This window comes from Macaca fascicularis, chromosome 2, assembly GCF_037993035.2.
Source record: "Macaca fascicularis isolate 582-1 chromosome 2, T2T-MFA8v1.1".
NCBI classification, from domain to species: domain Eukaryota; kingdom Metazoa; phylum Chordata; class Mammalia; order Primates; family Cercopithecidae; genus Macaca; species Macaca fascicularis.
Genome location: NC_088376.1, coordinates 156,962,815 through 157,085,021, shown reverse-complemented (window position 1 = coordinate 157,085,021; position 122,207 = coordinate 156,962,815). Strand labels below are relative to the sequence as shown.

Sequence of the window (122,207 nt, the reverse complement as noted above, 5' to 3'; positions counted from 1 at the left end):
CCGCTGAGTGTCGGATAAAGTAGGAGACTTGCCTAGAAGAACGTATTTTTGGAGAAGTATGGTATTGGGCTTTCAGCAGGGCAATCAGTTACCCTCAGGAAAGTGCGCGCGCTCTGCGCTGCCACCCTGCCCTCCACAACTAACTGAGGTTTGCTGACCCCTACTTGAAGCCAATGACACCTTGTCTCTGGGGCACCTTTCTGAAGACCAAATGCTTCCTAGTCTACAAAAGCGTTCATAGACTGCTTTAGTCCGCAGCAATCCTGGCTCGCATTTGGGTTCCCGCTTAGAGATAGGAAGAGTAAGGCTCAGAGTGGCTTGCCCAAGAGAAACACGTGGGCTGAGGGTGTTAGACACCCTGCTGTGCCCTTAAATCCACACTCCAGCTGGATCCTCAGCCAAGCACTTTACAGATGAAGAAACCGACTCAGAGAAGACACCAGCCCTCCCCAGTCACACAGCTGGGAAGGAGCAGGTGGAGAGGTAGAGTCAGGTCATCTTGCAGACACCCCCAGGCCACCTGTGCAGAGCTGTCCTACTGAGCTTCCTTCCTCTCCCCTCCTGGCACTGGGAGGTGGGGAGCATTTTCTCCTGCTTCTTCTGGAAGACATTGCTAGAACAGGAATTTTTAACCAGACCCTTTCCAGGCTCTCTGGAATGCTATAGGTCTGGGCTTGCTTGACTAGGGATCTGGGGACACTCTGTGCACCAGGTCAGTGCCAGGGATTCAGCTGCTGCTGCCACTAGGAGCCAAACCAATGCGCGACCAGAGGGCTTTAAGGACATTTGTCTTGAGGATGGTGAGAGGCTTTCTAGTACACAGAAGTTGGAATGATCACTCTGGCATTACAGCAGCCCTGCCTAGCCTGGGCAGAACAGTGGAATTTGCCCATTTTCATAAGAGAAGAGATAGAGACCTGTATTCCTCATTTTGTCTCAGTGCAGGTTGGGATCAAGCATGGCCACAGCACTTCTCCATCTGCCCTGCCCGCCCTCAGTCTTCACTCCTCACATACTCTCAGCCTAGTGCCTCCTGTCTCCTTGGTGAAAGCTGCAGCGAAAGGTCAGAAAAAGCTTGGAAGCAATGATATATCCTTAGTAGCTTCAGCACACAGGGAGGAGGCCCCACTGGCTAGAAACTGGAGAACAGCCAAGATGGTCCTGTTAAAACCTGAGTCAGATCAGGTACCCTCTGAGTTCAGAAGCTTCCAGCAGCTCCCAACTCACTCGGAGTAAGTAAAGCCCAAGTTTTCACCACAATCTTTAATGCCCTACAGCTAGATACAGCATTTACCCCAAACCATATCTAAGGAGAAAAGCTCCCTCGATATAGTGGGGAGAATCTATCATTGAGATTCCTTGGCAGAAAGGAGAGAACAAAACCAGGTGGTGCTCTTCAAAACAGATGACAAAAAAAATAAAGATTTCTCTTTGTAGCAGTGAAAACCTCTAAGTTTCTTTTCCTCTGAAGCAATTCTTTCGCTACTTCTACATAATCAAGTATACAAAAGGGCCTTGGAAGGATATAAATTATATTGGTTAAATATTGTATGACCTTGCCTATAAAACCATCTGGGCCTGGTGCCTTTTTGGAGTGATCTTTGCTCCATGCTTGAATTTCACACATTTTACCAGGATATGTCTGACTCTGGCCTCCTTCTGTTTTCATTATTACTACTCTATGCTTGGTGTATCCTTTTAATCTGGAAACTCAAGTCTTTCTACAGTTCAGGGAAATGTTCTTCTATTATATCTTGTTTCCCCCTAAACAGCTGCATGGAGTGCTCCATCGTGTACTCAGGTCTCTGCTCAGATGCCACCTTACCCCAGACACCTTCCTCACCCATCCCATCTAAAACAGCTCATCTTCTGCCCTCAGTTTCCTGGCCTCTGTTTATTTTGTTTCATGATCCTGATTTTTATATTATTTATTGATTTGTTTCTTGCCTGTCTCTCCCACCAGTTGACAAGCTCCTTAAGAGCATGGACTTGTTTTTTTTTAATTCAATCCTGTATCTCCAGAACCTAGGACACTTATGAAACATGTTGAGGAAATGAGATTTTCTTCTTGCCCCAGTAAAGCTGCCAATGGATATGGGGTCAATCTTGTCCTCATTCCCTGTCCCACACACATACCTGAGACCTCCAGCCTCCCCACTAGCTCATGCCTGCCTGGGGGTCTGGGCCCAGCCTGCCCTCTGCCAGGAAGCATTTTGAGGGCCCCATTCAGTGACTCAATGGTCTGTGCACAAGGGCCCACTGTGGCCATCAAGCCCTGTGACCTCCCACAGTGACTGACTTCTCACCCTTCCCAGGTGGGAAGCAACAATTCCCCCTACTCTCAGCTCCCCTGTCCCCAGCTATGTTTCAAGGGTCTCTGGCCAGAGCCCCTTACCTTCTCACCACCTCTTCCTCTAAGGGCTGGGGTGCTGAAGAGACCCTATCCATTCTGGGCTCGGGAAGTGGTTTTGAGCTGGAGACTAGGGAATAGGCAGGCATAAGGGCTGCTGGTACCCAGGGGCCAGGAAAAACATGCTGCAGGAGGTTCCTCAGGCTGGGCTGGACCCTTTCCGCACCAAGCAGACCCCTGGTGCTATGTAGACAAGAGGTGAGGTCTGTCCTGGCAACCAGGCAACACCAGGCCCACCCCTGTCTCATGACCAGTGTTGTCCCCACCCCCAGCCCCCTAGCCCTGAGCACACCTAGCTCTGAGGAACATCAGCCCAGGGACCTGGGGACCTGGCAGTCCAAGAAGACACAGAGAAGGGCTGAGTCCTGAGAGACTCTGCCCCCAGCTCTGAGCACTGGCAAAGTCCCAGGGATATCCCTGCCCAGAGGATCCAGGAGCAGCAGGGGCTGAGGTGGGGTGAAAGCTCCAGCTTCCCCTGGTCCATGGACACATTAGTGTGGTACTGGGGTCAAAGGGCTCCTCAGCTTCCCCTCATCCCTGTCTCTGCCATGAGCTGTGGTCTCTCTGACACCTGACAGATTTCCAGGCAGGCAGGCAGCCTGAACCCCAGCCTAGTGGGGCTGTACATGCGTGGCAGCCTGGAATCTGGTTCTTCTGCAGAGTCCCTCACTGCTGAGTGGCCTTGGGCAAATCAGTATGTCTCTCAGAGCCTCAGTTTCCTCATCTATAAAATGGGTACTCAGACCCCTATCCTATTTACCTCAAAAGATTGTTTGAAGATAACCAAAGTAAGAGATGGGAAAAGGCATTGGAAAGTACAGAGATTCAGAAGAGGCTGTTACCATTCCTTCTGATGTGTATTCACTGCTCCTGGACAGCCATCCTGCCAGTGCTGAGCATTGCTGTGGACTTGAGATGCCGCTCACACTGCCAGAGCCTCCTGAGACCCCAGTGCAGTGTAGGGGACCCAGCAGGATGATGGTGGCACAGGTGATAAGGACAAGTGTGAAGGGGGCTATGGACCCCACCCTGGGGGGACGCACTAGGAACAGCAAGGATCAGCACTGAGGAGCGGGAAGAGACCACAGAGCAGGGCAGGTTAGCTCTAGGGAGTGGGAGTGGCCGCCACTCCAGGTTCTCTCATGGAAGGGTGTACCAAGCTCGGGAAAGGCTAGAAGCCAGGGAAACAGTGGCCACCTTGTCAATAGGATGAAAGCCATGGGATTCTCTGTCCCCTGTGGTTCAATTTCAAGACTCCCAGACTGGTGTTCAGGCCATTCATTTGAGTAATTCTTTTAAAAATAACTTCTGCACATGTTTTTAAAGTTCAAGCCCTGCAGAAAGGCATGAAATGAAAAGTAAAATTCTACCCAGCCCCAGTGCCACCTACCATTTCTGTTTGTTATCGTTGTTGTTCTAAATAATGTTCCTGGGCCGGGTGCAGTGACTCACGCCTATAATCCCAGCACTTTGGGAGGCGGATTGCTTGAGTCCAGGAGTTCCAGACCAGCCTAGGCAACACGGCAGTTTTGCCTGTCTCTACAAATATACAAAAATTAGCCAGGCATGGTGGTGTGTGCCTGTAGTCCCAGCTACTTGGAAGGCTGAGGTGGGAAAAATTGCTTGAGTCCAGGAGGTGGAGGCTGCAGTGAGCCAAGATTGCACCACTGCACTCTGGCCTGGGCAACAGAGCAAGACCTTGTCTCAATAAATAAATAAATAAATAAATAAATAAATAAATAAATAAGCCTGTGTCTTTTGTATCTGTACAAGAAGTGTATGGCCCTACCTTGCATGCCAAATAGTGTCTGTGCCCCCAGAGGCACGGCTGCATAGACTGTGAACAGGTGCCTTTGGTGTCTGAATGAGTTTGGCCCGTGGGAGGCACTGGCAAGCTACTGGAGTATGGGCAGGATGTGAGGTTCAATGTGTTCCCCTGGCTGGCTCCCCATGTGTCACCATTACTGGCTGTGTCCCTCTACTCATGGCCATGGCTTTATCAGGCAGCCTTTCCTAGAGATCTCTTCAGGTTTAGGTAACCCTTCCCCAAACCCTTAAGTCCCTTAACCCCTTACATGTGTCTGTAAATCTCTCCTGCATTCAAGGCCCCTTGATCACCCTGTGGCAGTGCCCATGTACCCTGCTGGGGCTGGACCAGCATGCATTAGCATTGCTGCTATTCAGTCTCTTTGTCATACTTCAAGATGCAAATCACATTTCTTTTCTAATTTGGACTGGTGTTTTCTAAACCTTTTGAAAAGCAACCCTCAGATTTCTTTTCATAATACCACTATTTTTATGGTTATAATTGATTATGATTATGATTGGGTTTCTTTCTTATTTTATTTGGAGTACATCATCAAGTAATTTTTTTCAGTAAAGGTGCTTGGAAGATAACCTTTCTGAGACTTTCCATGTCTAAAAACATCTTTAATTTGCTGTCACACTTTATTGATAGCTATGGAATTCCAGATTCAAAATGATTTCTGCTCAGAACTTAAAGGTATTGCTTCACTGTCATCTGGCATCCAGTGTTGCTATGAGATGTTTGATACCAACTGGAATTTTATTCCTTTGTAGGTGCTATGGTCTGAATATTTGTGTCCCCCCAAAACTCACATGTTGAAATCCCAACCCCCAAGGTGACGGTATTAGAAGGTAGGACCTTTAGGAGGTGATGAGGTCACATGGTAGAGCCCTCCTGAGCAGATTCATGCCCTGATAAAGGAGGCCCCAGAGAACCCCTCCTCTCTCCCACCATGTGAGGACACAGCGAGAAGACGCTGTCTTAGTGCATTTGCATTGCTATAAAGGAATACCGGAGGGAGACTGGGTAAATGATAAAGAAAAGAGGTGTATTTGGCCCACAGTTCTGAAGACTATACAGGAAACATGGCACCAGCATTTGCTCCTGGTGAGGGCTCAGAAAGCTTCCACTTATGATGGAGGTGAAGGGGAGTCATTATGTGCAGAGGTCGCACAGTGAGAGAGAAAGCGAGGTTGGCGGGAGGTGCCAGGCTCTTTTTAACAACCAGGTCTCTAGGGAGCTCACAGTGTGAGGATTCACCCCTTTCTCCCAGGAGGGCACTAATCTATTCATGAGGAATCCACCTCCTTGACCCAGACATGTCCCACCAGGCCCCACCTCCCCATTTCCACATGAGCTTGGGAGGGTCACACATCCATCTATGGCAGGCATCATCTATGAGCTCGAGGGTGGGCCCTCACTAGGCTGAATCTGCATGCTCCTTGAATTTGGACTTCCTGGACTCCAGAACTGACAGAAATATATTTCTGTTGTTTATAAACTATCCAGTTTACAGTATTTTTGTTATCGCAGCCTCAGTGGACTAAGACAGAGGCTACCTGGTTTTTTTCTCTAAGAAGCTTTTGGGATCTTCTCTTTATCCTTGATTATCTGAAATTTTATGGTGACTTACCTGGTGTTGCCTTCATTTATTCATTCTTCTTTTATTTGGTCAGCATGTGAAGAAGACTTCATGCTTTTACTCAGCTCTGAAAATTTTTTCTATTACTTTTTTTTTTTTTTTCGTTTTTTCTTCCATTCTCATTCCCCAGTCCCCCGTGCTCTGAGGCCACCTCACTGGCACTTCATCCACTCGAGCGCTGTTGTCCACATGTCCAATGGAGCTTCCTCAGAGTCCTGTGGCCCAGGTGCTCCCCACCTTGGCCACCTGTAAGTTCTAGTGGCCCTCCCAAGCAGCGCCCTGCTGCAGGGCCCTCCATTCCCAAGACTCCACTGAGCTCTGAGTGAGCCAGGAAGTGTGCTGGGCACATGCTTCTCCCTCTCCTAGACCATGAGCACCACGGCAGTGGGAACCAGGCCTGCATCATCTGCAGACCCCCTGCCACCAGCACAAGGCCAGGCCCCCAGCACAGACACGCTGTCTGAGTGTCCAGTCCACAGCAGGTGCGCAGCAGATGTGTGTTTGGGCATCCCGCTCTTGGGCACCTCCTAGCCGCTGGCCAGCCTCCCTCGTTCTGGCCTGAGTCTCCCTCTTGCTCCTTCAAGAATTCTGTTCGCTGTGGCTCCTATTCCAAGGCTCAGAGACAACCATCCCTAGCTCAAGCACACTTCAGCTGAAACCAGTCCAACCCACATTTGTCCAAGGGGAAATGGAGTTGGTAGGCTGGAATAAGTGGAGCCTCTGTGGGCTCCAGGCCTAGCTGACGCCAGGGCCTCTGCTGCCAGGGGAACCCTGCTCCTCGGCTTCTTGGTCTCACTTCCCTCCACATAGGCCTGTCTCAGCAGCTCCAGGCTGCACTGCTTGATGCTGATGGGCCCAGCAGGGGCCCTGGCCAGCTGCTGGCTCGTCCTGCTAGTGTCACATGCTCATCTCTGACCCACTTGCTGTAGCCAGGGGCAGGTGGGCCACTGACAGCCAGGCCTGGGCCACCCCTGGAAAGGAAGAAGAGTTGACCTTGCCGAATCTCATGAACAGAGAGTGGGGAGGGAAGTTCCCAGCACAAATCCAGAGTGTTGTCATTGTTACCAGATGGACACAGGGGGAAACTGGTGAGCATGCAGCCCACCTCACCTCTCTGCCTGCAGAGGAGGAAGCAGAGGGTGGAGCAGCTCACCCAAAGCAATGCTGCGTCCTCAGCAGAGCAGAATTCACACCCAGGTTTCCTCACTTGCAGCCACGCTGGTTCAGGGATGGGCCTCTGAGGAGGATCCCAGGCAGTGGAGGAGTGGGTCCCTGTGGGAGGGACTCAAGGTCTGGGGCTGGGCTAGTCTTCCAAAAGAGGCAGAGATTTGGGAAGGAGGCAGCGTCCAGACCACCCTGGTGGAGCCAGCTCAGGATGGAGACGGCGGTAAGTGGCCTAGGAATTCCTTCCACCACTGACACCCTCAGGCTGGGGAGGGGCTTCAGTCTGGCAGAGCTTCCCAAAGCCTTGGCCTCACTTCTTTACCTCTGCCTTTAATTGTCCCATCCTCACAGCAAATCACCCTGTCAGGGGCAACCTTCCTTGGAGGCTCCTCCAGATCTTTGGTTAGTGGCAGCATGCACAGTGCACTTCACAGCTAACAAAGGCCTTTGCAGAGGCCTCCTGCCATAAGAGGCTGTGGTCTGCTCCCTGCTCTGTAGATGAGGACATGCTGCTCAGAGACCAGCAAAGTCCCAGGGTTCGCCGAACACTTACCTCTCAGAACCGTGTAGGCCGTGTCCCAGTTTCCCTGAGCTGTGACTGAGCCCATGGCAGGGTCCAGGACACCCCCACCCAGGCTGGTGTGAATGAGGTGCTGGGCTTTGCAGGGCGGCCTAAAGCTCCGCCGGCACTGTGAGTGCTGACCAGCCAGGCCCTGTTGTTTGTTGTAGCAAAAAATACTCCCAATCTGGAAAACGATGAGGTAGTGGGAATTTGGGAGAATCTGCCACCTCCTCTATAGAGAAGGCTTTGAGACCCCAGGAAGGGGGAGGATGTAGAGAGGGACCCCTTACAAGGTGGGAAGTGGGAGCCTGCAGGAAGAGCTGGGGTAGGACACAGCTGAGGCACACGGAGGGCAGTGCTGCCTGGCACTCACCTGTACCCACGTTGGCTGACACACGGTCCTTACTGTCCTTGTACCTGCATGACTGTAGGAGCCTGCTGCCCCCTGGCTTGGGAGTGAGGAACGTAGGGTCAGGGTCCTGGAGGTCCCAACAGTGACCAGTGGCTAGGTGGGTATAAGCCAGCCACTGCCAGGAGCCAGGACACAGTCCCCACGCTGGCACAGACACACAAAAGAGCAGTGTCTTCAACAGGAGACTGTCTCTCTGCCTCTGGCCTCCCACCTGCTGAGTGTCAGGAATGGGGATGGTGACCCAGTGTGGGGGCCCAGGCTTCTCCCACCTTGTGGCTCTGCCATTGCTCAGTCAGAGTCCTCACTTCCATGGCCCAAGATGACTCAACGCCCTCCCCACCCCACACACACACATGGGTTCCAGCCCCTGGGGAGAGGAAGGAGGGCGGGAAGGCACAGATCTGCTCTATAAGGGAATCCGGCAGAAGGAGTCATCATCAGCCCAGGGTGTGATGTCTCTCTGCCAGCAGGTTGGGAGCCTGGAGACTGGCAGGCGAAGCCCTGCTCTAACTGGCTGCAGAGATCTGAGCAAGTCACCACCCTCCACTGGTCTCTGCTTTCTCCTCTGCACCAAGAGTTCAGCCAAAACAGCCTCTGGGGGTCTTGAGTGGAGGACTATTACTTACAACTCTTTGAGGGCAGATGGGACAATGCCTGGGGGAAGGACAGATGGTCTGGGCTGCGAGGGCTCCCTGGGCTGTGGCATGAGGAAGAGGGCAGGCCATTGACACAGCCCTGGAACTTCCAAGTTTTCTTGGAAAAACATCTGTGGACCACCAGATAATACAATAGGTAGCTTTACTGAGTGCTTCCTGTATCCCAGGCATGTGGCTCAGAGCTAACATTCGAGCAACTACTGAATGCCGGGCACTGTTCTGAGTGCTCTACAAATTCCACCTCACCTAACACATAATCTCCCACAAGGTAGGCCTATTGCTACTGCCAGGGGCATAGTGAACCCGTAAAACAAGAACCAGCTGCCATGAAAAAGGAGCACTCAGAAATGAGAGATGATTCCTGGAAATGTAATGCTTGACGGTATCCATGCAAACTCAATCCAAAGACTGAAGAGCAGAATGGACACACCCAAAGAGCCCAATAAAAACGACAGATGGAAATCATAAGAGAATATTCCACAGCCAAGGCCTCAGTGTCCACTGGGAAGGAATTGAGTTCCCATTCAGAAGGGAAGACAGGTCCAAATCCCCCCCCCAGCCCCAGCCTGCCCTCCCCAGCTGAATCTGGCTGGCGGGCATTGATGGGTGACAGGGAGTTAATGAATCACTCCTGCCTGGTTAAAGTCCTCAAAGTTTAACACATGTTTTTCAGGCCAACCTTGGGCCTGAAGTTCCCATCCCTTTTCCCCAAGGTGCCTGTCCCGTAAGCCCAGCAGACTGGGGTCACCAGCTGTCACTCTGCTCCAAGCTGCCCAAAAGGAACCAAGGGGTCACGGCTCAGCACATAAAGGGGAAGCTTCACACACAAGGAGGGGCCTCAGAGGGCAATGAGATGGCACCACCCACCCAGCCCGATTCCAGGCACTTCCACACAGTCAGGACAACACCAGCCTGAGTAGAGTGAAGACAGAGCATGCCAACAGCCAGTCCTTGCACTGGGAAATGTTCAACCTCACCATTGATCAAAGAAACACAAATGCAAACAAGATATTATTTTCATCCAATTGATAGGGATATTCTAGAGTTATAACACTGTTGGAAAGAAATAGGTACATTTCCAGAAAACAACCTTGCACTAGAACCCTGAGCCAGTAAGTCTATGCTCAGAAACTGATTCAAAGAAATTCAGATTTGCAGTCAGATTTATGCACAAACTTGTCTTTTCCAAAATGACTTGCCGTTGAGAAAAAAATGGAAACTGGTTAGTGACCAACAAAAGGAAAACTGGTCATAAACCATGTCCCATGCATGCAGTGGAACATCATTTATCTATTTAAATCAGGTATTTAAGACTACTTGATTAAAGTTAAAACTCTGTATAGGAATTATTCTAAATATGATTATGCAAGGAAAATGTATTCATAGAAAAAATTAGAAAGAAATCAATATAGAAATATTTAAGTTAATGATTTTTCAAATATTTATGTTGAATAGAGGGATGACAAGTGCTCTGTCTTTTTAGCATTACATATTTTACTTTTTCAGATTTTTCACAATGAACATGTATTACTTTTATAACCAGAAAAAAATACGGTTTGCTTTATGTTTGTTTTGATTGTGCAACTTAGTATATTATTTTGCAGTAGTTTTTCCATAAATTTTCTCACTGACCAAACTATCAGAATATACAGACAAGTATAAGAAGGAAACAATTATTGATAACCACATTATTATTAATATTCTCTTGCTATATGACAAAAATGGGAACACATCATACATACTGCTTTGGAGGCTTTTTTAAAAATTATAGTTAAAGGCCTGGCGTGGTGGCTCATGCCTGCAATCCCAGCACTTTGGGAGGCTGAGGCGGGAGGATCATAAGGTCAGGAGATTGAGACCATCCTGGCTAACACAATGAAACCCCATCTCTACTAAAAAAAAATACAAAAATTTAGACAGGCATGGTGGTGGGGGCCTGTAGTCCCAGCTACTGGGGAGGCTGAGGCAGGAGAATGGTGCGAACCCGGGAGGCGGAGCTTGTGGTGAGCCGAGATCGCGCCACTGCACTCCAGCCTGGGTGACAGAGCAAGACTCCATCTCAAAAAAAAAAAAAAAAAAAGATTATGGTTAAAGACACATTTAAAAAATTTACCATCTTAACTATTTCTAAGTGTACAGTAGGGCTAATTATATTCACATTGTTGCACAACCAATCTCCAGAACCTTTTCATCTTGCAAAACTGAAACTCTGTCCCCACTAAACCAGTCCCCATTCCCCCTCCCCCAGCCACTGGCAACCACCATTGTACTTTCTGTCTCTATGAATTTGACTGCTCTAGATACCTCATATAAGGGGAATCATTTAGTATTTGTCCTTTTGTATCTGGTTAATTTCACTTAGGGTAATGTTCACAAGGTTCACCCATGTTGTAGCATGTGTCAGAATTTCTTCCCTTGTTAAAGCTGAATCATATGCCACTGTATGGACAGACCACATTTTGTTTATCCAGTCACTCATTGAAGGACACTTGGGTTGCTTCCAGGACCTTTTAAAAACAGAACAATATATTGTTATATCATTTCTATATTTTTTCTGTGGCAATAATGATACATTAATATCAATCACTTTTAAAGGTTGCCTAGTGATCCTTAGAGGTAGATGCTTCATAATTGATTTAGCCAATCTGTGCTTGAAGAACATGTATATTATTTCCAATTTTTTACTCTCATATGCAAAACTGCAACAATTGGCCTAGGGCATATGTCTTTGTATATTGATCCTACTATCTCTTAAAGAGAATTTGAAAGTGGGATTTGAGCATCACATGTTCTAGGGGTGATATTTGTGACCCTGTTGCCCTTTAAACCTTACATTCATGCAGACCCCTGCATCAGTAGTTCCCTGTCCTCATGGTCATTGTCACCACTGGGTGGCCTCGCTTTGTAAAAACTGACACATTTTTCTGTCAATTTTTGTCAGTATGACAGGTAAAAAAGTGTCATTGTATTCATTTGCATCTCTTTGATAACTGATGAAGTTGAAGGTTAGTTCATACTATTGAAATATTGGACAGGCTGACGGGCTTTCCTTTTACAGGGCTTGTTCAGGCCTGTGCTTCCTAGAGGAGGCTTGCCCATTTCCTTGCTGAGGTGCACAATCTGCTTGCATGGGAAGGACCCTCACACTCTGCCTGGATCTGTGGTCAGCCATCGTTCTGGAGTTGCAGAATTTGTTGTATTTCCAAATATAGTTATGGATTCTGCCTTTGGTGTTCTATTTAGAACACCTGTCTGCTTCAAGATTGTGTATCTAGTCACATTTTCACTTATGTTACACAGTCATGTTCACATGACTTCTGGGACTGTCACGGTTTAATGCCATCATCAGCCTCTTTCATGCAGCTTTAATTTATTCTGATGGGCATGTGCCGAGGTCAGATCTCAGTTGTGTCTAAAGCCATGATCAGGCCAGTCCCGTCCTCCCTCAGTACCTTCCCCACAATGTGTGAGACCTTTACACTGTCCCCACCTGCAAGAAGAGAAAGACCATTCGCCGCCCAAGGCTGAGCCTCTCTGCACAGGCCTGCTTGGAGACCTTTGCTGTTTACAGGAGGACCCAGGAGAACATACCAGGTGCAGAGGTCCTATGGCTGGGATTCCAGGCACCACTGTTGTCCCTAGTAATGGAAGAGCCACCACGGGGTGAGGGGCTCTATGCCTCCCCAAGAGCCAGGTCAGTACCTGCTCTCCCCATACCTGGAGACAATTCATTATCCGTGATATCAAACTGCACCTGGTCGATTGCAAAGCCACTGTCTCCTTCAGTCCTCACACGAGGCTTTGCTGCTTGAGTTCTAGGGAAGAAGCTGAGAGAAGCCAAGAGCACAGAGGGACTTCAGTGACATAGCCACAGGGTGTAGAGGCAGGGCCAGGCTCTCACAGCGTCTATACTTTCTGCTTCGGGGGCAGCCGAGCCGCAGTTGTCAGGTGGGGCCTTGGTGGACCCTGCAAGCTGTCAGGGCTGCCTGGGGAGACCGAGGAGCCAGGCCAGGCACACCAGAGCAGAGGGCTGGCAAGGAGCCTGTAAGCCTGAGACCCAGGGACCCTCAGCTGTCCCCAACCATACCTGCTCCTGGATTCCAGCCCCCAGCCCAGAGTGCAGAGCACGCAACTTCCTGGGGGTGCTTTTCCCTGACATCCCCCTGTTCCTGGCTACAGATGCAGTTCATACACTTATTCACCCAACAGGCATTCATTGAGTACCTACTGTGTGCCTGGTACGGTTCTGGGGACACAGCGTTCACACAGAGGCGGGACCTACCTTCTGGGAGCTTGTATTCCAGTGTGGGATATACAGGGGCTCCATGCAGAGACTGGAGAAGTCCCAGTGGTGCTAAGTGCTAGGACAGCTCTTTGTGGAGGCCCACGGCATGCCAGCCCAGCCTGGGCCGGGCCCAAGAGCAGGGAGCACAGCACGGCCTTTGTCTTTGTGAACATTCCAACCAGACAAGCAGGGAGGCAAAGGGAAGCTGCTTCAGGTGGGCTGCACAGGGAGGGCCTCTCCGCAGAGGTCCTGCTGGAGCTGAGAAGGAGCTGTCTTGAGAAGATCCAGGGAAGGGTGAGCCATGCGGAGGCAAGGGCCGGGAGTGGGGAAGTGCCAGCACGCTGGAGGCTCTGCAGGATGCTGAAACTGAGAGCAGCAGATGTGGGAGATGAGTGGGAGCTATGGGAGCTGTGAGGAGGGCCTGAGTCAAAACAAGCAGGACACGCCCACAGTGAGCAATCACCTGGCTCAACCTGCGCATGTCTTCCAGCAATGCAAGCATCACACCGTTGTGCTCGCCGGCTCCTGTTGGTGTGAGCCCCAGGGGCACAGCTGCTTGCTCCCTTCCATGCACCTCTGCCCTCCTTCCATGAAGCGAGGGTGCAGCCATGCAGCTGACCATCCTGATCCACAGAGGGGCTGCAACTGGAAACTCAAAAACACGGCTGTAGACCATAAAAAAGATTTTTGTCTGTATTCTCAGAGCACCAGGAATCCACTGATGTGTTTAAGCAAGAGAAAGACTTGATCTGAAAGATTCCTTTGCTGCCATGCACAAAATTGCAGCTGGGCGCACCCATGCACATCACGGTGTGGCTCACAGTAGCCAAAAGGTGGAAGCCCGAGTGTCCATCAACGGATGAAGAAGCCAAATGTGCTCTATCCACATCATGGAACGTGACCAGCCTTAGAGAGGAAGGAAATCTGTCATATGCCTGGCACAGATGAACCTTGAGGACATGGTGCTGAGGGAAACAAGCCAGGCATGGAATGACAAGTCCTGTATGATTCCTCTTATACGAGGTCCCTAGAGCAATCAGGTTCACAGAGACAGAGAGTGGAATGGTGGTCACCAAGCTTTGGGGGAGTCTGCGTTTAATGGGACAGAGTTTTAGTTTTACAAGACGAAAAAGTTCTGGGGATGGATGGTGGTAATGTTTGCATAACAATGTGAATGTGCTTAATGCACTGGACTGTACGCTCAAAAAATGATGAAGACAGTAATTTTATGTTATGTATATTTTACCACAATTTAAAAGAAAACAAGGGCTGTCGGGATGTATCAGTCGGTGCCCGCCGAGGAGAAGCCAGCGCACTCAAGCAGGCTGAACAGAATAAATGTCATGCCAGAGCTCGTGACAGAGGCAGGCAGATTAGATGGTGCAGCTCCCAGGAGTGGAGGCTCCCACCCCACCCAGAGGCCTGGAGAAGCTGTGGGCAGGGCCAGTAGGTGGACGCACAGGAGCCACCCGACAGGCACTGCTGGAACCTCGCCCAGGCAGGGGAGGAGGCAGCCAGGTGCCCTGAGCTCTCTCTGCTGCCCCTACCCCAGTGTGCTGGTGCCTCCTACTGATGAAACCAAACCAGAAGTCAGTGTGTCCTGTCCTAGAGGTCAGCCTCAGGACACTGTGGGGGCCAGGACAGGGCAGCACAGGGAGCTGAGCAGTACAGGAGACAGATGTGAGTTGAGGGAGTGGGGGCTTTACACCAGTGGTGGCCATGGAGATGCAAATGGCCTTGAGCACATATTTTGGAGACAGAACCTCAGGACTAGGTGCATTGGACATGGTTGAGAAACAGGTTTTGTTTCACCTGTCTTTGGTAACTCTGAAGAGCAGAAGGTGTTAAACTGTGCTGGAGAGAGGCAGGGTGGAGTGGAGAGAGACCAGGTTTCAGGCAGACAGGCCTGGACCCCGCGGGTTCCAACACAGACCCGAGGGTGAGAGACGTTCACAGTATCTAACCGCGGGAGGGCACAGGTGCCACAGAGGGATGGGGCAGAGGTGTCCCCTCTGTTACTGGCCATGAGAAGCCCAGGGTCACCAAGGAGGGCTAGTGACTTCAGTCCCTGGGAGTCAGGGGCATCTGGGGGGGTTCAGACAGTGCCCTTTGCCCAGGCTGGAATATTTTCCCAGCTGTTCCATCCATGCCAGGGCCTCCTGGGTGTGTTACCAAAAGAGTGGGGAAGTTGTGCCCAAATATTCTAAAGACAAAGCAAAAACTTAGAGGCAGAGCCCAGCCCAGGGTGGCCCACTGGGTCAGGCCACTAGCCAGATCCTGCAGGGAGGAGGAAGACCTGGACACTCGTCTCTCCCTGCCCTGCGTACTCAAGGAAAGGCCTCTGGGAAGGGGCCGGGTCTGGACCTCACACAGTCCCTACACGTCACTGGCCATGCCAGGGCTGTTTCCGGCTGCACATTTAGGAAAGTGTAGTCAGCACCGTCAAGAAAATCAACGAAGACAAGAATAAAATAGAAAAGGAAAGGAAAGAGCACAGCAGAGCTCACTGCGGGTACAAGGGAAGTGGTGTCCACTCTCTTTTCAGGCTTGGGACGGAGAATAAGTTTCTGAATTCAGGTTACGACCTTTTAGTGCCTTGAGAAGTTGCTGTGTTTGTGGGCAGGGGTCTTGGCTTCTCTTCGACATCTGCACCCAGTGCCCTGCACCCACTGCTCCAACTCAGCACCCCCGACCTGCAATCTCTCCCTCTCCCTCTGGCTTCTGCCTCCCCTGGCTCAAAGTGTTATCCTACAGTGCTGAGTCCTGATGTGAGCACCACAGGGGCAGAGCCATGCTGAACCTCTAGCCCCTTTCCTCCTGTAGTGCCAGGACGTGCCAGCAGCCCTGCACCAGCTCTGCCTCCTCCTGTGGGGTGGTCACCCCTGTGAGCCAGGCCCCCTACTCTGCTCAGGGTCACCAGCTGTTCTCTGGGCCTGCCCAGGCCTGTGGATCATCCTGCCTGGGAGTCATCGGCCACCTCCCCCCACCAGTCTCCAGGCCATCCTCGTTCCTCAAGGCCTTGACCTCTTCAGCCACCTGGAAATGGGCCTTTATCTGGTCCTGGTCCTGGCTGGGACTTTTGCTCCATGCCTCTGGCCACTTCTTGCAAAAGAAAATGCCTCTCATACAGCATTGGGCATTTTGCCACTGTTGGAGAGGCCAAAAAAATTCAGGGACTTGATGGGCTAGAGAGCCTCAGAAGTCAGATGTGGTCTGTGGTCTCTGCACTCGGGAATGGGACTCTCCATGTGATGACTCGAGAATGTGTAACTGTATCAAATTCAACTGGCAGATTGGCAGGAAGGTTAACAAGACAGTCTTGAGTCTCACTCCCAGACAGGTAGAGCCAGGGGCCCAGGAATCTGCATTTGCAGGAGACACTCAGCTAATTCTGAAATTCCTAGTTCAGTCAATCTTCATGCAGAGTCACGGTCATGTGCCAGCTCTCGTCGGGCATTTGGGTCACGTCCGTGAACACCATGGACGATGACTTCTGCTCTCAGGAAGATTATATTCTGTTAGGGGAAGGCAGAAAGCAAGCAATAGACTCAGGCAGTAAGTGACAGGGAGTGTCAGAGGGAGAGACAAGAAGTGATCATGGAGAGGTGGCAGTGCTGGGGGTGTCAGGCTAGAGCCATGGGCCGCAATGTGGAGCAGGCCAGTGAGAGCAGGCCTCATTGAGAAGGTGACTGAAGTCTTGGAGGTAGAGTAAGACAGGCCATGCAAGGGTCCTGAGGCAGCACGCCTGGTGTAACTGAGAGTCAGGAGGAGGCTGGTGTGGCAGAAGTGGCTCAGGGAGAATGAAGAGAGAGTGAAGCCAGAGAGCCTGCGGGGGATGTGATGCTGAGTGAGTTTGAGTCGTTGGAGGGTTTTGAGCAGAGAGATGACCTAGTCTAACATGTTTTCAAGGATCTCTCCCTCTTGGCCCACCAAAAACAGAATCTGGGTGTGGGGTCGGGGCGGATAAGGCAGAAGCCAGAGACCGGCTGGAGACTCTTTCTGTAATTGGGGCAAGGGTGTCTGAGGCAAGTGACAGCCATGGTGCGAATTTAACAGGATCCTGCCTGGGATGGGCTGCTCAGCCAGGCCAAGCTCTGTTCCAAGTGCTTCCCCAGTAATAACTCATTTAATGCTTGCCCAGCGCTGTAAAACAGGCACATTCATTGTCCTGTTTTATAGAGAAGGATACGGAGGCACAGAGAGGGTGAGTAACTCATCCTGGGCCACACAGCTAGAAGACGACAGAGCCAGGATTCAAACCCAAGTAGTCTGAAGTCAGAGCCCAGGCCCTTAAAGAGCCACATTTTGGCCGGGCGCGGTGGCTCATGCCTGTAATCCCAGCACTTTGGGAGGCCGAGGCAGGCGGATCACGAGGTCAGGAGATTGAGAATGCCCTGGCTAACACGGGGAAACCCCATCTCTACTAAAAATACAAAAAATTAGCCCGGCGTGGTGGCGGGCACCTGTCGTCCCAGCTAATCGGGAGGCTGAGGCAGGAGAATGGCGTGAACCCAGGAGGCGGAGCTTGCAGTGCGCTGAGATCGCGCCTCTGCACTCCAGCCTGGGTGACACAGGGAGACTCTGTCTCAAAAAAAAAAAAAAAAAAAAAGCCACACTTTTCAGACAGAAAAGCACAAACCCTGCCCTGTGGGAGGATGTTTGTAGAGAAAAGAGAACAGTGGGCCCTGGATCCAGGAGGGGCCATCAGAGGGGCGAGAGGTCCACACCAGTCTAACTTTGGGTGATCCCAACTGCACTTCTCCTGGCAGTGTGGGCTCCCGCAGGTCCCTGGGCCTCCCCACGTCTCCATTTCACCTTGTGGGAGTTGGGGCCATGATAGGGCTGCCTCGCAGGTGTGGTGGGGGGCAAGGGACGGCTTGGGCACCACGTGCTCAGGGAGGTGCCTTAGCCCCGCCATTCCCCCAGCAGGGGCCAGAGGTGGTCTGACTGAGCCGAAGAGGCAGGGCTGGAGATGGGATGGCCTGACGGGGGCTGGGGAGGCCTGGGCCCCAGGGCCGGGAGGAGTTGTGACAGGCAGGAGTGGCCATAGCAGTGGAGCTGCATCAAGGGCCTCCGGGAGGACAGTGGCCTCCTAGGAAGCAGAGGAAGCAGAGGTGGAAGCCCCAGCCACAGAGGCCTGCTCAGAGGCTGGCCGGCGTGCAGCCTTCTTGGGCCTGGACCTCTCTGGGCCTCTGTTTCCTCATCTGCAGAATAGAAGAGCAAACTGCCAGAAATCCTCCTGGCAGGGCACGGCTAGCAGGACGCGGCCTCCTGCTGCAAACACTAGACATGCGCTGCCGGCTGGGAACCTGCCCCTCTGCTGCTGTGAAACGCGAAATCCATCTGTCTTGTTCTTTTTCCCCGAGGGTTCCGGTCCCTCTGAGGCTGTAAATCTGAAGCTTGCATCTTTGAAAGTAACTTTTATTTTCTGCCAGGAAGCTTCTGAGGGTTGGCGTTTTTCTCTGAGATCTGTAACAATGCCCCAGCTGTGGCTGCTGCTGAGCTTTCATGTTCATTTTCCTCAGTTCAGAGGAGGGTGCTCTCTAAGCCCCAGCCGGCTTCTTCACTCCCCTATGGGATCTTAGTTGGTAAATTTCAACCATGTGTTTTGCCCTAAAGGGGAAGTCCTCTGCTAGCTGTCTGGAGGGCCATCCTTCCCATTCATATTCCACTCCTGGTGCATCTGGAGTCTTTGTCAAGTTCATCTCCCATGTACACAAATCCATCATTTTTCCCAGTGCTGTGGCTTAACTCTGTGCGTGTTTCTTTTCATCCTCCCTACCCATGTGCAATGGGTTTGAGGCCTTCTTTTCTGTCACTAAGTAATGAGATCCATCATCTTCTGATACTTGCTTCTGACTCATGCAGCACATGTGTTCCTAGCAGAGAAAGAAGTTATTTTTCTTTGCTCTCATTGAATCATTTCTCGGATAAACACCTGTGTGCCAGGCACTATATCATGCCCTGAGGTATGCCTTTCCCAAATGACTTCATCAGTGTTTGTGGCTTTTATTCTATCTGTTGGGTAGCGACTTCCAAATTTCTGACTCCTGCCAGGATCTGCCCTCTGAATTCCAATCACGGATCCAGCCACCTGTCTGCTACCTCCACATGGGTATCTCTCAGGCACTCTCCCACCCCAGCAGCCTCACCCCTAATATTTATGGAACCCAGGCCAACAGTAAAATGGAGTCTACTGCCCTTCCCTTCCTGCCCTGGACACATTCAGGGCTACTAAGGCCTCACTCACACATTTGCAGACGCCCAGGCTGAGTCCATGCTGTGTCCATATCCCCACCACACTCAGGCAAACAGCACCCCTTGGCTTCTGGGCCTAAGCGGGTGCAGACTCCAACACTGGGGATGAGTGGCAAAGGCTGGTGCAGATCTTGAAGCCAGGCTCCCAGTTGTTTGCATAGGGGACTCTGGAGTCCAGAAACCCAGGACTTCATCTCTAGCACTCTCACATCCCGACCCCATGCCTGATGCATGGCCTTCTCCTGCAAATTCTCCTTTACCACTTCCCTCCCTAGTGCCTCCATCTTCGTCCCAGTCCTCTCCTCCTCAACCGGACCACAGAGCAGTGGCTTCCATATCTACTGCTGTCCTCTCCAATTTGCTTGGATTTTTGTAATGTTAATTAAGTCATCTTTCCCCATTCAGTGGTTTTCCATTGCATGTGGAAACATACAGACTCCTCACTGTGACCTCAATGGCGAGAAGGCCTTCTAAAGAGCAGCCACTGAAGGTGAAGTCTAAAAGCCAATAAAGAGCTGGCCTTGTGGGCTGGGTGCAGTGGCTCATGCCTGTAATCCCAAGACTTTGGGAGGGTGAGATGGGTGGATCACCTGAGATCAGGAGTTCGAGACCAGCCTGGCCAATGTGGCAGAACCCCATCTCTATTAAAAATACAAAAATTAGCCGGGTGAGGTGTTATACACCTGTAATCCCAGCTACTCAGGAGGCTGAGTCAGGAGAATCGCTTGAACCCAGGTAGCAGAGGTTGCAGTGAGCTGAGATTGCGCCACTGCACTCCAGCCTAGGTGACAGAGCAAGACTCTGTTACCAAAAAAAAAAAAAAAAAAAAAAAAGCTGGCCTGGCAGGATCAGGGTGACCAAGGCTCTAGAAGGGAAGGAACAAGAATGACAGCCCAGTGGTAGGGACCCCTGCTGTCACCACATCCTTCCTCTTACTCTGCTCCAGCCCCATGGGCCAGGGAAGATGCGGTCTGTCCTTAATTCTGTGCAGCTCCTCCTATGCAGACATGGAGTCTTCCATCCCCCTGGATGTGGGCTGACCTGTGACTTGCTTTGGTCCACAGCTTGTGGCAGAAGCTATGTTGAACCCCTCTGAACCTGGGTCTCGAGGCTTTGCCGCTTCTACCCTCACACCTAAGAACCCTGCCCAGCTGTGTGTGACAAACCCATGGGGGAGGAGAGACCATGCAGAACAGAGACAGGCCATGCCAACTAAGGCTCTCCAAGGCCACTCAGCTCTGCCGACTGGTGACTGACCTCAGACACGTGGGCCAGGCCCAGCCCGGCAGGACAACGGCTCAGCAGAGGTCAGCCCAAATTGCCGATCCGCAGAATCATGAGCAAAATCAATGGTGGTTGTTTTAAGCGCCATATTTTCAAGTGTTTTCTTCCAGAGCAAATCTTGACTGACTCCTTCCTGTTGTTCTTCAGGTTTGCCAAGGCCTTCCCTACTACTGGGCTGTCACTCTTGCACCTTCCCTTCTAGAGTTTGCTGCACCCAGATCTTGCCAGGCCAGCTCTTTAATTGGCTTCTAGACTTCACCTTCAACAGCTGCTCTTTAGAAGGCCGTCTCTGAGCTTCCTTTAGGTAAGTCCCATTTTGTTTCCTCGTGCTCCCTCTGTGAGGGGAGAATGTGCAGCCAGCAGCCCAGCGTGCAGGGTCTCCTATGTAGAGAAGCCCTTTTCTCACTCACCTCTTCATTTCTCTGCCTGATTACCATCTCGCTCCCCTGCCGGGCTGTAAGTTCCCTGGGGGCAGAGGCCATATCTCTGCTCACTGTCATATCCCAGCCCCTACTACCGTGCCTGGCACATAGCAGGAGCTCCATGAATGTTTGCTCAGTGAGGAACTGACTGAACTGAAGATCTTCATCTGAGTCATCTTTTTCACCAACACCTAGCCCTTGCAACATGCAGGGTATGTTAGTTCAGGGTGGGATGCATGGGTCAGATGAAGCCGTACTGAGTAACAAATAGGGTCACAGGCCAGGAAACAAGAACTATCCAGAGCCCAGGGCTCTGGTCCCTCCTAGGCAGCTCTGTCCTTTCAGGTGCTAGGGCCAAAATCATTACTGGGTCCTTGTTGACTCTTCTGTCTTATAAACTGCATCTAGCAAATCATTCACAACATAGCCAGGCTTTGGTCACTTTCCCTCACCTCTATAGCCCCCCTCTCTGCTTCAGGTCACTGTCACCCTTCTCCTAGACCATTACAGTCGCCTTCCACCAGGCACATGATGCTCCCTGCATCAAGTTAGCTCCCTGTGTTTACCCTGCTTTCCTGTCTCTTCTCAATCCAGCAGCCACAGTGACCCTTCAAAACTACGAGTGAGGCCAGGCACAGTGGCTCGCGGCTGGAATTCCAGCACTTTAGGAGGCTGAGGCAGGAGGATTACTTGAGGCTAGGAGTTTGAGACCAGCCTGGGTAACATAGCAAGACCTCATCACTAAAAAAAATTTCTTAATTTCTTAATTAACCAGTTGCATGGTGGCATGTGCCTCTAGTCCCAGGTACTCTGGAGGCTGAGATAGGAGGATCACTTGAGTGCAGGAGTTTGAGGCTGCAGTGAGTTGTGATCACATCACTGCAAAACCAGCCTGGGTCACAGAGACAGACCCTCTCCCAGAGAAAACAAAAATAACAAAACGAAACAAAAACACTATGAGTGAGATCCTGCCCCTGAGTGTTCTCCCTTTCCCTGGGGAGTGAGGATCATGGCAGTGGCCAGCGACCCTATGGGCTCCAGGCTGCCCACCACACTACCTTTGCTGGCTCTGCACCAAGCACACTGACCCTGCCCGGTCCCTCGGCCCCGCTCTGGGTCAGGGCTCGCCCTCTCACTGGCTCTCTGCCCGGCATCCTCTTCTCCCAGGCAGTGGCTGACCCATGCCCTGTCCTCCTTCAGGTCCCTGTGCCCAGGAGACCCCGTGGCCACTCTGTAAAATAGAACGCTCCACCACCCAGGCGGCTGCAGCCCCTGGCGGGCCCCTTGTCCCCTGTGGTTCTCCCAAAGCCTCCTCTTGCAGCTCAAGCACCTGCCCACCTCGCTCTGCCTCAGGGTCAGGGTAGAGAAGCACCCAGCAGGTGAGCGGCAACTCATTCTGGACCCGAGGGCCTTTGCACACTGGTCCTGGGCTGGCCAGAGTCCCCTTCACAGCAGCCACACTCCTCTCCAAGGGACGGACCTTTCTGGCTTCCCCGGGGGTGGCAGGGACTGCACAGAGCAACTGCATTTCTGGGTTCACTAAGCTGGATGTATCCAGGGTCTGGCAATTTCTTATCAGATCTGAACTCTGCCACCTCAAGTCTTAGGAACATGGCTCTCTAGCTCAGCTCCACAAGCGTTCCCAAGTTCTCACTCTCTTCTGGGCTGAGGAGGAAAAAACTATCTGTGCTCACAGCCTGTTGGGTGGCTGGGCTCGGCGCCGGCAGACGAGAACTGTGCACAGGACATGCCCCACAGCGCAGCTCCGAGGGTCAGCCCAGGCAAAAGCGTTGCTGGGCAGTGTTCTCCAACTTCTTGTCACCCCACATCACTAACCAATTCCTCCTCGTGGGCCGGGTGAGCCTGGTTGAAACCATCACCATCCCTCCCTCTACCTTTCGGGAGAGCCCACCAGCAAGCTCAGGGCTATCTAAAGTGTCCGGATGGAAATTGGAACAAACATTAAGGCACTGGGGAACGTGGAGTCACTCACTCTTTTATATTATTTTTAAGTGTATCTACTTAAAAAAAAGTCAAGCTTTTAGAGAATTAAAGTCAGTTTTATATAGAAGCCTTACTGAGGACTATAGACTGAGGCCTGTAGCTGGGAGCAGCCCTTTTGAAAGGCTCTGTCAGGCCATTTCTGCACAGTGATTCTGTGCACGGCTTATATCCAGGTGGTGGGGGTGCACTACGTGCAGTCACATCAGAGTTTGGGTGCAAGAGTATATCTGGTTATAGATGACAGAGGCATAATCACTAAGCTCATCAGATGTTATGTGAGAAAAAAGGCAAGGACTAGGGCTTTTAAAGAATATAGTGACACAGGCAAGAGACATAGGGAACCATGTGCTCTGTCTTGCTTTGTCTTCAACTCTGTCTTGCTTTGTCTTGCCCCCTTACAAGGGGCCTTGTAAAATTTTGCAGAATTTAAAATTAAAACAAAAATAAACAACCATGGTTTCTGACATTTGTTACTTTGTCCTGAAAGTGTATTTATTTATTTGTTGTTTGAGACAGGGTCTCACTCTGTTGCTCGGGCTGGAGTAAAGTGGTGTGATGATAGCTCACTGCAGCCTCAAACTCCTGGCCTCAAGCAATGCTCCGATGTGCTGGGACTATAGGCGTGAGCCACTGCACCTGGCCGTCACAAGTGTACTTAAGTTGTAGTGAATCCATTCTGATCTCCTTAGATGCAGGGAATAGCCTACTCACCACCCCATTTCCCCACAGTCTAGTTATCCAGTAGCTGGCATAGAGAGGGGAGTCCCAGTCACGCTGGCTGCATAACAAAGATGCCAGAACTTAGTAGCTAAAACAATGACAACGTTTATTTTGCTCAAAAAACTTCCAATTGCATGGGGCTGGGAGGGGATAGTAGATTTCTGCTTTGCTCAGCATCAGCTGAGGTGATGCGAAGTCTGGGGGCTGACATTACCTAAGAGATTGCTCACTCACATGTCTGGGAATCGATGCTGATTGTGGGCTGAGACCTTAGCTGGGGTTTTTAGCCAGGACACCACACATGGCCCCTCCATGTGGCCAGGGCTTCCTCACTCCACGGAGGCTGGTTTCCAAGGTCAAGATTCCCAAGAGAACACCAGGAGGAAGTCATATCACCTTTTATGGTCTAGCCTTGAAAGTCATGTAGCCTCTCTGAAATTGAGGCAATAATTAATAGCCTACCAACCCAAAAAAGTCCAGGACCAGATGGATTCACAGGCAAATTCTACCAGAGATACAAAGACGAGCTGGTACCATTACTTCTGAAACTACTCCAATCAATAGAAAAAGAGGGAATCCTCCCTAACTCATTTTATGAGGCCAGCATCATCTTGATACTAAAGCCAGGCAGAGACGCAACAAAAAAAGACAATTTTAGGTCAATATCCCTGATGAAACATTGATGGGAAAATCCTCAATAAAATACTGGCAAACCAAATCCAGCAACACATCAAAAAGCTTATCCACCATGATCAAGTTGACTTCATCCCTGGGATGCAAGGCTGGTTCATATACACAAATCAATAAACATAATCCATCACATAAACAGAACCAATAACAAAAACCACATGATTATCTCAATAGATGCAGAAAAGGCCTTTGACAAAATTCAACAGCCTTCATGCTAAAAACTCTCAATAAACTAGGTATTGATGGAACGTATCTCAGATAATAAGAGCTATTTATGACTAACCCCCAGCCAATATCATGGGCACATGAATGGGCAAAAACTGGAAGCATTCCCTTTGAAAACTGGCACAAGACAAGGATGCCCTCTCTCACCACTCCTATTCAACATAGTGTTGGAAGTTCTGGCCAGGGCAATCAGGCAGGAGAAAGAAATAAAGGGTATTCAATTAGGAAATGAGGAAGTCAAATTGTCCCTGTTTGCAGATGACATGATTGTATATTTAGAAAACTCCATCGTCTCAGCCCAAAATCTCCTTAAGCTGATAAGCAATCACAAGCATTCCTATACACCATTAACAGACAAACAGAGAGCCATATCATGAGTGAACTCCCATTCACAATTGCTACAAAGAGAATGAAATACCTAGGAATCCAACTTACAAGGGATGTGAAGGACCTCTTTAAGGAGAACTACAAACCACTGCTCAACAAAATAAAAGAGGACACAAACAAATAGAAGAATATTCCATGCTCATGGATAGGAAGAATCAATATCATGAAAATGGCCATATTGCCCAAAGTAATTTATAGATTCAATGCCATCCCCATCAAGCTACCAATGACTTTCTTCACAGAATTGGAAAAAACTACTTTAAAGTTCATATGGAACCAAAAAAGAGCCCATATAGCCAAGACAGTCCTAAGCAAAAAGAACAAAGCAGGAGGCATCACGCTACCTGACTTCAAACTATACTATAAGGCTACAGTAACCAAAACAGCATGGTACTGGTACCAAAACAGATACATAGACCAATGGAACAGAACAGAAGCCTCAGAAATAACACTACACATCTACAATGATCTGATCTTTGACAAACCTGACAAAAACAAGAAACGGGGAAAGGATTCCCTATTTAATAAATGGTGCTGGAAAGCAGGCTAGCCATATGTAGAAAGCTGAAACTGGATCCCTTCCTTACACCTTATACAAAAATTAATTCAAGATGGATTAAAGGCTTACATGTTAGACCTAAAACCATAAAAACCCTAGAAGAAAACCTGGGCAATACCATTCAGCACATAGGCATGGGCAAAGACTTCATGACTAAAACACCAAAAGCAATGGCAACAAAAGCCAAAATAGACAAATAGGATCTAATTAAACTAAAGAGCTTCCACACAGCAAAAGAAACTACCATCAGAGTGAACAGGCAACCTACAGAATGGGAGAAAATTTTTGCAATGTACTCATATGACAAAGGGCTAATATCCAGAATCTACAAAGAACTTAAACAAATTTACAAGACAAAAACAAACAACCCCGTCAAAAAGTGGGCAAAGGATATGAACAGACACTTCTCTAAAGAAGACATCTATGCAGCCAACAGATGCATGAAAAAATGCTCATCATCACTGGCCATCAGAGAAATGCAAATCAAAATCACAATGAGATATCATCTCACACCAGTAAGACTGGCAATCATTAAAAAGTCAGGAAACAACAGATTCTGGAGAGGATGTGGAGAGATAGGAACGCTTTTACACTGTTGGTGGGAGTGTAAAATAGTTCAACCATTGTGGAAGACAGTGTGGCAATTCCTCAAGGTAGTTACCTTTTGACCCAGCAATCCCATTACTGGGTATATACCCAAAGGATTATAAATCATGCTACTGTAAGGACACATGCACATGTATGTTTATTGTGGCACTATTTACAATAGCAAAGACTTGGAACCAACCCAAATGTCCATCAATGATAGACTGGATTAAGAAAATATGGCACATATACACCATGGAATACTATGCAGCCATAAAAAAAAAAAAAGATAAGTTCATGCCCTTTGCAGGTGCATGGATGAAGCTGGAAACCATCATTCTCAGCAAACTATCACAAGGACAGAAAACCAAATACCACATGTTCTCACTCATAGGTGGGAATTGAACAATGAGATCACTTGGACACAGGGCGGGGAACATCACACACCGGGGCCTGTCAGGGGCTGGGGGACTGAGGGAGGGATAGCATTAGGAGAAATACCTAATGTAAATGATGAGTTGATGGGTGCAGCAAACCAACATGGCACATGCATACCTATGTATCAAACCTGCACGTTGTGCACATGTACCCTAGAACTGAAAGTATAATAAAAAATAAAAAAGAAAAGAAAAAGTCATGCAGCCTCCCTTCTGCCACCTTCTGTGTGTCGAGGCAGTTCCAAAGACCCACCCAGGATCAAGGGCATGGGAAACAGTCTCTGTGTCCTAATGGAGAGTAAAAAGTTTCTGAAAGAGCATGCAGGACTGGACGTACTGCTTTGGCTATTTGTGGAAAACACTATCTGTCACAAACAGCTACAAAATACCTTCAACATTCCAGGGACAAACTTATTCCAAACTAGAATCCTGTACCCAGCTAATCTGTCAAGCAGGAGAACTTCTAGACATGACACTTCTCTAAAGTTTACCTCCTGCAATTCTCTTTCAGAAAGTTACTCAAAGAATGATCCACTAAAATATAAAAGTAAGTCAAGGAAGCAAAAGATACTTCCTTGCATGAATCTAACACAAGGAGGGCGGGCAGGTGCAGGAGGGAGATCTGCAGGAAAACATACACATTTATGGCACTGATGGAATTCTCTGTGTGTTTGTTTGTTAGAAAATGACATCTGGCCAGGTGCGGTGGCTCAAACCTGTAATCCCAGCACTTTGAGAGGCCGAGGCAGGTGGATCACCTGAGGTCAGGAGTTCAAGATCAGTCTGGCCAACATAGTGAAACCTCATCTCTACTAAAAATACAAGAATCAGCCAGATGTGGTGGCAGGTGCCTGTAATCCCAGCTACTCTGGAGGCTGAGGCAGGAGAATCCCTTGAACCCAAGAAGCGGAGGTTGCAGTGAGCCAAGATTGCGCCATTGCGCAATCTTCAACCTGGGCAACAAGAGCAAAACTCTGTGCCCCTCATCAAAAAAGAAAAAGAAAAAGAGAAAGAAAAAGAAAATGATATCCACAGAGGTTGTGAGGATTAGTGACAATAATATACAGAAAAGAACAGATGATGATGACAATCAAATAAAATAGGACCCAGACACAGACCTATGTATCCACAGATGCTTAATATATGGCACCATTTTTTGAGATGGAATCTCACTCTGTTGCCCAAGCTGGAGTGCAGTGGTGCAATCTTGGCTTACTGCAACCTCCACCTTTTGGATTCAAGCGATCCTCGTGCCTCAGCCTCCTAAGTAGCTGGGATTACAGGCATGTGCTGCCACGCCTGACTAATTTCTGTATTTTTTGTAGAGATGGGGTTTTGCCATGTTGGCCAGGCTGGTCACAAACTCCTGGCTTCAAGTGATCCACCCACCTCAGCCTCCCAAAGTGCTGGGATTACAGGCGTGAACTACAGCACCTGGCCCCAGGATAAACTTTTTTATATATGATAGGCAATTGCTTATCCTAATGGAGAAAAAGTGAAATTAAGCTTCTGCCTCACACTGTGCACAAAAGTAATTTTCAAGTGAATTAAAGACCAAACTATAAAGGGGAAATCGATAAGGTTTTTGGAAAATGAAGATATGTATCTGACAAAGGACAAGTATCTGCAGGACATAAGGCACTCTTGCAAATTAGTAGGGCAAAGACAAATAACCTAATAGGAAGTGCACAAGACTTCAAGAGACATTTCAAAAAAGAGGAAAGCTGAAAGCCAATAAGCAGGTGGGAAGATGTTTGGCCTTATTGTCAACAGGGACATGCAAATTAAAGCCACGATGAGATAGGACTCTCCCAAAAGACTGGTAAAAATTAAAAGGCTTGGCAATACAGAGTGTTGGCAAGGAAGCAGATACAAGTACCCGCTGGTGGAGTATAATAGGTACAACCAGTTTGGAAGACAGGATGGCGTTATCTAGTAACACTGAACACGTGTACCTCTGATGACCCAGCAGGTCCACTCAAGAGTGTGTGCCCAAGAAAAATCCTTCTTTCTGTGCATCAGGAGACATGTACACAATTGGTTTTAGAAGCATTGTTTTTAAAACGGAAAAAACTGGACACAAGCCAATGTCATCAACAGTAAAAGGAACAAATAAATTTTGCTGTATTGGTACAATGCAATCCTACTATGCAGCAATAATGAAGGATCAGCCCCAGGCACAGGCATCAGTGTGGATGGATTTCACAACCCTGAGCAGAAGCAGCCAGTCCCTGGAGAGTAAGGGCAAATGATTCCATTCCATGAAGGTTCGCCAGTAAGAAAAGCCAAGCAAGTTGCTGTTGAAGAATATATACATGGAGGGGGACGTGGCGGCTCATAAAGGGGAACGTCCAGCTTTTACCACCTTCATTGTTGTATCATTGGGATTTTTTACATCCACAATGTATTCGTGCATTTCTTGTCTATTTTTGCAAACAGCATTTTGGAGAGTCTATGTTTGGGTTTGCAGTTGGTTCACATTGGGGTTGGGTGAAAGCTTGTTGCTATAGGCTGGGCGCAGTGGCTGTCACCTGTAATCCCAGCACTTTAGGAGGCTGAGGTGGGTGGATCATGAGGTCAGGAGATCAAGACCATCCTGGCTAACATGGTGAAACCCCATCTCTACCAAAAAAATACAAAATAAGATTAGCCAGGCAAAGTGACGGGCACTTGTAGTCCCAGCTACTTGGGAGGCTGAGGTAGGAGAATGGTGTGAACCCGGGAGGTGGAGCTTGCAGTGAGCTGAGATGGGACCACTGCACTCCAGCCTGGGCGACAGAGAGAGACTCGTCTCCAAAAGAAAAAAAAAAGAAAAGTATGTTGTTATAAGTTTACCAGGTGCTCTAATTAGCATCCAGTTAGTAATGGGTTTTACACTAAAGACCTTATTAGAGTTGGGGTGGACACCTTGGGTTAGGGTTTGGGGAAGATTGGGTTCAAAATGTGAGCCTGAGTCAGGATTTGGAATAAATTTGGATCTGATGAAGCCAAGGCTAGGGTGGGGCTGGATTTGAAGTCGGATGTGGTTGTGGGGTGGGGGGCACTCCTGTAATCCCAGCCCTTTGGGACTTGCCAAGGTGAGAGGATCGCTTGAGCTCAGGAATTCAAGACCAGCCTGGACAACATAGCAAGACCCTGTCTCTACAGAAAAAAATACAAAAATTAGCCGGGTGTGGTGGCATGCCTGTTGTGGCTACTCAGGAGGCTGAGGTAGGAAAATCGCTTGAGTCATGGAGGTTAAAGCTTCAGTGAGCCAAGATCACACTACTGCACTCCAGCCTGAGCCACAGAGCAAGATCCTGTCTCAAACAAAACAAAACAAAACTCAATTATGCATAAAATCAGGCTGAAGGTTTGAAATCAGGCAGGGTTAGAAGTGTAAGGGTGGTCCAGGCGTGGTGGCTCAAGCCTGTAATCCCAGCACTTTGGGAGGCCAAGGCAGGCGGATCACCTGAGGTCAGGAGTTCAAGACCAGCCTGACCAATATGGTTAAACCCAGTCTCTATTAAAAATACAAAAATTAACTGGACGCGGTGGCGGGCGCCTATAGTCCCAGCTACTCAGGAGGCTGAGGCTGGCGAATCGCTTGAACCTGGGAGGCACAGGTTGCACTCCAGTCTGGGGACAGAGCGAGACTCTGCCAAAAAAAAAAAAAAAAAAAAAAATGTGTTAGCATTTTGGCAGAGGGGCTCTGTAGGCTTGGAGGTCCTGCCCAAAATATCTCTGTGGATTCCTGTAGCAACTCATGGAAGGGACACTGGGGCCTGGGGAGGGGTCTTTGGCCCCTTTGGCGCCCCGCCTGCGAGCTAGGAACTGTGGGGACTCGCAGCGGGCGAGCGAGGCCAGGTCGCGGCAGCGCTGTCTGCGCGGTCGTCTTGACGCCTGACCAGGGCCAGTTTTCAACTTGTTTACAAGCCTGCGTCACCGGGAACCTTTCACCGCCGCCTGGGACAAAAGGTTCCTCTTTTGTAAGTCCCTTCTGGGCAGAAAGGGCATTCGCCGACCAGCGCACTGGCCGGTGCAGGGCGCCACGCCGTGGCGGATGCGGACAGCGCGCAGCCAGTTCGCCCGTCTGCCCCCTACCGCCCAGCTCTTCCCGCCGCGCGCGTCATCTGCGCATAGCCTCGGCCACCAGCCTACTTTACGTCGTCCACCCACCCACAGCGTCCTGCCGTCCTCGCCCCGCCCACCCACAGGCTCCCCGCAGTCCGCGCCTGGTCCACCCACGCACTCATCTGCGCGTGGCTCAGACAGATATGCACTGTCCACTCCCTCCACAGGAATTTCATCCTTTCATGGAAACAACTTATCCTCCCATCCACTCTCCACTCCATTCCGCATCCACTGTCCATTGACTCATTTAACAAACTAATGAACACCTTCCGGGTGCTCCGGGTTGCGGTCAGAGTGTCACAGGACAAGACCAGCTTGGCCAATATGGTTAAACCCAGTCTCTATTAAAAATACAAAAATTAACTGGACGCGGTGGCGGGCGCCTATAGTCCCAGCTACTCAGGAGGCTGCCGTCTGGGACCTCCAAGATAGCAGAGGAGACATCAGCAGAGGTCCTCGTGAAGTGACCATGGCTCTGGGGGCACAAAGAGGACATATCAGCCCACACTTGGGCGCAGGGGTGGTGGGGTTGGGGCTGAGATGGAAAGACTAACTGGGGAAGAGATGGGAGGAGGACAAGGTCGAGGCCCTTAGCAGGGGCTTGGCAGAGGGAAAGTCCTGGAAACTAAGTGGGCTCCAGGCGGAGGGCACCGAAGAGCCCCGGGAGGAGAGGCCAGACCCGAAAGTCCTCGTCAGCAGCGCGACAGAGCGTGGGCATCACCCGGGAGTCACGGTGCCCCCAGCGATTTCTTCTACTTTTCACTGTTTTGTTATTATAGAAGTAATACATGTCTACAACTTCATCGTAAAGAAAAATGAGAGCGAGCAATAGGAAAAAAATAATCAGCCATAATCCCGCCTCGCAGATATAGTTTTCGGTGTATGTGCACATATGGGGTTTCCCCAGGCATCCGCGGAAGAGCGGCGCTCCTGGGCTAGATGAGGGGGGAACCCAGAGCGAGCTGCCTGCCTCAGGGCTTGCAGACACCTGGGTGGGGATGTCATGGAGTGGGTGCTCTGACCAAGCCAGAATCCATTCAGATCACCCCATCCCCTTCCTAACACAACGGATGCCGTCCAGGCACCCGCCCTATGGCCCCGGGATGGGGCCTCCCACAGAGTCCCCAGCTTCCACCCCTGGCAGCGATTGGTTTAGACATGCAGTTTTTTGGCTAAGATATGAGGAGAGGTGTACTGAGGAGCTTTTCATGAGAAATTTCCTTGTAAGTCATTTCTGGTGAAGCTTTCTGTTTCTTGAAGCAAAATACAACCTAAATGATGTCTGAAACTAGTGTAAAGATGACCTTCCCTGGGCTCCTGGGCTAAATCACACCCTCCTGGGGAGCACACCTAATGCTCACATCTCCTGCCCTTCCTCCTGTGTCTGGATCCCATCCCAGCCTCCTCAGCACCATGGTCCCTCCAGCTTGCCTTCTGCCTCCATACACCCTCTCCCTCTGTGTGTGTGTCTCTTTCATTTCCTCTATGCCCACAACCTGGTCTAGTCTCAGCCCCTCTTCCCGGTTGACCACAGTCCCCTAACCACCTGGGACCTGCACCCCCCTCCCCCACCGCCTGTGGAGACCATGCCCAGGAGCACATCTGGGACCCAGGCCAGTGCCATGCACCTTTCTCACCCCCCATGCTGCATGCCCCAGCATCCTGCCCTCTGAACTGGGGGTCTGGCTTTAATGACCTAGCCTCCACCAGAGCTGCGGGGAAGACCAGGGTCATTTCCCCAGTCCCACTGTGGGTCTGCACACCCATAAGAGAGCAAGATGGAGCCACTGCCAGGACCCTTGAAAGTGCTGTCCAGGGCACTTTCTCCTCTTCCTCATCACCCATCCATCTCAGTCCCCCAGAAGATACCGAAACTGCTCACACCAAGGTCAACCGATTTGTTGTCAAATCCAATGAACACTCTTCAGTCCCTCTCGCTTGGCTCAAGAGCACTGGCCAATGTGGACCCCTTTCTTCTTCTCCTTTTGAACATATTTATTGAGATATAATTTACATGTCTAAACTTCACCAATTTAAAGTGCATTTACTATATTCAGAGTAAATCTAATGTTCATCATAGTCTAATTTTAGAACATTTTCATCACCCTAAGAGCAAAATCCCATCTCCATTAGCCACCACTGCCCATTTGCCTGTTTCCCCAATTCCATCTAGGCGCCTCCATAGGATATGTGGTCTCTTGTGACCACATATGAGCCTAGTCTTACTCTGGGCTCCAAGACCTTTTTTTTTTTTTTATTCCACTTGCACTGTTTCTCTGACACTGTGGTCAAATGTGATATGCCTGGGATGTGGATGCCAAAAGTCATCCCTGTTTTTTTCCAGACTCCAATCACATTATCTGTCCATCTGAGCTGGCAGGAAAGCAATCTGATTAATGTGATTGCTCACAAAATATAAAAAGCATGCCAAGCTAGAGCACCTGGCACTGGGTGGGGACACATGCCCAGAGAGGGAGGGGGGATGGGGCTTCAGACACTCTTTAAGGACTTTGCAGCTTTCCCCTGAAACACAGTAGACAAAGTCCTGCCGGTCACAACCCATGCAGGGGATCCTAGGGCAGTGTAAGTAGTGCAAAGAGCTCATATCACTGTCCTCCCCGTGGAAAGCCCTTGACTCACCATGAAGCACGGTAGACATGGCTGTCATTCTCCATATCCTACCACCTCTCAGCAAAAGGAAAACCCACAAGTGAGAGATCTGGGCATCTAAGGCATTTTACCTTGAAGGTGACCCTCCAATTCTCCCTGGCCTGCTGTGCTGGAACAACAGTGAGACCAGGTGCTGCAGAAAAGAAACACGAGCTGCTCTCTCAGGCTTTGTCATTCTGGTAGACCTCTGAATACCCTGTCTGGGTACAGGACAACCCTTGATCCCCCTGGTTTCTGAGTCCCTCCTCCCACGACAGAAGCCAGAGATCTTGTGTGGAAGGCCCAAGGTGCAAGCAGGTGATCCAGGTGCTGCCTGCCAGTCAGGAGTACAAAGCCGACTTCAGATCACAGCATGGTCTCTGCCGGAATGCGCCTGCCATGGCTTTGGGCTCCGCTCCAGGCTACAACATCTCCCAGCCTGATTCCCTGTTGTCCTACAGAGTCTGGGGGCACCCCCATGTCCTTTTCTCCTTTAACTGGCTATAGTTGCTTTCTGTTGTTTATTCCCAAGGGCCCAGACTGATATACCTTGTTTGAGGAGGAAAATACGAAATCAGAAATACAAATTTCTCCTTTAAGAAGACTGTTAGCTTTCCCAAAGTGTTCGATTATGAACATTTTCAAGCTTCAAACATACAGAAATGTTGGAAGACTTTTGAAGCAGACACCCACATGCCCGCTGCCTGGGCTGGCCGGCTCACAGGCCACTATAATTCACCACACAGCCAGCCAGCCGCCATCGCTCCACCAATCACCCACCTGATTTTAAAAATTAGCTTTCAATCAGCAAATGGTATTTTTAGTTAGATCTGTTAGGCTAAGACTAAAAGTTCCAAATCAGGTCACGTTTTCTAGGTGGTTTTCTTTCTAACCTTGTAAGCTACCAAGAGCAAAAACAAAGGCCAGAACACACAAACTGACTAGAGAACTTGCCTTTATTATGAAATACACCTTTGGACTTGTGGGGGTTTTTTTTCCCCAAAGCTTGTGCATCACTGTCTGGGATAACTGCATAAAATGGTAGGACGATTCCTGGCAAGAGGCAGTGTGTTCTAGGTAAGAGCGGAGCTGCAATCCACTGCCTCATTGTGTCCCTGCTCTGTCCACACGGCAACTCATGCAAAGGTAGGGTGATCATATGGGTGAAATGGGTGGATTGGTGTCAAGCGCGTGGACCAGCAACTGGCACATAGAAAACACTCTGTAGGGTTCATGGGGAGATTCACGACAGTTCATAAACGGATCTGTTGAGAACAATGAATGGGCAGGAGCCTGGGTACCTTTGTTCTCTTTGGGTCACTTGTGTTCTAGCTTCCTAAAAGCCTCATTAGAACACCTTGTGTTTAGATAAACCATTTCAAAAACACTTGCTTTTCTACTTGAGTCACCAGTTCATGAAGTGCTTCTTGTGGTCTGCTGAAACCTAAATCGGAGGCACAGCTTTTTGTTCTGCTTTGATGGTTTGTAGGGAGATAAGGCTGCAGAGCTAGGCTGGAGCCGGGTCATTGAGGTCTTTGAATGTCAGTGTAAAGAGCCTCTCTCCTAAGGGTAAAGGGACTACTTGTCTTTCAGCATATTTGACACTAGCAGCTGTAACAAACACACACGTGCACACATGCACACACACACACACTACACGTGCACATATGTGCACATGCACAAATCACTTATGTGGCTTAACACAATACCACGTTCTTCCTCCCTTGTGCAACGCCCACTGTGGATACTGCAAGTTGGGACACTATTCTACCAGCTAAGATTCAGGGATCCCTGCTCCTTCCATCTTGCTAGCTCCCCCTCACTCCCACCCCTAGCTCCAGTGGAGTTCCTGTTGTGGATGTGGTCTTCCCACCCACTACACCGGCCTTAGGCAGAGCCTGGCACAGCTGGGATCCTCACTGGGACTACATTGCTGGGCTGCAGACTGCTCCAGAGTCCCTCCAGAAACCCGTAAATGTCCCCAAAAAGATGAGTCCCTGACTGTGCTCTCAGCTCCAAGTAGCCTTTGTCAATCTCTCAATCCCCATAGATACTGGGAAAATCTAGGAATATGTTCAGAACTCAAAGAGGGGTCTCCTGCTGCTGCTTTTTGTGGGGAGGCAGGATCCCTGAGCCGGGGGACCAGACACCCAGGTGCCCCTGGCTGCAAGCAGCTGGTGGATCTGGACACCCAAAACTTGCCCTGGTCTGCATGGCCTCATCCTCTTGCTTGTCCCACTATGATGGGTCTAGCTCGCTCGGTAGAGCAGTGGCTTTCCAACCCTAGCCAGCACTGGGGTATCGCGTGGACTTGTCAGGACACAGATTGCTGGGCTCCACCCCGAGTTTCTGATTCTGGGGTGAGGACTGAAAACTTGCTTTTCTAACGAGTTTTTTGATGCCCCTCGAGAAAGTGCGATCCCTCCCCAGGAAAGAACCAGGGCTATTTTTGTTCCAAAAGCATCCATTCTGGGCGCCCTCTTCAGCACTTGGCACGTGGTGAATAAATCAATCAGGATGAAAGAAAGGAGCCGGCCCAAGTGCAGAGTGATGAATGAACCTCAGAGGAAGAAACCCGCGTTCACCAGGCCCCGGGCTTGGGCCAGGCGCTGTCCTGGCGACGTCAGGGTGGACATCGTCCCGGGAGCTCGGACCCGGCAGCTGTGCCCTGCGCCCTGCCTGTCCAGCGGCCCGCAGGCCCAGCCCTCACGCGCCCAGCCTCCGCGGCCTTTGTGGCGTCACAACCAGCCTGAAGAATGGTTGCCTTGGAGACGTAAACCCAAGAGCCCTGCTCCTGGAGCTGAGAACTGCAGCGCGGAGGCTTCGGAGTGAGCCCGGGCAGTTGGGGCCGGTGGGTGCGCGCGGGGCCGGGGTAGGCAGGGCGCGCGGGGTCCGTGAGGGCGCGTGGGGCGGCGGCAGAGGTGCGAAACCAGGGCCCGAGGGGCGCGCGTGGCCGGGAGCGGACCTCTCACGCGCCCCTTGCAAGGCGCCTTGCAAGGCTCCCCGCCCTCTGCTCGCATGACACTTGCTTGAAACACAACCATCTACCATCCACCCCATCTGTCCTACCACCCACCCCATCTGTCCTACCATCCCTGTGCACCTTGCTGTGTGGCCCGGGGCCTGGCAGAGCGCAGGTGTTAGGAGGAGACCCTGCGAACCCCAGGCTCACCCAAAAGGGGGATGTAGCAGGAATGCGGCGGGAATGGCACAAGCCTAGAGCCCTGGGCCCCTTCCAGAGGCAGCCCCTCCTGACTGTGACTTTGGACACCTCGCTGAATCTCTGCTTCCTCCCCTGCAAAAATGAAAATTCATTCAACGGATGAAGTTAAGGCGTGCCAAGGGTATGTCAGGAGCTTGGATGAGCAGAAAAGACCCCCTGTTCTCATGGAGCTCACATTTTAGGGGGAAATAGACAATGAACAGATTTTTCAAGTGATAATCAGATAGTGGGAATTGCACAGAAGAAAATAAAGGCCACACCGGGGTGGGGAGGAAGAAACCACTTTGGATGGGATGGTGAGAGGTCTCTCTAAAGAGGTGACATTTGAGCTCGGAATTGAAGAGAGGGGAACCCACCACCCCCATCTGGGTATGGGAGAATATTTTTTTGGCTGAGGAGGCCGAAAATGCAAACCCTCGAGGCCAAGACTGATGTGTTCTAAGCACAGAAAAAGTAGGCAGCTAGAGCCAGGTCCAGGAGAGAAAAGTGGACCCTCGGGTGGGAGAGGCAGGGAGCAGGCAGGTGTCCCCATACGGCGAGCCCTCAACAAATGCCGGTGGCTGTCAGCCACCCAGGGGAAGGGAGCTCTGGGCTTAGGGACCACCAGACTTAAGCACTGTGTCACTCCCCAGGTGAGGATCTCCTTTAGAAGAGGAGAAGCCTTGCATCAACCTCTTGGGCCTTAGCCAAGATGTCTGAGACACTGTCCAATATAGTCTCCAAGAACATGACCAATGACAGTAAGTACTGGGCCAGGGTGGGCACTCTCAGAGGTCAGGGGCAGCCTCGGAACCTTTCCAGCTCCCTCACAGGTTAAGGTGGCTGTAAACCAAGCACTAGGCAGGAGTCATAGATCTGCCCATTTCCCTTGAGACAATGCATGTCGGTTCCCTGCAGCTGCTGTAACAAAGCACCACCACAAACTGGGGGGCTGAAGCCACAGACATTTGTTTTCTCAAGCTCTGGGGGCTGGATGTCTGAGATCAAGTGCCCACAAGGCCAGGTCCCTGTGAGGGCTCTGACCGAGAACCCATTCCAGGCCTCTCTCCCGGCTTCCGCTGCTTTGCAGGCAATCCTTGGTGCTCTTTGGCTTGTAGAAGCATCACTCCCATCTCAGCCTTCCTGCCCAGGTGGTATTCTGCCTGTGCGTGTCTGTGTCCAAATTTCCCCATTTTACAGGGACCCCATCACGTTGGATTGGAGGCCCACCCTGCTCCAGAATGGCCTCAGCTTAGTGAATTACAGCTGCAAAGACCTTATTTCCAAACAAGGTCACATTCTGAGACAGTGGGGGTTGGGACTTCAACATATGAATTGGGATGACACAATTCAACCCACAATAGACCATGAGGAAGGTGTCACCGTGAAGGTGAGCTTCTCTCAGCACCCCTCTGACCACAAATGCCAGGCTGGGCTCCAAGGAGGTGGTCAGCTGGCACTATTCCCTGGATGGAACTTGCCTGCCCTGGGGAATTGCATGCATTTGCCAGGATCTCACACAGGGTGGCACTGAGGGAGGCTGCCCAGGCCCACCTGGGGCCCTTCAGCTTTTCTGTTGGAATTTAATTTGGTTTTGACCAGGCATAGTATTTCGTGGTTCGAAATCCAAAAGTGTGTAAAAGCCCCTCATTGTGAAAAGCCCCTCCCACCCTGTCAAAGGCACCCAGTGCCCTCTCCTTAGAGGTAGCCAGTGTCACCTGTCTGTTCTAGGCTACCAGCTCAGTGCACGTACAGGAAATGTGTGTAGATGGGGTTTGTTCTTTTCTTACGCAGAGACCACACAATGAAAACCCTGTCTGCACCTTAATTTTTAAAATTAACCCATACATTGTGGAGACTGTTCCTTATCAATACATCAAGAATTCCCTTATACTTTTTGTGCTTTTGAGCAGAATAGTAATCTTTCAGTATGGCTCTATCATAATTTATTAACCAATTCCCTGTTCATATGGGTGATTAGCTTGTTTCAGAAAGTGTGCTGCTATAAACAGTGACCTCCACCATTACACTTATGCATGCACATGCTCTCTTTCTCTTTTTTTGCTCCAGAGTAAATTTTAAAATGAAAAAAGGCTGGAATAGGGTTTTAAAAAAAATGGCTTTAAAATGTTGATAGATAACAAATTAACTCTCAGTATGCCCATAAAACAATGCAGATAATTATGCTACCACAAGACAGTTGAAAGACATGTAAACTATATTAATTTGTTTATTGGTATGAGGGGGAGTGCCTACCTGGGGTACCCTGTGACCCTGTGTCATTGGTAGTCCCTCGAGATTGATTGGGGGCCTGTGCATTTGTGAGAAAACCATGCCAGACAGGCAGAGCCAGGATTGGCACCCAGGGCCAGGGGTCTCAGATTTGGGTGGGTCAGGGAGTTTGGCATGGGCAGTGCAGGGGACCTGGCCAGGGGGTCCAGTCTGGAAGACTGCTGAGCTCTGTGTCCTGGGGTCAGCTGCAGGAGCTGGGACAAATGTAGGGCAGAATGACACTGAGCCACCTGGGGTGAGAGGTTTGGGGATGCTGAGCCAAGTACAGATAGGACCCCAGCCTTAGCCAGAGGGCCCAGGGCAGGGGCCTGGAGGGCAAGTGGGGAAAGGGCATTAGGTGGCCAGCCAGGCCCAAAGGCCCTGAGGTGGGAGAGGGCGTGGCGTGTTCAAGGGAGAGACAGGAGGCCAACATGGGCCAACTGGGTAGGGCCTGTGGCCCAGGAGGACTATTGGCCTCTGCCCAGATGACGGGAAGGATTTAAGAGGGAGACTGTTCAGTGTCTAGCTTTACGACTTTTGTGATAAAAGCCAGCAGAGGGGCTGGTTTGGCCACAGCCTCTCTTGAGACCTTGAGCAAGGCCTCGCCCCTGAAGCAGAGGATGGAGGGCACCTGATGGAAACCCTGGCCAGGCTGAAGAGTCAGGGAAAGCCAGAGTGGACCACAGGCCTCCCCGCCGGTGGGGGGGAGTGGTGGGGGCTGCAGGAGTGCCCAGAGCTCTGGCCCTGTACCCTCAGCTCCCAGCCCAGTGAGGGGCCAGTTCCAGGAGAGGGGCCTGCAGCTGGTCCCTCTGGGCCAGAACCCTGCCTGTGCCTCACTGTGGGGAGTTTGTTCCTTGAGCAGCCAAATATATTTCCCAAGACACCAGGCTCCAGGTACAAGACTCCAGGAGGAGCGGGTTGGGAGAGGCTTGGCCCTGCTGAAGGAGCTGTGCTCACACGCATCAGATCAGGATGCCCTGCAGGCTCCTGCTGCTGCTTCTCAAGTCCACGTCCCCCACAATGGGAGCATTCAGGAAGGGCATAGGATCTAGAGAGGTTGTTAAACCCAGATGGCCAGGCCGTCTCCCTGCCAGTTCTGGCTATGAGGGATGCGAAGGGCTGGAGGCAGGAGTTTAATTTGGCAGTGTGGAGAAACATGGTCTTCAGTAATCTAACCTTCATCTTGGGACATCTGAAGCCTGGCCTGGTGGCCTGGTGGGCAGAGTGGGCCGTCCACACATGCAGCCCGCATCAGGCCATGCAGGGACCCACAGTCATTTCACTAATATTTATGGAGCACCTACCGTGTGTCAGGCACTGTGCTGGGCTGGGGCACAGAGGACCATGAGACGGGGGCGCCTGCTCTCTGAGCATTTAGGAGAGTGCAGCAAACAGCTCTCACCTTCACTGGCTCCATCCATTCCTGCAGCCCTGGCCAGGCCAGGCCTGCTTCACTCCCACTCAGTATCTTAGCGCTGCTGTGTCCTCCACAGGGAATGCTCTTCCGGATTTTCCTGGGACTGCCTCCCTCATGCCCCACAGGAGCTCACTTAGATGTCAGCTCCACAGGGGGGCCTCCCCTAAACAAGGTAAAACGCAGTGCCCCACCTGCCCTACGTCCCTCATTGCTGTTCCCTGTTTCATTTTCTCAGTGACACGTTCTACCCTCTGGCCTCTTGACCCTTCCTCACTTATGTTGCTTACTGTCTCGCTCCCATCCAGCAGGGGCATTTGTGCCCCCAGAGCCTGGCACATCACAGGCCTCAGTCAAAACCTGTTAGCCTACAAGCTCTCCCTCTAAGATCAGTAGCAAAACAGTGAAGCCCACGTTCACCACTACTGTTCAACATTGCACTGGAAGATCTAGCCAGGGTCATTAGGCAAGAAAAAGAAAAAAATAAGTAAAACATCCAGATTGAAAAGGAGGTAGTAAAACTATTCACAGATGACACAATCCTATATATAGAAAATCTCAAAGAATCCACAAGAAAGTTACTAGAGTAAATGAATGAACTCAGCAAAGTTGCAGGTTACAAGACCAACACAGAAAAACCAGTTTGTGTCTGTTCACCAGCAATGAACAGCCCATAAAGGAAATGGAGCAAGCAACTCATTGACAACAGGGGTGACGTCATGGCGTCATGGCAGAGTAGGAAGCTCCAGAAATCCCTCCCCTGAAACAATTGTGCTGGTGTGAATTATCAGAAGCAACTATTCTGAAACTCTGGAGTTTAGTGAAATGCTTGCAGCTTGCAGGGAAGATCTTGATGAGGAGGCTGGGACATTTTAATGAATTTTTAGCATTTTCTGGAGCGGCTGTACCAGCCTCCAGCCTGCAGCAGGCAGCAGGGAGAAGGCGGCCTGCATTCTTGGTACAGCTTGCTGGTGCCAGGGTGGGAAATAAGGCTCTTGTCCTCCAAAAATCAGGCTGTGTGCTTGATTGCTGACCATGGCTTGCTTCTGAGGGGCCCACTCAGTGGCTGACCATTGTTCCAACTCCACAGGCTAAAGCAACCTCCTGGCCCTGTTGGTCAAGGGCTGTCCTTCCCCACCCCCTCCACCCTCGAGAGAGCTAGACTTTTATCTGAGATTAGCTCACATTTAGAAATCTTTGACAAATGATTAATATCAAGAATATAGAAAGAAATCCTAACACTCAACAACAACAACAAAAAGCAAACAACCCAATTCAAAACTGGGCAAAGGACTTGAATGATAATTCTCAAAAGATGATATGTAAATGACCTACAAGCAGGAGAAAAGATACTCAACATCATCAGTCATTAAGGGAATGCGAATCAAAACCAAAATGAGACCTAACCTCACACCCATTAGGATGGCTACTATCAAAAAATAAAAACAAAAATAACAGGTGTTGGCGAGGATGTGGAGAAAATGAAACCCTTTTACATGTTGGTGAAAGTGTAAAATGATTCAGCCACTGAGAAAAATAGGCAGTTCCTCAAAAATGTAAACATTATTAACATGTGATCCAGCAATTCTACTGCTAGATATGTACCTAAAAGACCGGAAAGCAGGAATTCAGCTATTAGCACACGCATGTTCACAGCAGCATTATTCACAAGAGCCAAGTGGTGGAAGCTGCCTGAGTATCCATCGGTGGAGGAACAGATACAGAAAATGTGGTCCATCCGTGCAGAGGAGCGCTATTCAGCCTCAAAAGGGGAGGGAATTCTGATACATGCTACAACACAAATGAGCCTGGGAAACCTTATACTGGGTAAAATTAGCCAGACACGAAAAGACAAATACTGTATGATTCCGCTCATATAAGTGAGTGGAGCAGTTAGAGTCACAGAGACAGAAGGTGGAATGGAGGCCACCAGGGCTGGGGAGGGGAGGATGGGGAATTGTTTAATGCACACAGAGTTTCAGTTTGGGGTGATGAAAAGTTTTTGAAATAGGTATTGGTTGTGGTTGTACAACATTGTGAATGTAATTAATGCTATTGAGTTGTACACCTAAAACCAATTAAAATAGCAAATTTTATATTATATATATGTTACCATACTAAAAAGGTTTTAATGTCATAAAATGGCAAATCATATATATATATTATATATATAGTATGTATGTTACTGCAATCAAAAAATATGTTCTTAAAATGTATTAAATAAGTGAAGTAAACACCTAAATAGGATGGTTCCCAGCAGTGCTGAAATAGGAGGCTGATTCAGTGATTGTGGTGGGGAGCATTTAGACAGGGGGATCAGGAAGGCTTCCTGGAGGAGGTGACATTTCAGCAGAGATGGGGAATGATGGAGAGAGTGTCCCGGGAGAGGGAGCAGCAGGTGGGAGGAGGAGGGGATGGAGGGAGGTGTGGCTGTGCCCAGCTGCAGGGGAGGACACTGACCTGTGAATGGGGATGAGATGTGGCCCAATTCTGTGGAGAGCATCCCTGCCAAACCCTGGTCCTTCTGTGGCTCCCAATGGCCTCATCCCTGTGCTCCCCAGTGTCACACCCCACCAGCCATGCTGGCCCCAGTGGCTCCTCTTCAGGTCTGCCTGCAGCCTTTGCCTCCATGACCCCACGATGTCACCACACTCCCCTTGGGGCTCTGCTCTGATGGTGCGTCCTCCGTGGGCTACCTGGTTGCCACAGCCACTGGAATATCTCTCACTTCTCTTTATTTTGTTTGCTTGTTGCCTGTCCAGAAGGTGGACTCCAGGAAGGCAGGCATGGCACCTCCTTCAGGGCGGCATCCCCAGCCACACCTGACCCTGAGAAAGTGCCCACAGCTGTGGCTGGGCGGATGCTGAGTGAGCACGCATCACCCTGTGTCCCAGCCCAGAGACGGCCAGAGTTCTTCCATCACTGTGCCCAAGCGCTGCTCTGCAGCCCCTGGTGGGCACTCCGAGGAGACCTGGCCACTGTCTGGCACCATCACTAACCCAGTCCTGAGAGTGGTGAGGGATGGGACAGACATGGCTCCTGCTGGTTTAAAACACAGGTTTTATTATTGCTCAGTGTGGTGAGGCCAAAAGAGCAGGAGATGACTGCCACTGGATAAATGGCTGCTTACTCATAGATCCCTAGGACAGAGAGGGTGCACCACGCAGGGCTGTGTGGGGGAAGCTGCAGGGTCAGGCAGGAAGCTGAGGGAGAGGGGGATGTGGTCAGGAGCCTCCACTATGGAATCACAGGAAGGAAGCAGGTGAGGGAGCAGGTATAGGACTGATTTGCAAGAATAGTTTTGGGGTTCTAGGGCACAGGGCTGCCCCTGGTTGTCTGGTGCTGGCTCTGGGGGGAGAGGGCAGGGATCAGTGGTCTTGAGAGTGAAAGACTGATAGAGGCTTTGGCTGGGAATGTGGGCTCTGGATTGGGTGGTTTGCATTTGAAAGGTGTGCTCTGGGCAAGTCATTTTCTATCTCCAGGGATTGGCTAATCCTAGGGCGAGGGGAGGGAAGGGAAGGTCCTCTAAGCTCAGGAAGGCCCCAGAGGTCAAAGCATCTAACTGAGAAGGTAAAAGGCATGGTTAATATGCCTGCCCTCCAGGAGTTTACTGCCTAGGGGGTCGGGGGTGGGGGGTGCAGTCCAGACTTGCTGTGGGAGTCCAGGTAAGGGCAATCACAGAGAACCAGCAAATAGGGTGCAGGTGGCAGGGGTGGCTGGGTCCAGTGCTCCTCAGGAGAGAGTCTGTGGGATCTGGAGACTGACTGAGATCAGGTATGGAATGAGGGAGAAGAGGGCGTTGGGGATGCCTTGTCTCCTCAGTGACACCTGTGCATCACAGTGCTGTTTGCTGAGATGGCCAAGGCCAGGGGTGGAGCAGGTTCCGCAGGAGGGGGAAGTCCAGGAGCTCAGTTGGCGATGTGTGGGTGTCAGTGTCCGGTGGGAAACTCCCAGCCGAGACTCTGAAGAGGCTACTGTGGATGGAGGCCCAGAGGTCAGGAGAGTGGGTGGAAACATGAGGGCATCAGCAAATCCGCTGGGGCCGGAACTGAAGCCATGGGCACTGGTGAGGCGTCTAGGAGGAAAGGAGAGAGAATGGCCCAGGACACAGCCCAAAAGACTCTGATGGATAGACGATACAGGGACCTTCTGATGTTCGGAACTCATGTCACATGAATGGAGTGCCCAGTCAAGTGTATTTTATCTTTTTTTTTTTTTTCTGAGACAGGGTCTCACTCTGTCACCCAGGCAGGAGTGCAGTGGTGCAATCTCGGCTCACTGCAATCTCCACCTCACCGGTTCAAGTGATCTTCCTGCCTCAGCCTCCAGTGTAGCTGGGATTACAGGTGCACCATCATGCCTGGCTAATTATTGTATTTTTAGTACAGATGGGGTTTTGCTGTATTGGCCAGGCTGTTGCTGGACTCCTGGCCTCAAGTAATCTGCCTGCCTCGGCCTCCCAAAGTGCTGGGATTACAGGCATGAACCACCGCACCTGGCCTATTTTATCCTTTTTTATGAGAAAGTTTCACAACCAGTTCATTCTTTTCCTATTTCTCCTGAATTATTATAAAAGTAGACTTATACCTTAATAGAGACTTTTTAAGTTAAAAAATTAAATCATGTTAAAATACTAGAAGAAAACACAATAATTTTCTAAAAAATATTTAAACTTCAGTGGCAGAATGCCTTTCTAAACAAGACACTAAACCCCAAAGCATTTCTTTAAGTGAAAGTTTAATTTTCATACAAGGAAAATGAATGATAAAGTCAAATTGCCTGAAGGAGAATTATTTTCAGCATATCTGACAAATGAGCCAGTGTCCATCAATATAATAGATGAAGGTTTTCAAGAATCATCTAGAAACTAGAACACTTCAGTAGAGAAATGGGCAAAGGATACTCACAGAATGAGGCAAGAAGATGGATAATTAACATCCGAAAAGACACACAGTTTCTTCCGAATTAAGAAAGGCAAATGAAAGCTGAGATGCCCTTTGTGACCTGTTAGAGTGACAGTTTCCGGTGTAGGGAAAGCAGTCCCACTAAAGTTGGTGATGGGAAAGTATCAAGCTAAAATAACCAAAAGAGTCAGAATCAGGTTTAGAGTTTCTCCAAGCACAAAGTTGAGGACAGGTCACCAGTAATCAGAGATCCAGAGAATGAAAGCCCATGTTCCAAAGTATAGAAGTTTAAGATTGTTTATCTAGACAAAGCTTTGGGAAGTTTAGCAGAATTTCAGCATCCTTCTATGGAAGGCTGCATGCACATTACAAGGATCTGACTTGCTAAGGGATCCTTTTCTCTCTGGACAGGTATATTTATCATTCCACACTGCAGATGCAACTGTCATGGGGTCCTGGGTGCCATCTGCTCTGAATTAGGTATGGGACAATAAAGAGGCAGTTAATCTGTAACAAAGTCTAGTGATTGGAAGCGGGAGTTCTGGTGTCCGGTCTCCCGGTCATTCACAGAGCAGGAACAATGAGGTTTTGTTTCTGAGATGGTCTCGCTCTGTCACCCAGGCTGGAGTGCAGTGGTGCAATCTCGACTCACTGCAACCTCCGGAGGAGGGTTACTCCCTAAGAAGCAGAACTGCAAACAGGTTATGTACGTCAGGTGCCAGGGCTTAACTTCCTCCTTGGCCTAATAAATTTAGAGCATTCTGAAATTTTATTTTATAAGAGTAACCATTACAAAAATTCGGAAATTGCAAAAGATGTTAGAAAAAAAACCCCAGGGTCCTCTGAGGGACTTGGCTAAGTATGGATGAGACTTGTGTGTAAACAGATGAATTTTCTTTTTTTCTTTTTTTTTGGGGGGGGGACAGAGTCTCTCACTGTCACCCAGGCTGGAGTGCAGTGGCGCGATCTCGACTCACTGCAACCTCCACCTCCCGGGTTCAAGTGATTCTCCTGCCTCAGCTTCCCGAGTAGTTGGGATTATAGGCATGCACCACCACGCCTGGCTTATTTTTGTATTTTTAGTAGAGACGGGGTTTCACCATGTTGGTCAGGCTGGTCTCAAATTCCTGACCTTGTGATCCACCCACCTTGGCCTCCCAAAGTGCTGGGGTTACAGGCGTGAGCCACCATGCCCAGCTTTTTTTTTTTTTTTTTTTTTTTTTTTTGAAACAGAGTCTTGCTGTGTCACCCAGGCTGGAGTGCAGTGGCACGATCTCGGCTCACTGCAACCTCCACCTCCTGGGTTCAAGCAATTCTCCTGCCTCGGCCCAAGTAGCTGGAACTACAGGCGCACACCACCATGCCCGGCTAATTTTTGTATTTTTAATAGAGACATGGTTTCACTATATTGGCCAGGATGGTCTCAATCTCCTGACCTTATGATCCACCCACCTCAGCCTTCCCACTGGGATTACAGGCATGAGCCACTGCACCCAGCCACAGATGATCTTTCTTTCAAGTCTTAAAATTGTGATAAAATACACATAACATTAACCATCTTAACTATATTTGAATGTATGGTTCAGTGGCATTGAGCACATTCACATTGCTGTGCGACCATCACCACCCTCCATCTCAGAACTCTTCTCATGGCCAGACTGAACCTCCATCCCCACTGAACACTAGCTCCCCATTCCCCCTCCCCTAGCCCTGGTGACCACTGTTCTACTTAGTCTCTGAATGCTCTAGGGACCTCCTGTGAGTGGCAGCATACCGCATTTGTCCTTTGGGGCTGGCTTGTTTCACTAAGTGTAATGTCCATAAGGTTCATTTCCGTTTTTGTGTGTAAGCAGGTGAGTTTTTTAGTGAAAAAGCAAGGGCATATAAGTGTATGTTCTTTTGTCAAAGAAACAGGTAAAAAAACAGTGCATAAAATACTTCTAGTCAGATCTGCAAAAATCTTGGCCGGGCACAGTGGCTCACACCTATAATCCCAGAACTTTGGGAGGCCAAGGCAGGTGGATCACCTGAGGTCAGGAGTTTGAGACCAACCTGGCCAACACAGTGAAACCCCGTATCTACAAAAAATACAAAAATAAGCTGGGCGTGGTGGTGCACACCTGTAGTCCCAGCTACTTGGGAGGCTGAGGCAGAAGAATCGCTTGAACCTGGGAGGTGGAGGTTGCAGTGAGCTGAGATCGTGCTACTGCACTCCAGTCTGGACAACAGAGCAAGGCGCCATCTCAAAAATAAAATAAAATAAAATAAAATAAATAAAATATATAGGTATCAAAAGCTTCAGGTGAGGCTATTTCATCATATCAATACATCAAACCTGTGTTGTTTGAAATATGTGCTATATATGGGCATTGCTCTTTCATTCTTTCTTGTTTTAGAGACAGGGTCTCACCCTGTCACCTAGGCTGGAGTGCAGTGGCATGATCATGGTTCACTGCAGCCTCAACCTCCTGGGCTCAAGGGATCCTCCCCCTCAGCCTCCCTAGTAACTGGGACCTCATCTAGATCCGTTGCTTTTTCATTTCTAATAGCCTTTTGGTTTGTGTGGTTTGGGTTTTGGTCTATTTAAATAACAGTGGTATCTTCTGATGTATATGATATGGTTAATTAAATTCTACCTGGAAATCTAACCACATGCCTACTAAGATAGTTAGAGGACAATCATGGTTCAGCAGCCGAGCCCCTGAGTTCTCCCCAGCCTCACCCCTCCCAACCGCCTCTGCCTCCCCGACTATACATTATGGATTCTGCGTGGCCCTGAAGCCCTCTGAGTTTCAGCCTAGGCCTGGCCTTCCCACCTGTCCCACAAGACTCCCGCCATCTTCCTCACTCTTCCCTCACCCCATGACCATCTGCTCAGGGCCTGGGCCTTGGTATCAGAGCCCCACCTCAAGAGAAGCCCTGTCTTCCTGCTCACTGTTTCACTCGGGGACCACACAGCCCCTCCCCCATCCCACCCCAGGAGGACTGGCACCCTGAGCAGCCCACCAGAGACCATGTTCTGGCAGTCCCTGTCCCTCAGGCAATGACCAGGATCTCCAAGCTACAGAGGATTCCTGGGTGGGAATGGAGGAGGTGTCAGGCCACATGCCTCCTTCCCTATGGGTATTGGTTGAAGAGAACTGCAAGGCATTGGGGACCCAGCAGTAACACCTGAGTAGTCACCTGAAGAAGCAGGGTGCTGGGGAGCCCACCCCGGACGGGGAGGAGACTTGCTGGCCTTGGGGAGAAAATCGGCTGTAGCTTCCAGGCAGCACAACTCCAGTTTCCTTGCTTGGTCAGAAGGGCCACTCCTCACAGTGGGATAGGGGTGGGAGCTCCCTGAGGAGGTGGGGTCTTAGGGTCCTCCATCCAAGTCCTGCAGGAAGCCCCTGGGAGGCAAGGCACTGGCCAAGCCAGGGTCAGAGGCTTGGGGTCATTGTCCTCCCTGGGTCCCAGTATGTCCATCTGTAAAACAGCCTTGCACTGCTACTCTTAAGGCACACACTGAAGGATGGGAAAGGGGAGGCACAAAACATCTGTGCACCAGGCACAGGTGCTAGGGAATTCCCAGGCTATTTTCTTGCACAATTCTCACAACTTCCCAGCAAAGTCAGTGTGATCATCTGGGACCTAGAGCCCTCAGTCTCACAGGGGAGGGAGCTGACGCTGAACCCTTGTGTGTCTGAGACATTCCCCACCTCAGGCTGTGTTCACAGTTCTCATGGGCCAGGGGAGTCACTGCTGCGGCCCTCACTTTTGTGTCTCCTCAGAGAACAGCCTGGAATCCATGAACATCAGCTCTTCCTCAAGCGCTGAAGAGAACCCAAAGAAACAGGCAAAAAAACCCAAAGGTAACCTTCAAGCTGGGAGGCTAAAGTCCAAGTTGGCAGGAGGCAACTCCTCTCCCTCTGCCCCCAGACCCCCTCAGACCAGGTCTTGAGAGCTAAGGGCAGAAGGAAATGCTTCTCTTTCCATTAGGAATTGGATTACAGAGACTTGAAATAACAGGCACGTAAACAAAGTAAGACTTATTGCTCCCTCTATTAATGAGAAATGTGGGAGGGAGTGCAGGCTTTCCTGAGGCTCCATAAACAGCCGTTCCATAAAACCTTTCAGGTGACCAAGTCCCCAAGTCTCTCTGCTCCACCAGAAAGGAATTAGGGCTTTCAACCACAAGATTGTCTCATGCTCACAAAATGGCTGCTGCAGCTTCAGCCTCAGCACATCTGATTCCAGGCAGAGAAAGGAACAAAGAGAAGGGCAAAACTACCCTCCAGCCAACTTAGCCTTCTAGGGGAAAGGATTCTTCCCCAAAGTCCCAAGCAGCAATGTCTTCCCACATTCCAGCAGCTAAATTTGCCATATGGCCATCAGGATCTACAAGGAGGGCACACTGCTGCCACCATTAGGAGGAAGGAGGGCAGGCAGCTAGCTAGCTGCATGTACCTCACCCTGGTAGCCCTGCACAGGGCATTGCCACCTCCTGCACTGTGGCTCCGACCTCCCTTGCCTGGACTCCCTGCTGTCTCCCACTCTGCCCCTGGGCTAACAGACCAGTCTGGTCCTTCCGCTGAGGTCTGCAGATGTGAGCATTTCTCCCAGCCTGTGCTCCATGGCCCAGGCTCCCACCCCTCTCCCCACCACATTTCCTCTCTTTTATTATTATGGAATTATAAAATGAAAATTCAAACATGTCCAGATGTAGAGATTGGAGCCAGCGAGCCTCACAGGCCCACCACCAGGTTCTGCCACTGACTCAAATGTGCCCATTTGCTTCCTCTGTCCTTTCCCTCTTTTTCTTTGCCAGGATATTTTAAAGTAAAATCCAGACATGTCATTTCATCCACCTCAGTGTGCACTTCTCAACAATAGGGGTGTTCCGCACAAACCCAAGCACCATCATCACACCTGACAAAGTGAACCAGCCCAACCCACGGTCAGACTGGCCCAGTTATCTCAGAAACATCTTCTGTAGAAGATTCGTTCTAATCAGGATTCAAAGGAGACCTGAGCTCCTTCAGTCTCTGTGAATCTAGCAGCCCATTCCCTGGCCCATCCCATCACTCTCGGGCCTTTGACTTGTTGAGCAGTGGTGTCGCCTCTCCTGCAGCAGGGCCCAGTGTCCCCATTCTGCATTTATGTGTCTGCTTCCTGATGCTGGCACTGGGACTGCTTCTCTGTGCCCATCCTTCCTGCCCTTGGACATTAGCCCCAGGTGCTTGACTAGATCCTGGCTCCCCTTGGTCACCGGGCTCTTCTCATGGGCAGAGGGAGCACCTGCATCTGCTGTGGATGCAGAGGCACGGGAGGGAGAGAGCCCTGGGGGTGAGCACCTGACCCTCCGCACAAACTATCACGGCAGCCATTCACCCAGTCACCCATCTATCCCTTTGTTTTTTTTTTTTGAGACACGGTCTCACTGTCACCCAGGCTGTGGTGCAGTGGTTCGATCACAGCTCACTGCAGCCTCAACCTCCTGGGTTCAAGCGATCCTCCTGCTTCAGCCTGCCGGGTAGCTGGGACAACAGGTGCGCACCACCACACCTGGCTCATTTATGTATTTTTTGTAGACAGGGTTTCACCATATTGCTTTGGCTGGTCTCAAACTCCTGGGCTCAATTAGTGCTTTGGCCTCGGCCTCCCAAAGTGCTAGGATTATAGGCATGAGCTACAGCACCTGGCCCAGTTTGTGAGTTTTGACAAATGTGTACAATGTGTTTCCTCCACCCTATGAAGATCTAGACCATTTCCATCTCCCCAGAAATTATCCTTCCCGGAGAGACAGCCACTCTTCAGCTATCCCCACCAAACCACTGGCTCTCCTCTCCAGCCTCCTGTAAATGGAATCACACACTCTCTAGCCTTTCAGTTTCAGCTTTCGCTCAATATCCAGTCTGTGAGAGGCATCCACATTGCTGCACCTAGCCAGAGTCCCTTCTGTGCATATGCCAAGCATTTATTCTTTCTATTGCTGGTGAACATTTGGGTTGTTTCCAGTTTTTACAAATAATGCTGCTATGAAGTCTTGTACATGTCACTTTGGGGACATAAGCACTTGCATCTCCTGGGTACACACCCAAGAGTGGAATTGCTGGTTGTGTGTTTAACTTTAGTGGATAAATGAAGTTTTCCAGAGGGACTGTACCAATTCCCAGTCCCACCAACAGGCATACGACTTCCAGTTGCTCTGTGTCCTCTCCAACTTGGGACACTGTTGATCCTTTTAATATGACTTTGTCCTCTGGGTATATGTTAGTATCTCATATTTCCTGGTAACCCGGGAGGGCCATTCCCTTTTCACATGGTTCTGGGTCATTTGATGATTCTGTGTTGGGACGTACCTGTTTCCATCTTCTGCCCACTTGTCTGTTGCACTGCCTGTTTATTTTAATGACTTATCGGAGCTCTTTACTGGGTAGAAGTCACTTGCTAGTTCTAAGGATGACAGATATATTCTCCCACTCCTGGAACTGCCTTTTACTCTCTGTGCAGTGCTAAAAGGCACCAATAAAAAGTTCCTGGCTGGGCACAGTGGCTCACCCCTGTAATCCCAGAACTTTGGGAGGCCGAAGCAGGTGGATTACCTAGGATCAGGAGTTTGAGATCAGCCTGAACAATACGATGAAACCTCATCTCTACTAAAACTATAAAAATTAGCTGGGTGTGGTGGTGGGCACCTGTAGTCCCAGCTACTCAGGAGGCTGAGACAGGAGAATTGCTTGAACTCAGGAGGCGGAGGTTGCAGTGGGCCAAGATCATGCTACTGCACTCCAGCCTGGGCAAAAGAACAAGACGCCATCTCAAAAAAAAAAAAAGTTCCTAATTTTAGTGTAGTTCAGTTTCATGTAGCTCAATCGTTTCTTCGTTATGGCTTTTAGTGTCTTATTTTAAAACTCTTTAGTGACCCCCAAGGTCATGATATCCTCTGATTGTGTCTTCTACAACTTTTTGTTTTACTTTCACAATAAGACCTACAAACCACATCTTAATTGACCTAATTGTAACCATTTCATTTGTAGATTCCTTTGGGTTTTCTACTAAACAATCATGCCACCTTGAATGGCATTATTTTCTCTTCCTTTGTGATCCTTATACCTTCTCTGCCTTTCTTTTTTTCTTTTTGAAACAGGGTCTCACTCTGCCACCCAGGCTGGAGTGCAGTGGTGCCATCTCGGCTCACTGCAGCCTCGACCTCCTGGGTTCAAGTGATCCTCCCACTCAGCCTCCCAAAGTGCTGGCATTCCAGGCATGAGCCACCATGTCCAACCTTTTCATTCCTTTTTCTTGAATCACTCCCCCAGTGAGGACCCTCATTTTAATGCAGAATAGCAATGTCAAGACCAGGCATCCTTGCCCTGCTCCTGGTCTGATCCTACATGGGTGGAGGGACATTCAGTATCTCATCTGAAGGTTTCTTGTAGATATCTGTATTTATTTCCTATTGCTGCTGTGACAAATCACCACAAACTCAAAGGCTTAGAACAGCACAAATAGCTCATCTTACAGTTCTGGAAGTCAGAAGTCCTGTAGGACTAAACCAAAGCATTGGCAGGGCTGCCTTCCTCCTGGAGGCTGGGAGAAAAACCCATCTTCCTGCCTTTTCCAACCTCTAGGCGTGGCCGCCCGCATCGCTTGGCTCAAGCCTCTCACTCTGTCTTCAAAGGTAGCAGCACAGTTTGTTGAGAGTTTTTATCATAAAGGGATGCTGAATATTGTCTAATGCTTCTTCTGCATCTTTTGATATGATCATGTAGTTTTTGTTTTTAATTCTGTTTATGTGATGTATCACATATATTGACTTGTGTATGCTGAACCACGTCCACATCCCTGGGATGGAACCCACTTGATCATGATGAATTATATTTCTGATGTGCTGTTGGATTCAGTTAGCTAATGTTTTGTTGAGGATTTTTTGCATCTATGTTCGTCAGGGAAATTGATCTGTAGTTTTTTGTTTTGTTTTGTTTTGTTTTGTTTTTTTGTCCTTTCCTGGTTTTGGTATCAGGGTGATACTGGTTTGATTCTATGAGCATCTCTTCTTTCTCAATATTTTGGAATAGTTTTAGTAGGATTGGTACCAATCTTTCTTTGAATGTCTGGTAGAATTCAGCTGTGAATCCGTCTGCTTTTGGGCTTTTTTTTTGTTGGCAATTTTTAAATTACGGATTCAATCTCACTACTTGTTACTGGTCTGTTCACGGTTTCTATTTCTTCCTGATTTAATCTAGGAGAGTTGTATGTTTCCAGGAATTTACCAGTTTCCTCTAGGTTTTCTGTTTGTGCATGTACACGTTCGTAGTAATCTCGAATGATCTTTTGTATTTCTGTGGTGGTGGATGAATATCTCCAGTTTCATTTCTAATTGAGTTTATTTGGATCTTCTCTCTTCTTCTCTTGGTTAATCTGGCAAGTGGTCTAAACCAATTTCATTTTCTTCAAAGAACCAGGTTTTTGTTTCATTTATCCTTTGTATTTCCTTTGTTTCCATTTCATTTAGTTCTGGTCTGATATTTGCTATTTCTTTTCTGCTGGGTTTGGATTTAGTTTGTTCTTGTTTCTCTAGTTCCTTGAGGTGTGACATGAGGTTGTCAATTTGTGCTCTCTCAGACTTTCTGACGCAGGCATTTAACACTATGAACTTTCCTCTTGGGACTGTTTTTCTGTGTCCCGGAGGTTTTGATAACTTATCTCATTATTATCATTCAATTCAAAGAATTTTTAAATTTCCATTTTGATTTCCTTGTTAACCCAGATGTCATTCAAGAGCAGATTATTTATTTCCGTGTGTTTCTATCACATTACTCCACCTTGGCTTCTCTTCCTGCACTCCTCGTTCTGCCCCAACCCTCCTGCCTCCCAATTACAAGGACCCCCGTGGTTACACTGGGCCCACCCGGACATGCCAGGACACCTCAGGATCCTTAGCTCAATCACATCTGCAAAGGCCCTTTCGCCACAGAAGGTGACACTATCACAGGTTTGGGGATTAGGACACGGGCATCTTTGGGGGCTGTTACTCAGCAAAAGCATAATACCCTTTATCAGATTTGGGGGTTCCCTTCTATTCCTAGTTGCTAAGAGTTTTATTCAAAAATAAGCTTTGAATTTTATCAAATAATTGTACTCCATCTCTTGAAATGATTGTATCATTTCCTGTTTTATTCTGTTAATGGAAGGTATTACATTGATTGGCTTTAAAACATTCAACCAACTCTGCATTTTTGGAATGATTCGCCTCAAATGACTGCCATTTTTGGGGCGGGCTCATCTTCACCTAAACACGTCAATCATCTTCACATGAATTCTGACCACTCCCAAGTCACCAGACTGCAGGTGCAGTGCCTGACTTCTTAAGCCAGTCTCCCCATAGCTACTTACAGTTATGGGACCTTGGCAGAGTATCTGACTGCTCCAAGCCTCAGTTCCTCAGAGGTAAAATGGGAGTAACCATAATTTCCACCTCCTTGGGCGGTCAGGAACATTAAATCATGGAAAGTCCCCAGTCTGGCCCATGGCAAGTGCTGGGTGCGTCCTAGCTATCATTTGCTTTTGTGATGGGGACATGGGATGGGCCACCCATATGTGCTCATCGCCAGTTTGGGAGCATAAAGAATTTTACTTCTCTGCCCCTGTGATCAAGCACCAGGTCCCACGATTCCTAATTGAGGGCAAACACCTCTGCCCTGGTTGAGTTGCTGGACAGGAGCAGGGAGCAAGAGCAAGTGCACATTGGGAAGGTGAAGCAAGTGCCTGGCAGTTCCTCCACCAGCTGCCTGTGTCCCAGTGTCTGCCACCCAGAGCCTTGGAGCCTCACACTGTTCTCCATGCCCTTGTCCCGGCAGCTGTGCCAGGCTGCACCTCCTCACCCCATCCCATCTGCCTGCCCTCTCCCAGAGCTTCCTAACAACTTCTGTGACACCAGAGCCACCCTCCCTGCCTTCCAGAGCCGTACTGGAGTTTTACATTTGTTTTCTAACGTTTCTGGGGGGTTGGTGTTGGGCTGGCGGGGAAGGCAGCCCAGGTGCTCAGTTTACCCTCTCCACCTGACTTCTTGGCTGCCTGAGGCTCACAGGGAGGCCGCTGGCATCAGCTCCGTCTCCGAATTGCAGTCAGTGTGTAGAATTATGAGCGGGACGAGAGTCCACCCTGCAAAGCAAACCTTCACAAGCCCCTCTCTGGGCCTCTGGTCCCTCCCCAGGTCTGAAGTACTTTGTTCTTGGCCTTCTCTGGGAGGACCGAGAGGCCTGAAAAGACAGATGCAAGTTCACCTGGAGGCCCAGAGCAAGGGCCGTGAGTTCAGTGTCAGCAGACCCTGGTCACCAGGCCCATCACTGACAAACAGCAGGCTCAGCCTCCCTCCTCCATAAGGGAGACTCCAGAGGCCTGCAGTGAGGGCTGACTGAAGGCAGATGTGTGAGACAAGGCTGTGCTCACCAGCTCTCTTTCAGGCGCCAGGGACAGAAGCCCAACTTAAACCAGGTTAAACTACAGAGGTGCCTTTATGGAGCTGGAAGGTCCAGGGTTGGACTTTAAGCACAGCTGGATCCAGGAGAACCTTCCCACTCACTCATGCTTTTCCATGCTGGGCTGGGTGGGCAGTGGGGTCCCGGAGACACAGACCACCGCCTGGAAGAGCTGGCTCGCCTTTCCAGCGAGGTGTCTCCCTTTCCAGAGCGTGGTCCTGACCCTTCGGCGAATCCTTTCCACTTGTCTGGGGATGTGGATTTCTTCTTGCTCAGAGATCAGGAGCGGAATAAGGCTCTCTCCGTGAGTATCCAGGACAGACGCCAGCACCTCCAGGAGCTTCCCTGCTCCCACTGCTTCCTGGAGTGGCCACATTGCCCTTCTCGGAGGAGCACTTTCCTCAGGTCCTTCTCATTCCAGAATAGTCAATGGCTCACCACTTCCTACAAAATCAGCTGGAAACTCTCCTTGGTTCTCAGGACTCACAGTGTCCCACCCGTCTTCCCCTGTCTGTCACCACTCTTCTTGGGTCCCGGTCAGATAGACTTCTTGGGCTGCCGTGGCAACAGCCTCAGCCACCTCACCTCCACTTCCAATGCCACCTACATGAAACACCATCCCCTCCTGATACTCTCTGGGTCCTCCAAGGCCCAGCTCAGCCCTCACAGGCCCTCTCCCATCCCACAGGCACCCCCTATGCTCAGGCCTTGTGCCCTTCCTCTGGCTGGACTCCTGCAGGTCAGATCTGCACACAGAGTCACCCATGGCACGCATACACATGCTCCCCCAGGTGCCTAGGGTCCCTGGACCAGCACCGACCCCACTCTTGCCCCATCTTCACCCCAGCCTGTCCTCTTGCTTTCCCAGCCCTGAGAGCTATGAGCCTGGAGTGGGGACAGCCCACTCTTGCTGCCTTGGGCACCTAGCCCTGCCCCACGTGCCAGGCATGGCAGCCTTCCCAGGGTCGCACCTGGGCTGCCCCACAGCCTCCATCCACCTCCCCCTGACTCAGGGCTCAGCGTCTCAGGGATTCCTCACAGCCGTGGTTCCCAAGGCAGCAACAGCTACACTGGCATCTGCAGGGCGTGGGTGGAGATGCACAGGCTTCAGCCTGCCCAGGCCTCCACATCAGAAACCAGGGCTGAGCCTGTGGGCTGTGATTCCTAGACTGACTGAGACCCAGAGATTCTCTGACCCACGCCTTGGCTACCCTACTGTATCTTCTCCAATGAGGCACTCGGTTTTCCTCTACACTCAAGCCTAGCCCTAGCTCAGGACCTCCCCCGCCTTCCACTAAGAGTCTCATCCAACACACTCTCTCCACCACACCAAACAGGGTCACCAAACGCCATATTCACCCACACAATAGGGTCAACGAACCGCAACCTCACCGACCCAACAGGGTCACCAAACCATACCCTCCTCCATCCAGCAGGGTACCCCACTCACAACCTCCCCTACCCAGCAGGTTCTCCCACTTATACCCTTCCCCACCCAGCAGGGTCTGACACTCACCGCCACCACCTCCCACTCCCAACAGGGTCCCCCTCAGTCTGGCCCTGCCCTCAGTCAGCTGCCCAATGTCTTCTAAAGGCCACCTTGTACCCTGAGGATCTAGTAGGTGACATTTTCCTGACTGCAGTGATGGGGACGTGCACTCCAGGGGCCTCAGGCTGGACCCATTTGCCTGGGTTCTTAGATGCCATTTGTGTACCTGGTAGGTCCCAGCAGGAAACAGAAGTGACCCTAGAAAGTCCATATGAAGAGACTCCCGGGCCGGTGCAAAAAAGTGGGAGAGGGTGTGGAGCTGGCAGGGGATATCCCTACCGTGAGAACCGGATGGCAAAAGGGACACAGGGCAGGGTGGGGATGTGGGGAGGTGAGTCCAGCCTTCCCCCTCCTCCGAGGGTTTTTTCCCAAGGGAGGGCTGGCTCGAAGCCACCCCCAGGCCACACAGGAGCTGGAGTGGGGTGGAGAGCAGGTGGAGATGGCCACCAACGGTGACCTTCCAGCTAGGCTACACCCACCACACAGCCGTAGTTTTCGGGAACCCCAGAGCCTCTAGGTTCCCTGCCCTGGGCTGGTCATCAAAATATACGACTCTCACTTAAATGTGGATTTCGGATAAAATGAGACATCATCTTTTCGGGTGAGCGTGTCCCCTCTGTGGGTCTGGAGTACTCATTCGACCGGGCAGCCTGTGTTTGACCAGGGGACCCTGACTGGCGCCCTTCTCAGGGGCAATTGGCCTCCCCAGCAGTTGCCCTGCCTGCTTGGCTGTCAGCCCGGGGCTGCTGTGTTCAGGCCCCCGTGTCCCCGCGCTGCGTAGCTCCACGGGCATCCTCCCGCGCTCGCGCGCAAACCCGCGTCCCGGGCCTCAGGCCCGCGCGCCCCTAGGAGTGGACGCGGTGGGGAGCCTGGGCCCCGCCCGACTTGGCCCGACGCCCCCAGGAGCGGCAGCAGCAGAAGACGATGCGAGTGCACGAGAAGATGACCTACTCCTCCAAAGTGTTGGCTAAGCACACCAGCTTGCGACGGCAGCTGCAGCTGGAGGATAAGCAGGAGGACCTGGAGGCGCGCACCGAGGCAGACCATCTGCGCGCCTTCCGCGACTACAATACATGGAAGCTCACCTTGACCAAAGGTGCGTCCCCTCCGGCGCGGGGGAACCTGGGCCAGTGGCGCCCCACATCCGCAGCGCATGGGGCGCTTGGAACCTCGGTGCCACTCGTCTTGCACAGATGGGAAGTGCTTTGGAAAGGCCCGCCTTTTCTGTGTTTGGCCCCTCCAGGGGGGTCCCAAAGCTCTATTCCAGGACTGCAAGCCTAAAAGCTTTTCAATCCTAATAGGATAGTTCCCCACCTTATCCTTGGTTTCTCTTTCCTTGGCATCAGTTGCTGGAGCTGAAAGTAGGTGAGTACAATACAGTAAGATATTTTGCGAAAGAGACAATTTGCCTAACTTTTATTACAGCATATTGTTATAATTGTTCTATTTTTATGAGTCGTTATTATTTCTGACTGTGCCTAATTCATAGATCTAATATAACTCCATCACAGGTAGCTATGTGTGGGAAAAACTTAGAGAGGCGCAAGTCAGACACAGTAAGGACTTCCCACCTGGCGGGACTCTGGCCATGGAGAATGTAACATTTCAGGCAGAGCCTTCTCTCTTTGTGGAGACAGGACAAGAACACTCCCTTCCATGGTCCCGGTAATCACCTGGGCGTGGACGCAAAGCAGTGCCCAGCAGCCAGCGGAAGGCTTCTCTGCAGACCTGCCAGGCCCCTCCTCAGCCTGGGCTTCCCGCTCCTGCTCATCTCCCTCTTCTTCCAGCAGAAAAGAATGTGGAGCCTGAGAACATGAGTGGCTACCTTAAGCAGAAGCGGCAAATGTTCCTCCTCCAGGTAGGTCCCGCAGCCCCCAGCTCGAGGGATGCCAGCAGGGCCTGGCCTGGGCCAGGCACCATGACCCCACTCTACTGGCCCTCAGTATACCCTGGATTGCAAACGGAGAGAGATCCAGCGGCTGGAGACACTGGCGACCAAAGAGGAGGCCAGGCTGCAGCAGGCCGAGAAGTCCCTGGCGAAGGATGCCGCCTTGTTCGACGAGTTCCTCAGGGAGAACGACTGCAGCTCCGTGCAGGCCATGAAAGCGTGAGCCTGCAGGCCCGAGGGGCTGGCTGGGCAATGCCGAACCCCCATTGTCCCTGAGCCTGTACACACCCACTCATCCATCCCCTCACCCAGCCTCTGCCCCCAGCCCCTACAACACTTCTGGAAGCACCAGGGCTGGTCGGGAGCCAAGGGCAGGGGATACTACAGGCAAAAGGATTAACTCTGTGGCTCTCCAGCCCTGTCCAGAGCCGGGCACAACCCTGGGGCCTGTGGGTGGTGGGCTCACCCCTCTTTAATAGGCTGCCACTGGCCCCCTGCCCCCATCCCTCCTCCCCCACGCCCAACTCCTAGGGCTGAGAAGGAGACCAAAGCCAAGATAGAGAAGATCCTTGAAATCCGGGACCTCACCACCCAGATTGTTAATATCAAAAGGTGAGGTCAGAGGGCATGCTGGCCATTGACTGGCCCACCTCCTGGTCCCTCAGTCATTTTGCCTGGCCAAAGGGAGCCTAGCGCCACGTGAACCTCATGGCTTTACCTCCCAGGGACTCAGTGCTTCCATAAGGCGGTTGCCCATTTATAGACAAGGGGGAGTGAGACCAAGAGAGATTCAGTGACTCCCAAAGCTTCCACTTGGAGGCAGGCAGTTTGGCTCAAAGGCTTGCCCAGCTACAGCCTGAGAGAGGTGCGGTCTCCAGGGTGGAGAGGAACTTGCAAGTCACAAAAGGCTGTGACTCTGCTTGTTGCAGGGTAGGTGCCCATCTTCCAGCATGTGGCATTCCTGCACCTTTTCTCAAGGAAAACAAGGAGCCCACACAGACTTGGCCAGGATGGAGGTGTGACCCCGGCATGGGGACCTCACTGTGGCAGAGGCTGACCTCCTCTTTCCCACCCCCCACCCCACCCCACCCCGATGTAGTGAGATCTCCAGATTTGAAGACACTCTGCAGCATTACAAGGTCTACAAGGATTTCCTATACAAGCTGTCGCCCAAGGAGTGGCTTGAAGAACAGGAAAAGAAACACTTGTTTCTCAAAAACGCCAAGGAGATCTCCGAGGCTTCCAAAGACGGCAGTGTTAACTCCACACCAGGGGACAAAGGTAGCAGAAAAGAGAATGTGGGTTCCCATGTGGGCTCTGCCAGTGGCCCACTGAGACCCTGAGCCCAGCTGGCAGGTTACCTGCAGGCATCTGGGCCACGTGGCATCACTGAAGCTTGGCTGCAGCTGAGGCCATCGGGACCCCCCCTTTGCTTCCTGCAGGACCAGGGATCAAGGGCAAGGCGAGCTCTGTGTGGGCCAAAGGTGAGCTGCCGCCCCCAGCCTGAGGAGCCCGGCTCCGCCCTGCACAGGGTTCAGAAACCATTCCTCTGCTTTCTCCAGAGGGTCAGGGCACAAAGAAGCCCTGGAGGTTTCTGCGGCTGGGGCGGAGCCTGTCTTATCTGAGCAGCCCCCAGCAAGGCAGCCAGCCCAGCGAGTCTAGCGGTGGCAACTCCAGAGGGTGAGTGGACTCCGGTGGGTGGGAGGGGCTGGGGCCTAGCAGGGAGCCCTCCCTTGTGGCACCCACGTGTAGTCAGGTCTGAGTGCCACAGAAAAGAAAGTATGTTACTCACAGTCCCTACTCCACGAAGGGCCACACTGGGAAGTCCCAGGTCGGCCAGGAGGCAGAGGGAGTAGGGCCCTAGGGCAGGAGTTTCCATTGTGGTTCCCATGGGAATTCAGGTTGAGGTGGTGAGCAGGTGTAGGGCTGATTTGTTCTGGAATAATTTCGGGGCTCTTGGACAAAGGCCTGCCCCTGGTTGTCTGGTCCTGGCCCTGGGGGGATAGGTCCTGAGTGTGAAAGTCCGATAGAGGGTCTGGCTGGGGCGTGGACAGTGGATTGGGTGGTTTGCATTTGAAAGGTGAGCTGAGGGCAAGCTCGGAGGCCAGGGTGAGTCATTTCCTGTCTCCGTGGACTGGTCAGCCCTGAGAGAGGTGGTCCCTCCAGGCTTGGCAAGGCCACAGGTGTCAAAAGCAACAAAACACAGAACATCAAAGTCATGGTCACTACATGGGTGAAGTGGTCTTCAGGACCATACGATTTTCAGGACATTTTCCTGATGACACATCTGGATACATTTCATACTTACTGGCTGTTCAGATGTCATTTTTTTGTGAAGTATCCGATTTCTGTACATTTTTGTTGGATTATTGGCCTCGTTCTTATGGTTACCTATTGGTTCTCTATGTATTCTGGGGACCAGCCTGGTGTGGTAAGTGTGGTACACATATCTTCTTCCAGTTTGTGTCTTGCCTTATTTCTTATTTATTTATTTATTTATTTAGAGATGGAGTTTTGCTCTTGTTGCTCAGGCTGGAGTGCAGTGGCGTGATCTCGGCTCACCACAACCTCCACTCCCCGGGTTCAAGCGATTCTCCTGCCTCAGCCTCCTGAGTGGCTGGCATTACAGGCATGTGTCACCACGCCTGGCTAATTTTTTCTATTTTTAGTAGAGACAGGGTTTCGCCCTGTTGGGAAGGCTGGTCTCAAACTCCTGACCTCAGGTGACTCTCCCGCCTCAGCCTCCCAAAGTGCTGGGATTACAGGTGTGAGCCACTGCGCCCAGTCACCTTATTTCTGTTTAATACTGTATTTTGAAGAACAGGAATTCTTAATTTTAGTGAAGTCAAATTTACCAATCTGTAATTTTATGATTGGTGAATTTGGGGCCCTGCTTAAGAAATATTTGCCAACATCATAGTCACTAAAATATTCTCCTGTGTTTTCTTCTGGAAGCTGATGATTTTTATTGGCTTGGATAAGGGTGGCAGAAGCGGGGATGGAGAAAAGTGGGCACTGTAGGGCTCGGGGCTGCTCCCTACACCCCTGCCCTGGCCCTGTGTCTGTGGCGACCCACTCTCCTCCACAGGGTCTTTATCTGCTGCTCAGCCCTTCTGCCCTCCACCCTCTGTCTTCCCCTCTCCACGACTGCCTGTTCCTGAACTCCACACCCAGATGGGTGGCCCCAACATCAGCCTCCCATGGCCCAAACTGATGCTTCTCCAGCTGGAAGAGGACCCAAGCTGGCTTTCTTCTCTGCCCAGCGCAGCCATGCCTTGTGGGGAAGACCAGCCACCACTGGGGCATGCTGCTGGGCCATGCACAGGCTGGTGTTAACGCTGCCTGCCATGACACCCTGCATTTCCAGTTCTGTGTTGAGGAGCAGAGGTTCTAATGTATGCAGTGCAGCCTGCTCTGCCTAGGGCCCCCCTCAGCCATGGACTGATCCCTACCAGACAGGCCCTGACTTGGGAGACTTGAGAACAGAGTCAGGGACCACACTATACTGGGTTTCAATCTCCTAGCCCCTCCGTCTATTAGCCAGGTGACCAGGGCCACTGAGTACAGCTGGGCAGGTTGTGAACTATACAAGGCACTCACTCAGCCAAGAGGGCACGTGGGAGCTGAAGTCCAGCCCACCCCCACCAACTGCCAGGTCAGGCTCCCTGATCCAGGCTACATCCATCTGGAGGGTGGAGTCTCAGAAAGGCATCGTATGGGCCAGCAGTGCCCTGCAGACAGCCAGCTCCCTCATCTGTAAAATGGGCATCGGTGTGCAGTGTGAGGCGTGGGTCTGGCAAGTGCTGTAGTTGATATCACAGCCTCTCTTGGGAAGCCCTCCTGGATCTGCCTTCAGAGTTCCACAGGACCTTGCCCTGATGCCTCTCTGTTTCTGGGGGCTAGGGGGTGGCATCTCCAAGCCCAAGCTCAGGTCCCTGAGGTGCCTGGGGCGAGCCAATGCAGCCCCCCCACCTCAGCCAGCAGGACCTGCAGATCCTAGGTGAGGCCCAGGCTGGAGCAGGCTGGGAGGGCAGGTTTGGAAGTCGGTGGAGGTGGGTCCCCATCCAGTGGGGCCTTCTGGGGCCCACATTGAGCGTTTAAAGCTCACACAGCTTGTGCCCAACTCCTCTCCACTGGTCCAGAAAGACCTTGCCCCTGGGCACTCAGGATCACCTGAAGGCAGCCCTGAGAGTCCCTCTATTGCTGTGAGTGGGACCCCAAGGACAGGGGTCAAGACTGACCCTAGATGGGAGAGGCAGGGCAGGAAAGGCCTCAAAGGTGGCGCTCAGTAAACAATGGTGGGGGAGGAGGGACAGCCCCAGCAGCCAGCGGAGCTGCAGGTGCAGAGGCCTGGGGTGGGGCAGCACCCAGAGAGAGGGGACCTGACCGGGCGGGCAGAGGGGCTGGGGCAGGGGAGGCAAGGTGAGTGCTGGGAGGGCCGCCTGGCAGTCCCCAGGAGGAGAGAGGGTTTTCTTCTAAGTGCAGTAGGGCTGGGAAGGGTGAGGGCCATTTGGCCACCCAGGACTGGGGCCTCTGGGGACAGGTCTGGAACATGGCTTGTCCTGCATGTCAAAGTGGCTAGGGCCTTGGGAAAATGAGTGGATTGAAACTATCCCCTGGCTGCAGTGTGGCAGCTGGGGACTGTGAGGAAGCTGGTGCTGCCCTCTGGGCAACTTGTGGGCAGCTGGGAGAGGAGGGATGGGGATGCTGACAATGCCTTCAAGACCTCTGTGCCCCTCCCCGGGCTCCTGTCTGCTCAGGCTGGTCCCAGAGTCCCGACCCTGCCATCTCTTCGCAGGTCGAACTCTCCCATCCCCCTCACGCAGGAGGACACCGACAGCGATGGGGAGGTGAATGGCCCAGTGCTGTACTAGAATTCAGAAGTCGCCCCTCCCTTGCCGTGCCCCTATCCCTGCCCCTCTGGCTCTGTCCCTGGCCAGTCCCTGCCAAAACCTGTGGGTTGCAGGAACCACAGCTGTACTTCACGGAGCCCCAGCAGCTCCTGGATGTCTTCCGAGAGCTGGAGGAGCAGAACCTGTCGCTGATCCAGAACAGGCAGGAGATGGAGGAGACCCTGGAGGAGCTGAGCCGCACCCTGAAACACACGCAGATCCGCATGTAGGTGCCGCGCGGTGGCCGGCGGGGGCTCCCTGCCACTCTCATCCTGGGATCCCTCTGCACTGGGAGCCGAGTTGGCAGAACAGCCCCCACCCCTGTCCACGGCCCTGGCCTGGTCCAGATTGTCTGAAAAGCTCCATGTGAAGCTCCGTTTGTGGGCCGGATCCTGGAGAGAGGGTGCTGGAGCTGGGGGTGGGCAGGGCCCAGGCACCTGTGCCCACCCTGAAGCAGCCCATGGCTAGAGCCAGGCCTTTCCAAGGAGCTTCCACCCTAGGCTCCTTCTGCTGCCGCCAAGCTCCTGGGGGGCCCTTGGAGTGGCTGGAGGTCCACAGCGACCCTGACCCCCCAGTTCCTGGCAGCACTAACATACTTCACACAGGCGCCCAAAGCAGTCATTTGCTCAGAAGGGCCTGGAAGCTGCTGCTGCTTCATATTTCGTAGACCAGAGTGGGTGTTCACGGCACAGAACTGGGGAAGGCCAAGCCACCTGTGGGCTGCTGTGAAGTGTGTCCCCCACTGTTGTTCAGCAGCGTAACGGGGACGGGAGTGGGTGCAGCCCTGAGCAGGAGGACATGGGCGTGGTGAGTCATGCCATCCTGCAAGCTGGGGCCAAGTGGGGCTGAGATGGGCAGGGATGGGTGAGGGCCATCTGGTCACCCAGGACTGGGCTTCTGGGGACAGGCCTAAAACACAGCTTGTCCAGCATGGCAAAGTGGCTAGGGCCTTGGGAAAATCCTGGCCTCCCAGTTCCAACCAGAGAGGCAGCAGAAGAAGTCAGGTGGCTGCCCAGCTCTCACCTGAAGCCCACCTGAGGTTATTATGGTCCCTCCTGCTGGGTGTGGCCACTCAGTCTACTGCAGGACACCTGCCTCCAGAAGAACTGGGCAGGGCAGGGTCAGCTTGAGGCACTGGTGAGGCATGTCCAGAGCAGGGAATCCTCTGCTCACTCCCCACATACTGCCTGTGCATCCATTCTGGGTCAGGCCTGGGTCTAAGCTCTGCAAGGATAAAGCAAGGCCCTGCCCTCATGCAGCTGACCTTAATGGCAGCAGATACAACAAACAGGTCCACAGATGTGACTTGTGGATACTGATGTGTTCTAGGAGGAAAATAAAGCAACTTGAGAAAGAGGGCTAAAATGGAGGGTGACAGCAGATGGGAGGGGCAGGGAAGGCTTCCAGGAGTTGTCAGAAAACTTCCTGAGGAGTGGGAGGAAAGCCATCCACACAGAGGCTGGGCAAAGAGGGTCCCAGGCAGCAGGAACAGTGGGTGCAAAGGCGCTGAGGTGGGGGCCCATTGAGGCTTAAGTGTCCCATAGGGGAACCATGCTCCTGAGCACCCATGTCCCATTGGTGAGGTGTGGCAAAGAGTCCCCAGAATGATGTGAAACCCCCAGCCTCAGGCAAGACTATGTATCCTGGAATGCTGGGAGGTGACAGACACAGAGGAAGACGAGCTAGGGAGAGGTGGGCAGGCTCCCAGCTTAATTGGGCAAGAAGACAGGTTCCTCCTCCAACACGCACATGCAAACGTAAACCTCATAGCAGAATGCTGGATGTAACATCCCAAAACTGGTCTTCAGCCAGCCAAGCCATCCCTGAGAGCACCCACACTTTGTTTCCAGGGGAGTCGCAGCCCATGTGTATTTAACTTCCATGAACTCAGCAATCTTTTCTCAGAAAAAAATCAAAATACAGTCTTAAAAATATATAAAACAAATAGACAATCATAATAGGCCTATATCCATTAAAGAAATTAAATCAATAATTAATAGCTTTCCAAAAGGGAAAGCCCCAGGCCCAGATGGGTTTGCTAGTGAATTCTACAAAGGAAGAATTTCATCTAAGGAATAAATTACACCAATTCTCTACAATCACTTTTCAGAAGATAAGAGCAGAGGGAGTACTTCCTCATCCATTCTATGAAGCCAGTATCACCCTAATACCAAAACTAGACAAAGGCATTACAAGAAAGGAAAAGTAGCCACCAATATCCTCAACATAGATGCAAAAATCCTCAACAAAATATTAGCAAATTGAATCCAACAGTATATGAAAAGAAGTATACACCACAACCAAATGGGATTTATCCTAGGTATGCAGGGCTGGTTCAACATTCAAAAATTAACGTAATCTGTCATATCCACATGTTAAATAAGAAAAGTCACATGATATAAATAGCACTGAACACAATCCAATACCCACTCATAATAAAAGCTTTCAGAAAATGTGGAATAGAAGGGAATTTCCTCAATTTGATAAAGAACACAAAAATCCTACAGCTAATATGTTACCTAATGAAAAAAAAACCACTAAAAGCTTTCTCATGAGATGAGAAATAAGGCAGAGATGTCTTCTCTCACTACTGCTTTTCAACATTGTACTGGAAGTCTTAGTTAATGTAATAAGACAAAAAAATAAAATAAAATGTATATAGATTGGGAGGAAGAAATAAAACTGTCCTTGTTCACAGGTGACATGAATGTCTATGTAGAAAATTCAAAGCAATCAACAAAAAGCTCCTGATGGCCAAGCGCAGTGGCTCATGCCTATAATTTCAGCACTTTGGCAGGCCAAGGCAGGAGGATCACTTGAGGCCAGGAGATCGAGACCAGACTGGGCAACATAGTGAGACCATATTGCTAGAAAAAATTAAAAACTTAGCTAGGCATGGTGGCACACACCTGAAGTCCTAGCTACTTGGGAGGCTGAGGTGCAAGGATCACTTGAGCCCAGGAGTGCAGTGAGCCATGATCATGCCACTGTACTCCAGCCTGGGTGACACACTGAGACCCTGTCTTAAAAAAAAAAAAAAAAAGGCTGCGTGTGATGGCTCATGCCTGTAATCCCAGCACTTTGGGAGGCCGAGGCAGGCAGACCACGAGGTCAGGAGATCGAGACCATCTTGGCCAACAAGGTGAAAACCCGTCTCTACTAAAATACAAAAAATTAACTGGGAGTGGTGGCGTGTGCCTGTAATCCCAGCTACTTGGGAGGCTGAGGCAGGAGAATCACTTGAACCCGGGAGGCGGAGGTTGCAGTGAGCTGAGATCGCACCACTGCACTACAGCCTCCTGGCAACAGAGGAAGACTCCATCTCAATAAATAAATAAATGAATAATAAAAACAAAAAGCTCTTGGAACTAATAAGCTGTTATAGCAAGAAGCAAGGTTGCAGGATATAAGATTAACAAACAAAAGTCAGTGGCTTTCTCATATACCAGTAATGCGCAAGTGGACTTTGAAATTAAACACATAATACCATTTGCATTAGCACCCTCTGAAATGAAGTACTTAAATATAAATCTAACAAAACATACAAGATCTATATGAGGAAAGCCGTAAAACTCTGATGAATCAAAGGAGAATAAATAGAGAGATATTCCATGTTCAGGGATAGGAAGGCTCAATATTGTCAAGATGTCATTCTTCCCACTTGATCTTTTGCTTCAATGCAATCCCAGTGAAAATCCAAGAAGTTACTTTGTAGTTACTGACAAACTGATTCTGGAGTTTATATGAAGAGTCAAAAAACCCAGAATAGCCAACACAGCGCTGAAGATGAACAAGAAAACTGGGTGACTGACACTACCCAACCTCAAGACTTACTAAAACTACAGTAATGAAAATGGTGTGTGTACTGGTGAAAGAATAGTGAAATAGATCATTGGAATAGAATAGAGAGCCTAGCAATTAACCCACGTAAGTACTGTACACTCTGAGGTAATAAATGCATGTTATATGTAACCTATTGTGGAGCAACGGATAACCAAAGTAGCTGGTTCTAGAACTTCAAGATAATAACAGTATAGTAGGTTTTCATTGGTGTCTGGTCTCTTTCCCTCAGCGCCATGTCTGTATGGCTCATCCATGTGCAGATGTTTGTGTGTGTGTGGATGCAGGTTTTCAACTCATTTGGGTAAATACCAGGAAGCACAATTTCTGGATCATATAGTACAAGTATGTTTAGTTTTGTAAGAAATTGACAAACTGTCTTCCAAGGTGTCTGTACCACTTTGCATTCCCACTAGCAATGAATGAGACTTCCTCTTGCTTCAAATCCTTGCCAGCATTAGGTGTTGTTAGTGTTTTGGATCTGGCCATTCCAATAGATGTGTAGTGGTATTTTGTTTTAATTTGTGACTCCTGGCTATATGATGATGTACAGGAAGCATGATGCTGGCAGCTGCTCAGCTTCTGGAGAGGCCTCAGGGAACTTACAGTCATAGCAGAAGGTGAAGGCCCATATTACATGGCTGGAGCAGCAGCAAGAGAGTGAGAGTGGGGAGGGGCCACACACTTCTAAACAGCCAGATCTCATGAGAAGTCACTCCTATCAGGAGAACAGTACCAAAGGGATGGTGCTAAACCATTCACGAGAAACTGCCCCATAATCCAGTCACCTCCCATCAGGCCCCACCTCCAGCACTGGGGATTACATTTGAACATGAGGTTTGGGCAGGGACACAGATCCAGACAGTATTAATCATTAAACTGTGGTACATCCAGAAAATGGAATATTTTTCAGTGCTAAAAGGAAATGAGCTATCAGGTCATGACAAGACATGGAAGAACCTTAAATGCATATTACTAAGTGAAAGAACTCAGCCTGGAAAGGGTATATACTGTATGATTCCAACTTTATGACATTCTGGAGAAGGCATAACTGTGGAGAAACTAAAAGAATCAGTGGTTACCAGGGTCTTAGGGGGAGAGAGGGATGAAGAGAGGGAAAGCACAAGGCATTTGCAGGGCAATGAAAATACTGTGTATGATGCTATAGTGGTGGATATGTATCATTATATAATACATTTGTCCAAACCCATAGAATATACAGTACCAAGAGGGAACCTCCATGTAAAGTCCGGACTGTGGGTGATAATAATGTGTCCAGGTAGGTTCATCGATTGTATCAAATGTGCCACTCTGGAGGGGGATGTTGATAGTGGGAGAGGCTATGCATGTGTGAGGGTGACGTGTGTTTGATCCTTTTAATGCACTGTTGAATTCTGCTTGATAGTTTTGGGAGGATTTTTGTTTCTATGTTCATAGGGGATATTGGCCTAAGTTTTCTTTTCTGGTGGTGTCTTTGTCTGGCTTTGTTATCAAGGTGATGCTGGCTTCATAGAATGAGCTTGGAAATGTTCCCTCCTCTTCCATTTCTGGGAAGAGTTTAGAAAGGATTGCTGGCTGGGTGCAGTGGCTCACACCTGTAATCCCAGCACTTTGGGAGGTCGAGGTGGGTGGATCATCTGAGGTCAGGAGTTCGAGACCAGCCTGGCCAACATGGTGAAACCGTCTTTACTAAACACACAAAAAATGAGCCAGGCGTGATTGTGCATGCCTGTAGTCCCAGCTACTTGGGAGACTAAAGCAGGAGAATTGCTTGAATCCGGGAGGCGGAGGCTGCAGTGAGCCAAGATTGTGCCACTGCACTCCAGCCTGGGTGACAGAGTGAGTCTCTGTCAAAAACAACAACAACAACAACAACAACAACAACAACAACAACAACAAAAAACCAAAGGCCGGGCATGGTGGCTCACGCCTATAATCCCAACACTTTGGGAGGACAAGGCGGGCGGATCACAAGGTCAGGAGATTGAGACCATCCTGGCTAACACGGTGAAACCCCATCTCTACTAAAAATACAAAAACTTAGCCGGGTGTGGTGGCGGGCGCCTGTAGTCCCAGCTACACGGGAGGCTGAGGCAGGAGAATGGCGTGAACCCGGGAGGCGGAGCTTGCAGTGAGCCGAGATCGTGCCACTGCACTCCAGCCTGGGCGACAGAGTGAGACTCCGCCTCAAAAAAAAAAAAAAAAAAAAAAAAAAAAAAGGAAAGGATTACTGTTAATTCCTTAAATGTTTGGCAGAAGTCACCCATGACACCATGAGGTCCTGTGCTTTTATTTGTTAGGAGTGTTTTGATTACTACGTCAATCTCCCTATTTGTTATTGATCTGTTAAGACTATTTCTTCTTGATTCAGTCTTGGTAGGTTGTACGTTTCTAGGAATTTATCTTTTTTTTTTTTTTTTTTTTTTTTCTGGATTGTCTAATAGTTCCTTATGTTCCTTTTTCTTTCTATGCATCAACTGTAATGTCTCTTCTTTAATTTCTGACTTTATGTGAATCTTCTTTTCTCTGCCTCTTGTGACAGTTTTTGACTTAAAGTCTATTTTGTCTGATATTACTGTTGCCATTTTGTTCATTTTTTCTGTCTGTTTCATAGCTCTCTTGTTCCTCCTCTTCTGCTGTCTTTCTTTTGGTTTTTTTTTTTTTTTTTTCAGTGATCTGCTTTGATTCTTTTTATCTTCTTATGTATCTACTATAGGTTTTTTTTGTAGTTACTTTCATGAGACTTACACTGAGCATCTTATAATAGTCTGTTTCAAGCTGATAACAAATTTACTTCAATTGCATACAAAAACCTCTGAATGTAACCATTTTTTGTGATGTTACCTTTACCAGTGAGATGTATACTTCTGCATGCTTTTGTGTTGCTATTTAGTAACTTTTTGTTTCAACTTGTAGAACTCTCTTTAGCACTTCTCTAAGGTAAGTACCGTGGGTGACCACCTCATTCAGGTTTTGTTTGGGAAAGTCTTTATCTCTTCTTTATTTTTAAAGGATAGTTTTGCTGCATATAGTATACCTTTTAGCCATTTTTTTCTTTCAGTACTTTAAATATATCCACCCATTTTCTCCTGACCTGCAAGACTTCTGCTGCGAAATATACTGATAATCTTATAGCAGTTCTGTTGTACAAGTCACTTTTCTCTTGCTATCAAAATCTTTTTATCTTTGACTCTTGATAATTTAATTATAATATGTCCCCAAAGTAGATCTCTTAGGTTCTACTTACTTGGGAATCTTCAGGCTTCATGAATCTGGATATCCATTTCCCTCTCCAGACATGGGAACATTTCAGCCATTATTTAAGTTCTCTTGATTATTGGGTACAAATATAAATTTGGATAGAAGAAATAAGATTTAGTGTTTGATACATTAGTAGCATGACTGTAGTCTAAAGTAATCTATTGTATACTTCAAAATAGCTAGAATAATTCGAATGTTTTTAGTAGAAAGACAAATATTTAAAGTGATGGATATCTCAATTACACGGATTTGATCTTTACAAATTATATGAATGTATTACCACAGGTACTCCAAAGATATATACATCTATTATGTATCAATAAAAATAAAATTAAAAAATACTTTGCCCTTTCTCTCTCTCCTTCTCCTTGAACTCTTATAATGCATATACTGTTTCAGTTGATGATATCTGTAAGTCCCATAAGCTTTTTTCTCTTTTTCATTTTTTTGCCCTTTTGCTCCTCTAACTCGCTAATTTCATATGACTTATCTCTGAGTTCCCTGATTCTTTCTTACGCTTGATCTAGTCTGCTGTTACAGCTCTCTATTGAAATTTTTAGTTCAGTCATTGCATTCTTAGCTCAATAATTTCTGGTTTTTTTTTTTATGGTTTCTATTTCTTTGTTGAACTTACAGTTTTTCTGATTTTGTTTAGTTGCCTATCTATGTTGTCTTACAGTTCACTGGGAGTCTATAAGACAATTGTTTTGAATTCTTTTTCAGGCAGATTGTAGATCTTTATTTCTTGAGGGTCAATAACTGGAGACTTATCAGGTTCCTTTTGTGGTGTCATGTTTCCCTGATTTTTCATGATTCTTGTGGCCTTGCATTGCTATCTGCACATTTGAAGGAGTTGCTTCTTTCAGTCATTAAGGACTGGCTTCAGCAGGGAAAGCCAAAGGAGAAAGCCAGACAGCTCAGCCAGAGATTCTCCATGTGCTGGCTGGTGGGGTCTGTGGGCAGGGCCTACTGCCAGGGTCCAAGGTGGGTGGGGCGTGCTGTGGTGGGTCTACAGACAGGTGAGGTCTGCACATTGGGTGCTATCAGGCCCTGTGCCTTTTATTTGTTCCTAGCTGCCCCCCTAGGTGATCCATCCATGACAGTTACACCAGGGCTCTGGCAGAGATGAGACAGAAACGGGCCTCTTGGGAAGTACCCCAAAATGCATGGAAACCTGGGGTTCCACCTTGCTTTCTCCTTCCCCCAACATGAGAAACTGCAGGCCAGTGAGATGTCTTTCAGCACTGCCATGGCCTGGGAGAGAGGTGACATAGGCAGAGTGAAATTATTCTCTCACTCTCTATGGCTTTTCTCTGTTTTTATGCACCACTGGGTGCATAAACTGGGTGCTATAACCTCTCCCTTGAATTCTGGAGCTCTGACAAAGACATTTTCATCCATGGATGGTTGTCAAATTAGTGTTTCTGTGGGGGGACAAGAGCTGAGGACCCCCTACTCCACCATCTTGCTGATGCTATTCCTCTGGTTGTATCATTAAATTCTTCTATCTATAAAATCAATCTATAGGTTTCCTTTCTGTTTTCCCCCTTGCCATCCATTTGTTGAAGAAACCAGATCACGTTCCCTATAGTGAAGTGCTTCTTAGACTTTATGTGCACTTGAATCCCCCAGGGATCTTAAAATGAAGTTTCTGATTCAATAGGTGTGGGTCAAGGTCTAAGACTGCATTTCAGGTGATGCCCAAGTTGGTCTGAGGCCCAACTCTGAGCAGCATGTCCCTTGTGCATCTGTTTCTTATTTCACTTGAAAGGTGAATGTTGAAATTCTACTCCTAGATACATATTCGAGAGAACTGAGAACATGTCCTCACAAAAACCTGTACGTGAATGTTCATAGCAGCAATATTCCCAAGAGCCAAAAGGTGGAAACAACCCAAATGCCCATCAATGGATGAATGGATCGACAAAGTGTGGCCTACGTATGCAATGGAAGATTACTCAGTCACAAAAAGAAATGAAGTGCTGACACATGCTGCAACATGGATGGACCTTGAAAATATACTGGGTGAAAGCAGCCAGTCACAAAAGAAAGCATGTTGTGTGACTCCATTTTTATGAAGTGTTCAGGGTAGACACAAAGTTAGATTAATGGTGGCTTAAGACCAAAGGATAGGCCGGGCGCAGTGGCTCAAGCCTGTAATCCCAGCACTTTGGGAGGCCGAGACGGGCGGATCACGAGGTCAGGAGATCAAGACCATCCTGGCTAACACGGTGAAACCCCGTCTCTACTAAAAAATACAAAAAAACTAGCCGGGCGTGGTGGCGGGCGCCTGTAGTCCCGCCTACTCGGGAGGCTGAGGCAGGAGAATGGCATAAACCCGGGAGGCGGAGCTTGCAGTGAGCTGAGATCCAGCCACTGCACTCCAGCCTGGGCGACAGAGAGAGACTCCGTCTCAAAAAAAAAAAAAAAAAAAAAGACCAAAGGATAGAGGAGACAATGAGGAGTGACTGTTAATGGGCATGGGGTGATGAAAATGTTCTAAAATTAGATTATGGTGATGGTTGTGTAAACTCCTTGAATATACAAAAAAACTACTGACTTGTATACTTTATTATGGTTATGCTAATTTTATTGTCTGTGAATTATGCCTCAAAGAAGCTGTTTATTTTCTTTAATGTTGACTGTTAAATATTTTAAGTTTTCCCCTACATTCTGCCAGCATTTCTGACCCCCTGGGCATGCAGAGACTTGGCACCCATGATCCTTCAGCCCTCAGGACAGCTGGTAGGGGCAAAGCACTGTACAGACGGTCAGGCTCAGAGAAGCGATGTGCCCAGGGCTGCGCTGAGTGACTGATGCCCTGCCGGTTTCTCCCTCCTCCAGGGACAGGGAGGTCAACCAGCTGAAGCAGTGGGTCAGCACGATGATGATGTCCATCACCAAGGAGGAGGACACAGCAGCTGAGCTGGAGCTCAAAGCCCGAGTCTTCCACTTCGGCGAGTACAAGGGTGATCAGCAGGTAGGCTGGGGATCAAGGTGGCCAGAGGCCCAGGGGAAGGAGGGACCCTTGGGCACCCACTGGAGGAGCCCTGACAGGCCTTGGGAAGATGGAGGGCAAGGCCTGGGTAAGTGCCCTGCAGCTGCCCTTGCCCTGCCTGCCTCCAGGAGCCACCACATGTATCGATGCCTGTGCCAGCCAGCTTGGTTGCCCCCATGCCTCATTCATTGCTTCATTCTTTTATTCAACAAATGTGTCTGCTTCTTAAACACATAAATTGTGCCTGGCAAGGTGATCCTGAAGGCGGGGAAGAGGCGTGTCCCCAAGCCAGTCTGAAAGGGTGAGAGAATTCGGAGACAAGAGAAAGCCAGTGGTGTTCTGAGCAGAAGCCAGGACCCAGCCAAGGGCTCAGCCCGCTCCCAACCTGACAGCACACCTGGGGCCACCCTGGGCATGGGGCGGCTTCCTACTGTCAAGTGCCTGCTGTGTGCCAGGCACTGGGCCAAGGGTGTGGGACGCAGCCATGAGCAAGAAAGCACTCCTCTGATATAGCCAGAGTCCATGGGCACTAGCTGTGCCCAGGCTGGGCTGAGCTGCCTGCCTGCTGCTTCTCTCTCCTCATACAGCCCACGTGGAGGCACTGTTATCTGTTTTCTAAGTGTCAGAACAGTCTCAGAGAAGACATGGCCCTGTGGGGTGCTCGGGGTACAGGGCTCCCTGGAGGAGGGGACTGGGCCCTGTTGGTGTACCAAAGGCAACTAGGGGAGGGGCTGGAACCAGGGATCTGGCTGACTCCAGGGGGCCCAGGGGATAGGCTGCTCTGGCCAAGACAAGCCAGATTCCCAAGTTCTGTTTCAGCCTATGTTCTCAGAGCTACCAGTGTGTGCCAAGCAGTGGGAGGCCCCCACCCTGGGAGGTCAGTAGGCCACCGCTGAAGGCACTAGCATGGGGGTGGGTTTCGGCCTGCCAGCACTCTGCTGGAAGCCGCTGACTCCACAGGATAAGCTGCTAGAGAGCCTGAACTGGAAGGTGCTGGACGTGTATCGGAACTGCATCGGCACCCAGCAGGAGGCCAACCTGGGCACCGTGCAGATGCTGACCATCATTGAGCACCAGCTGGATGAGCTGCTAGAGAACCTGGAGCGCGTGCCCCAGGTCAAGATCGAGCAGGCCGAGAGGGCAAAGGAGAAGGAGCGGCGCATCAGGTGAGCTCTAGGCCCTCCCTGCCAGCTGCTGTGTCCAGACTGGCCCTGAGGGCAGAGGGCATGTATAGGCCCTGCCCTCAAAGCGCTCCCAGGAGACAGGCCCCTCATGCTCCATGCTATGAGACAAAAGCCCAGGTCTTGGGGGGATCTAGAGGGGTATCACACTCAACTAGGGGGTGGTTAGGGAAAGCTCCCTAGAGCAAAGGACAGTGACTCGATGTGGCCAGGAGGCTCAAGGAGGGACAACGTCTAGAAGACAGAAGAGGTGGAGCTCAGTTAGAGTGTGGCTATCATGGCCAGCCTCAAAGACATGGAATAGCAGTGGAGGGCTTTAAGCAGTGGGGCAAACATGGCCAGGTAGGGCGTGGTTAGATTCTTCCCTCTGGGGCTGGACTGGAGGGGCTGGAGGCTGAGGGCAAGGGCAGCTGCCAGCACCCGAGAGGGAAGGCATGGCTAGAGCAGTGTTGCTGGAGCAGAAGACGAAGTGCAGAGGCTCAGAGAGCCTTGGGAGTTTCAGCTCGGAGGGGAGTGCAGGGGGGCAGATGGGCGGCAGCTTGTCATTTGTTGGGACACCAGCCTGGACCCAAGGTAGATGGGGGTCATGGCTTCCCTGGCCTGTGGGCAGCCCGGTTCATCCACCCCGTGCAGGGCCCTGAGACAGCACAATCTGCAAACATCCATCCATCCCCCACAAGCACAGGGGCTTCTCCTCTGGGTCCCTGGTGCCCTGCTCGGAGTGGGTACCAGACAAAGCTTTGATGACTGAGAGTATACACAAGACGGAGACAGGACTCTTGCTCCAGGGGGATGCTGGACCTTCACGGTGGCAAGGGAGGCCACAGGTGCACGGATCAGGCCATGGGTGTAGATTCAGGGAAATGTGCCTCTGGGAGAGGTCTGCTGGATGAACCTTAGATCAGCCCTTGCAGGAGGCCAGAGCCAGAGCCTTGGAACAGCAGGGCCCTGGCTGTCCTCCTGTGCGCCTAGCCCACCTTGGCCAGAAGCAGTGGTGCTTTGGCTGTGGATAGGTATTGAGGCCTTGACCTGGCAAAAGAGGTGAAGAGGAGCTGGGAGTTTTCTTGAGGGAGGACACGGCCTGGCCTGGGGACTCCGTGTGGAGATTACACAACAACTCCCAGGTCCCCCCAGTTTTCAACGTCATTTCTTGCTGCCCAGACTTCGAGAAGAAAAGCTCCAGATGCAAAAGATCCTACAGGAGGAGCGTCTGCAGCGGGCCCGGGCGCGTGCCCAGGCTGAGATCAAGAAGAAGGTAGGCAGGGTCGCCCCGGGGGTCTCTGCTGGAGGGGGTCCCAAGACAGCATGGCAGCTGAGGTCCTGCAGCCCAAGCCCCCAATGCCCCCACTCTGAAGGCATTCCCTGAGGCTCTGAGGGAGACAGCCTGCCTTCAGAGCAAGGCTCTCCCAGGACCTGCTTCCTGCAGGGGGCTCTTCCCCAGGCTGCCAGCTCATGGCCCATGCCAGGCTGAGACTGGTTCAGCCATGCCCACCCACCCCAGCCAGGTACACTCTGCTCAGGAACAGGGTCCCACCACCCTACCCACACTCCGGCCAGACCCCAAGCCCTGCTCACTGCCTGTCACTGGGGTCCCCCTACTGCTGTGTCCCAAGGCCTCCGCCTTTCCTGCCTTCTGACCCTGGCAACAGGAAGCGGGTCCCCCTGCTCCCACATTTAAGAGGTGGTGATCCAGGGACCAGACTTGATAAATGCCAGGCAGACTCACATCCCCAGTTATTTCAGAGTTAACTCCAGCCCTCAGCCTGCAGGGCTGCCCAGAGTGGGCTGGAGCTGACTGGAGCTGCTGGGCCTCTCCCTGCACCAGGGGCAGGGGTACATGGGCATACGGCTCACTGGGCTTGTTTCCCCTGCAGAGAGGCAGGACATTGGTATGCCGCTCACAACCCCCAGTCCACAGGATCAAACAAGAGTCTGAGCACACACTGATGGACAAGGAGAAGGAGGAGCTGCTATTTTTCTTTACGTAATCTTCGCAGACCATAGCTGTTCTAGCTGAAGGCTTAGCAAAGATGTTGGCAGAGTCTGGGCTGGGTCTTGAATGGTCCAACTGAGTCTTCTCTGCCTCCTGTGTGCTCCCTTCCTCACCTGAATAAATTCATGTCTTTTTGGAGTCTTGAAGGCCTGTTTAAGGACGCAGCCACCATTGCCAAATCTCAGCATCCCCCCGGTTCATCATCTAACCCTAAGCAGATGCTTGAGGGCAAGAGCATGACACCTTGGTTCTCATCTAAAACAGCTGCTCTATGAGACAAAAGCTAATTTCACGCTGAGTGTAGTGTGAGATCAGCCTCTGTGCAAAGACCAAAGAAATGCAAGCAGGCAGCTGGGTATATGGCAAGGCCATCGCTACCAACTAAAGGAGAAACAACGGGCTGAACGCCATATATGCAGCTACTCGAATTAAGCCAAGGTGAAAAACCTTCGGTGCATGACTAGAGGCAAACTTTCATTCATTTGCACTAGGAGTTGGGCCCGTCACCGGCAGGGAACCTCAGGGTCCAGAATGCTGGGTGCCAGTCCCAGCCACTTCATGGTGGCGTTCCCAGAGAGGCACATGGGAGAAAAGTAGAGGCCAAGAGGGCATTCCTGGGGGCAGACCCTGCTCCCCGATAGAGATGGGGTGGGTGCGGCTCCACCCCCCATAGTGGCCAAAAGCCTCCCATGGAGGAGGAGGACTCTGGGCCACCTTGGGGCTGAAGAGTCTCCCAGGTGGGCAAGTTCTCTCCTTGGCTTTAGCTGGTGACAGAGCAGTGGTCTGTGGAGAAGACCCACTTGCTGATGGGTGTGGATTCTTCCATGTGGAACAGCACCTGGGGACAGCACCTCGGAGTGGGACAAGACAAAGGGAGGACTCACTCAAACTTGGTGTCACCCCCAAATTCAAGAAACAAACACGGCAGTTTGAATGATTCAGTCTGGGAACCAAAACAGCCTCTGAATGAACACACACTGCAAAAGGCACAAGGCAAAAAAAAAAAAAAAAAAAAAATCGTTTAGGAGTGACCCTGTGTTATTGCTAAGTTAACAGACTTACAAATAAACAAAGGCAAGGTGATCATGTTGTCTCCTTTTGCAAGACAGACCTCACTCTATAAAAATATACATTGACGTATTATGTGCACATCAACCTCAATAATAAAACATAAATGCACCATCACAGTCCTACACGTAATTTATGGTATTCAAAACATCACTTTATAAACTATTGTCAAATTACCATTTAGACATTAATACCCAAATACAGAATTTAGAAAATTACTTAAAATTTTAACTCTACTATACCCCCAAGCTCTCAGCTATGAATTTAGTCTGGGAAAGAGGGCACTGTAATAGGCCACTGAGGTCCTCTGTCCCACCACATCATTCTCCCCAAAAAACTAGCTGCCCAACTGCTCTGCCAGACTTGGGCTAGAATTTGGCTTCACTGTGGCAATGGGACCTCCTGGGTCCTACAGTGTGGCAAAACCAACTTTCCCACAAACCCCATCCCAGGTGCTGGGATGCTCACACACTGAAGCTGAAAGACCCCACTTGGTTTTGCCACAGATCAAGTTGCATCTGACTAGAGAGCCTCTTCTCTACCCTATTTCCTGCAGAAGTCTTTTTCCTTGTAATGCAACAAGTGCTACACAGCTCAGACCAATGGGACACGGGGAAAGGGGCTGTTGTGCACCCAGCCCTGCTGAAGGAGACCCTTGTCTTGCCAAAGCACTTTGCTCACAAAGGCAGTTTCAAAGAGTACAGCCCGAACTCGTTCCTGGTAAAACAAAAGGAAAACATTTTGATAAATGTACCCAAAAGTCTCAAAAGGGCTATGCTGGTCTTCTGAATGGAAACCAAATGAGGTCTCCCCAGGCTCATGTCATCTGACTCTCAGGGAAGGTGAGTCCTAGACCGTGGCCTTGGGCCTGCCCAGGCCGAGGCTGCCATCACTGCAGGTCCTGCAGGTTGATAGTGCTTCCTGGGAACTGGGTGGCCTCCGGTCCAGAAGGGCCTCCAGATGAGGGGAGCACCTCCTGCAAAACCAAGCATTGTCATGAGGAGGGAGGAGGGAGGGGAAGCAGAGGGATCCTGTGGCTCCACACAGCAGGCAACTGACCGGGCTTGTGGTGAGATACCTGACTTCTCTTAATCAAAACTACAGGCTCCCCTGATTCTAAACACATGTTCTTTGATGGAAAAATGAACTCAATACTGTACTGTAGATTTTTCAAGATTGTTCTGTCTGCACACTGACGTATACCTCACATGTTCACACACCCGCATGCCTTTTTACAGAAACAAAATCATCTTTACTTCTGCAACCCTTTCTCCCCACTTCTCATGCGGTCCCTCCTAAGGCACTCTCCCAGGTATTAGGTGTCTGCCTGCGCCCTCACAGCTGACCGGCATGTGGCCCAGGGCTATGGAGGCCCCATCTAGCCTGTCTCCTCGTGTTAGAAGTGTTTCTGCTGCTGCACCATTCGACTCCGGGCTACGGTGATTATTCCACTACTTTTTTTTTTCAGGAGCAGTCCCAGGAGGGGGCTGCCAGGCACATGGAGCAGACACTTCTGAAGTTCTCTGATCCATGCTGCCAAACCGCCCTCCAGTTCACCCCTCTGCAGCCCGGGTGCTGCCCGGCCCTCTGCTCCCACCAGTGCTTCTGTCCAAGTTTGGTTCTCATTGCGAGGAAAATGCTGAGTAGCCCAATTTGCAAAAAAAAACTAAAACACAATTTGCATGGCTTATTGTAAATATATAAACATGTAAGGCAAATTGTTAGAAATGTGGTAAGCTATACACTTTCGGTATTTCATATCAAACTCTGAATCATTCACTGCCACCCATCCTTAGCTTAACCATGTAAGCAAACTATACTGAATTCATCTGAGTCTATTCTCCCACAGGCTGGGCCCTGGCCAGCCCTCTTCCCAGAGCAGTAACTGGAATTCCTAGGCACAGCACTTTCAAGAGCGTATTAACTTCTCCTGCTTTGTTTACCAGCAGGAGCTGCAGTGTCCTGCAGATCTGAGCTCCACTCACCCACCTTCTCCAGAAGGCAGCAAGACATCCTGGCAACCAACCCGCTGAGCCTCCCAAGCCACGCGGCTTCAGTGACCAGCCTGCAGCTGTGAAGCCAGCCTTCCAGAAGTAGAAGGCTCTGTGAGTCTCAATAAGAAAAACAAAGGGCAGTAAGCCATCCAGACCTGGAGGACGTAGACGGGCAGGTCCACAGTGAGGAAGGGGAGGAAGGCGGCTGGGCCGCGGGTTGAGGGCAGGACACCTTCGCCGGAGGGGTCATCCTGGGGAGGCAACACAGAAAGGCCTGTCACATGTCTGTGAGTGCAGCAACAGTCCTCGCCTCACCCGAGAAGTCTCCACCAACTGCAATGCGTGGCAGAACCAGCCCACCCTCTGTATTCCAAGGGAGGCCTGAGGACCCAGCAGGAATTGTTTATGGGGTCTGGGTACTACCTGTTCCCACCTGGTGCTTATTCTCTCACCTTGATCCCAGCAGCTTTTGCTGGGCCTGGAACCTTCTGCTGTCCAGCTCCTCCCCTCAGTCAGCCCAAATACCGATTTCCCTCCTAAGGCACGCTCCTCAACTCCTTGTGGGTGCCCGGGCAACCCCTGCACCCCCACCAACCTCGAGTACCCACAGTGCTCTCCAGCAAATCCTCGGGCCCCAGAGAGGGGCTTCCCTGCATGCCCCAGCTTGCCTACAGGCCAGCTGGAAGGACCAGGGCAGGTGGAGGGGCTCCTGGGAGGGGAGGCTGTCAGGCCCCTCACAGTCCAGGCTAGAAACTTCATCTGTCCCACACTTCACCTGTCCTGCACCTGCATGTCCACCCATGGCCATTCACATCCCGAAGCAGAGCTCCTGGTGCTGCTGCCCTGTACCTCTCATTCCTTCTGTTTGAGAAGCTCCTGTGAAGGACTGCACTACTGTTCCCATTTCAGAGATGACAAAACTGAGGCCTGGAGTGCTTAAGTAACCAGAACTACACTAGCTAGTAAGGGACAGAAAAAGAACTCAAACCCAGGTTTAATCAGGCGTCTCTTAAAAGTATACCCCCTACTTGCTCCTCTTCTGCCAGCGGCGCCAGCTTCCCTACCGTCTCCTATTGCCAAGCCTCTGGTCCTGCCTCTGGACCTCTGCCCTGCCAATTGAGGCACTGTTTCCTTGGACGGTTCTCCCCCTCCACTGCTCCTGCTTCTGGAGAGTTCTTACCTCTTCAGAAGCTGGAAAGAAAGGACCAGTGCTCTTCTTGCCCATCCCTAAGACAAGCTTCAGCCCCCACCTGATGCTCACTGCTAGCTTCCAATCAGCACAGGGCCACCCCCAGCTGCCTGCAGCCTCCTCCCTGCCCCCTTCCCAGCCCACCTCTGCCCAGGCCATCCCTCCTCTTGCCTCTCTGAGCCCCAGGCCTGGTCCTGTTTCCTTGCTAAGCCTCTCCCAGGACTATGAACCCACAGTGTGCCTGTTTCCCAACTCAGAGCCAGCGTCAGCTCCACCCTCCGCACTTCCGTGGGGCCTGCAATCGCATCCTCTGCCACAGGGAATCTACAGAGTGGAGTGGTGAAGGGGGCACACACCTGGGCCAAACCCAGACAGCCCTGGCTTGTATATCTCTTCTCTCCCCAAATCCTTCCAAATCATCTTCCCTCCCCATTCCAGCCCCTCAAACTGAGACTGAAGATGCAGGTGTGCTCAGGGCTGCTGGAGTGGGTGTCCTCAAAACCCTGGAAACTGGCCACAGCTGCAGGTATCTGTGGCCCAGACAGGCTGGGAGGGGCCTGGGCCTGCCCTGGAGGGGCTCCGTTTCATAGGAAAGAAAATAGAACAACACTGAAAAGACCCCCACCACCTTCAGCACAGAAAGGCTGCTAGTCCACCACAAGCAGGCTGCCCTAGAAATGGGGTGGCTGAGGCGGCCTGCAGAGCCCCTTTGCCCCAGCCCTGCAGAAGAAGGGCAGGGTGGCCTCAAACAGATCTCACCCTGCTGCAAAATAGCCCTGGGGGCCTCGGGCAGGGAGGCAGGCTGCACTGGGGCTAGACGCAGGGCCGTGCACAGACAGGGTCAGGAAGTGGATGCACGGTCCCAGCAACACCCAGAGCTTAAGCAGATGCAGCAGGACAGGCTGGGAAAAAGGGAGGAGCTGGGCTGTGAGGAGACAGGACTTGGGGCAGTCTACAGGGGAGGATGGGCAAGCGGCAGGCAGGGGGTGCTGCGACGGGCAGGGGTTGCGGCATGCTGCACACTTCTCAGACCTGTGTGACCCTCCCACCCCACCTACAGCTGGCCTGTGTGACTCGCCAGCTCTCACCTGCACCAGCTGGACCTGGACGCCCTGCGCCCCGCACTGCACCCCAGCAGGTGGAGCTGGTCCTGGCCGTCCTCCGCTGGGCACCACAAGGCTCCCACACAACCAACTGCTCTGGCTTGCGTGGAAATGGGGAGGACTCATTTTGCCTTCTTTTATTTTTCTCTGAGTAGACTGTGAGGCGCCTAAAATGAAATATAAAAACGAGCACACCCAATCTACGATCTACAAGTCAGGTCCGCCCTCACCGAGGTCTACGGGGAAGACAGCCTTTCTCCATTAATCGTCATTCTGCACAGCCAAGAGACGTAAAATCACTCAACAGAAAAAACCAAGAGTTAAGAGGTTGAAACAACCAACCATACAAACAAAAAAAACACCAGGATTTTGATTTTAAAAATGTAAAAACATCATACATTTTTTTGCCAGATGGTATGGTAATCAGACACAAGCAACAGTAGTGTTGCTTAGCATCTTAACATAAATGTACAGTCAGTATCATTGCTTAGTATTTTAACATAGTTAGCATGGTGAGTATGGTTGCTTAACCTTTCAGTGTAGTTAGTACAGTCAGTATGGTTTCTTAATATTTTAGCATAGTTAATACAGGTAGTGTCAATGCTAAGTACTGCTAGCATAGTTGGTGTGGTCAGTATCATGTCTAAGCATGTTAAGAGTTGTTAGTCTAGGCCAGGTACGGTGGCTCACGCCTGTAATCCCAGCACTTTGGGAGGCCGAGGCAGGCAGATTACGAAGTCAGAAGATCGAGACCATCCTGGCTAACACGGTGAAACCCCGTCTCTACTAAAAATACAAAAAATTAGCCAGGCGTGGTGGCGGGCGCCTGTAGTCCCAGCTACTCGGGAGGCTGAAGCAGGAGAATGGCATGAACCCGGGAGGCGGAGCTTGCAGTGAGCTGAGATCGTGCCACTGCACTCCAGCCTAGGCAACACAGCGAGACTCCATCTCAAAAAAAAAAAAAAAAGAAATATTATGAAAACCACTGTAGAATAAATTAAGGAAGGCAGTGAATAGTGTATCTCTCCAGATTACTTTTAAAAGCAGGCAAGATTTAAATGGTATATATCAAATATTTATTATCAAGTTTTATAACACAAACAAGATAAAACTGAGCCATTTATCATGATTCAATGCCATATATGTAGGCCACTAAGTTACCTATAAAGCAAGAGATGTGACCAAATCCTAATATTCCTTTGCAAAATGTGTGCAAGCATGTATGTGCCATTCGAATCATGGGAAAATTCAGAATTATGTGCAAAATCAGAAATAATTCCACTAATGTCGCTAGACATGGTTACACTTTCCCAGTGTACTAACTTAAACCAGTTAGTAACTAAAATTTTTCTATCTTTATTAACATAATTTACTTGTATTACTTTTACAACAGGGAAAAAGATAGGCTATAACTAGAATATCTCATGACAAGCTAAATTGGTTTTAACTTCTGTATTAGCATACAACATGAAAAAAAATCACAGGAATTTCTCTTTTCGATCCACACATTTAATTTGGTGTCTCAGGTAGTCTTACACTGAGAAGAAACACCACCACTAATTCGTACTGTTTTAGCATCAGAAGGTGTTTTTCTTCCCAGCTAACAACTCGTCTAGGGATAAAAAGTCAACAGTTGAAAAGAACTGCTCATGCTTATACATACATAGGGCTCTTTCCTTAAAAGTAATGCATTCTTTGACAACAGCAGAGGGCTGGCAAAGGTGAGGACTTTCTACGAGAGATGTCCATCCATGCCCCATGGCCCCTCTCTGATGTACCTCAAGCAGAACAGCTCAGCATCCACCCCTAGACACATCTCTGCACAGGAAGGGTAAGCTGGCGAGCCCAGCTCATCAAAGTTCTGATGTCAGTATTACTCTACAGGATGCTTCCCTGAAACCAGTATTTGGACCTGCCCCTGGGTTTGGTGCTCTGGAAGGATATCCTGTTTTGTGTGCACTCCAAGGCAACACACTGCGGTAGAAGTCTGGTGGAGAGTTACAGCCTCCCCGTTTTTTGGCAAGCAGAAGGGCAGCTGTGGGTGAGGGGGAGAACCTGCCGCAGATGAGCTTGGACACCCCTTCTCAGGGAGTCCGTTCCAGCAAGGACTGCACCTGGAAGACGAGCCTGGAAAGGATGCAGGGGTCCAGGCCAACGGCTGCGAGATAACAGGGCAGCCAGGGGAGGAGGGGCCAAGCCCCAGTCGCTGAGCTGTCCCCCAGGCCTGGCTAGGGTCAGAACCCCTGACGGTACACCCCGAAGCCTGGTATTATGTCGTGAACATTTAAGATGGCTGAAAGTTAATCATAAACTTCCTGGGTTAACTAAGCAAGTATGTTTATCTAGGGATGCTTAAAGACATGCCAGAGCAAACAAATGGGGTCCACACCACGTCCTCAGAATGTCCATGCAGCTCTGCGTCCTCACTAGTAAAGGGCGCCATGGCATCAAATGCAACATGACCAATTTAATTAATAAACAGTCACAAGAAAAATCAAATTACTTTCTCACTATGGACAACCGCAAACCCTTATAGAACAAGGTAACAACACTGAACTAAATTTTGCTTCAATATTTTCAATCGTTATCCAAAATGCTTTTTTGTGCTAGAGAACTTGTAGGAGTGAGGAGAGGAACAGTATAAACCCAATACCAAGCAACCTCCTGGGAAGCAAGGAAGGAAACTCTAGGGAAGAGTCCTATCTGGGTATGAAGGTAAACACAAAGCAGTCAAGGGCCCGGGCTTGGGAGCTGGACGATCCAGCCATGTGACTCAGCTTCCATGGATCTGCGGTGAATGGAGATTGCCACACTGCTTTCACCTTGCCATGCCATGACGAGAATTAGGTGAGGTCAACAGCACTGGGCCTGGCTCAAACAGCATGCCATCCCCACACCAGGAGCACCGCAGTGGCCGCCACAGGACAGAGTTCAGAGCCAGCCAAGTGCCCAGAAAAAGGATCTGCACAGACGAAGCTCAGGTCCTTCCTCTGATAACCACAGGGGGTCATGTAAGCTTCCTCTACTGAGATCCTCACTAGAACAGGAAGTAAGTGACTATTTTCCCAATTCTCCCAAGGGTGGGAGATCAGAGGGCACTGGGGCTTAAGTCACTCAGTCCCTGACAGGGTTAGTTCAGCATAGCTCTTAGAAAGAAATAATATGTTAATATACTTATCCACAAGGAAATATATTCATATTAAGAACAAAAAGCAGATAAAAATGTTTATCATTTTTCAAAAACAAGTCATTTGTGTAGGGAAATGTTTAACACTGAAACACTGCAAGTAGTTTTTCTTGGGTGGTGAAGCTACAGGCGAGAAAACGTAAGGAACCCACACTGATCTTTTCCAGAGTAAACCCACATGACCAGCCCTGCTTGTGCTGAGCGCTCACCCTTTGCTTAGGGATGTGCTGCTCACACAACAGGTCCCTTGTTCCGCAGGGGCACTCTCTCCTCCAGGGCATCTGGCAGGCCCTGAGTCGCCGACTGCCTCCTCCTCTCTCACAGCCTTCATGGGTATTCTTGCCAAGCTACCTTCCCAGATGAACTTAAAGTGGACAGGTGTTTAAGTTACTCAGGATTTTAAAGGAAATGAATAAAGTGTGTAAGTGAACAAGAATTGGGCATCTCCAGCTGGCAGACCCTACATAGGACCTTACCCATTCGGAGCACACTTGTCATGAGTGAGCCTGGCATATTTTATTACTTTTACTGTCATTACGAATGAGGTCAGTTTTTCACAATTACTCTTATTTGAAAAGCTATTCATTTTATATATACAAATGTGTACTGTGCAATTAGCTATCTATTGATCCTTCTTATTTCTAATTGCTTGAGTTGATTCCCCTGGGTTTTCTAAGCCTGACAATGACTTTGTCATTAAGTAATCATCATTCTCTCCTTTCTATTTGATTATCTATTTCTTTAAAAATAAAGACTTCCATAAAAGTGTCAAATAGATTGCGCAGCTGGTTTGGTTTACTATTCCTCCAGCTTTGTGGGGAATGCAGCCAGCATCTCTCCACTGAAAATGCCACTGACAACTGGCTGCTCTCTAGTATTAGGGAAATCTTCTGGGTTCCTAGTTGATTCGTATTTATGATGTTTTCAAATCAGCAGCAGGTGATGAATGTCATCAACTGCCCTGTTCCGCCTCTGGGGACCCTGCACATCTCCTGTAGCATTTGCTGTGGCAAATCATGCTGACGGGCTGCCTCACCTTACATCACCCTCGCCCGCTGTCCATGTGCTGGCACTTCACTTGGGATTCCCATGCCTGCTTCACCTGCTGGAAGTGAGACACAGTGTTCCTGCATACCACGTGGCCAACAGGCTGAGTAACGGCTCTGAGGGCAGCCGGCCTTGGGTTCCATCCTGCCCCTACCCCTGCCCTCACCAGCTATGCAGCCCTGGCTAAACTCTCCCTGCCTCAGCTTCCTCATTCAGAAAAGTGGGGACACAAGGACCTACACCTCATAGGATTGTTGCAAGGACTAATGGGGTAACAGATGTAGACGTGCTAGGCTTAGAACTGTGCAGGGCATACCGTATGCCTTCATTAGTTATCACACCTTTGTCAAGTTTTAGAACCAGGGTATGTTAGCTTTATACATTGAATTTAATAGCTTTTACTTGAGGTCTGCCCAAGTTTCATCATCCACTCAACAAGTGTGTACTGCCCCTCCACTGCGCGGCAGGTGCTCGGCCACAATGGTGGCCCTGCACATGGAGCTCTCAGCTGCTGGCTGGTGCACTCAATACAGCTGTGCATTTTGCAGCACACAGACAAACCCACAATGGATGAGCAACGAGGGATGAGAAAGTGCAGGGTACCCTGGGAGCCTCGAGAGGCCACTGACAGGACCCCAAAGTGTCTGTGACACAGGTACCACCCTTGAGGAGCTGATCACAGCGGGGACCCTGCCGAGAACACTCTGGGCATTCCACACAGGCATCCAGGGCAGGCATCAGGGCATGGCACAGCCATGCACTAAGAAGCAAGCACCAGAGACCAGCACGTCGTGGGGCTGCCACCCCTAGGGCCGGAGGGACTAGGGAAGGGGTGGTGTCACCAGAGTCCAGAATAGGGACAGCGCATAGCAGAACTACAGCAGGGGCCACCCAGAAAGAACTGGGGCCACAGCCATGGGGGCAGACAGCCATCGCCATGAAACTCCCACGGAAGCAGAGCAAGTGATGCCCTGCCTCCTGCCACACACCCTCTAGTATCCCCCTAATGTTCCCACTGCCAAACCTAGCTGGAAGTGCTGAGAGGAGCCTGGGTCAGCATCTCCAAGGATGTGAGTCAGACAGCAACGGCCAGCATCCACATGGCAGGAGGAGCAGGAACTGCCCGGGCGGGGGGTGGGACGGGGCAGCATGCAAGCAGGGCAGGTCCACAGGCACTGCACATAACGCAGGGCGTGGCACAGGGCAGCCAAAGCCAGCTCCAGAGGCCTCAGAAGAGTAAATGTAGTGGGATCCCATCCTAGAGGTCAGCAGCTCTGAAACCACATACATACAAAGCCCTGCCACTCTTTGCTTTACTTTGTTCCGACAAAATGTTGAATGTACAGAAGGAGATGTAATGAACAAAATATATGTTTAAAACTATTACCAAAGCTTTTACTTTTTTTATTAAGAGATAAGGTCTCACTATGTTGTCCAGGCTGGACCTGAATTCCTGGGCTCAAGTGATCCTCCCACCTTGGCCTCTTGAGCACAGGTGTGTGCCACCACGCCCAGCATCTCTGAATCTTTTAGTCAGCCCTGGGCCAAGTATTTTGCAAGAACCCCCGTAGGTCCTCACAAGCACCCTACAAAGCCAGGTCCCATCACTTTCCCCATTTCGCAGAAGGGGATGCTAAAGCCAGAGGCCAGGCAACCTGCCCCAGGCTACTGCAGGTGGAGCCACACCTCACCTGGCGGTCCTGACCCTACGACTGACGCTTTGACTCTCTCAGCAGGCTGGCTCTACAAATCATTGTTCTGGCTGTGTGTGGCAAAGTCGATTCCATTTATTTGTTAAATAGAAGCTTCCTCTTCCCAAAGGCTGGACACCTGCCACTGAGGGACAAGAGTCAAGGGACTTCCCACTGGGCTGCCAAGGCCGACCTTCACCCTCAGTCAGCTGACAGCGACATAGGGACAACCGAAAGGGGACACGGAATGAGCTGGACCTACAGAGGCCAGGTGTCTGCCATGCAGATGGAAAGGGAGCCGGGGCTGTGTGCTCCAGGCAGGAAAGTAGAGTAAGAAACAAGAAAGGCGTAAAAGTTAACAGAAACCAAAGTGACAGCAGGACGCTCTGTGGAGAAGGGCCATGGCGCTCACTCATGCAAGTGTGGGAAACCTGGCTTGCAGCCCATTCTCCAGCAGTGGGGTCACACCCAGTTCTGCGGCAGGAAGTTAACTGCCACCAAGCACCTTTCTAGCTCTCCCTGCGGCAGCCATCAAAACTGAAGCTTTACTCACAGGACAAAAGGAGCCCAGGCCCCTCTAGGAAGCGATGTCCAGAGCCTGCAAGGGGTCTGAGACCCTCACAGGAAGTGTAAACAGGAAAGGCCCCTCCACAGCTGCTCACAGGCAACTGCACCTCGCTCACCCTTGACCTGCCACGGCTCCGACCTTGGACACGTAAGGGTCAGTGGTGTGGAGGGAGCTATGATGGACTGCTGGGCAAAATCCTCCTGCCCCTAAAGAAAACACAAGAGCAGAGAGCTCCCACTTTGACAAGTCTGTAATCTGCTTTCCTCTCCAACTGAGAGACCCATGCACCCTCCCCTGTTATAGGCCACATCTGCCCCAGGGGTGTACATGGGGCCCACAAGGTATGACAAAGCCCCTGCATCCTCAAAGATGCCCTCATCCAAATCCAAACCCACTTGGGCACCTCATGATACCCGTGGCACAGCAGCCACACACATGTGACTAGAAATCTCTTCCAGAATGAGGAATAAATGGGGGTGCACCTCCAGGCTGACTGCCCCTGCTGACCCAGGGCCCCTGCCCGCACCTCCCTTCCTGCTGCTCTCCCTGCAGGGTGGTCCCTTCTGCTTTCATCATGGCAGCAACGGGAAGAAAGGGAAGAAAACTTGGACTAGGTGTGCAAAGATTTTTGTTTTAAAGCGAAACAAAAAGATTATAAAAATTTGATCACTGACTTAATTTCAAGGCTCCATCCAACCTGATCACCCATTGGAATACTCTAGCATGTGCATGCCTGAGCTGCAGTGCCAGCACAGCCACCTCACCCTCCGCCCGCAGGGGCCCACTCCCTAGGCTGGGGCCAGCAAGCCAGCACTGCACCAGGTTCAGGGGGTCCCGGGGTGGCCACAACAGTGCGCCAGTCACAGAGAGGCGGGCACATACTTAACCTGCCTCCTCCCTCTAGCTCTCGTCCCCACAGTTCCCTGGAAAGAAAGGACTCGAGGCCACTTCTCATCACCCCATGAGTTCCTCAGGCCCACCAGGCCACCCCAGGAGGAACAGTGCTCTATTGCTCACCATTTTGATGGCAGCTCCATCTTCACGTTTTAATTACACAAAGTATTTTCCAATACAAAAAGTAGAAATGATCATAACAAAACATTCACAACTTAACACTCAGGAAAACACCACTTCATGCACGCATATGTGTACTACTGCTTGTTTCCAGGTAAATGTACACACAAATTTGTCTCTCAGCACACCCACTTTTTCTTACAAATACGAACGTACTAAAAACATGCACAGAGTGTGCAGTTCTTCTGGACATTTGAGTTACAAATATTTAAACAGTCCCGCACTGAGCAGCAGCAGCATGTGCAGCTTCACACAGATCCCTGGGATTTCCTTGAGATAAATTCATAAAATGTAATTGTAAGACTGAATATTATGCATATTTTTTGGCTCCTGAACACACCACCAAATGACCCTCCAGAAACATCACAGTGTGTCCCCACTGAAGCTCTCCTGAGAAAGCACAAGGACACGCTGTGTGCACCAAGGCCAGCACTGGGCTCCTGTCACCCAGGAAGGCCCAGCCGACCTGGCCCTCAGTTAGATCTACCAGTGTCCTTGTGAGCACCAACCGGCTGCATCTTGCTCATTGCCAAACTCCTTATGACCTTCTGCACAATGATCTCACGCTGTTGCTGGTGATGTGGAAAGCTCTCTGTGCAGACACGTCTCTGCGGCTGTGCCTCTGCTGACACACTCTGGGAAATTATTTAACCTCAGGGCCTCGGTGGCGCCCGTGCAGGAAGGGTTGATGGCAGGTCTCCACCTCATAGGGTTTTTGTGAGGCGTGAACAGTTACTGCATGTGAAGGACATAGGACAAACAGAACAAGTGCAGGCTGCCCCCACGGCTCTTCATGCCTTAGAAAAACCTTTAACCTCTCATCTTCATTCTCTATTCTGTATGGAATTCTAATATGTTTTTTCCCTAAAAGGCCAGCATTCACCCGTCAATAACTGGAAATGCCACCTTTCCACATGCAAAGATGACCAGGTACCAGGTCAGTGCCCGGTGTGCTGGATCCTGGGCTCCTGGCTCTGCCATGCAGCCCCAGCCCCAGAACATGCTTTCAGCTGCCATGGCCTTGCATGAAGTCTTAGCTACAGTGCAAATCCTCTATGCCATTTTCCATTTTCTTAGACATTCTTGTCCATAGCTTCTTACACAACTGTCCTGAAACCTGCTTGGACTTCTGCATGAAATTGCACTGCAATGCTGTGGGAAGAGCAAAAGAGGCTTCCCTTTCCTTTATCCCACGTCTGTCAGCTAAGCCTATGGGCTCTGCCATCAGGATAGGTGCAGGAGCCCGAGCACTCCTCCCCACTGCCATCGCCACTCTCGTTCCTGCTAGGTGAGCACTCAGGCTTCCAACTGCTCTCCCTGAAACCTCCCATTCCCCCAAGTAAGTTTATTTTCAAAATGGCAGCAGAAACGGCCCTCTTCAAACTATCACGCCATTTTCCTAATCACATCCTCTGCTTCCCCATCTGACTGAGGGAAAGCTGGAGTCTGACAAGGACCCAGGCGCCTTCAGCAAGCTCTGGCCCTTCTAAAATGCTCCCTCGGCGAGGTCCGCCTCCATAACGGCCTCCTGGCTTTGCCTCTGACGGGTCATGGTCAGGACTGTTGGCTCCCTTGGCCCAGAAAAGTGTTTCCCCAGACACATTCCATGGCTCCTTTCTTGCCCCTGCTGGGTGTTGCCTCCTTGGAGACCCTCCCTATCCCCACTATTTAAAACTACAAAGTTCCACAGACTCCTCCTGGTTGTCTTTCTTCATGACATTTATCATTTGGTTTCCTGATTATGAGGTGCTTTTCACCCAGTCCTGCTACCAGACTTCTAGCAGGGTGTCTGTGCTGTTCACCACCGTGTGCCTGACTCATCCAAGGCAAGGGATCACCCTAGCTGAGAGCAGTTGATCTTGTCATCCCTCCCTTCACCTCCTGCCCACTGGTGACATCTCCTCCTGGCTGTTATGATTTCTGTTGCTGTGTGAATGAGATCTCTTCTCCCACTGCATTTCCTAGCTGGCTACTTGGCTATGCAGGAAGCTCTGGATAGTAGACATTTATTTTCTAACTGGCACTTAAATATCTTCTGTTTTACTAATTTTTCTGATAGTTGAGTTTTCCAATAAGTAGTCAAATCATCAGTAAGCTGTTATTTGTCTCCTTCCTGCAGTTCTATCTTATTACTTTTTCTTGGTTTATTTCAATGGCAAGAACCTTCAAACAACATCCAACACCAAGGGTAACAACGGTAATACACGCAATTCCTGTCTAACTCCTAGGTGTGTGGACAGAACGCCTCTGATAACCCACCATTAAGCATGATGTTGGCTGTTGGTTTGGGCACATAATCTTTTATTACATTCCTAGTCCCACCAGTACAGTAATGAATATCAAGTTTGTAAATCAAATACAGGATTTGTTGAGAAAATAATAAAGTTCTTCACCGATTATTGAGATAATGCAATTAACAGACTTCTTAACATTAAATCATTCTCAAGCTATCTGATTAAGCTCTATTTGGTTAGAATAGTACATTAAATATATATATTGCCAGATCCTAAGTGTGTTTTATTTAGAACATTTCCATCTATCTTCGTAGGAGTCACCAATCTATAGCTTTTCTTTTTTTTTTTTTTTGAGACAAGGTCTTACTGTCACCCAGGCTGGAGTGCAGTGGTAGACCCTAGCTCACTACAACCTCCATCTCCTGGGCTCAAGTGATTCTCCCCCCTCAGCCTCCCCAGTAATTGGGACCACAGGTTTGGACCACCACACTTGGCTAATTATTATTATTATTATTTTAGAGATGGGGGTCTTACTACGTTGCCCAGGCTGGTCTTGAACTCCCGGCCTCAAGCAATACTACCACCTCAGCCTCCCACAGTGCTGGGATTACAGCTCTCCTTCTGAGAGATATCCTTGTCAGATTTTTCATGGGAAGCTTCTGTTTTCCACAGAGCTTTGGAGCAGCATTTACTGCACAAATTCCACAAAGAGGAATAACTGTTAATGAACTATTCATATTCTTATTTCTGAATGATTACTTGTTTTTCTAGAAAACTCTGCATTTTGTTGCAAGTATTCTAACTTATTATCATACAGTTAACATGATATCTATTTACCTCTATGTATTCCAAAGAATTTGTGGAATTTACTTGACGCTTTTTTTTTTTTTAATTGCTCAGACAGAAATGGAAAATGATGGCCTAGGGGCTGTATGCCCTTAGGGATATGTTTTCTTTGGCCCATACCAAAGTTTTTCTAAATCTGAATAAGCTGTCACATTTAAGCATCAAAATCTGGATTTGACTCTGTTCTGACAGGAAGACATCTGAGGCACAAACTTGAATCTAGTTTTGGCCACATCCCTTGTGTTCCATATACAGTAATACATAATAGTTGGCTTCAACGTCAAGTGTTTCTAAGACCCTCACGTGTAATCCACAAGAATCCCAAGTGCAGCATGCTTCTATTACCATTTCACAAAGGAGAAAGCTGAATGTGCAGAGAAGTCGCTGGCTCAAGAGTTCAAACTTATAAACACATGGCCTATCCATTTTCCTGTATTTGTAATTAACTTTTATTTATTTATTTATTTGGCGACGGACTTTCACTCTTGTTGCCCAGGCTGGAGTGCAACGGTGCGATCTTGGCTGACTGCAACCTCTGCCTCCCGGGTTCAAGTGATTATTCTGCCTCAGCCTCCTGAGTAGCGGAGCTGGGATTACAGGCATGAGCCACCACGCCCAGCCTCGCTTTTATTTCTTCTTTCACCCAATTGTCTAGAGGTTTTCTTTTGTTTTCCAAGTAATTTTTACTAATTTAACATATTATGATCAGAAAACATAGTACTGCCTATACATGTACATATGTACACATACACATATATGTACACATACACATATATACATTCCTACACATATACACATCTGTAATACACATGCACACGCATGCACATATATACATATATGCACACATACACATGCACATACATATATGTACATATGCAAACATGTATATATGTATACATGCACACTCACATACACACATATGTACATGTGCATGTGTATGTATGTGCATATATGTACATGTGTGTATGCATATACATATGTGTATACATATACATATGCGTGTGTATGCATCTGTATACGTATATGTATGTGTATACACATATATACATATACACATATACATATATACACGAATATATACATATATATAGGCATATATAGGCAGTACTATATATTATGTGTATATATAGGCAGTACTATATATACTTTTTTTTTGTAAAGACTTGTATAGTTTTCCTGATGCCCTAATTTGTTCCGTTTAATTTCTACAAATATTCCACAGACATGGAGTAGGATCCATTAAATCAAGTTTATTAATCCCATTATAAACATCTTTCATATGCTTATTTTTTTCTGCTTGATCAGCAGATAATGAACTAATCACTTTCAAACTGCTAGTTTCTATACATTCAATTATCCTAGATTTCTATCGGCTTTTACATTATATTGTTTGATAGTATATGTTTTCCAATAAATATTCATATAAATGTCTGTGGGTCTTACAGTTCTGTTGTAGGCTACACATGAACAGCAACCAAAAAGAGGAAAGATCTTCTTTGTCCCCATGCTTTTTCCTTGAATTCTACACTTTTCATATTAACATTAGCCCTTGCTTTGTGATTTGCCTTTGTTTTATTTTACCCTGTCTTAATCTTAACCTTCCCAAATATTTCCATACAGGGTGCAACTCTCCTAGACAACACACAGTGGAGAGTGTGCTTCCGATGTATTCAATCTTTGTCTCTTGGCAGGAGAGTTGCCCTCATTACATTTCACTGTGACACAGGATACCCTTGGTTTTCTGTCACCATGTGTCTTGCTGCTGTCTCTGACAAGCACCACATCTTCTTTCCCTTCTCTGCCCCTTAGACAGCAGAGAGGTATACATACCCATTTATAGTTCTGAAGCTGTTTACGCTTTTTTTTAAGCTTAACTTTGCTATTCGTTTCAAGAATAAAACTTGACAGTTTTACACTGAGAGAAAAATTCTTGTTTTATTCTAAGGGGAGAATCTCAATACTCGAGATAAAGAAATTGGCATATTTTATTTTCTACACTCAACAGCAACACAATGGGAACAGTCTTGAATTTCAGATGCTATTGCTCAGACTGCACATTTCCTAAGAACTGAGGTGTGCACTGGCTCCTAACCACATTCACAACAGCAGAGTCTTGACTGTTTCTAAATGACCTGATTCCATTAACAGTCCTATTACACAGAAACTGCTCATTCTTGAACTTATTACAGGTCCACAGTCTCTCAATCACAAATCCTGAAACCCAAAAAGTCCCAACCCCATTTTTTTCCCCTGAACTTAATGCCAAAAGTAATTTAGCAACATAACTGACCTGAACTGATGTAAAGCTATTTACAGTCTTATTTGATTCCACGTAGATATATTTTGCTGAAAAGTACCAATGTAGTAACTAGTGGTATGAATACATAATATATGTACCATATCATCTAAAATTTGAAATAGCCTGAATCCAAAGCACAGCGTGGGTTAACATAAACACCAGCACTGACCACTGAAACCCTAGTGTAACAACACCCCAGTAACAGTAAGTACACCTAGTGTCTGCATTCTAAATACCACCCTCTAACAAAAGAAACCAGGGCTCTCTGGAGGAGGAGTTGACTCCAGGGCAGGGACAGGGATAATACAAGAGCCTGCTGGTGCTAGGAAGGAAGGAAGTGCTCAAAACAAAAAGCTAGGATGGAGAATGCTGATGAGGCACAAGAATCCAACTGAAGGATTGTCCACAGCTGGAACAACTGGAGCAACAAAATAAATGGTGATAATATTAATCATAATCCAATATTGACTACAGCCTAAAGAATCAATACCGTTGAGGCCGGGCACGGTGGCTCACGCCTGTAATCCCAGCACTTTGGGAGGCCAAGGCGGGCGGATCACAAGGTCAGGAGATCGAGACCATCCTGGCTAATACGATGAAACTCCGTCTCTACTAAAAATACAAAAACAAAATTAGCCAGGCGTGGCAATGTGCGTCTGTAGTCCCAGCTACTTGGGAGTCTGAGGCAGAATGGTGTAAACCCGGGAGGCAGAGCTTGCAGTGAGCGGAGATCGCCAATCAGTATCATTGAATCCATACTGCATAACTGAATAAGTAAATGAGGGAGAAGAGACAGCTCTTCCTTACAAAATTCTAATAAATAAGTATACAAAAATAAGGGAAATGGAAAATCACCATTAGAACCCCACAGGCAAAAGCCCCCGCTGAGTGTTACGTGAGAGGAAAGCTTAAAGAGAAACAGGGCACTTGCACTGCAAGGCAAAGGGTTAACCCTGCCCAGAGAGGCCTGGCCTCTGGCCCCGGCTCCTGGGAGATCTCTAGGCCCTTGGAATGCCCTGTCTGGTAAGAATGTCTGTCTAACTGGGCGCACTGGGCCACTTCCACAGTCTGTGCTAACCCATGGTGGAGGCCTCAGGCACATAGCGCCAGCTCAGCCTCTGGAGGGCTGGAGAGTAAGGCCAGCAAGTCCACACAACTGAGACTCAACAAAACTCCAGATTTGTTGCGAGTCTCAGGTGGGCTTCCTTGGGGGGCAATGGTACCTGTGTGTGCTGTCACTTGCTGGGAGAAGTTGGCACTGTTCACACCTCCATGGGAGGACACTTGAAGTGTCACACTAGGAACTCTCATGAGCCCTGCCTGGGCCCCTTTTCCCTCAGCTGGCTTTAATTTGTGTCCTTTTGCTGCAATAAGCGTTAGCTGTGAGTACAACAGCTATCAGTCAGCTCCATGAGTCCTTCTAGAGAATTACCTAAGGGTGGTCTTGAGGACCCCCAAGCTTGCAGTTGGTATCAGAAGTGAAGATGGTCTTAGGGAGCCCCAAGCTCCACACACAGTCTCAAAGCATCCACTGCAAGATAGTTAATTACAAAAGGAAAACCAGGAAGTTGATGGTGAAGAAACCTAGCAGCTACCACCCTAACCAGGGATCCAGGTTTACATACCTGACATGTAGACAGCATAGCCCAGGGAGGATGTGTTGGGGAGGGCACCTCGCCCCCGTCTCTAGCAACCCCAGCCCAGGTCTCATCTCCAGAAGATATCAGGCAGGCCCACAGGGAGGACAGTCCAAAGTAATAGGCCCACCCTCTTTGAAAGCACCATGACAAGGGAGGGCCAAGGCCCTCACCCAGACCAGAGGAGATGGGGAGGGGTGACAATTAAATGCACATGTGGCCTGGAACAGGGAAGGGCACTGGGGGAGCCTGGTCATATCCACATCAAGTCTGCCGTTCAGCTCCCAGGACTGCGGCCACAGGGGACTCTCAGCTGTGATAAATGCAGCATGAGTATGCAGGATGCTGTTTTGAGGGGAGGCGGGCATCCCCCCATGCTGGGGGGGGGCAGGGGTCTAAAACCACAGCAGACACACGGGCGCAGGAAGACAATGGTGCCCTGCAGGTTTTGGAAAAGAGACAGTGGCCTTCCTCCACTGGCTGAGGCACCCGGAGGGGCTTTTCAAGGATGTGGGTGGCAGTGGCAGCAGCCTCACCCACACGACGACATTCTCCTGCTGCACTCACACAAGGAGACCTAGCAGGTACCAGGTTTCAATTTCCCTTAGAAGTCTATGAAGTATTTAAACCAATGAGTGCATTAAAATACTCTGACCATCACTGTAGAATGCTAAGAAACTCAAACAGATTCAAACATCATTAACTGCACCTCAGGGTAAAAAAATGAGAAGCTGCTCTTTATAGACATGTCCCAGGTATAAGTAAGAAAGAAATGACAGATTTAGAGTGCTACCGTTTAGAGTAACCCCTAAGGAATAAGTGGATCCAGTATCTGGTCACAATGGTTGCCAGCAGTACAGACAGACAGCCCGCCAAAGGCTGGGGGCCTCCAGCGAGAACCCACCCCCACCTGCAGCAGAGTTTTATCAACCAACCAGATCTAACCACTAGACATAACTACTAATTTACAGAAAAAGAAAAAAAAGGAAGGAACGTGTTAAAACAGTGATGTGATCATTAAGGTCCAGACTGCCACACTCGAAAGAACAATCAGTTCCTTCAACAAAAACCAGACAAGAGATAGCAGAGAACCCTACAGCTGTCAAACAGAGTCAAGAGATGATGTATCAACCAGTAGTGACATATGAACCCCACTGGATTCTAATTCCAACAAACAGTTACACAAAACATTTGAGGCATCTGGGACAACTGAAAATTTGAACATTTGCTAGATACTGACATTAAGAAAATACTGTTAATTTTTAAAGAATTGGCAACAGTAGGTGGCTATAATTTTTTTTAATGTCCTTACTTTTTTTTTTTTTTTTGGAAATGAAGTCTTGTTTTCTGTCACCCAGGCTGGAGTGCAGTGGTACAATCTCGGCTCACTGCCACCTCCACCTCCCAGGTTTGAGCGATTCTCCTGCCTCAGCCTCCCAAGTAGCTAGGATTACAGACATGCGCCACCACTCCTGGCTAATTTTTTTGTGTTTTTAGTAGAGACAGTGTTTCACCATGTTGGCCAGGCTGGTCTCGAACTCCTGACCTCAGGTGATCCATCGCCTCAGCCTCCCAAAGTGCTGGGATTACAGGTATGAGCCACCGCACCTGGCCAATGTCCTTAACTTTTTAAAGATAACGCTGAAATATTTACAAAAACAGTAATGAAAACATCAAATCTCCTTTATAGATAGATAGTACTCCAAAGCAATATAAGAAATAGGACACGTGGTATATACTTGAATGTTTGTCTCTTTTTCCTTCAATATTATCTATCGGGTTCAATAAAGGCATCCGCTTTCCTTCATGAACTTTACTTGGTCTATGGTCAACTCTTTCTACAAATTTCACCACCACACTTCCTTCTATTATCTCTGCAAGTTCCATTCTGGTACTTGGTGAACCGTGGAGGTGTTTCTTCCTAAGTCATAATCCAGACTGATGCATACAACATTATAGGGAAACACTGTCTTGAAGAAAACTGATTAACAGAAAATCGGCAATTGTTATTTATTTTAAATAAGAAGTCAGTCATGATACTATTAGGAATAGAGAGCAAGATATAAAATCGTATCAACCCTTTTAGATAAATACAAAGGACAAATGAAATACACAAAAAACAATACATTTTAAAAATCCACTGTTACTTTTTAGAAAAAGATTTAGCAGTTTCCATTAAGCACTACATCCCACTATTTCACTTTCAGGAAGGACAGATGCTTGAGGCCACATAGGTTACCAGCTCTTGTTTGGTCTTTAAAAATACAAATAAGTTGCTAACATTTTCAAATAAGATTTCAACAAAACTCTGACAATGCCACAGGACACACAGTTTGGCTCCATGTACATGTACCTGGGGACAGTGGCAGTCCCCAGGTCTCTGCCATGCCAAGATCAGGCCCCAAGGCCATTCAGCACCAGGCACAATCTCTGCTTTCCTGACACCTGGCCTGCTTTGCTTATTTACCTTAGTAGCCTTCCAGGTAACTGACACTGGTGTTTGAACCCTTAACTTTCACAAAGCTTGTTTAGGCAAATAAAATAGGTTCATACTGATGCTGGGAATTTTGTTACTAATTTTTTCCCTTAAGTTCAAATAAAACTAAGGAGTTGATAAAAAGGGTATTCTGAACAGAAAAGTAAAACCAAGAGCACAGAAACACCTGCTGTGTGTTTCTTCTGCCAGTAATAGTGACAGAGAACCCTCAGGCCCTCGCTCCTCAGGGCTGCAGCACACACGGCCTCACCTGCATTGCTCCCCGCTCCTCTCTGCTTTTTTTCCTTGGCTAGTTGAATGGCTCGGTAATCAGTTCTTGCTGAGCCCCCACTTTCCTGAGACCAAAGAAAAGCGTATCAGTCACTTATCTAGACACAAAGGAAGGGTAGCAAGGGAGCTAGAGAAGTGCCATAAGCCTGCTTCTGGGACATATCCGAGCTCCCATAACCAGAGTCGCCAGTAAGGCACACAAAGGGCCAAATGCTACGTCCACATGCGGCGAGGGCCGAACAAACTTGGAGCTCGAACAATGTATGTGACTTTCTTATCCAGAGAAGCAAAGTGTATTCCTCCAAAGTCTAAAACATAGTAAAATATTTTACACAGAAACTTTTTAAATCAATTACATACTTCTCTGCTTTCTGAAACAAACACTGAGCCTTGCCTGGGTGACCCAGGGTCACCTTACCATGGCACTCCGCGACACTTTTCACACTGTGCCACACACGTGTACGGCAGGCCTGGGACAGGTCCCACCTTAGAGACCCACAGCAGAGGCCGCTCTGGTGGCAGGGGCTACACTCAAAGTCTTACGCAAAAACAATAATGATGGTACTGAATTCAGGAACTTTCCTGAGGGTGCCAGACAGTACTCAGAGGACTTCAGCTGTTGGAAGTCTGTGAACATTTCCAAAGAAAGACAGTTTAACACTTATCACTACGAAGAGAAAAAGAGCAGCCCTCAAAGCTCGTAGCATACCTGGGACCCATTCACCACACACCATTTGTACTCAGAGAAGCGAGGTAGCCCAACGCCACACAGCTAGCAAGAAAACGAACACGGGTTAGGACCGAGGTCTTGCTGGCTTCTCCACCTCCACCCACAGCTACAGCTGCACCAGGAAGCTTCCATTTCCCAAGGCACCGAGGCACACAGTCCTTGCACCAGGGACTGACTGCACACTTGTCTCTAACTGTGGCCACCTCCCATCCCTGCCCAGTCACCTGTACACTTAGCAACTGCTATAGCTGCCTAAGCAAAGGCTGGCAAGCATAGCTCTGCCACCAACAAGCAAGACACCAGAAATGCAGAGACAGAGACCGTCCTCTCCCACTGAAAGAAATGAAAGCTGGCTCCATGGAGCCTCAGTTACTATGTGCCTCACAACTGATCCTACTTCAAAAGATTTACATTTTTTAAAAGTTGTAAAATAAGATGTAACACTCTGAACAATATAAATGTCACCATCAAATTTAGCCTGTGCCACAAAAAAAAACAAAAACCCTATCTGATCATTCCCATCTGAGTCAGGAAAGTCAGACTATCTCCCAATAATCTTTAAATTATTTTAAATTAAATTATATTAAATGTATAATTGATATAAAGTATATTAACTGTTCAGCCTCAAAATTGGAGTACTCTTATAATCCTCCAAGAACTAAGGCTCATAAACCCCCTCCCTTTTTTTCTTTTCTTTTCTTGTTAATTCTAGTTCTAAAAAAGAGTTTGGTATGGTTTTAAAGTTTCCATTGAACCTCTGAAGGTGGCTTATGTCTTGACTCCTCTTCTAGGGCTGGTCATGAGCTGAGAAGCATAGAGGCAAAGTATCTCAACATTACAAAACCCCCAATTTTCAAGGAAAGGAGCACATTACCATGGAGCCACAGGACTCCAAAGGACCTCAGAAAGCATTTAGCCAAATCTCCTTATGTAGGAAATAAATGAGAATTTAAGGCTCAGATAGGTTAAGGTGATTTGTCAAGGTCATAAGAACTTGTCAGTTCCAGACTTGTAGTCCAGGGCTGCGTCCTTTTGTAAACCAGAAACGTCTGCATAGAAAGGATTAATCCAGAATATCCTCAAGACTAAGTATGAGAGAAGTGACCTATATGGTGGTGACTGAATAGATTGCTTCATACCAAATAGAAGTTGCCGGTGCCTGCACTGAGCTCTGTGTCCTGGGCACCGTGCTGCTCTGCTGGGCTGGACAACGTGGACTGGGGCAGCCCATGGCTTCCTTCCTGCTGCCCAACTGCTCCTGGGCGAGAAGGCGAGTCCGGCTCCACCTTGATTGGAGCCAGCAGTTCCGGGACACTGGCATTTTCTTGGGGGGTGCTTGAAGAGGTCGGTGTGGTGATGTGTGCTGCTAAGTTACTATTGGAGGTCAAAGCCAGTGGGTCGTCACTCAAGTTCTTCATGGGCAGAGCCACCAGACAGCCTAATGCTCCTGCACTCACAGTCTGCACGTCATCCACACTGAAGCTACTCTGCTGCAGAACCGTGGCTGCTGTCCCGAGAACCAGAGGGCTGTCCAGGCTCGGGGGAATATCACTGTGGGCCACCAGGACCAGGGGTTCCATTGGCCCTAGGGAGCTATTACTAGCAGGGAGGTTCCCTCCCAGAGAGGAGCTCACAGAAGTGACGTCAATAGTCAGGATTCCGGAGTTCAGAGCCTCGTCCGACCCACCTGCAGAACCACTAGCATTGGCAGGTGTGTCAGAGAAGAGCGCAGCAAGATCCATGTTCGTGAGCTCGCTTTGGCCTGGGCTGCTGAGTTCACTGCTAGGAGTAAGAGAACTCGGAGCTTCTAGCTGAGGTAAGAGATCTGAAAAAAAAAGGAATACACTCCGGTTACTTTATGACCTTGAAGACTGAGTACTTTTGTTTATGCCCATGATGTTACCAAGTGATGCCCCAAGGAAGCACTGACTGTCCTCTTCCCAGACCCTGAAGCTTGGTTATCATGACAGAGTCCCACGGCCAGTCTCTCGGGGCACCTGACACACACCCCAGGAAGGGACAGGAAGCGATGCCGGCTGACATCAGACACTTTATGTATGCGTCTTGGATCCTCAGGCTGACAGGGCTTTCTCCAGTAGGAACAATTGGAGAGAGATTAAATAACATTTCCTAAGGTCAGGCCAACTGGTAACAGCAAGAAGCAAAGTAAGACTTGCATCCATGTCTTTCTGGCTTCAAAGCCTGCGCCCTCTCCCCTCCCGGTGCCACGGGAGCTGCCCGAGAGGACTGAACCTTTCCACGGCACATCATCCTCAGCTGCCAGTTGCTAGCTGGCCTGTGCTCTGAGGATATTTTCAAAATCAGCTTGTCAGCTCATGTTTGCCAAACTCTGTGCTCCACTCCACAACTAGCTGCCACCCCAAAACCGACTGGAGCCATATAGGGGTAAACAAAGGAAATGAAACTGGCTGCCTGGCAAAGCCAGGACAGACCCGAAGCTTCAGCTCTAGGCAGATGCACAGGACCTCTAGGCATGCTGGGGGCCCCCTAGACAGAGCTGTTCCTGATGGGCTTTCCCTCCCAGAGCCTCCCCTACCACTGCATTTCCAGCCTCACATTTCCCCACCAGGACTGCAAGCCTCCTGAGGGTGGAGAGCCGTCTGACCACCACTGTCCCCTCAGCTCCCAGCACAGTGCCCAGCCCTGATGCAGCATGTAATGATTCTAACAGGCCCTTCTTCAGCTGGAGTCTTAATTTTTGGTCATAATACTCTTTAAATATTTGATTATTTGTTATTCTATGACTATGAAATTTAAATAATCAGCATACCTTTGGGAGAATAATGACTTCCAAAAAATTTCAATGCATAGGCAAGTTTTGGGTTTGTATACAAGTACATGCCAGTTATACCAAATCACAGGATGCTTCAAGCATCAAGCAAATGGTAAAATGGGAGAATAATTAATTTGGGCAAAAGAGCCAAATAAGGACTTGATGTCACCCTTTCCTGAGGACTGTCCCCAGCAGCTTCCTGACTGTGCCAGCGCCTGGCCCAGAGGAAAACCTGCTCTCAGTTCTCTGATCCTATTTCTCCCACGCCAGCTGTTACTGACCCCAAACTCATACCTGCAGGCTGTGAACACCTGGCCAGAGTGTCTATTATATTTTATATTTTTAATAATGCAAATCCACAAAAATCTATTCTAGACAAAAAGCAAATCAAATTCAGAATGTATCGTCTTTAGTTGTCATATTGCTTCAAAGCTTAAAAAAAAGCATCAATATAGCATCACTTCTTCAATAAATATCCCTTAGTACCAATGAAGCATTTTGAAAGAAAATGGTAGTGATCCTTTGGCGAAATTAAAAATGGAAAACTATGTCAGTTTTTCAAAACTTTCTAAAAACTCCCTTGACTCTCTTGAGGATTCAGCTCCCTGTGAAGAGACCATGAATAATCTCAGTGCAAATGATACCCATTTATTAATAAATTTCCTTATTTAGCACTTTACTAATTCTATAAACATTTACTACTAGAGAGACCACACATGTACAAGGGCCAGATATTAACACAATCACTAAATAAACATTAGTTAGCAGAGCATCTGGCAAAACAGTCATGATCACCACAGTTCAAAGCCCAGCCCCAGCCCTTCTTGCGGGTGTGACCCTGGCAAGTACTTTCTATCTTGGTTTCACCAGTGAGGACCCCACTCCCAGGACCACCGTTAGGGGGACTGAAACAACCCACTGAGGGCATGACATAATCCCACAGTAACCAGGTGTTCTAGTGCCTGTTTCTCACTAGGAGAAATGGTGACACCTGGTCTTCTACCCGACAGCTGGAAGGGGGATGACACACAAATAAGTCATTGTTGCACAAGAAATTCAAGCCTGGGATACACAAGCTGCTACAGAAGAGGGTCTCACATCCCACTAGAGTTTAAGGAAAGTGCATCTGGTATAACACTGGGCTTCTGCTGACTTCTGAATTGGCCAGGTCAGGAAAGGGGAAGTGTGCCATGAGAGGGAACGGCGGAACAGGGGAGAGGCCTGAGTGATGTAGTCTCATAGAGCTATCAGAGAAAGGGGGCCTGGTCACGTGGGCCTCTGTGAGCAAAGATGACACCCTCCAACATGAATCAGGTGGCACACACATTCCCTGTCCTCAAGACACTACTGAAGCAAGAAGGGCAATTTATTTAAATATAAAGCTGAATGGCAACTGCTGTAAACTGTGAAAGATCAGTGTCCAAGATCCCAAGGAGGGGCTTCATGACCACTTCCAAATAGGATCACAAGAAAGCAAAGGCCACAGACCTGCCCTGAGCCCAACCCCTCATCAAACTCTGTGCGAGGCATGGAGGCCTGTCCCCTGCCAATGCGGCAGCTGTGACACAGCTGCGCCTCAAGGCCAGTGCTCTCCTGTGGTGCTGCTGGTCACACAGTCCACAGGAGGACCCAGTTGGTGACACACACAGCTTCCACAGACTGAGCAGAAGTAACTCTAGGGCTAGCTAGGATGCCATCAACTAGGCCCAGTGAGGAGTGATAACCGCACCAGGCCCTAGAGAGCAGGGCACATGTGCGTGCTCCTCAGAGGGGCCGCCACCACAGCTGCCAGGCACTTCTGCATCCTGCACTGTGGAGAAGGCCTAGTGGGATAGGTTTCCTAGTCCCATGCTGCAAAGCTGCCCAATGACCAGGCACTCACATACTCAGCATTCCCCTTACAGGTCACCTAGCCACCGTCACTTTCCCCTCTAACCCTGCCCTCTCCAGCCCTCACTGCTCCCAGTCCACTCCTGAAACACAATTCTGCTCTGGCCTTTGTTACTTGGAGAGAGAATAGCTGAGGCAGACGGAAACGCAGGAGGGGCAGGTCCAGAATTCAGGACAAAAGTCCCAGTGAGAGACACAGGCTTAGGGGACATATACTAGGGAAAGTCAACAAAGTGAAACATTCTTCCAGGAAAGCATTTCAAAGACACGGGAGGGGCCAGGCATGGTGGCTCATGCCTGTAATTCCAGCACTTTGGGAGGCTGAGGTGGGCAGACTGCTTGAGCCCAGTAGTTCAAAACCAGCCTGAGCAACATAGTAAAACCCTGTCTCTATAAAAAATGCAAAAATAAGCTGGGCATGGTGGTGCATGCCTGTGGGCTCAGCTACTCTGGAGACTGAGGTGGGAGGATCACTTGAGCAGGACCCTGAGGTTCCAGTGAGCCATGATCACACCACTGCACTCCAGCCTGGGTGACAGAGGGACCCTGTCTCAAAAAACAAAAGACATGGGAGGGATTAGAGGGTCAAAAGCAAGAAAGTGGCAGAGAAAGTGCAAAAGAGGCCACTTGGCTTGGCAACCATGGCCACAACCCCACTGCCCGACGACTTCCAAGAGGTGAAGAAGGAACAGACGGCACTGGCACTATTCCTGTTTCTTGCAGGGAAGCAGCTCCCCACGGGGGCCGTGGAAAGTGCAGACCTTGGCGCCGGCTGTGCTGTCTGACCATGTGCGCCTTCATGCTGTGCTTGGAGGTGAAGAGTCTGTTGCAGGTAGAGACCGGGCAACGGCTTTTCGGAGCACCCACATCCTGCACATGTTTCTTAGAGTGAATGTACAGACTGCTACGAGCGGAGAACCTTGCGCAACATCCTGGAACAAAAAGAGTAATGAGTGTGAAACCTGAGGATCACCAAGGAACCAGGAACAAGTGACACTTCCTCATCAGATCAGAACCACCAGACCTGCATTTTGCACCCTGGCTACTGGCAAGGACAGAAACCAAATATCTCTAGGAGTAGCATCACAAGCAATTCAAGTCAAAAGCAAACTTTTTAAAAAGCAAGAGATACAGTGAAACCCGTAGGGAGATTTGAAGTCCTACCTCAGCTATGTCTAAGCAACCTCTGTGCCTGTTTCTTCACCCACTACATGGAGATGTTGGGAAGATTAAGTCAAATTAAGTATTAACTGCTTAAACAATCAGTTGCAAACAATTTATTCTAGTCATCTCGATTAAGCTATTACCATAAAAAATGTAATTCTAGGATGATATTTAGAGCTGGAAACTATCTCGACAGATCACCAAAGCCAGTCCTTTCACTTTCCCACTGAGACACTGGATGCCCAGGGAGACTGAGCGGGTGTCCTGGAGCCCAGAGCTGGCATCTCCTTGCTTACACTCCCAATCCACTTATGACTCTGATCTGCACACAGGCATCAGAGGAAAAACAAGACACATTCAAAGTTATAGTCACCTCCCCTCCGTGCTCTGGCTTTCCACTACGCCGGCGCTCTGCCCCATACGGGTGCAGGGAGAAGACGTGGAGCTCTTGGTGGCCAGAGACCTGCACCCGGCAGGGGCAAGTAGAATAGCCAGCTGCTTCAATAAAGGGCAGTAAGTCAGTGCCAACACTGAAGCATGCGAGCGGCAGAGGAAACCGCACACCTCCCAAGAAGGCAGAAAAGTGGTCTCAGGAGTATACAGCATTTGAGGTGACTGGGCCACTGTGCAGCAAAGCAGATGGTGCTCCTGCCGCAAAAGCTGCCCAGCCAAGGTATGGGGGCATGAAGGGCAGCTGTGCAGGCACCCCAGCCTGGGTTCCAGTTCAACCTCTTACCAGCAGTGTGGCCTTAGACAAATTATTTATCCTTTGCGGGTCTCCTTTTTCTGTTCTGTGAAATGGGAATGACACCTGCTTCTCAGGGGTGCTGAGGGCCCAATAAAGCCATACCTGTCTACAGAGCCTCTGCACGGACCTAAGCAAGTGGAGCGAGCAACGACGCACTCGCAGCACCTTCTCAGGACGGTGGGGCGGTACTGCTGGAGCCCAGCACCTGGAGGAGGGATATTTTAAGGAAAGAGGCTATGAAGATAGGATACGGCCAGATGAGTAAGGGCCTTGGCTGCCTGTGAATGTAGTTTTCAACTACATTTTTCATTTTCTAATACAGCTGCAAACTCATTTCCAGGTCAGGCTCATCAAAGACCATCTGGGAAACACAGGAGATGGTCCGACGGCCCAGGCTTGCCCTGCAAATGCACAGTTTCCTCCGCATGCCCTGCTCACCATGGTACACAGGGTACCCTGGAACCCCCTTTCCCAGCTGGGGGTCCTGAGCACGGATTTCTAGAGACAGGTCACAGAGCAGAGGCTCTAAGCACATCTTCTGTAAAATGCCTTCCCAATGGCAGGGCCACGCTACAACAGGACCCTTGCACACTCTTGCCAGCACTGGGTTTCCATTTTTTAAAGTATTTGCTAATTCCATAGGCAAAAATATATTTCATTTTGGTTTGTATTTCCTGTGACAACCAGGAATGTAATCATTTCTCGATGTGTACTAACTGCTGGCTTTTCCAAATTCTGCCCATATATTGAGATCTGTGTCCATTCTTTACAAATCCAAGCTGCAACCAGGGAGAGGCAGAAGCAGCCATTACTGATAGACCTGTCTGCAAGCTGCATTCAGAGGACAGTGAGGCGCTCATGTGGATGGCCAGGCAAGCACGAGGCTCAGCAACACACGAGACACAGGCCCCAGCAACACACAGCCCCGAGGTTGTCGTGATGCCACCCAGTGCCTGCCCTCAGACAGACTTCTGGTCTGTGGTCCTGTCCTTTCCTCCTCCTCCTGTTACTATAAAAAAGGTAGTTTTGCCTTTTACTTTTTATTATACAACAGTTCAAACAACTACCAAAGTGGAAAAAATGGTATCATCAGTCCCAACTATTGCCCAACCCCAAGAATGATCAACTCTCAGTCCAGCTGAGAAGAGGTCCTGGGCTCCTCCCACTAGCTCCAACTCCATCTCCACATGCTGCCCACACCACGTGGGGAGTGCCCCCTTTCTCTCCCAGCAGAACACCTAGACTTGCTGGAAGAAACAGAGCTCTACAGAAATAAATGCCCCATCCTCCACAGCCAACTCCCACCTTTCCCCTTTCCCCAGTCACCTCTGGTGGAAGTGTCAGCACAAACCATCCCCGTCTCCCACTCAGGCCACCTCTCAGGGCATCAGAGCAGGACTCTGCCTGAGTGACCCCGCGGAACCTCATCCATCAACACACCAAGACAACCCCGCAGGTGGCACTGAGGCATGTCTTCCCTGGTCCTGGCTCACCCTAGCACTCAAGGTGACCCCCACTTTCACACATCCCCTCTCACCTCAGCACCACCCCCTCTGTGCTCTTGCTGGTCCTGCCAGTACCCGTCCCAGCCACTCCACTGGAATCGGGGGCAGCCCCAGGGCTCTGTCCTAGGTCCTTTTTAAGAAAATCTAACAGCAATCATAACAACAGTAAACTGACATATGTACTGATGTTTTCCATATGCTCTAAACTTACTAACCAATCCAGCCTTCGCCAACAACCCTGGGAGGTTTTATTCACTTTACAGACGAGGAAGAGGCACAGAGAGCTTCAAGTGTTTGTCCAAGGTCCCAGAGCTACTTACGAGGCAGACTTGGGACTCGAATCCAGGCAGTGTGACTCCAGAATTCAGGTTTTTGATCAACTACACTACCCTGCCTCTCCTCCATTTATACTCTTCCTTGAGAATTTCATCCACTTTTGTGGCTTAAACGACGACTTGGGTGCTGTCTGCTTCGCTCCCTGCCTGGTCTACTCTCCTCAGCGCCAGCGGCACATCCCCTGCCCTTTGTGCATTAGATGCACAAAGGTACCAAAAACACAACATGTCCAAACCAAACTCTGTTTCCTCCAAATCCACTCAGCTGAGACACTGACCTCAACTAAAATCCAAATCCATCACCGTATATTGTGACTTCTAACTCCCACCTCTGCCATCGATGCCACTTTCTCTTTTCCCACCATTAACGCCCCCATCCAGGCCATCCCACCTCCCCACACCCTTGGCTGCTTTCCTTCCTGAAGTCAGACTGAGCCACAACTCAAACATGATCACATCATACGCTCACCCAAACACTCAAGCCTGCCACTCGTGGCCCTGAGAGGCTCTCCCAGGCCATTCCACCCCCAACACCCACACGCACATGTCTGGTGCTCTTTCCCCTTCTTCAGCTGACTGTGAGGCCATTCTCATCCCGAAGAGCAGTCTGGGGAAACCCTCTGTGTCCCTGCAGCACCCTACATGTTACCTGTTCCCCTGTCTGCACCTCCAGCTGAAACCCTGACGGAAGAAGGAACTGTATATACGTTCACTTGTATGTATGTTCATTATGTTCTAAGAGCTAGTCTCAGCTTTAAATGGGTCTTTAATATTCTCTCTTTCATATAAGGAAACCAAGGCCCAAAGAAGCAGCTTGCCTGAGGTCACCACTTTAGGGAGCAGTAGAGCCAGACTTTGAATCCATGACCACCCAACATGCCCTGGCTCACTGCCTCCCAGTGCACCTGCAGAACTAGAGTAGGGCCAGCACGCATAGGTCATGCAGCCAATTTCTGGCAAATGAACTAAGGCTTCAGTGTTTTAAAGGAAGAAACCTCTCTACTATCCCTTTTAAAAAGTCAGGTTGGGTGCAGTGGCTCACACCTGTAATCCCAGCACTTTGGGAGGCCAAAGTGGGTGGATCACTTGAGGTCAGGAGTTTGAGACCAGCCTGGCCAACATGGTGAAACCGTCTCTACTAAAAACATAAAAATCAGCCAAGCGTGGTGGCGCACGCCTGTAGTCCTAGCTACTCAGGAGGCTGAGGCATAAGAATCACTTAAACCTGGGAAGCAGAGGTTGCAATGAGCCAAGATTGCGCCATTGCACTATAGCCTGGGCGACAAAGCAAGACTCTGTCTCAAAAATTAAAACAAACAAAAAAAAGTCAGTCTAGCTTTATCGCTATGCAATTACAAAATGATTGGAGCGACCATTCAAACGTGATCTCAAAAGTACCTACAATTTACTGAGTCCGAGCTCCACGCCAGATGGATAAACAGGCATTTTCCACGTTTCACCTAATCCTCATGACCACCAAATTAAACAGGTAACTTAACTAGAGCCACAGATCTAGTGAGGATCAGGGCCATGAGTCAAACCATGTCTGATTCTCAAGTCACTACTCCCAAAACAGTACAATTAACTCAATGAGGTAACTAAACATAACGCCACAACTTATATTGAGTCAGTCTTTAAGCAGCTAACATTTACCTTCAAACAATGGAAACTTAACAAGATAAATGTTGGCCTGGTACTTAGTTTACTGCTCAAAGCAATGTTTTAAAATCTACCTTCCACAGGACACTCGAATGGCTTTGTGCCTAGGTGGGTTATGCTGTGGCCTTTCAGATGCTCTGCTCTCGTGAACGATTTCCCACAGCCTTCGACAGGGCAGGTAAACCTCCGGTCATCATCATGTTTCCTGCCAGATAGAAAAATAAAGGAGCTGTGATTCCTCATACAACTCACCGTGATTCTTTGTTTAAAATTCTACAAAATATACCAAAATACAAACTTTACATTTACAAAAATCAGTAGTACATTTCAGAAAATCTTTACTCTGTCTTTAATCCATGTGAGAAGATTTGCAATTTAGCTACCCCATAGTTAAAAATTCTACCTTAATGACTAAGCAGACCCCAGAGTCACACATTGAACAATTAATGCTATTTCAATTTAAGAACAGTGGAGTCCCAAATGTATTGATGAAGGTGTTTCTATTGTTTAGAAACCCTCATGATCAACAAGCTTTCCGAGCGACAGAGGGCCATGAGAAATGTGCACAGAGCATCAGCTGCAATGCTAAAAGACTCTCTTAAGCCAACTTGTAAAGACTGTGTCTTTTCCTAAGTGACATTTTTATATTAAATCCTCAGAGCCCAGTTGTGCAAGCACAGAAAAACCATCGAATCTCTCCGAGTCTCACTGTAAAACAGGGAGAATAAGAACATTAGCTTTGAGGTTGTTGTGAAGATAGAAGACACACATGTAAAGTGCTGAGCATCACCTAGACAGTCTCCAGGGTTGTCATTACCACCACGAAAACTTGTAATTACATGAAGAAAGCTTATTCTACAATGTTAAGTTAAACAAAACTGGAATTTTTTTTTTTTAAAGAACAGAGTATACCAATTAAGTTTTTTTAAAAAAAATAATATACAGGGCCGGGTGTGGTGGCTCACGCCTGTAATCCCAGCACTTTGGGAGGCTGAGGTGGGTGGATCACAAGGTCAGGAGATCGAGACCAACCTGACTAACACGGTGAAACCCCGTCTCTACTAAAAATACAAAAAAAAATTGGCCAGGCGTGGTGGCAGGCGCCTGTAGTCCCAGCTACTTGGGAGGCTGAGGCAGGAGAATGGCGTGAACCCGGGAGGCGGAGCTTGCAGTGAGCCGAGATCGCGCCACTGCACTCCAGACTGGGTGACAGAGCGAGACTCCGTCTCAGGAAAAAAAAAAAAAAGTACACACAGAAACAAGTATTTTCAGGTGATGAGATTCTCAGCAATTTTTTTTAACAGTTTTCTGAATTTTCCAAATTATCAACACTGAGCTATTTTTACAACTTAAAAAACGTCTACAGATATTTCATTCGTTAGTTTCTGCTGCTGACAAATCACTCATTTTCAAAGCTGATAATGCAAACCAAAATGTAAGGATTACCTTCTGTGCCTTAGAAGTTTGGACATGCTGGTGAAGGTCCAGCCACAACTGTCAGAGTCACAAATAAATGGTCTTTCACCTTGTAAAAGAAAAAAAGTACACAGCATAAAATTTACAACTACAACAGCTACGATGAAGACAACTCTTGGGTCCAAATGCTTTGCGTTCCCTAGCTCATTACCTGTATGGCTCCGCAGGTGAATTTTCAGCCGACAGGCTTTATCATACTGCTTGCTGCACCCAGGAAAGGAGCAGGAAAAGAGCTCTTGTTCCCTGAAGTGGGCTCGGTTATGGGAAAACAGGGCACTCACCGTGATAAATGTCTTCTCACAGCCTGAACAAGGAAAACACAAACCCTGCTCAAAGTGTGGCAAAAATTATACAACATAGCTAATGCTAGTCACACCCACCGGACACTGTTCACCCTGAAGCAGACAAGGAAAAACATGACTCACAAGCACTCTCTAAAAAGGGATGACCATTAATGCTTGTTGGCTTTGTGATCACCACAAGAAGGCAGCTAATGGCAGCCAATAGGCACACGCTGGCCACCTGCTGCAACACGACTTGGAGATGGAACAACTGATAAAGAGAAAGTCCTCTGTTCAAAGCCATCTACTGGCCAGTTCCAGAGTACTGATCCTGAACACAGGCTGAGACCCAAGAACCCCATGAGAGAAATCAAATACTAAGGAACAAGATTTTGTCTGGCAGGGTTGATCTTTGAAAGGTTACAAATCATCCTACTGGCCAGGATTTTCACCCCTTGGGGGTGATGCTGCATCCTCTACACATCCAAATTTCCTCCCTGACACCCTCTAACTGCCAGCCCTGTCCCTTGCTATTTGGCTTCTTTTTCCTTTTGCCATTTCCTTAGGTTCTCTGCTTTGTAATCTTCACCTCCATCCTAACCCCCGGCCAAAGTAGCCAAGCCTTAACAATTCCACAGCAATGCTTCTCCTCCAACAGAAACATTCAGGGCTCCAACAGGGTGGAAAATATGAGGCTGCAGGATGTTTAACACGGGTCTTTGCCGCAGCTCTTCTTGGAGACTTTAACAAGATACCATCATGCCTGTGAACTGCCACACAGATGCACATGGCATAGCACTGCCCAAAAGTATCAACCCAAGGAATCCTACTTTCCCCAGCAACATCTAACCAGGAAATGCTGATCTTTGGCCTCGATCTGGTGCCAAAATACTCCCAAGAACCCCCCACAACCCCATAGATAATTACACCCTTTGGTTCTCCCTCTGCAATCTCACCTGCTAGAGACCCTCATCATTCCCACTCCCTGGCTCAGGCCCTCAGGAAATTGAGGTCTGGGCCCTTTGATGATGCTTCACTGGTACTGCTCCTGCTTTTAACCATCTAATCTCATCTCAACACAAGAAGCCTCATGGATCAGCCAACACAAAACCCTCAAGGGACCTCATGCCTGGAAGCAGCCAGGATCCCTAACCTTCCTAGCATCATACACAGAACGAAACTTTTTTAGCAGGGAGAGGGTCTACAGCCACCATCAGATTCCCAAGAATGTATGACTAAAAAAGGCTTTGAGCTAGTGGCCTCAAGCCACATTCTCTCTGAAGAGGAATGCACAAGACAGTCCACGGGCATATGTGAGAGAAAAAATAATAAAACCCGTTCATAATTATCATCTCATCCTTTCAAAATTCTTGTTTGAAAACATTATAAGGAGAGCCGTGTGCATATACAGGTTAAGGGCATGCTAGGCACACATTCCAGTTTGGTTTGAATGACTGGTCCTTCTTCCTGGGCCCTCACCACAGCCCACAATCCCCACCTGGGCTCTGCCATCCAGCCGACCCCATTCTTCTGCCTTTCCAGGCAAGAATCCTCTCTTGCCCTTCTGGAGGAACCCCGTCCCTGTGAAAGCAGGGAAAGCTGCCCATCCTGGTGAAGAATTAACTGTGTTGGAGTCCTACATTCCCTACAACTGCAGGTCCACACAGTGGAGACAGCGGAGAAATAACCAGCAGTGGACTTTTTTTGTTTTTGTTTTTGAGACAGAGTCTGGCTCTGTCGCCCAGGCTGGAGTGCAGTGGCGAGATCTAGGCTCACTGCAAGCTCCCTCTCTGGGGTTCATGCCATTCTCCTGCCTCAGCCTCCCGAGTAGCTGGGACTACAGGCGCCTGCCACCACGCCCGGCTAATTTTTTGTGCTTTTAATAGAGACGGGGTTTCACCGTGTTAGCCAGAATGGTCTCGATCTCCTGACCTTGTGATCCATCCGCCTCGGCCTCCCAAAGTGCTGGGATTACAGGCGTGAGCCACAGCGCCCGGCCACCAGCAGTGGACTTTATCCACGAGGCTCGGCCTCTGTTTCTTCATGAGTAAAATGAGGACAGTTTTTAACCTTCACAGGCGGCTAATTTTTAAAACTTCACAAAACTGTGAGGTTCAACGGAAATAAAAGTATAAAAGGCAAAAAAGCCAGGATGTGCGCACACCTGTGGCTATCCTCCCAGCGTGTTAAGGTCCTGAATCTGGCCACATTCATCTCTGCTCCTCCAGCACGGAGTGTGCACCCCATAAATTAATGACGAGACTGAGGAAAATAAAGACCTGACACACAGCTCCGTGCCACTCTGTGAAGATGCGCTGCCGCTTTCATCAAGCGCAAGCAGGTTAAGGGTATCTGTTGCCGCCGCCTTTGGGAAGCGCAGCTGTGGTGATCTGCGCTACCTGCCATCGAAATCCCTGCGGCAAGGCAGGGCCAAGATCTCAAATCGAATGACATGGAAGGAGCTAGAACACAAATCCCGAAGAGCCTGCGTCCCCGGCTTGCTAAGGTCTGGCAGGCCCCTCTGTGGGACGGACGTGGCACCCGGGGCCTGCCTGCAACACCGCGCAGCCCGCCCGCCCCCGAGCGCGCGGTTACCGGGAAAGTCACACTTGTAAGGGCGCTCGGGCTCGAAGTGGCTGCGCTGGTGGGAGCTGAGCTTGGCGTGCGTGGGGAAGCGCTCGGCGCACACCTCGCACTTGAACAGGCTCTCCTGCTCGTGGCCCTTCATGTGCGCCTTGAGGTTATAGACCGTAGTGAACTTCTTGCCACAGCCGCCCACCGGACAGCCGAAGGGCCGCAGCTTGTCGTGCGACTGCAGGTGCCGCTTAAGCTTGTAGGACGTTGTGAAGGCCCAGCCGCAGCCCTCCAGCGGGCACTTGAAGGGCCGCCGGCCTTGACCGCCGCCGTGCGTGAGCAGGTGCACCTTGAGCTGGTGCTTCTTGGCGAAGGCCAGCGCGCACTGCGGCTCGGGGCAGCGGTAGCTGGGCGTGCTGGGGCCGGAGGCCTGGGGCGCGCGACGGGGCGCGGCGGTGCCCGCGCTTGCGGGGCCGGGCGGCGCAGACAGCGCGAGGACGCCGCGGTCGAGGCGCACCAGCAGATCCTGGCTGCTGATGGTGACGGCGCCCGCCGGGGCTACACCAGGGCCGGGGGCGACGGCCGGGCCGCTGGGGCCCTGCTCCGGGCGGCTCGCCGGGTTGGCACGGGAGCCAGCCTCGGCCTCCTGTGATCCGGCAGCCTCGGCGGCGGCGCCGCCGTGCGGCACTTCCAGCAGCACCAAGAACGAGTCGCCGTCGCTGTCGTCCTCGGCGGGCGGCGGACTCGGCCCTGAGGCCTCCCCGGGCCGCGCCCCGGGCCCGCCATCTTCGGGGCCCCGCACCAATAGCAGGCGGCGGCGCGCGGGGCTCGGGCCGGGCGGCGCTGGGGCTCGGCGGAGCGGGCCGGGGCCGCCGCCATGTTGCCCTCCGCGCGCGGTCGGGGCGGGGAGCAGCGCCGGGAGGTCCATCTTGGGCCCAGCTACGGCGTCGGAGCCGCTTCGGACGCAGCGCGGCCCGCGCCCCGCCCAAGTGTGCGTGCACTGCCCCGGGACGCGATCCGCGCCAAGACCCGTCGTAGAGTCCGGCTCGGAACCACGCGTGCGCGGACGCCACCGGGCGATGCGCGAGGCCTGCTGGGCCGACGTGACGTGGGGCGGGGCTGCGGGGGCGCCAGAGGCGGGGGCGGGGCGCCGGGACAGACTAGGGCGGGGCGCGGGGTCGGGGGGCGGAGCGCCGGCCCCGTAAAGGGCGGAGGACGGAGGGCGGAGGGCGGAGGGCGGAGGGCGGAGGGCGGAGGGCGGGGGGCGGGACAGCTGGGGACTGGGTGAGGCTCCGAAAGCTGAGTGAGCGCTTCCCTCTTGTTCCCGCTGGCATGGGAGTCGAAGCCTGTCTGACTTCGAGTCATATTAGTATTTCAGACACTTCACAAGCAGCCTCTCGTAAGCACTGACCGCGTCCCAGGGGCTGTGCCTGTCTGAGCTGATTAAGCGTGCGCGGTCACCCAGGGGTGAGGAAACAGGTACGGAGAGCTTGAGTCACACACACAGTTGGCAGCCGGCAGATTCAGGATTCGAACCTGTCCAACAAGCTGGATGCCTACCCCCAGCTCACTTAAGTGCAAGCCCGCCCGCCGCCGCTGGCGCACAGACCTCGTTTGCTTTGGCCCAGGTCCTTGCTGGGCACACGGGGCCTCCCTGATAGGTAGGACCCCTGTCTGTATTTCCAACTGTATTTCCTACTAAACTTGACACAACCTCACTGCAACAGCTGAATTACTTACTGTTTCCGTTCCTTGCCCTCTCCCACCTCACCGTGCACCTCCACATTCAATCTGGACTCCTCCACTTCAACCTCACCACCACTCAGATCCAAACCCGCACTTTATTCCTGGGTACTTGAAAAATAACTACTAGCTTGTCATCGGTCTCCCTCCGCTCCACTCGCTCCCGTCCATGGGGCACGGTTTTATGATCTAAAAATTGCACATCAAATTATGCTCACCCCCACCTTACTCCCGAAGGCGCCTATGGCCTTGCTAGTCTACCCTCCCCGACCTGTTTCCCTCACTTCCCGCCACTCTCCTGCTGCCCCCCACCCTTCCCCCGCACCCCACCTCTTTTTCCCAGTTCATCCAGCAGGCCAAGCTGGTTCCAGCCTCAGAGACTTGGCGCAGCTGATTCTGATTCCTCCGGGAGGACTCTGCGGCCCTTCTGATCCAAAGCACATGCTTACCCGGTCCCGTATTCCCACCTCTGTCTGATCTGTTTGCTCTTAGAGCTCTCATCACCCGCTGTTTTGTGTGTTCCTTCCCTGCTCCTTCACTGCCTCTCCCCCTCTGGAATGTAGTCTGCTGGAGCCCAGGAACTGTGTCCTATTCACGGTGTGTGCCCAGGAAGACTGTTGATGCATATTTATTAAATACATGAATGCTTTATTATTAAGAGTATTTTTTAGAAGCAACACAAATTATAATATTAAAAAGAATAGGATACATCCATTAAATATATCAGTTTATGCCAAAAGCATATTGTTCCTAGACCATTCAGTGGAGGAAAGAATAGTCATTTCAACAATGGCGGCACTGGGACAACTGGATCTCCACATGCAAAAGAACCAATTTGGACCTGTATCTCTCATCAGAGGCAAAAATTAACTCAAAATAGAGCAAAAGCCTACATGTAAAGCATAAAACTATTTGAAGAAAAATAGGTGTAAATCTATGTGACCCTGTATTAGGGAATAGTTTCTTAGATATAATATTGAAAGCATAAGAAAGAAAAATAGATAACTTGGACTTCATCAAAATTAAAAACTTACTCAGGTAAAAGGACACCAATAAAACAGTGAAAAGACAACTCAGAATGGGAGAAGAGTGTGCAAATCGTGTATCTGATAAGGATCTACTATCTGGAATATATAAAGAACTCTTTTAACTCAACAAGAAGACAAATAGTCCACTTTTTTAAAAGGCAAAGGTTTGAATAGACACATTTCTCCAAAGAAGATAATACAAACAGCCAATAAGCAAATAAAAAGAGGCTCAACATCATGAATCATTAGGGAAATGCAAATCAAAACACAGTAAGATACAACTTCACACCTACTAAAATAGCGGTAATTTTTTAAAAAACAGGATATAGGGCCGGGCGCCGTGGCTCAAGCCTGTAATCCCAGCACTTTGGGAGGCCGAGACGGGCGGATCACGAGGTCAGGAGATCGAGACCATCCTGGCTAACCCAGTGAAACCCCGTCTCTACTAAAAAATACAAAAACTTAGCCGGGCGAAGTGGCGGGCGCCTGTAGTCCCAGCTACTCGGGAGGCTGAGGCAGGAGAATGGCGTGAACCCGGGAGGCGGAGCTTGCAGTGAGCTGAGATCCGGCCACTGCACTCCAGCCTGGGCGACAGAGCGAGACTCCGTCTCAAAAAAAAAAAAAAAAAAAAAAAAAAAAACAGGATATAGAAAAATTGGAACCCTCACATATTGCTGGTGGGAATGTATAATGGTGCGGTGTGGAAAACAGTTTGGCAGTTCTGCAGAAAGCTAAACATAATCTCCACATGAGCCAGCAAGTCCATCCCTATGTTGCTGAGGCTGAAGTGTGGTGGCTCTTCACAGGTGCAGTCATAACTCAGCCTCCAATTGGCCTCAAGCAGTCCTTCCAGGTCAGCCTCCCAATTAACTGGACTACAGGCATATGCCATCATGCCCAACTTGAAGAAAAAGAAATATTTTAAAATAAATGTAGTGTAGCCTAAGTGTCCGGTGTCTATAAAGTCTACGGTAGTGCAGTCATGCCCGAGGCCTTCACATTCACTCACCACTCACTCAGTGACTCACTCAGAGCACTTCCCAGTCCTGCAAGCTCCTTTCATGGTAAAGTGCCCTATACGGGTGTACCATTTCTTTATATTTTATGTAAATAGCTTATTTTTACTGTACCTTTTCTATATTTATCTATGTTTACAGACACAACACTTACTGTTGTGTTACAGTTACCTGGCATATTTAGCATGGTACCATGCTGTGCAGGTGTATAGCCTAGGAGCAGTAGGCTATCCCACATAGCCTAGGTGTGTGGTAGGCTGTGCCATCTAGGTTTGTGAAAGGATACTCTATGACATGCATACGATGATGGAATTATCTATTAATGCATTTCTCAGAAAGTATTCATTAAGTGCTCATTAAGAGATTCCTTACTGTACATTTATATTAAATATAATCAAATTTGATTTACATGGATTAAAAAATCAAATTTTAGAGTTCAGTTCCTCTCTGTGTCAGATACTATGTCAAATACTGAACACACTGTGTACAGCCTGCAGTTGCCACACTGGACAGTGCAGGCCGCCACTAGGTCTGTCACTGCTGTAAGGCAGGGTCTGGAGGCTGCTGCTGTCCTGGTCTTTCACACAGCTCACCAGGTGCCCCAGCATGGCCGCTGGCCTCTCAGAGGGTATGTTGCTAGAACTCCAGCAGCCCTCTCTTAGGACCCAGACCCAGAAGTTGCACAGCATTGATTATGCCACATTCTCGTGATCAAAGTAAGTCATAAGACATTGCAGACCCAGGCAAGGGGAATTTGTACTCCACCTCTCAATGGGAGGTACTGGAAATAATTTGCAGCCATCTTTAAACTATCACAACTCTGTGCCTCAGTTTCCTCATCTGTAAAATGAAGAGGACTGAGAAAGAAAAAGGGCAGCCCCTGCCATCCAGAAACTGGTCGGGGGCTAAAGCTGGGCCACTCTGTTCTGTAAGACTTGAACCATCACGCAGAAAACCAACCTAGGCCAAGGTCACTGAGACACAATGACATGAGACAAAGCAAGGCCACGTCATGATGTGTCTCCACCCAGGTAAAGCGAGGTCACTTGCTGTGCCATTTACAAGACACCCAGCACCCCCTCTCTCAGCTAACATGAGCGACTGCTGCTTTTGTGCCCCTGACAACCTGTCTGTCTGTGTGCCCCCCTCTCTATATATAGGATTTAGTCAGAAACCTAGTCGTGGTGTTGACTCGATTTCTGGTAAGAGCCAATCCTGGCAAATCCCCGCTTCCTAAGACTCCCCCACCCAACCAAAGCTCAAATCTGATACTCGGTTGTTTCTAATACCCTCTGCTGAGACACCCTGAAAGTAGCAACAGGACTCCTGGCGAGGGTCAGACGCACCACTTCACCAGGAGGGCTCAAGTCAGCTCAATGTTGTCATTCAGTGGGACTCAGGCAGAGACTTGAACTTGGTAGTCTCAAAGGAGTCCCCCAAATTACAAGGACCACAGAGCTTGCGCCTTGGCCACTCAGACCTGCACTCTCCAGGCTGTGTGGAAAGGAATTTGGAGAAGCCAAGGGAAGGGACACAGATGACACACGCATGCACATTCAGATTTATTTGTGTCTGGGGAGAAATCCCACCAACCCAGGTATCGCTGGATGTCCAGCACCTCTTTTGGGCTAAAAGGAATCACGTGGATCTTGAGATTGCTAACAGAAGTGTCCACGATTCCCAAATTTTGATGGGAGTGGGGATGGGGTTCATGGGGAGCAAAAGATCATCTCTTTGTCAAAGGTCACAAGTTCAAATCCCAGCAGAGGTCATAGAAGTCACACAAATGTGGGAGACAGATGGGCACCGGAAACATAGAAGCTCATGCCAAGGGACAAACAGCACGCACACTCTGCCTCACCGTGGGGTCTGTAGGGATTGGAAGGGACTGTGGCCAAGTGTAGAGAGCTAGGCCAGCCCAGAGGGGCCCCCAGCAGATCGCTGCCACAGAGGTAGTGAGAGCATGGTGTCACCTTATATCTTGATTTTCAAAAAATAAGCTTTGGATTTCTCCCAATTTGTAAACATTGGTGACAAAGTCAAGTTTTTTAAAAACAGTACAGACCAAACAAAACACAACTGCAGTCTGAGTGTGGTGCTGTGCTCCTGTGGTCCCAGCTACTTGGGAGGCTGAGGCAGGAGGATCACTTCAGCCCAGGAGTTCAAGGCTACAGTGAGCCATGATTGCACCACTGCACTCCAGCCTTGCTCCAGTGACAGAGCAAGACCCAGTTTCTAAAAAATATAAAAATAAAACATAACTGCAGGTCAAGTCCGGCCCACAGGCCCCTGTGTGGTTGTCTACTCTGGGAAAACTGGAACGGGAGAGTGCACCACTCAGCCGGGCCCTCCCTCCCTGACCTGGGCTTGCCAGCAAGGAAAGCATACAGTTCCCAGGGACCCTGGGTTTGCAGGGAGCAGGGGCTGCCCAGGGAGAGGACCCTAATGCTGCACTACAGGGCCTGAGCCTTTCTCACCACCAACTGTTAAGGCAACTGAACCCTATACTCATCATGGCCAATTGGTTTCTCTTTTAATCATTTTGATGAAAACATTTCTAACTGGACTATACATCCTTGCCTTCTGAAAAAGAAGATGGTACTAGGCACATCAGAAGCCACACTGTTCCATCCATGGCGACTGCAGCTGTGGCCAGCTACCCCAATTCCGCTGTGAGCCCCGTGGGAGTCAGCTGTCACTTCCCACTGCAGCAGCCGACAGCAGGTTGGCATGCAGGGGCCCAGGGAAGTAGCTTGCTCCCTGGCATGGCTTGGTATGGAGCCCAGAGGGGGCCTGGGGTGTGGCTGGAAGCCACCAGAGCCCTGCCTGTCCTTCAAGAGGGAAGGTGCTGGATGGGGAAAGGGTGATGCCAGGGCCCTGCGGCCTGCTCTTAAGATGTGCGCACAGATCCATGCAGCAGGGTCTTCCATGGAGATGTGGGGACAGATGATGCATCCCTACACAGTCTGTCCCATCTCTCTATCTCTCTGTCTTTCTCTCTTTCTCTGTCTCTTCCTCTCTGTATCTCTCTTTCTCTGTCCCTTTCTCTCTGTCTCGCTCAGTGACTGTGTCTCTGTCTTCCTGTCTCTGCCTCTCTCTGTAACACTCTCTCCTCTCTGTCTCTGCCATGGAAGGATGCAGCGAGAAGCTGGCCTCACAGCAATCACTCCAGCTGGCACCTGATCTTGGGCTTCCAGCCTGCAAATGTGTTTCATTTCTGTTGTTTGGGCCCCAGTGCCAGACGTTATGTGGCAGCCGCCCTAGCTGACCAACCTGGTTGCTGTGTTTCCAGGCCCCACATCTTGGTTCTGGCAGGAAGAAGGGGTGAAGGCAAAAAGCAACCCCACTGGATCTGTCCATTTGATTAGAAAAACGACGGCTCTCAAGAAGGCCGGCCCCACAGACCCCACCGTCATCTCGTGGGCCAGGACTA

At 49.7% G+C, this 122,207-nt stretch overlaps 2 protein-coding genes across 19 annotated transcripts; one reads left to right on the top strand and one right to left on the bottom strand.

Annotated features, from left to right (window-relative positions):
• Window positions 1-36,061: 36,061 nt before the first annotated feature.
• Window positions 36,062-77,270, top strand: CFAP100 (cilia and flagella associated protein 100). Of its 12 annotated transcripts, none has more exons than XR_012431608.1 (19): window positions 36,062-36,122; window positions 36,511-36,615; window positions 37,127-37,234; window positions 48,833-48,913; window positions 55,735-55,829; window positions 57,978-58,170; window positions 58,865-58,932; window positions 59,018-59,181; window positions 59,494-59,574; window positions 60,062-60,243; window positions 60,405-60,446; window positions 60,525-60,642; window positions 63,761-63,812; window positions 63,929-64,080; window positions 73,636-73,700; window positions 73,800-73,935; window positions 74,914-75,119; window positions 76,296-76,389; window positions 77,009-77,270. XR_012431608.1 is itself a non-coding variant. In XM_045385565.3 (19 exons), the coding sequence occupies exons 5-19, from the start codon at window positions 48,850-48,852 to the stop codon at window positions 77,120-77,122; spliced, it is 1,761 nt and encodes a 586-aa protein (XP_045241500.2). In that variant the 5' UTR covers window positions 36,062-36,122; window positions 36,511-36,615; window positions 37,127-37,234; window positions 37,674-37,863; window positions 48,833-48,849; the 3' UTR covers window positions 77,123-77,270. The 12 variants fall into 12 exon arrangements, 9 of the variants coding, with proteins under 9 accessions (XP_045241500.2, XP_045241499.2, XP_073889338.1 ...); XM_045385565.3 differs by lacking the exon at window positions 73,636-73,700 and adding an exon at window positions 37,674-37,863; XM_045385564.3 differs by lacking the exon at window positions 73,636-73,700 and having other exon boundaries at window positions 36,062-36,099.
• An 877-nt stretch (window positions 77,271-78,147) lies between these two features.
• ZXDC (ZXD family zinc finger C) lies at window positions 78,148-116,030 on the bottom strand. 7 transcript variants are annotated; one of them, XM_005547905.4, is made up of 11 exons: window positions 115,009-116,030; window positions 112,284-112,436; window positions 112,103-112,181; window positions 110,731-110,861; window positions 106,007-106,177; window positions 101,701-102,386; window positions 100,541-100,603; window positions 99,812-99,896; window positions 82,467-82,648; window positions 80,345-80,440; window positions 78,148-79,171 (listed from the first exon to the last, which is right to left on the bottom strand). In XM_005547905.4, exons 1-11 carry the CDS (start codon window positions 115,913-115,915, stop codon window positions 79,085-79,087), a joined length of 2,640 nt encoding a protein of 879 aa, XP_005547962.3. In that variant the 5' UTR covers window positions 115,916-116,030; the 3' UTR covers window positions 78,148-79,084. The 7 variants fall into 7 exon arrangements, 5 of the variants coding, with proteins under 5 accessions (XP_005547962.3, XP_005547963.3, XP_073889336.1 ...); XR_012431606.1 differs by lacking the exon at window positions 100,541-100,603 and having other exon boundaries at window positions 82,467-83,429; XM_005547906.4 differs by lacking the exon at window positions 100,541-100,603.
• Window positions 116,031-122,207: the final 6,177 nt, after the last annotated feature.

Excerpts from the sequence above, each read along its gene's own strand:
- ZXDC (XM_005547905.4), bottom strand. The coding sequence starts at position 115,915 with ATGGACCTCCCGGCGCTGCTCCCCGCCCCGACCGCGCGCGGAGGGCAA. Across the intron at positions 106,178-110,730 it reads ATTCGAGTGTCCTGTGGAAG|GATGTTGCGCAAGGTTCTCC; the intron begins GTAGATTTTAAA and ends TTTTTGTTCCAG. Across the intron at positions 99,897-100,540 it reads GTGTGGTGAATGGGTCCCAG|GAAAGTGGGGGCTCAGCAAG; the intron begins GTATGCTACGAG and ends CTTTGGTCTCAG.
- CFAP100 (XM_045385564.3), top strand. The coding sequence starts at position 37,186 with ATGTCTGAGACACTGTCCAATATAGTCTCCAAGAACATGACCAATGAC. Across the intron at positions 60,643-63,760 it reads AGCGGTGGCAACTCCAGAGG|GTCGAACTCTCCCATCCCCC; the intron begins GTGAGTGGACTC and ends ATCTCTTCGCAG. Across the intron at positions 76,390-77,008 it reads AGGCTGAGATCAAGAAGAAG|AGAGGCAGGACATTGGTATG; the intron begins GTAGGCAGGGTC and ends TTTCCCCTGCAG.